Raw genomic sequence first — 144,179 nt, 5'->3', positions numbered from 1 at the left:
ATAACATATTTGAACTAACCATACTTCTACTTAATGTCTTACATATATATAACATATACATAAAAACATAAGTTCATCTACATAAAACCATAAAGTCATGACTGTTTCTGCAAGATAACTACTTAAAAACAAGATAAAAAGATCTCAAAACAATGGCCTTTTAGAGGCCCATCAACCTCTTATGGGAAAAACCACTTAGGATCGACAACCCACAAATTTCACTCTTCTAAAGTGATCTATGTTAGGAGGCTATCTTGTTAAAGGTTACATGTACTTTGTTAAAGTGATCTTGTTAGAGGATTTCACCAAAAGATCATCTAGACCTTATCACTCTATGTCTAGGACTAAATTTTTTTGGCAATGGTCCAATGTTCCTTGCTGGATTCACAACATGGCTTAACCTCATCCTATGATTTTATAAGACTATTGGTTGTATCGAGCATTGACAGGTGAATATTTTGGTGCAACGATAACCCTGTCCTTTCTAACAATTGGTATTAGAGCTTGGTCACAGGTTCAAATTTTGCAGGCCATGACAAGTGATGCTAGGAGGGGGATTGTTGGTAGTAGTCCAACATCCCTTGCTAGATTTGTGACATGGCTTAACCACTTCCTATGGTTCTATAGGACTATTAGTTGTATTGGGCATTGATAGGTTGATCTTTTGGTACAAGGACAACCCTGTCCTTTCTAACAAAAAGAGTGTCCTAATTTAAAGGACTTACAAACACCACTAATCAATGTTGACCATATAGGATTTCATCAACTTGTTAGGCCCACTCAATGCTTTTGAGATTTTTTTCTATAATGGTTAAATAGTAACAATGTAAAGTGATTACAGACAATAAACCTCATAAGAAAGATATGGCGAGGAATATGATTAGAGACAATAAATTGAATATTGTACTTCTTCATGAAACAAAGATGCCAAAAGATAAAGTAGAAAGTTTGTTTTTCTTTAGTAGGGGTAAAATCCTAGGTGGTGATGCAGATGGGGCCTCTGGTGGCATGACAATCATATGAAATACTAAAAGTATTCATGGGGAACTTCTATCTCAGAACAAGAATATGATCAATGTCAACTTTTTGAATATTAAGGACAACACCTCATGGGTTCAAACTAATGTCTATGTGCCTAATACTAGATGGGGAAGGAAAGCTTGTTGGATGGAAATGGCTAACCATAGGAGGGGATTTGTAGATGAGAACTGGGTAGCTATGGAGGATTTCAACACTCCTTTGAAAGAAAACAAGAAGAGGGGGGGAAGTCAGACTAATTTGGAAAGTAGAATGGATTTGATGGAGTTTATTGATGATCATTTATTGCATGACATTGATTTGCAAGGTATAGAATATGCTTGGATGAATAGAAGAATGGTTAAGGATCTTATACAAGTTAGACTTGATAGAGCTCTTATCACTAATAATTGGTTTCAAATTTATAAATGTTCTTTAACAACTCATGTCAAAGTGAGATCTGATCATTCTCCCATTTTTCTCTTGGCTAACCCTATATCCATTAAAAGAACTTTCCTTTTTTATTTGAAAAAAAATGTGGATTTTACACCCTGGGTTGGAAAACCTTATAAAATAATGGTGGAAGGTTAGAGTTAAAGGAATTTCTATATTTAAAGTTTCTAAAAAGATAAGAAATGTAAAGGATAACATAAAAAGATGGAATAGAGAAACTTTTGGGAATATTTTTGAAAACAAAAGTAAGATTCTTGAGGAACTAAAAGAGATATAGGACACAATTTAGAGTGAGGGTTATGAGAAAGTTACTAGAGAGGATGAGGACTTGAAGTTGATTGAGTTACATGACATTATCACCAAGGAGGAGAGGCAGTGATCTAGGAAGGACTTTATTAAAGAAGAGGATATGAACACAAAGTATTTCTATACGACCACTTTGAAGCACAAAATGGCTAACAATTTTTCTAGATTAAAAGTAAATGATGCTAGTACTAAGGATGAGGAGGCTTTAAAAAGAGAAGCTATGAGATTTTTTAGTGGTCTTCTGGGGAGAGAACCTCATCTTGATAAGGTAAAATAGAATGAGTTCTTGAACTATGTTCCCAACAACATAACCGAAGTTCAAAACAATTACCTCACTATTATTCCTTCAAAAGAGAAAATAATGAAGGTTGTTTTCTCCTTTGATGGAGACAAGGCACCTGGCCTAGATGGTTTCCCCTTTCTATTTTCCAAACTCATGGGAACATCATACAAGAGGATGTTATCAAAGGGGTTAAAGAGTTCTTTGGATCTAGAAAACTTCTTAAAGAACTTAATGGTACTTTTCTGGCCCTGATACCCAAAAAGCTAGGGGCAGGTCATATGGATCATTTAGACCCATCAGTTTATGTAATTATTTTTATGAGATTTTTTCCAAAGTCCTCACTCTTAGGATTTTTAATTTATTACCTTCTCTAATATTTAGACAACAAAATGGGTTTGTTCTAGGTAGGAAAATTCTGGATTCTATTATCTCGGTTCATGAAAATATTTACTCCCTTACCAAATCAAACAAAGAAGGGTTCCTATTGAAGTTGGATTTGTTGAAGGCTTATGACAAGGTGGGTTGGGATTTTTTGAGATGTGGATTGGAAGCATTTGGATTCAATAATATATTCTTGGATATGGTTCATATGCTGGTCTCCTCTACCACTTTTTCTATTTTGGTTGATGGGTCTCTAACTCCTTTTTTCCATGCATCCTAAGGTTTGAGACAAGGGGGTCCTTTATCCCCTATCTTATTTTTTTTAATGGCTAAATGTTTGGGAAGATTTGTGGAGAAAATGATGCAAAAGGGGGATTTTATAGGGTTAAGACCTTCTTCAAAGGAACAAATCTGGCCACACCAACAATTTGTAGATGACTCGATTGTGATGGAAGAAGCTTTAATAAAAAATACTAGGAATATAAAAAAGACACTTGATGATTATGAGTAGGCCACGAGATAGATTATAAATTGGAATAAAAGCTCTATTTATTTCATAAATGTTAATGTGAAAAGACAAGCTAAATGTCATAGAATTATGGGATGTGAGGTGGGAAGCTTTTCAGGGTCTATCTTGGTTTACATCTCTACCTGGACCATCTTGAGTCTTTTTGGAGTTCTTTGATTGATAAGATACATACAAAGTTAGTTGGTTGGAAAAGATCCCTCCTTAGCTAGGCTGGTAAGATAATTGTGCTAAAATCTATTATTCAAAGCATTCCCTTGTATGCTTTGAGTGTTTTTAAGATACCAAGAAAATATGCTATGGCCATTGAAAGAATTTAGAAAAACTTCTTATGGACTAGTATGGAAAAGAATAAAAGAATGGCATTGATTGCTTGGGACAAGGTGTCTAAGCCCATCAAAAAAGGAGGGCTATGGTTAAGAAAGATAAGTAATATGAATGATTTATTACTTGTTAAGCTCATTTGGAGACTCTCTAATGATGAAGGAGAATGGAAAGACATATGGAATAATAAATATAGTATGGAGAATAAAAGCTTTAATTTTTTCCTTAGTAGTGATGATATTCAAGGGGGTTTAGCTATTTAGAAGTAGGCTTAGAAAAATAAGTAGATTATTAATAAAGGGATGAGATGGAAGGTTGGCAATGGTAGGACCATTCAATTTTGGGATGATATATGGATTCTTGATCTTGCCCTAAGTTCTGATCAGCAGTGGAATGGTTATATTATGCAATGCAAGACTACTTTTAGGACATTTGTTATTGACTACTAGGAAGGAGATAAATGGGTGGATCTTTCTAGAGTGAATGATTCTATGAATGACCTTAATAAAATGTTGAATGTTGTCTTTTTAGTTAATGAGAAGGATTCTCTAATCTGGAAGTTTAATCCTAATGGAATGTTTTCTATCTCTTCTCTCTATGGTAATACCTTTGAAGATTGTCATGAACCTTGCCAAGCTAAAGCCTTGTTCAAAGGTCTGACACCTAAAGTTAACATCTTTTTTTGGATCTTATTGTAGGACAAAATTCTCACTACTAAAAATTTAAAGAAAAAAGGTCTTTGTCTTGTTAGCAGATGTTATCTTTGCAAGGAAGAGGAAGAGTCGATTAATCACTTAACCATTCACTATTCCTACACTAGAATATTATGGAAAGGATTTTTAGACTTCTAAATATGGAGTGGATTCTCCTTCCCGTAATGCCTTGATCAATAACTTATGGAATTACATTCTATCTTATTTATGTTGGGGTGTTTGGAAGGAAAGAAATGATAGGATTTTCAGGGGTAAGGAGTCAAATGCTATTCAGATCTTTCATAAGATAAAGAGTACAATTACAAAGAATGTTAGGCTAAGTGGGAAAGTCCAAGAGCCTCATGAAGAGTGGGAAGCCAAAGTCATTAAGAATTGGAAAGTGGAAGTGGCTAACTACCCTCAGAGTGAGAAAATTCTTAGAAGCTTGGCTAGATGGGATTACCCACCCAAGGGATGGTATAAAGTTAATTTTGATGGGGCCTCAAAAGGTAACCCAAGGATTACAGGGTGTGGTTTTATTATCAAAATGAAAATGGGTATAATATTGGAGCAATGGCACTCCCTATTGGAAAGAAGACCAATCACATAGCAAAAGCTAGTGAAGCTCTTTATGGACTCTTATATGCTAATTAAGAGTATGAATATGGAGAAAAATTGGCTAGAAGGGGATTCCCTAAATATCATTAATTGTCTTAACAAGACTACTACCCCCTCATGGACTATTTATAACATTATATGTAAAGCCATAAATTTAATCAATTCTTTTGTGGAATTTGTTGTTACTCATAATTTCAGAGAAACTAACAAAGTGGTTGATTGGGAAGAAAATGTGGCTTGTAAAAGTCACACAAAGATGACTTAGAATAATGGCAATGACATCCCAATTAACGGGCTATCTATGATAGAGTACGACAAAATTGGAAGTAAAATTTTTTTTTTTAATAATGATGACAATGGTAATTAGGAGTAATTACAAGGTGTGTTGGAGAGGGGGTGTATAGATAATGATTGTGTATGATGTGAATACCCATTTATTACCACACAGATTGTGGGTGTTTTTGCAAAAGACAAAAACTCGCTATGATTTCAAAGCAGAGTATTTTAACTTGCTTGAGCTTGATTGTAAGAATACCTATTTCTACAGAACTAGTAAAATGGGAGGTAGGAGAAAGAGGTGTAAGGAAGGAAATTGCAAGGAATGGAAGAAAAAATAGGATATTTGGGACATTTTGGAGCACGACAAGTTTACGAGATTTATGGAGAAACTAAAGGGAGGTAAACCATCTATTACCAAGCAATTTATCAAAACTTGGAAGATGATAACATTTTTGTTAGAAATCAGAGAATGAAAGTCATGGAGGATATCATTTCCAAAGCCACTACCCTAGACATGGAAGGGATTAACTTCTATAGAGACATGAAGATGTTTGACAGATTTGTTGATGAGTTTGTAGAGTCGACCAAGGAGTGAAATAGATTGGTCAAAATTGACAATTCTTACTTTAGCCCTCATTCTATTTCTAGACCTTGGATGTTTTTTATGTATGTTTTGATTGAGTACATTACCCTGGATGGTTGTTTTACTAAGATTTATGGTCACCACTTCATGTTGGCTAATCACTTTAGGCATAGGGTTACGATAATTTCCCCTTTTACCTCCAACAATCTCTAGATAATACCATTTTAACCCTTTAGAATGACCCATCTGTGGATCATGCTTTTCATGAGAGTTTGATGGTGTTGATTATGAATTTGCTCAAGTTAAAAAAAGTGGACAGACCCCGTATAAACAAAAAAACTTTGGAATATGAAATTGAGGGGAGTGATTCAAATAAGATCTATGAAGAGGAAATAAATGAGGAAGAAGTAGAGCCAAAGGATTCAAATAAGAGAAATAATCCTACCCCTAGGGGCTCATCTTCTAAGAGAAGGAAAAGAAATGAGGAGGATTACAAGATGGAGACTGGGACTGATGAGGAGATTGAAGAGGAGTAAGGGAAGAAGAATAAGGGTAAAACAGGTAGCAGAATTAAAACTAAAAATAATATGAACAAAAATGAAAGATGCATGAACATACCTTCGGATGATGAACCCCTAATCCATAGAACTTAGAAAGATCTGAAAGATAAGAAGATTATGCGTCAAGGGAAGGCTGAGGATAAAAATACTAAAGATGGTGATGTAGGGAAAGATAATGTGGATCTAGATGAGGAAAATATGAATCAGAGCAGTGCTTAGGATGATCAAGCGTATATGAAGGGTGTTGTGGGAAACCTTAAGAGGATGATAAGGGACATTGGTTTTAAGAAGGAACAAATGTAGGATATAAGAAGGGAGTTTGAGCATCTCAGCAAAATAAATAGGGGTGAGATGACACGCATAAATTTGGACCTATTTTTTGATGTGGGAAGGTCAAAAGTTTGACACTTAAACATCAAAAAACAATGTCGGTAGAATTGCGTCAAAATTTTGACACACTCCACAGCTGTCGATTTATTGACAAACTACTCCATCAAAAATCATCCCCATCTATGTCACATGGCAATGCTAGAAAACTAGTTTGAAATGTCAAAATATTGACGCTAGCCAGAGATGATTCGATGGGTTTGTCATACCATTGACATCGAGACTCATCAAAATATCGATGACAACCACAAATGATTCAATAGTTTTTTCATATCATCAACGATAGGTCTCATTGAAATATTGACGCCATCCAGAGATGATTTGATAGGCTTGTCATACCATCGATGAGAGGCCTCGTCAAAATATTGATAATAGCTAGAGTTTAAAAAAATAAAAATCAAATAGTCTCATTGTATATCATGCTAATAATAGTCATATAAAGTCATATATTTGTAGATTATGCTTCGATTTCAATACTATAATTTGAATGCAGACTTATGCCTTCAACTTAGAGCTTGTGAGCTTTAGTTAAGTACAAGGTATCGGTCTGGTTTTCACTTCAAGTTTATCTTAATGTATCTCTAAGTGAGATTCCAAGGGTAGAGAAGGGGTTCAAACATTTGTATAACTTTTAGTTTTGCTAGTTTTATTCGGTCTAGTTTTTCTTGATGTCAAAATTATATGATGTATTTTCTCTACAAATCTGAAGATAAGCTTTGAAGGATCAAATTGTCCAATCTTGAGTTGTTTTTTGAGTTCTATTCCAATGTTACATAGTTTTCAAAGAGAATTAATACAAAGATGTATTATCACCATATCTTTTTCCCTGAATCTTGTCTCCATTGTTATTGACTAGTTGTTTTGAGATTGTATGGGTAAAGCTTATTCAATTTTATGCAACTAGGATAGGTTGTATGTCAATTCACTATTGCTTTGGTTCAATGAATTGAGTAAACACTTCAATGATATGATAGGATTTCTAGGCAATAATAAGGATATGCATAAGAATGAGTTTTAGGGAGAATTGTTGATAATATTGATTGTAATACAATTAATTAGGTCAAAATAGTTGGATAGACTCTAAATCCCAATGGATGAGGCACTAATCAATTAGCTTAGTCTGAATGTGAAAAGATCATAGATACACATCAAGCAAAAATCTTAAAATAAAAATTAATTTTACTTTAAATGTATGAAGAGTATCATAGCTGGTCAATGCTTATTTGCATTTAATCTTTGAGTTATACCGAGCTGTTGTTACCCAGAATTACTTGTAAATTTGAGAATAATTATGACCAATCTGCTATAGGGGATGAATATTGTAATAAAATATCATTGAATGAATAAATTGTGAAGATAGTATTAATTTTTGAATCCTTTTATCCCTCAGGTGCATGTGCCTTGGTTTTGTAGAGCCAAAAGAGTAGAAAATCTTTATGACTTTGTTGAAGTTGGGTCCAGATCTAAAGACCATATAATTGAGCATAGGAAGTAGCTAATCCTTAGGTTATTTTGATCTTAATTATCATGGTATCAAGTATTTTGTTGCTCAGTAGTGTAGAAACACCAACACAAGATTAGTAACACAAGAACACTCAATATGTATTAGTCAAGCTATAGAGGGCATACTACCTGTAATCACCTAAAAATGGTCATCTAGACTATTAGCCCCCTTCTCAGCATTTTGGCTAATTTAATTTAATCATTTATCTAAACCAAATTGCTAATAATCAATTTATTTGATTATAACCTATAGTTTGACTATGCTATCCTAAGTTCATTATTTGATTAAAAGAACATGTCCTCTTTTAATTAAATAAAAGACCCCATTCTTCTAACCCACTTAAAGTGCACACATAAAGTCCTTTTTCTATTTTGCAATTAAAAGAAAAGGCTTTGTGACTTTTGTCTTATATGACAAGTCAACTTATATTCTATTGGTTGACTTGTGTGTGCACATGGATCACTCCTCTTTTCAAATTCTACCGTTGATCATCCACCATCTTCATCTTGATCTCTAACGTCCATATGACTTTAAAAGGGAGAGAGCTTTCCCCCTCAAAGGATCCATCCTCATTTTGAATATTGTTATGCTGCAGGTTTTCTAACAGGTTTCTTTGGAGCTTTGTGGAGAACTTCTATTTCTTGTCTACATTCTCTCATCCATGGCATCATGGCATTCTAGCTTAGCTTAGCTTTCATTTTTACGTGTAGCTTAATCTCACATAGCTTAATAATGGTATTGTAACACTCTCATACATGTTTTAGCATAACTCCACTTTGCATCTCATTCTAGCTTAATTTTCATTTGCATTGCATTTTTGAGGAACTCCTTGGGACATTTGCATTCTTGCATCTTGTCTTTGGAACCTCCCATTGCATGGTTTACTAGCAAGAAGAGTATCTCTAAGGCTCATATAAGAGCCCTTGAACTTGAAATATAGCTTCTTTCACTTCGTGGATAGGGAGCTCTAAGCCGGCATCCAAGCATTTCGAACTCATGGAATCGTTTGGATAGAATGGTTTAGAGTGTGACACATTTCGAGTGTACATTTTTGGCGCCCACCGTGGTGCTTAAATCAAATTTCTAGCTCCATTTGCTTTCATTTCTTATCTCTGATTTTTTATAGCAGCATATTGGATCTAATCAAGTGCTTTTGTAGAATTATAACTTTGGTTTTAAGGCCAACCCATAAGTAGATTGGTTTGAAGGCCAAAAATCTAGTTGGTTTAAACATTTGATCATATCTTTTAAACCACTTGGATTTTGGTTCTAAAATTCTTTTTACAAGTTTAGTATGTGTCCAACATGTTGCAGACTGATTTTTAGAGCATTTTGATATGATTTGCGCGAGTTATGATTTTTTCTTTTTTTTTCATAAAAAGTCATTTCTGATCACAAGTCAATGCATTTGTCAAAAAAAATTACATTTTCAGAAAGGTTTTTGAATTTTAAGGGGGGTTAATCTCTTTGTGTTTTGTCTTTTGAGGTCGTATTAGGGATCAAAAACTCGATTTGATAAATTTGGCCTGTTTTGACAAAATCGATCTCTAGGGAGCAAATGAAGAGATTTTTTTGAATTTCTTGCATTTTTGGAAAGCTCTTTGATTTTTAAGAGGGTTCTCTTCTTTTCATTTCTATTTTTGGATCCGAAATAATAGCAAAAGAGTCTAATCTTGTTGACTAGATCAAAAGCAAAGAGTAAAAATGAGAGCATTTGTGATTAGTTTGCCCTTTCTTTGCATACACTTGATTGGAAGATAACTTTGATATTTGAGGCAACTAACCAATTTTTATTGCATTGTTTTATGTTATTTCACACTAACTTGTGGTGCTAACAAGTTGTGATTGCAGGTTGTCATCCTTGTGAAAAAAAAATTGAAACATTGCATAAAAAGAACGCATGTCAAAGCTTCAAATGCACAAGGGCTACTAACGATTGTTTGCAGGGCTGCCCAATGCATAAAAACCCAATTTTTCTTGTTTTTTATTTTTACATGTGCGTCACATGCTAGTTGTTTATTTTTAGGCACATTAAAACTTACAATTGGGATCTTCTGGTGATAGGAGAGTATGCTCTTCACCCTTGTGGTGAATCAAAAATTTTGACTTACGATTTGGTTTCAAGAGTAAGAGGCAACTGAATCTTTCTGGCGTGTTTGGGAGAAAATGCTTGGAATAGGAGAGTATGCTCTTCACCCTTGTGGTGAATCAGAAATCTTGACTTCCAAAAGTTGATCCACTCTTTGTGTAGTTAGAATCCTTTAGAGGGCCTGCTCTCGGACAACCTGAGAGGAACGACCCAAGTGGGGACAAGCAAATTACCCGGCTCTTCCAACCCACTATAAACTCAAGGCTATCAAAGACACAAAACCTTGGTAGACGTAGTGTTTGTCTTCGCTTAGTGTGATCGCTTATGGGATTTTGACTATAGGGAGATCACTAGGCAAGAATGCTTAAGGTACTCTTGTGGTCGCGAGATCGGTTACTCATCACAAGGTGAGGTGTCTCGTAATTGAGAGCAAGAGGAACACTATGAATGGAAGCCCTATCTAAACACCCTAAGTTAGTAACTACCTTTTTTTAGCCGCTCAACTTCTTGGTGCAAGGATTGATCCTAGTGGACTACCCGGATCACCCCAAGATTTACACTCACCATATGTGTTCCCTTGGTTATGCTTATGGAATTTTTATGACAAAGCCAATATCTCTTGTGGGTAACCACTTGGTGTGAGGTGAAGGAGCATCAAGCGTGGGCCAAGTTGTTGAGTAATGAATCATGTCCTTTAGGTAGATATTGCTTGATGTGTTCTCGAATGTGCTAGACCTGTGGAAATCTTTGGAACATACACATGATGATAGTTATACAACTTTCTTTTAAGACCTCACATATGCTTGTATCATGCAAGGTTGCTTTGTCCCTTGCTTGATTGTTTGAAGACTACTCCATGTGTCGCTATCTTGCTTGGAAAGAAATTTCTTTTGAACATCAAACTTGCTATGCTATCAACTATTGTCAAACTTTGTCAACCAAGTCAAAGCATCAAGTCTTAACATTTTTCTTGTGTTGCTTGTTAAGGGGAGTCTCATCATTTGATTTTTATTTTCTATGTCTCTAGTGCTTAAACATGCTTAAAGTGGCTCTTTGGTCTTAATGCTCTTGGTCTTTTTGTCTTCATGGTCTATGCATGCTTGCTAGTTATCCTTTTGCTAAAATGGTTACCTTGATTTCTTGACTACACTCTTGGGTTGGGAAAGTTGTTCACTTGTCACCCTGCTTGCTCTATTTATTTGGCTATTTGGGCATCTTGCCTAGCTATTGACTTGAGTCATTCATGTCGTAAGTTTCTTGGACATATTGTTTGATAAGTCACTTTAATCTCTCTCTACTATCTTGGCACGTGAACACTCTACCTCCTATAGTTTCAACATCAAGTTATCTTCTAGGCTCTTTTATGCTTGGCTTTGCATCTAAAACTATGGGATCTAAACCTTGTGCTACCAAACTTCAACCAAATCTAGATGATCATGATATCCTCCATGTCACTAAAGAGTTTCAAGATCTATATGCACAATACAAAGAACTAGAAGAGACAAATGATCTTTCTTACCTTCATTTCTCTAAGCGCGTGACAGAAATGAAGTCTAAACTTGAGAAAAGGTTGGAGGAGAAGATTGCATCATTACATGAATCTTCCTTAAGGTCTTTACATGCATGTGAGTCACCTTCTTTGAGGTAATCCTCCTCTTCTAGGTCTACATGCTCTACTTCAAGACATCAAATGTCTTCATCTTCTAGATCTAAAGACCTCTTTAGAGAACAAGAAAGTGATACTTTCTTTGAGCCTATGCCAAAATTTCATGATGGACCTATCTTTGACCAAGATAATGATGAAGAAGTGAATGCATTCTATTCACTTGAGAAACAACAAGAGGACTCTAGACATACTTCTAATAGAACTTTTTCTCCCTTGGAAGATTCTTATGATGACACTTTGCAAAAACTTCTTGGCAATAAGATCATCATGTTACCTAAGTCTAGCTCATATGGAAACCCATTCTTGGATACCTATTGTGCCTATCATCAATCTAATGACCATGCTACTTATGATTGTATAGAGCTGAAACATAAAATCCAAGATCTCATTGATGATGATGTTGTTGATCTTGGAACCTCTAGTGACTCATGTGCTGAGGATACTTCTCTTGAGCAAGATTACATTGATGAACCTATGTCTAGTAGTGGCTCCATTACATCTTCCACTTCTTCCAACACTCATGCATCTCCCAACACTTCAAAGCTTTCCAACATGCCTCTATCAAAAAAGGAACCTAATGCTTTCCACATTGACTACGTGTATCCTCAAGGGCTACCTCTAAAAGAAACTCAAGCTAACCTTCACTTGGTTGCAAACCTTTTCCATGATACTAATCCTAAACATCCTCAACCTTCATGCACTACTATGCCTAATCCAAACACTACTCCATTCACTCTTCATTCTCCCTTGTCCTTGGAAGTGGCTCCATGTCAAGAGGACTCTCAAAAAGAAAAAGCTATAAATTTCAAGAAAGATCAAGATCAAGCACCCTTTCATCTCTTTCAAGATTTTTCCCCTCCATATCCTATAACTTGTCCACCTCCTAAGTATGATGAAGATACCACTTCCATTATCTCCCTCGAGCTTACTGAAAATTATGAGAAAAGTTCTCTTCATATGCTATCCAAGGCTACTTGTCAAGATCAAAGTATCCCCTTGTGTTCTACTTCTCCATTTCCACTTCAAAATTGTGCTCAAGCTTCAAGTGCTACTATTAAAAATGTTGTTCCTATCAAAGGTACTCATGAGTCTATTGATGGCTTTGACCATGTTGCTCACTCTAAAGATATTGATATCCCTTCCCACTATCCCTTTGCATCTTCTAAATCTATCCTTGGTCCTTATCCATCTAATCTAAATCATTCAAACCTTCCATCCATATTGGGGCCTTATGTTCCTCCATCTCCTACATTCACTCCTAGCTCATTCCCTAGCTCTCCTATAATACCTCAAGATCAACAAAGCCACTCATCTTTGATGACTTTTCACCCATCTATACATCTAAACCAGTCATATCAGCCTTATTCATCCACAAATTCCAAGTCCTTTGGAAGTGAGAATAAACATAAGAATCCATTGAAAAAGAAAGATCACTATGTCCCATCTAATCGACATGTGAATGCTAAGAAGGAGAATGCACAAAAGAGACCGCAAAGGTCCACTACTCAAAGAGCTAAACCAAAGAAAATATGGGTTCCTAAATCCATCATTGTGCAAATGCACTCTCAAGCACCCAAAAAACGAGGAAAATCTAAAGCTATGTGGATTCCTAAGTATCTTTTAAAAGACTTGAATATTGAAAATATTTCAAAGTTGACATTCACGCTTCCAAAAGCTTCCATTCCATCTTCTTCCAAAACTCTTCCTAAAATTATTCCAAAGCCTTCCACTCCACTTTTTTCCAAATCTCTTCTACCACCTCATACATCTAAATCTCAAGCTATTTCATCCATGATTCCTCCATTGTTCCAATACCCTTCAAGGTGTGTGTCAATGTTGATCTTGTCTAATATTTCAGCTACCCTCATGAAATCCTCTAAAGCTTACACTTACCTTCTATACATGAACTCTTATCCTCAATATACTCTTCCTACTACCATTTCTCTTTCATCACCCTATCAACATCTTTGAGCATACCTTTCTATGGTCTTGGCTTATCATGACTTATCTTTTCTATAGGAGCATTATCTACATTCAAACAGCTTGAGCTCTTTCTAAAAATTCAAAAAATGAAAAAATGAAAAAAATGAAAATGTGCCTTGGTGAAAACCACTTCTCGTGGCACCTTGGTAGCAAAAGTAAAGAGAAATAAATTTATCCTATGGTGAAAACTACTTCTTGTGGTACCTTGGATAAGTACCATGATGAAAACTTGGCAAACAGGCATCATGCGTAATTCTTCCATCATCCATCTATCCCCTCTTCTCTCTTTGATCTTGACAATGTTGAGCTATCTTTGCATATTGGCTATCTTATCCATGAGATTTTCTATTGTTCTCTCCCATTCATTCATAGCCTCTATCTTGAGCTTTATTCTTATTGCTCTATCCCATCGCTATCCTATCTAGTTGACCCCTTGGTCTTGATCACAATAAAATAAATCATGGTTCTCATAGGTCTCTTGACATGGCTACTCTTTTGGACTACATGCTTCATGCTATCTCACTTTTTGGCTTCACTACTTATCCTACATGCTATCTTTCTCATTACTTCCATTGCTTATCCAAAATATGCTTCATATGACTATTTCACATCTTTCCCTAGCGTGGGTACTCTTGAGGAGTTAGTCCTTGAGGATCACTTTCACTTGCTTCATACTCTTTTTTCATCCATCTTTGCTTATCCACTGGCTCGTTGCTCCATCATGTCCTACACCTTGCTAGACATTGGGAGAAAATGATATGATCTTGCTTGAGAACTAGTAATCTCTAAATTATTCTAAAAAATCCAAAAAATCATAAATGATGCTGAAAAAAATCCTAAAAATCAAAAAATGTCATGAAAAAATGATCATCTTAGTGAAAACCTAGCAATAGGTACTTTGATGTACCACCAAAAAAATCAAAAATAAAAAAATACAAAAAAAAAAAATTAAAAAAGTCTTGAAAAAATCTGTCAAGTGGTGAAAACCTGGAAACAGGTGCTACTTGAAACCCTCGCACCTATGTCTATGGAATTGTTTCTTGTCCTCGTCTTGGGGGCACAACTGCTTAGCCTATTGAGGTATTCTTGTGCATTAGGGTTTCTTGGACAACTCACAAAATAGTGTTTCTCAACACTTCCCCCACCTTGACATCAAGTGTTTTTCAACACTTTTTAGATAGTTTACCTACGGTCTCCGATGTCGCAATATTTCTCACTATCAGAATCAAGTCTTGAAGACATGGCCAAGTGACTTACACACACACACTTTAACACATAAACGACTGAGCTATGCTGATCTTTATCTACTTTGTGTGCTATCTATGGTGATTTCTTTGCCATGTGTTCCCTCCCTAATAGTCTTTCAAGGATGTCATTGACTAGAAGACTGGGGGCATGGGACATATTTTCTTGATTTCTAGTTGTGGGTATACTTTTGTTTTTCTATAGTGTTGTAAGCATTTATGCTGGTCCTGTTCAACACGTTGACTTACAAATGTATCATCCTTGACTATTTTGCAAGACCGCACTCAGGGTTTATCCTGGTGCTTATGCCTTGATACAGGTGTAATCTTGCTAAATTAAACTTAGGGAATCTAATCGTCTAGTTATCTTGACTTACATGTCTCTGATGCTTAGATTGGATTTCCACATACCTATCTAATATCGATCATATTCATATCCTCATAGTTATACTAGTGATGGTTGTATGATCTCATGATGTCCCTAATAAATGCTCAATGATGAAATTAAGAGTCTAAATGTTATGCGCTTCCTGCTGGTAAACCACTTTGCATATTAGCTTGCATTTTAGGTTCATTTTCTAGCTTAATCTTATATTCTTGCATATGGGGAGAGCTCTCTCTTCATCTTTTTGTGGACATATCGGCTAACTCCTTTCATATATTTCTTTACTTTCTTGTTCATGTCTTTTCACCTTCTTAATCTTTCACTTCATCTCATTTCTATCTTATCATCACATTATATAAAGTTTTGACGTCTTAAATAATTTCAACATCCTAGATTCATTTTCGGGATCGAAATCCAAATTCGAGTTCATCTTGATGATCAAAATTGTCTTTTAAAATTCTACTTTCTTCTTAGCAATTAGCTGACCTTTTGAGGTCTAATCTCTGAATCATCACTGGGGCATCTTCATTTCTTCATGTCTTCATCATTTCCATACTTCATATCTACTTCAATTCACTATTTCATGTCTAAAATCACCTTTCTACTCGTTTCGACCTAATTTTTATGCTATATCCTTCAAGGTCAACTCTAGTCAAACTGGGGCATTTTATCAATTTTTTTTATAGTCATTCTTGGGTTCTAATCATCTATCTGTCATCTTGGACATTGCTATATTCCAATTTTCTCATATTTAGCCAGTTTTTGCATCCCCTTACCTCATTTCAATTTCGATCTCGAGGGGGCAGAAATACTCTATCATTGATTGCTACAGCTATCTATTTCTTAGGAGCATTTGTTTGACCTTATCACTTGCTCTCGATCTATTCACTTTGCTAGGTGTTAGAATTCTTTTCGGATCCTAACATCATCTTCCTAGTGTTCAGTACTACTGCTATCAGGCTGTGTATTTAGGACTTGCTATCTATTTCTGCATTTCATTCTTTGAAATCAAATATCTATATCCATCATCGCCTACTTGGCTTTCTATTTTCTTTGACATAATGTGTTCCCAGATCGATCACGCATTAGTCAAAGAGGGGCAAATTTAATCACCTAAAAATTGTCATCTAGACTATTAGCCCCCTTCTCAGCATTTTGGCTAATTTAATTTAATCATTTATCTAGACCAAATTGCTAATAATCAATTTATTTGATTATAACCTATAGTTTGACTATGCTATTCTAAGTTCATTATTTGATTAAACGAACATGTCCTCTTTTAATTAAATAAAAGACCCCATTCTTCTAACCCACTTAAAGTGCACACATAAAGTCCTTTTTCTATTTTGCAATTAAAAGAAAAGGCTTTGTGACTTTTGTCTTATATGACAAGTCAACTTATATTCTATTGGTTGACTTGTGTGTGCACATGGATCACTCCTCTTTTCAAATTCCACCGTTGATCATCCACAATCTTCATCTTGATCTCTACCGTCCGTATGACTTTAAAAGGGAGAGATCTTTACCCCTCAAAGGATCCATCCTCATTTTGAATATTGTTATGTTGCAGGTTTTCTAACAGGTTTCTTTGGAGCTTTGTGGAGAACTTCTATTTCTTGTCTACATTCTCTCATCCATGGCATCATGGCATTCTAGCTTAGCTTAGCTTTGATTTTTACATGTAGCTTAATCTCACATAGCTTAATAATGGTATTGTAACACTCTCATACATGTTTTAGCATAACTCCACTTTGCATCTCATTCTAGCTTAATTTTCATTTCCATTGCATTCTTGAGGAACTCCTTGGGACATTTGCATTCTTGCATCTTGTCTTTGGAACCTCCCATTGCATGGTTTACTAGCAAGAAGAGTATCTCTAAGGCTCATCTGAGAGCCCTTGAACTTGAAATACAACTTCTTGTACTCCATGGATAGGGAGCTCTAGGCTGGCATCCAAGCATTGCAATCGTTTGGATAGAATAGTTTAGAGTGTGACACATTTTGAGTGTACAATACCTACCCCTCTATTACTATTTCAAATTATATTGCCAAACTCTTTTAGGCTACTTTGCATGTGTGGTAATTCCAGTAGTATTAGAGGTTATGGATGTACGACATTACCTTATGATTTGATTTATATATCACACGAAGTTGGTAGTTGTATGATATTGTGTTGATAGTTAGATGATTGTGGTTACTTTCACATTTATTATTGCACGTGATGATGTTATTTATACTTATGGCTTTTACTGACCCCATAAATGCATGTGTATGGTTAGTGTGTATATTTTACATTTTTGTATGATATGGTCAAAGAACAAACTTCTAGTCACTTGTTTGTGAGATCTACACAATGCATTGATCTCTTCCGTTGTCTATTTATACACATACACATGCACATGCACATGCATACATATACATGCATTTGCATATAAATATACATATTTTTGGTTGATAGTTTGTCCTCCTTTATTTCTCAACAGAAATTTACTCTCTCACATCTAATGGGTGGGAGAATTGTAATGCCCCTCTAATAAAAAATTTGATGCTAGTCGATATTACTATTTAATAAATACATTAAGCTAATTGTTACCAAGTAATAAATGAATAATTAAATGCACAACATTAAACAACTAAATCATATATCATGACCCGTATGCTTTGACATACATGATCCTTCATTGGCAAGAGAGCATTTATAAATGTTTGTACATGTGGATATGAAAGACACCAAACAATACATATAAAATAATGAAGAACCAATCAAATAGTACATAATAAGTTGTAAATAATACCTTGGGACATACTCTGAAATGGCTATGTAGCAAACTAAATGGTTCTTAACTATAAAATTTTAATTATTTAAAAATTCTACAATAATCGGTGTACATTTAAATGTAATATTAAATAATAAATAAATATCCTTTTGGTTAGTTGGGTAAACGTTGTTGGACATACTTGAGATAAAAAAGTTTAAGAAGATCAAAGGAAGCCTTGACGAAAAAATATCAAACAATATGTCCAGTCATGGAGATTATGTGGACCCTTGTACATCAACTAATGCAAAACAAGACAATATTATTAAATATATCTATCCATAATACAAAATATATCTATATGCATAATCGGGCAAAGAAAAATGCATAAGTACATCTACCATTCCACATGGTACACCACCAAGTGATTAGGGAGAGTATATTTATCGATGTGGCATTGAAGAACAAGGAATATAAAAAGGTTGTAAACATATTAACTAGTCTAAATATTGAAGTAATAAAGAAGGACATTTATGAAGTGTTAACTTTCCATTGAAAGATCCTTAGACTCAAGATATTGTCTGCTCATTTGATGTGGACACCGCGATATGTATAAATAGTGGACCCTGTATGTGCGTGTTATGTAAAGGAAGGCATATTGACACACATTGGACATACATGGGACCTGTTTCCAAGCAAGTATAAAAGGTAATATTGGTGTGATTATATTTGATTGAATATATATATTCTAATATATATTTCATAGTTAAGAATAGTACTACTTATCATTCCTCAATATATATTACAAGGAGTTAGGTGTGAGAAATAGAGTGAAATCCCTTCATTATTATTTTTTATAATCATCTATATATTCAATTATAAACTCAATGACATTATCATTTGATAACTAAGATAACTAATATGATTATTTTGATTGATTTGTATCGATGACTATATGAATAATAAATAGAACTTCACAGTGCCAGCACAAGAAGTGAGATCCTCGTATAAATGACTATTGTGCTAGTGTGAGAGATGAGTAACCCTATATGAATGGTTAGATGAGAAATGAACAATTTTTCTTTAATCCATTGGATTAACACCATGGAAATTAATGAGAATAGAAGCATAGTGTACGTGAGATGTAAAGATCTCCATCTGACCACCATGGCTAGGAATTAATGGATACTCTCCATGTGCTAGAATATTCTAATAATGTCAACATATCATATGTGATTGGCCTTGGATAGAGGATGTCTCATCCAAGAGGAATCTTAAGGGGTGTACTGCTAGGAAGACAACAACACAGCTATGAGCTAGGAAGCCCAATCTGGAGACATCTTTAAGGTTGGGGTTAGGATAGAGGGTAGAACAATTTATATTTAATCATGTTATTATTTGGTTATAACCTTTATTTTATAGGAAATAATTGTACCAAGATAACCCTAATAGTGGAGACATTATAGTGGTACCAGAGCATGATCTTTCCATCTTGTAGGATGAATACAATTATAAGCATTTTAATCAGTAAAAGATCAAACTATTGAATACAGGTGAAAATTTAGCTAACAGACATGATGACATAAATGATGAATATAAGATCATGAATGAAGTAATTTATTGTCAAGAAGGGAGAGGCAGAGTAAATCCACTTGAGATAGGTAGATCCCATGATGGTTAAGAACATGGATTCTAATACCCTGAGGAAATATTCCAAGATAGGTGGGACAAGGTTTCAAATACATCAAGGAAAGAGTCCAAGACAAGTAAGAACATGGTTCAAAAAGCCTTGAGGAAAGAGTTCAAGATGGGTATGAACATCCAATCCTTATGCCTTGAGGGAGCCTACTTGTAGATAGGTATCTAGCACCCTGCAACATTGATATTTTTGTCCTCTTAAGGAGGTAATTTGTGAAACAAGAAGGACTAAATATCAATATGATAACCTATTCAATCTATTTCATTAAATGAATCATTAAGAAAGATATATTGAAACCATAAAGATCGATCATACTATATCTTTCAATCCATCATATGTTCACCCTTTAATCATGAGTCATAAATCAAATTATGCTTTAGGTGACTCATCAACCCAACCATTATCAAATCCATTTAAAGATGCACATGGCAGGAGAGCATGTATAAATGTTTGTACATGTGGATATGAAAGATACCAAAAAAATACATATAAAACATTGAAGAACTAATTGAATGGTACATAATAAGTTGTAAATAATACCTTAGGACATAATCAAGATAAAAAAGTTTAAGAAGATCAAAGGAAGCCTTGACGAAAAAATATCAAACATGATTTTCAAACATGGAGATTATGTGGACCCCTGTACATCAACTAACATGGAACATGACAAGATTATCTGATATATCTATCCATAATATAGAATATATCTATTTCCATAATCAGGCAAAGAAAAATGCAACAACACATCTACCATTCCATGTGGACCACCATAGAGTGATAAGGAAGAGTATATTTATCAACGTGGCATCAAAGAACAAGGAATATGGAAGGGTTGTAAACATATTAAATAGTCTAAATATTGAAGTAATAAAAAAGGAAATTTATGAAGTGTTTATTTTCCATCAAAACATCCTTAGACTCAAGAATTTATCTACTCATTTGATGTGGACACCATGATATGTATAAATAGTGGACCTTATACATGTGTGCTATGTATAGGAAGGCATATTGACACACATTGGACATAACCACATGGAACCCATTGCCAAGCAAGTAAATATAAAAGGTACTATTAGTGTGATTATACTTTATTGAATATGTATATTCTAATATATATTTCATATTTAAGAATAGTACTACTTATCATTCCTCAATAATTATTGCAAGGAGTTAGGTGTAAGAAATAGAATGAAATCCCTTTATTATTATTTTTGATAATCATCCATATATTCAATTATAAAATCAAGTGACATTATCATTTGATAACTAAGATAACTAATCTGAGTACTTTGATTGATTTGTATTAATGACTAAATGAATAATAAATAGACCTCATAGTACCAGTGCAGGAAGTGAGATCTTAGTATAAATGGTTATCATGCTAGTGCGAGATATGTGTAACCCTATATGAATGGTTTATGAGAAATTAACAATATTGTTTTAGTCCATTGGACTAACACCATGGAGATCAATGAGAATTGAGGCATGGGGTATGCGAGATGTAAAGATCTCCATCTGACCGCCATGGTTGGGAATTAATGGATAATCTCTATGTGCCAAAATATTTTGATGATGTCAACATATGCATATGTGATTGGCCTTGGATAGAGGATGTCCCATCCAAGAAGAATATTAAGGGGTGCACTCCTGGGAAGACAACAAGGTAGCTATGAGCTAGGAAACCCGATCTAGAGACATCCTTAAGGTTGGGGTTAGGATAGAGGGTAGAATAATTTATATTTAATTGTGATATTATTTGGTTCTAACCTTTATTTTGTAGGAAATAAATGTCCCAACATGACCCTAATAGTGGAGACATTATAGTGGTATTAGAGCATGATCTTGTCATCCTATTGGGTGAATACGATTATAAGCATTTTAATCAATAAAAGATCATACTATTGAATACAGGTGAAATATAGCTAAGAGACATAATGATATAAATGATGAATATAAGATCATTAATGAAGTAATTTACTATCAAGAAGGAAGAGAAAGAGTAAATCTACTTAAGATAGGTAGATCCCAAGATGGGTAAGGAGATGGGTTCTAATACCTTGAGGAAATATTCCAAGATAGGCGAGGACATGGTTTCAAATACATTGAGGAAAGAGTCCAAGATGGGTAAGAACATGGTTCCAAAAGCCTTGAGGAAAGAGTTCAAGATTGGTATGAACATGTAGTCCTAATGCCTTGAGGGAGCCTACTCATAGCTAAGTATCTAGTGCCCTACGACATTGAGATTTTTGTCCTCTTAAGGAGGTAATGTATGAAACAGAAAAGGACTTGAGCTCAATATGATAACCTATTCAATCTATTTCATTAAATGAATAATCAAGAAAATTATTGAAACCATAAAGATCGATCATACTATATCTTTCTATCCATCATACATTCACCCTTCAATCATGAAGTCATAAATCAAATTATGCTTTAGGTGACTCATCAACCTAACCATTATGAAATCCATTTAAAGACCCACAATATTCTATATGATATAATCACCAAATCCTATAACTCCTCTAAATTGAATTGCTTGTATCATTTAGTATATATATTTATCAATTTATCTTTCAACTCAAATATATATTATTGAAATCAAACATGGAAATTGGAAGGGAGTAAAAAAGGGTTTGAGGATTGGTCAATGATCCAAAATATCAAATGTAAGTTACAATCGCTTGAGGACAAGCAATTTTGAGAGGGTAGGGTTGTAATGCCCCTCTAATAACAAATTTGATAATAGTCAAAATTCCTATTTAATAAATAAATTAAGCTAATTGTTACCAATTAATAAATGAATAACTAAATGGACAACATTAAAAAATTAAATCATATATCACAATCTGTATGCTTTGATAGACATCACCCTTCTTTGGCAAGAGAACATGTATAAATGTTTGTACATGTGGATATGAAAGACACCAAAAAAAAAACATATAAAATAATGAAGAACCAATCGAATGGTACATAATAAGTTGTAAACTATACCTTGGACATAATCAAAATAAAAATATATAAGAAGATCAAAGGAAGCCTTGATGGAAAAATATCAAACAAGATATTTGGACATGGAGATTATTGGACCTCTATACATCAACCAATGTGGAATAGGATGAGATTATCCTATATATTTATCCATAATACATAATATATCTATATCCATAATCAGGCAAAGAAAAATGCAACGACACATCTGCCATTCCATGTGGACCACCATAGAGTGATAAGGGAGAGTATATTTACTGATGTGGCATCGAAGAAAAAGGAATATGGAAGGGTTGTAAACATATTAAATAGTCTAAATATTGAAGAAATAAAGGAATTGCATGAAGTGTTTATTTTACATCAAAACATCCTCGAACTCAAGAAATTATCTACTCATTTGATGTGGACATCATGATATTTATAAATAGTGGACCCTACACATGTGTGCTATGTAAAGGAAGGAATATTGACACACATTGGACATAACCACACTGGACTCGTTGCCAAGCAAGTATAAACAGTAATATTAGTGTGATTATATTTTATTGATTATATATTGTAATATATATTTCATATTTAAGAATATTACTACTTATCATTTCTCAATATATATTGCAAGGAGTTAGGTATAAGAAATATAAGGAAATCCCTTTATTATTATTTTTGTTAATTATCTATATATTCAATTATAAATTCAAGTGACATTATCATTATTATTATTTTTGTTAATTATCTATATATTCAATTATAAATTCAAGTGACATTATCATTTGATAACTAAGATAACTAATACGAGTATTTTGATTGATTTGTATTGATGATTATATGAATAATAAATAGAACCTCATAGTGTCAGTGCAGGAAGTGAGATCCTTGTATAAATGACTAGTGTGCTAGTGCGAGAGATGAGTAACCCTGTATGAATGGTTAGATGACAAATGGAAAATATTGTTTCAGTCCATTGGACTAACACCATGGAGATTAATGAGAATCAAAGCATGGGGTATGCGGCATGCAAAGATCTCCACTGACCACCATGGCTAGGAATTAATGGATAATCTCTATGTGCTATAATATTTTGATGATGTCAACATATGCATATGTTATTGGCCTTGGATATAGGATGTCATGTCCAAGAAGAATATTAGGGCGTGTGCTCCCAGGAAGACAACAAGGTAGCTATGAGCTAGGAAGCCCTATCTGAAGACATCCTTAAGGTTGGGGTTAGGATATAGGGTAGAATAATTTATATTAAATATGTTATCATTTGGTGCTAAGCTTATTTTGCAGGAAATAAATGTCCCAAGATAACCCTAATGGGGGGCCATTACAAGGAGAAAGGAGAAGGAGAAGACAAAGGAGGAGGAAGATGAGGTGAAAGAGAAGAACAAGAAGCAAAAGGAGGAGGAGGAGAAGAACAAAATTGAAGAGAAGGTGAAGAAGAAGAAGAAGAAGGAGAAAGAGAAGGTGTCCACGGAGAATACCAAGAGGAAGGAGGATAACGGGAGATGAAGAGAAAAAATGGCAAAAAGAGATTAAGGAGGAGAAGAAGAAGAAATTAAAAGGAGAAGTGCAACTACATTAAAATAATAGAATGGAGGGGGAAGAGGAGAAGGAGAAGAAAGAGAGGGAGTGGAGAAGATGAAGAAGAAAATATAAAATAAGAAAGGAAAAATAACACAAGGAGAAAGCGGAAGATGGAGAAGGTGGAGGGAAGTGAGGAGAAGGAGAAATAAAATTATTTTTCTCTCCCTTCAATTCCTTAGTATGTTAAACAAGATATATATTTCTATCGATGTAACTATTTCATCTCCTTTTGATGCAAGTGCTAGCTATCTCCACATGTTGAAATGTTGGGGAGTTACACTTGGATCCCTTGGTTATAGGGTCAAACTACTCAAACCAGTAGTTCATCTCTATGTTGGGAGAAGTTACACTTGAAGAGGAATAGTACGAGTTGAATGTAGGCTACCTTACCTTAAATGACTCATAATTTTGAGTCCATAATTATGGACAACTTTTCTTAGTTCCTTGGGTCTCTTTAGCCTATATATTGATGACTTGGGATGGATAGCATATGTTTAGTTTTGTGTATTATTATATTATTGAAATTCATCTAGGTTCAAATTTTAGATCGTAATGAAGCATATACATTTTTTTATTGTATTATGAGATTGGTACTGATTGATATATTGTATGAGTACTTTGAAGGCTAAATTTTTCCTTAGAAAAGTTTTAAAGTGTGTATTTGGTGTTTGTGTTCTATTCTTCTTTTGAACCCTTCTTGTTATTCTTTTCTAAATAGTGATACTATGGTAAAATTCAACTTAGAATTACCTAGATTATATTTACATTTAAATATTTTTCTCATTGATCCATATTTCTTTTCAAGAACACCCCTCAATTCTTAGATATTGATTGAAGTAGATCAACTGAATACGTAAGAGGCATACTACTCTTCACATTTATAACAAAAAAGCTTGATAATATTAGAAGAAAATCCAACTCTCACTAGTTATAAATTGAAGGATATTGAAAAAGGATAAAAGATACCATGAATCCTTAACTCATAATGATTGATAAAAACTAAAAAAGATCCTTTAATCCTTAACCCTATGTCAAAAGAGGTTATACTAAAATATAGAAAGACTTTTCCATTATAACAATTAAGTGAAAAAAGAAGAAGGTATAAGACCCCTTATTCCTAATTCTAAGAAAAAAGGGATCCTTAGTTAAAATATTTTAGTGAAATCAACAAAAAATAATAAAATTAACAACACAATCATTTCACAGATTAGAAAGTTTAATAAACAATCATTTTACCAAATTTAGATCAACATTTCAAATTACATTCCACAAGGCAAGGTTCCATAAAAGGAGTCTACCTAAAAAATAGATTTGGAGTTCTTTTATACATTTTAGGAATATTTTTTAGGCCATTGGTCCCATGTATTATAGTCTAGTTTAATTTAGAAATTCAAGCCTTGAAATTTAAGGTGATGATCTCATTAATATACTACCTTTGTTTTATATTGTTTGCGCATGATAAAAATAAATAAAACAAATTTTTCCCTCCACAAAGTAATATCAAAACTTAGATGTTTGACAAGTGGTCGATAACATTCCTAGGCTAGTGAGGCAATTTCCATTAACCTCACCCCGGCTTCATCTTCACCTACTTTCTAAAATGTAGGAGCTTCTAGTTTTGAAGAAAGTATTTCACATAATCTTGTAATATTTGTTTTGTTTTGTTTGTGAGACCTACTTTCTCTATCGATTAATGAATGAAATATTTTAATAAGATCCACAAGGTCGAAGCATCCTATAGGACCCCCTAAATAGCACTCATCCCAAAACAGGGTGCCAAAACCTTAACACTTAGGAAACTCCTTTTTAAATTATCTTTTTGCAAAGAATTTTGATTAGTAGGTTTTTTTTTTTTTTTCCTAGTTGCGCTTCCTCAAATATATTACTTAAATTGTTTGCTTCTAAAGTATCCACATAACTAAAACAAGTGTCATTGTATGTGTGACACTCCATGATAAATGATATTATGTCTCTATCACTCCCATGGTGCATAATAGAAATATCCACATAGGTGGAGTGAATGTCATTGTACGTTGGGAACTTCGTGATAAAATGATACTCTATCTTTATCACTCCCATGTTGCAAAATAGATATATTATCTTTTTACATTCTTCTTTAGGTATTGTTTAGCTACCTATTTTACACCTCAAATGGTGATAACTAGATTTCTATTCGTATAATACTTTTTTCTTCATATGCTTTATAGTCATGGTTCCCATGGGGTTGAATTCTTAAACACACTAGTTTTTTTATCTTTATTGTTTCCTAGGCATTATTGTAGATTAACATCCTTTTTTTTCCACCAATTTCCATTTTGCTTCATCCACATGTTCTTTCTCATATCTAATAATTCCTCTATGATCAACTTAATGTGAACAATGTTTTCCATATTTTGAGTTTTCTTTTGGTAGTTTAACAACTAGACCATTTCGAAGCCTCTAAAGGGAAGATGTTTCTGCCAATAAGATCTCAAAAGGAATATCATTTTTAATTTTGAGATTGCTAATGCTTAGATGTTTTTGGATTCTTTCTACTTGCCTTAATTTCTGTTTTGACACATGATTGTCGGGTGACCTCACAATAATGGGTTACACTTTTTAGATACGATGATTTGTTTTGTAATAATATATTTTTAAGGAAGTATAATGATTGAGCATCAAGAAGTCTCATTTGAAGAAATTAATTAAAAAGGTTAGACCAAAGCCTCTTAAATCAAATAATATTTGATATAACCTCTCTACTCCTCAGTCATATCTATAATGGAGTCTCTTTTTGCACTTATTAAAATAATTTTAAAAAATAACTTTATCTTTTGGAGGATCAAATGAATTCATTTCACAAACCTATCTCTTTAGTACAATACTACCGAAAAAAAACTTCACAATAATTAAAATATTAATATAAATCAAGTTTATTATGGCTTTGTATTTTTAGTTTTGTTAAATATAAACATTTCACCATATATTGACCTCTATATTTGACATTCATGAAATAGTAGTAAATGAGAGAAAAATAATTCTAAAAAATATATATGCACTAGATATTAAAGTCTTATTTCTATAAAAAATAAAAATTTAAATTGAACAAATACACAATAGGTTACAAGCTATGAAGTGAACATATGTTAAAATTACAATCAACTTAGCTTTAAACATTAATAAAATATGGAATACTAAGGATAGAGTAATGAAACCAATTGTAATAACAAGGGGCGCATGCGCCAAAGTTCCTACCTTCATGTTTTTATGGTTGACTGAAGTAGCTTTTGCAATGATCTCTATCTTGTCAATGCCTTTGTGTTTTACTGATGGAAACTTATGGCTCAAGATTAGTTTTTTGTGTTTAGTGAGGAACTAATGGAAAATGTTGAAGTGTTTTTTAAAATGGAAATGTTCATAACATTTTTTTATGTATATATACAACAAAGCTAGTGTTGATATCAACAATGCCTATGGCCCATGGGATATAATGTTATACGAAGAGAGAGCTAAAAGAGAGAATGATATGTTATTATAAGGACAAGTAAAGGTAGAATAATAGAGAGAGCTTAAGAGAATTTGAAAAATATTAATAATTTTATTATTTAAAAAATATATAAATAATAATAAAAATTATATTATATGAATGAACTACTCGTTTCTACCAATTCAATTATAAGTTAAAATATTTAATTAAAAAAAATTATTGATTACTTAAATCAAAGTACCAAAATATGTAGTAAGTTTGAGGGGTAGTATTAATGGTATAAAAAAAAAATGAGCAAAATTGTAAAATAATAGAAGATAATAAATGTGTTTAAAATAAGAAATATATTTAACTCTATATTTGATTAAAATATCTATATTTGAATAACATTTTACAAATTACAAAAATAAACATCAATGTAAAACTAGTAATAAATATATTTAAAATAAGAAATATAAAACATTGAAGTCTATATTTGAACTTGGTAAGGAAAATAGATAGGAATAATTATTATTGATTAGACATATTTGTGAGGTGGAAGATAAAAATGATTTTTTTAAAAAAATTTATCCACTTGTCACAAATGTTGAAAAGATACAGTTGCAACTAATGCATTCATTAATAGAGGTATTATAAAAATGATTTAAAAAAAAAAAAGTTTATCCACTTGTTACAAATTTAGAAAAGATAAAGTTGCAATTAATGCATTCATTGATAGAGGTGCTAGAAAATATATTTGTATTTTTGTTGAAGAAAATTGAATTTTTTCATTGCCTTTTTCATCATGAGCCAGTAATTTTTTTTTAAATTGTATTTTTCAATTCTTAAAAAATATGCAAATTAATATAGTTTTTGCAAACATTAGTATATCTTGATATTTTTAGATTATGTAACTAATATGGAATCTCATGATTCCATTAGTTTCCTGCCAAAGGCACGAACTAACTAGATATGGATATTACAAAACTAAATTCAAAAGAATAAACATGATATCTATTTTAAGAAAAAAAACAAGGGGCGCATGCGCCAAAGTTTCTGCCTTCATGTTTTATGGTTGATTGAAGTAGTATTGCATGAAGGGGAAATTGAACTAGTTACAATTTTTACCAATATAAAATGAAATGCACAAGCTTGGAAGAATATTTAATTAACATTTTGAATTGATATTTTATGTGAGTCATAACAATAGTTGTCCTCATTCAAATTTCTAGAAAGGTGTAATAATAGAAGATTTATTTATGAAAATATCAAATAGTGTTTCAAAGTCAGCATTAAGATTGAGTATGTGCAAAGGAGGACAACTTAGATTTATCAAATAGTGTTTCAAACTTCATAGTAGCCCAGAGAAATAACCTGTTGAGTATAATCTTAGAATTGTATACAACCTAAACCATTAACTTCTCGTTCAACATGTACATCATAACCCCCAGACAAGAAACTATTATTTCTAAAGTCCAGTTCCTTTAAAAGATCAATCAAACCATACACTTGAAAATAGAGGAGAACTCCAAGTTACTAAAATGAAAACTTAAATTAAAGATACTTAATTCAATAGAAAAAAAATTAAACCAATAATTCCAAGAAAAAGATGTTAGGCACAATTGAAGGCATATTTAAATATTGTTGTAATCAAGTTTACTGATTATATACATACAAAGCAAGATAAGAAAAAGGGCAAAGATTACATGGGCTATGAAAAAATCCTGTCCTTTACTGTCAAATAGTTCACATATCTATTATCATTGCATATACCATGATTATGCATGGAAGCAAAGCCACAACTTTCACAAATAGCAAAAAGCCAGCGTATAAGACCACACGACCTCTCAAGAATATCACAAACCTCCTTAAAACCAGCAAATGAAGTCATTTAGTCTGTTGTCCAACTCTGTTCGACTTTCTCATGAACTCTTCTATTATAGTCCTGTTTGTTTTCACTAAACATGCGGGCAGCCTCTAAATTTGCTGGAGAGTTCGGATTTGGATCACAAAGTAAAGACTACAATAAAAGAAAATTAAAATCAAGTTCTATGACCATAAAACACATCATGCATTAAGTTCTTGGTAAGAAAGAGAAGTATTTTAAATAAGACAAAAGTTGCAAGCAAGCATAGAAATCAGGCAGTTCCTATCTAAAATTTGCTATATTATTAACAAAATCCTGGGTATTGAAAAAATGAAATCAAAGAAATTATTTATAGTAAAAACCCCATTGCTGAAATTATAAAACAAAATTATGAATTGACAACTTGGACAGACGAGACCAAAGCTGCCATCACTTGATCTTAGAAACAAGATTATGACTTGACACCTAGAAAGTACATTTTGTGGTCATTTTCTTTTTTCCTTTGACTATAAAAGATTCTTTGTACCAATTGCTAGATCATAAAGGCACTAGGTTTTGTCCCCTGAAGCTGTCAAAAAGTAATCATGTGTCACATGAACAGTAACAACTAGAACCTTAGATGAATGATCTCAAAGTATGCCAACAATTGTAGTTTCCAAGAGTTTAAATTTGGTCAAGCTTCAAATCAGGGCCAACATAACAGAATAGATATGGAAAAAATAATAGTGTGTAAAAGAGTGAGTTTAGAGTAAATAAAATAGTATAATTTTTCTAGCTGTGACACAAAATTCAAGTTTATGTTTATAAATGTGTTTAGGCATAATAAGTTTTATTGAACATAAGAACTATAAACATCAAAACTAATGAGATTTATATTCTCTTAGATCTTCATATTAATTAAATATTCTAACTCAGGAAAAAAGAATCTTAACATTAATATCTACCAAAAATAAAAGCCAACTACCATTCAATTCTAAGGTTTCTTGAAAATTATGCTCACAAAAAAATCCCCAAATTCAAAGTTTGGGTCTATCTAGCTTTCAAAATCTAAAATTTAGTAAACTAAATTTTCAAAACTTAAATCTTTCATTGATAAAATTCAGCTTTTTAATGGTTGAATAAACACTTAGGCTAGGCAGAGAGCAGTTTACTAGATTGGAAAACATGGAAGTCGCAGCTAAATTTTTAATTCTGGTTAGAGATTGCACTAACAAAAACATACAAACAAATTTAAAAGTTACAAATAATTTGCTAATCAAGTATAAAAGCCTTAACTTCACATGGAGATTCTAAAAAAATATCTTGTAATTCCTTTTCCGACAGTGCAAATCTACTTGCAAGGTAGAAACATGAATCGAATAAAGAAGCAAGATATACCAAAATAAAATTTGAACCCAAAAGTTTTATATCAAAATAATAAACCCTAGTAAAAAAAGGAAGCTATGCAAGCACATTTTCCCATCATATTAGATCCATAATAAGAAAATAAGGTTGTGCACGTATCTCCATTTTAGTTTTTTGAAGGCCATGAAAGAAAGAAAAAACATATGGAAAAAGTCAATTCAATCAAACTAATGTTTTCCATCTGAAAAACACTTAATTTGTTTCTGTTGAGTTTGAAATCTTATTTAGTATTCATAAGGATAAGTATCTCCTTCAAAGCAAGAAGAAAAAGAATTTTGTTTTTATATGCAACTAAACATAGAACTAAGTATTGTGAGGAAATATCTATGGTTCGAGGAGACTATCTTCCATTAATTACTACATATGTCCTACATAAACTATATTACTTGTTCGGTAGACATTTATATTGATGTAACAATAATGAACTGCATTGATATGAAACCAGTGTTAGGTAAAGTCAACAATGTTGCCCAATATTGCACCACAACCCATTGTCTCGCCAAGCAATTACCAAGAGCAAAAAAATTAATGACATAACCAATCATTTTAATAATCGCAGACTAGCCTTGAATTCATAGCAAAGCATACCTTTTGATAAAACTAAAACAAGGGTAGTTTTTCGTACAACACAAGATGCTCCAATCTATTTCCAAACCGTTATCATAAAACCACGTTGAACCCACCAGATGATTTCCAATTCCTTCAAACCTAGTGTCACAAAACAATAAAATTTAATGATGGAAACCACCAGCAGACAACCTGTGCTTTAGTTCTGAAACCCTTTAAAGCAAAGTTATGTACCCTATAGGCTGTCCATTCAATTTAAAATTTGTAAGTTAAAAATGATTTTGCTTTCAAATATTTCGATTAACATTTAAATCGTTACCTTGGAAATGAGATTTTTGAAAGAAACCTTGCGACTCCTATCTTGGCGATGCAAAGCTTCCTACAATACAGAAACATGAATTAATTCACAATTCCCATGGAATTGGACGAAAGGTGCACCAAATATATAAGCACAACATAGTCTTGTATAGGAAAAGACTTTCACTTGTTAAAAAATATTAAAACCTAGCTTCTCACGCAACAAAAAAATCAACGATGTCTTTCATTAGGACAAGCCATCATTTTTCCTTGAAAAATAGCTTAAATTTCACACAATACATCCAAACAAACAACATAATTAAGCTTTTCTGACATTCATTTTCACAATCAAGAGGTCCGCACGAAGTAATTCGTAATACTAAAGAGTATTACCATTTCTGTGTCTGTATGCTAAAGCGTTCACACAATCTGTCAATTTCAGTCTAGGAATTAGAGAATTAAAACAAAAATCAAAGAAGCTTTTGGATAAAACAAAAATCAAATAAGCTTTTGGATAAAATTGCATACAACTTGCTCATGCGTAGCACTATAAAGCAAACAAACAACCCAAAAATGTAAACGATTCTGCAGAACAAAGCAAACAAACAACAATACTGTAAACAAAAACTCTTCCACAACATATGTATTTGACTGCATACATTTAAAAAAAAAAATGCATCAATACCTGTTGTCCATGCTGCAAATGTTTTGCAAACAACCAACGGAGACAACCCACAAACGGTCGAAGGCAGGCAAGCGATTAATAGAACTACATGCGAAAAATACCAGGCATTCCAAAAAGCTCATAGAAAGCAAAGAGCATATTAAATAAAAATGAAACAAGTCTGGGGAAAAAATACAGAAAACTAACCGACCTAAGAAGCCTGCCAAACGTTAATGGAACCTGACAATAGTACATGGAATTTATTGCTTATTGAATGATGGACTTTATTGCTTATTGAATGACGTGTAAAAGGCAATGTCTAATTTCACTTATTTTTTCAACATTGAAATTAATTTTTTCATTGCCTTTTTATTTCAAAGCCAATCAAATTGCAAATAACTAATAATATTCTAATTTATTAAATGCAATGAAATTACCAAACTTTGTAAATATGACAAAGGTTTAAACCAATTCAAAACCTGATTGGTGTAGCTAATAGTAAACTAGACTAAAGGAAAACAATAGTTTCCTGGGTCTTCTTTTCTGGTCGGGTTCCTGTGCAGGTCCTGTTTGCTGGCTGGTTCTTCTGGTTCCTGTGTTTGGTCCTGGTTTTTGGATTTTAGTTTTTTTATTTACACTTTCGGTTCCAAGTCCTTGTAAAACCTGGGTGTTTTATCTGGACTTTATTAGTGGTTTCAGGTCCTTGTATAACCTGATTTTGATGCTACTTTTTAGTAGGTTTATGGGCTCTTTCCTGTTGGTTAGCGTGTTTTTTCCTTTTTTGAGGATGTAAAAGGGTTTCAGGGTCCCTTCAAAACCTGTTTTTACTGTAATCTAAAACAATAGTTACCTACCAAAGGCAGGAACTAATAAATTATGCTCTATGAAGTGAGTTTCACTCTGTCAAAATGTTGTTTTCAACAACATACCAATTTTTAGAGTGTGAGAACTTTTTTTTATTTCAAATAAATTTCACAAATATTCTAAAAAATATATGTAGAATCCAGACTGAAAATCATAAAAGTCTCTAATTTACATCATCTTCCAATTTTTAATAGTTTAGCGACAACATGTGTATGAAAGTGAAATTTATTTTTAGAACGTACAGTTTAGTGTCTATTCAGGCAAAAAAATGTAACCCACCACTGTGAGTTCACCTTGCCCCAAATGTCACATCTATAAAGGATCATTGGGGTGATCAACAATCCAAAAAAGATTTTTTTTGATTTTCCAATCCCATAACTTTGCATTTCTATATCTATTTTGGAAGGAATATAACACTTTCTAGCTTCCTCAAATTCTTTTTATTCTACATGTTTCCCAAGTGAGTTTGTGGTGAAAATATATCCAAAAGTATTTGTATTTGTTCACTATCTCTAAAGGGTTGCCTTCAAACAGAAAAGTGTTTTGCATCACTACCTCATGATAAAAGATTTCAAGCGCCTTCAAAGTGTTCACTCAATCCATCATTCTTGTATCAATTAAAATGAGACCATCTGCACACGAAATAGCTTTATCACATATTTAGCTTATCAGACTCGCTCACCATTACTCTTGCTTAGCCATTCTCTTAACTTATCAATATATAGCCCAAATAAAGTAGAAAGAGGGCACCCTTATTTGACATCCCATTTATAATTCTAATTATAGCCTTGACCTACTAGAAAGTCTATATATGCAACTCCAAAAGCCATTAGAAATTTGCAGCACTTCCATTTTATTCCAAAGTTTGTCCCATCATTGTGGCATTTTTTTATTCTAGGAAAAACAAAAGACTTTTTCAATTTATATTCCATAATAAAAAATCATTGCAATTGTATAAATTTGAACACTTACTAGGGTTAATTAGTATCTTGAAGCAATACCTATAAGATGGCCTAAAAGACGGCGCGTTTGCTTGATGCCTATAATCGACTTCCAGGAAAAGAAAATAAAGACATGCAACAGCTGAACATCCTCTAAACCGTTGCACATCTGCTCATAAGATGAGTGGGTTTGGAGCCCCAGATTTTTTCTACAGAGAGGCCCACCGACTTGGCTATGTGGCTCGCTCTGCATTCAAGGTATCCACCTGCATTCTCTAATATATATTTTTTCAACCAAATTTCAGAGTTGTCTGATGTTCTACATAATTATTCAGCTGTTGGAGATACAGAAACAGTATAAAGTTATTAAACCTGGTGCATCTGTCTTGGACTTAGGGTGTGCTCCCGGTGCTTGGCTACAGGTACATCAGAATGGTTTTTTGAAAAAGAGAAAGAAGGAGAAAATCTGTGAAATTTTTAATATCTATTTTTCAGATCATACCACTTATACAATCGTTAGTGGTGGATGAATTATATGGAATGCATTTCCTTTATCTGCATGCATCTAGTACCATTTAAAAAAATCTCATTTTATGGACTGGGGGATATTAAAAGGTCTAGTGACCAATCAACTTGTGGGCTCACTCTCGTCTTCTGTCTAGATGGATTCATTGAGTGGGGGTGGGCTTGTTTTGGGGCTAAAACTTGGAAAGGTCCTTCATATTTGACTGTGTTTACACTATAGCATATGAAACTAAACCTCCTTTCCTCATTATAGATTCAAACCACTGCTTCCATTTACTTAAGCACACCACCTTAATTCTGTCTAGAGAGATTGGAAACCCTCACTAACCCGTAAAAACCAATTACCGGTGGCCCCTTAATCCTTTTTCTTTTCTTACATTTGGATTCAAAGTTAGGATTTTAATTTTATGTTTAACTTCATTTATTCAAGGCCTTGTTTATTGCATATTTTTATACGTTTTACGCTGTTTGTTCTAAATTTTGGGCCGCTATTTTGGGCTGAAACAAAATTCATGTTAGAATCATTTTCAAAGTATACATTTAGATTGGCAATGATAGCTTTAGGAGTGGGCTTGTTAGGTCCCCTTTCACACATGCACATGTGACTAGAACAGCCCGTATTACTGATTTATTCTATTTGGCCCAAATTCCATCACTTCATGACCAAATGTACACACAGAATCAGATTTCTTCTGATATTTTCTTGATTTGCAAATCTGTAACTTTAGTGTGGTTGGAGTTCAAACTCAATTGCTGTAACTGAGTTATGCCCGAACTCTTTAAAATGCAGCTTTGTACATATTTTCAGGTTCTTCTTTGGTTCATTTCAGTAGTATTATGCTCTACAATTGTATTTCCTTATGCATTTCATGAATAGAAATCTTAGTTTTTTACCTTATCTGGCTAGCCTAATATTTTGTGCAGCCTCTTGCCTTGTATGGATTATTTCTTTTCTGTTATTCCAAGTTCATTTGTTGTGTTTAACCTGTTGTTGAATGTTGTATTGTCAACTTGTTTCCTTTCAGCATTTCATTAGTTTTTAGCCTGTTTGTGATTCCTTGGAAGATAGATTGGAGTTAATATTTGTGTATTTGGGAGTTCATGTTTTGTGCAGCCATAGGCAGAGTTAGTAACCAAATTTCAATTTGGTGCATCACCTTTCCCTTTCAGCATTTTAATTTCATTCAATCCTTCTCCGTTTTCCTTCAAAGTTGTAGTTAGGTGCATCTTGATTGTAAGGAAGCCGACTACCTCAAAGTGCAAGTCCCACATTTGGAGGTTGTTTCCATGTTACACAAGGTTGCTTGAGGGTCATATTTCAAACGTGGCTGCAAACTTTTGTCAATAGTTTTTGGCATGCTCGGTGGGACACAAGATTTCATCTATATAAGTCTGCTGGTAGCCATTTCAATCTTTCTTCATTAAGAATTTAGGTCTTATTATTTATGCTATTTTCCTTTGGAGGCATTCACTCAAAGACCATGGTGACTCTATGCATCTATTGGTTTCAAAAGACCAAGTGCTGGTATGAATAAATGATATTTGTTTGTTATTTTTCTTTAGGATTTCTATAAACTTGTTTGCTTAAATGCTTTATCATGGATTCCCTTCATAGAGATGCCTCCCACTTTTCTCCATATGATGAAGAGGCTATTCTTCAGTCCTCCTATTCCCCATCTCAGCCACAACCTAGTTATCATTGGAATGATAACCCAAATCACCAAGAGGCTGATTTTACTCCAAGTCATCATGTCATTTATGGCCATGAATATGTTAAGATTTCCCCCAGCAAATTCATCATAGTCCAAGAGTTCCAAGAAAAGCAAGAGAGGAAGAACAAATCAAGCCCACATGTAGACTCGTCCTTGAGTTTGTTGTCCCCTACAACATCAAATGACCAACCTTCTCTGTCTCCTATGGAACCCTAAAATGATCCTATGTCAAAGCTAGGAGACCTCCATGATCGTATAGAAAGTTTGGACCTTGGATTTTCCAACTTAGAAAATATTTTTGAGCATGTTCATAACTCTTATGAGGATATAGATTGTGGGAAATTTTCTTTTGCTATGCTCCTTATGACTTCTTGGCTTAAGGAGTTGCGTGATGACAAGGAGATGTGGGAGCATGACCTATATGTTTGCAGCATGGTATTTGAAGCCTTTGATATTTTCAATGAGGTTCACCAGGCCCTCCTAAAGTTGCAACAGGGGGAAGAATTAAGCAAAGGCAATATGAGGAGACAAGGCTCAAGCTTGCTCAAATGCAAGCAACTGAAGTACAAGAGCCTCCAAGGTGTAAGTTTGCCAGCTCCAGATAAAGCAGTCTTCATATTTCCATTCCAAGCGGCTTGGATCCTTAGTCTACACATCAAACGCCTCTCCATGTTGATGATGATGAACCTTCAAATGATTATTGTCCCTTCTTTATGGTTGATGAAGAAGTGGATATATCTTTGCCCACATCAAAGAAAAAACAAGAGCGCTTGCCAATTGAAGAACAAGTGTTGCAGCAAGAGGATAAGGGGAAAAGAATAATGAGGTTCGTGGCCTTGAGGAAGAAATTTTGGCTTTTGAGCCTATGTTGGAATTTGAGGGCCTACTGCGAAAAGAAGAAAAGCTAAACCAAGTCTTGCAGCAAGAGGTCTCCCATGATATGGTGGAGGAAGAAACATTACCGAGGCTGCCACAAGTACAAGATGTACAATTTTCTGCTCATGAGTCATCGCATACTCTAGAGAGAGAAACATTATTACAGCAACTAGAAGCACAACGAAGGCAGTTTGAGGCAGAGCTTGCAAAGCAGTTGGTGGCCCAACAACGGGAACATGAGGCAATTCTTGCAAGGGAATTGGCTGTAGAAAAAGATAGATGTGAGAAAGAACTACAAGTGTTGATTAAGGAGCTGATGAGCATGTTGTTTGCTAGATGAAAGACATCAAAATAGACACAACCAACTCTTTCTTCTACATCACAAGAGCTTGTATGAGTGCAAGAGGTGCAACCCATTTTTTGTAAGGATTCACATGGATTGGAGGAACATGTGTTGCAATTGCAACATGAAGAAGCACACACATTACCAGCCATACCATCAGAGCCAACCCATGTTGGCCATAAGGATTTAGAGGTTGCAAAGTACAACATGGTCAAGGATGATTCTTTGGACCCAATAACATCAAGGGGATGCCCAATAAGCATCTAGCTTTGCAACAAATCAGCTTGTTGCCCTCGACCATACTTATTTCAAAGTATGAGGATGAGTTTCACGAAGAGGAGGAAGTTTTCCTTGCTTAAGAAGACAATGTCCCAGTGTTGGAGAGCTTCATTTTTCTCAGCATTGGGAAGTTATTTAATGCAGCAGTATGCTTGTCATGCTTGCTGATCTGTTCCACTGCCCACATCCATGAAAGGAAACTAATGGGGAAGGACATCTTCAACAAGGCAGTTAATGGCTTTGTTTAATTTCTATTTTTGTAAATTCTTGTACATAGTAGCTTAGATGTTTCTAGCTTTCCAAGAAGTGCACGACACAATTGTTTCCTTCCTAGAGATAGCAGATTTTGATGTTTTGCTAGTTTACAGAGTTGCTGATTTTATGTTGTGACAGAGATGCACAGCATGTTTTGATGCTATGACTCTATGCCCAATGGATTGCTTCAAGGCCACTAATCATATGCTTACTAGGCAAGCATCCCCCTTGAGTTGCCAGAAATGTTGACATTTTTTCTCACTCTTTATCCTATTGCAGATAATCGATCAAAGACATCTTTCATGGGCTAAGCTTTCTTATTTTCAGCAAAAGAAAAGTTGTGTATTTTTGACATTCTCAGGCGCACGAAAACATTGTGCATTTGTTGGTGTTGTAGGAGTTGGTTGAATGAGTTTGCTTGTCGTAGGAGTCCTTTTTTTTGCTCATTCGACATTCACTTGCATTTTCATGTGTTGTAGGAACTGGCATCTAATGAGTTCGGGCATTATAGGAAGTCTTCTTTGCTCATTCGACATGTTTTTGCTCATTCAATGTGCAAGTGGGCTGAAACTGAAGAGTATTTTTGTGAGATCGCAAGTCTTTTGTGTAGGATGGAAAATCATGCTGCAAAGTTGTGGTAGTGCATTTTCGTGCCAGCGTGGGATCGCAAGTCAATTTGTAAGGGATGGAAAATCATGCTGCGATGTTGCGTTGATGTATTTTTGTGTTTTCGTAACATCGCAAGTCATTTGTTAAGAAAGGAAATATTCAGTGCGATGGTGCGCATGCTGAAAATGTTGTGTGTTTTCGTGCTTGTGTTAATTATTTATGGTGATTGTGATATATGACCTGAGAGCTCAATATTTATTGCCGAATTGCTTTTTTGGGCTTTATAACGCGATGCAAAGGCTTTTCTTTCCTATGTTGCCACTTGCAAAGGGTATGAGCGTGATTTTTTTGACTGTAGGGGCATTTATTGGACCAAATTCCATCGTTTCATAGATCAGATATACATGGAGATTATATTTTATCTGATTTATTCTATTTGGGTTGTTTATTCTTTCTATAGAGTTCTTCATTTCTGGTTGTTTGTTGTCACCTTATGATCAAATGTACACACAATCAGATTTCCTCTGATATTTTTTTGATTTGCAAATCTGTTACTCAACTCTAGTGTGTTTGGAGTTCAAACTCAATTGTTGTAATTGAGTTATGCCTGAACTCTTTAAAAGGCAACTTTGTACATATTTTCAGGGTTCTTCTTTGGTTTATTGCAGTAATATTATGCTCTATAATTGTATTTCCTTATGCCTTTCATGAATAGAAATCTTAGTTTTATACCTTATCTTGCTAGTCTAATATATTTTGCAGCCTCTTGCCTTGTATGGATTATTTCTTTTTTGTTCTTTCAAGATCATGTGTTGTGTTTAACCTGCTGTTGAATGTTGTATTGTGAACTTTTTTCCTTTCAGCATTTCATTAGTTTTTAGCATACATATAATTCCTTGGAAGATAGATTGGAGTTAAGATCTATGTATTTGGGAGCTTTATTCATGTTTTGTGCAGCCATAGGAGAGTTAGTAACCGAATTTCAATATGGTGCATCAACTTTCCCTTTCAGCATTTTAATTTCATGCAATCCTTCTCCCTTTTCCCTCAAAGTTGTAGTTAGGTGCATCCTAATTGTAAGGAAGGCGGCCTTCTCCAGAGATTTAGCCTCAAAGCATAAGTCCGACACGTGGAGGTTGTTTCCGTATTACAAGGTTGCTTGAGGGTCATACCTCAAGCGTGGCTGCAAACTTTTGTGTCAATAGTATCTACAAATTTTTTTTTAGAAGATCACTTTTTGAACATGTTCATTTCCATTTACCTAGGACTTGCATCTAGCCTCTTTCAAACTCTTTTATATTACTGCATTTGCATAAATAGAGGAAGAGGCTTGAACCCCATGCATCATCACGGTAATTGATTCCACTGCCGTGTAATTCATAATGTGATTCTAAACCACATGTTGATACACTTGAAGTTTTTTTATTTGTTTTTATCATATAACATCATGCAAAGTTCTTCTGCATAAGTTTATTTTTAACTTACTAGATTTTACAACATGGTTAATGAACTTTTTGATGTTAAGAATTCAATTTTATTGGTTCAGTCTCAAGTATAAATTGAAATAAAGGTTGAAAGATAGTTTTTTAGGTCCCTACGAAGCAAGATACAATTTATTTATATGAATAGTTTTTTAGGTCCCTACGAAGCAAGATACAAGTTATTTATATGAAACCTTCTTGGGAATCTCATAAGACGATCATGAATATTCCACTCTGCTGTCATTAACAACAGATTTCGTTTTTTCAATGTGTTCTCCTACTTCTCTGGCCAATTAAACAACACACATACAAGAGTATGCAACCCTCCATATGAACAACACATGCTACACCCATTGCATCTATTGTGCACTTTTCTTGATGTAAATTAATTGAATGTTTCCATTTGGTACAGGGGCACCCCTTAAGGACAAAGGCATCATGAAGACATCCTTGAAGGTCAATTGGAGAGTTTTAGAGCCAATCATGACTGTATGTAATAATCAAACTCATAAAATATGTGTGATTCCTCAAGGTCTTGATAAATACTTGAGCACAATTGAATATAATGGGGGGCCAATAGTGCCCAATAACATGTCCTCTCTTTGTCTGGATTCCCTGTGAACGTGCAGGACAATGTATTGGTGAGCCTGAGGATGCGGTTTTTTTCAAACCTAGTAGTGGAGACTATTGAGAATAATGTCCAAATAGAACATAATATTGGGGCATGGAAGAAGTAGCAACGATTTGAGGATCATCTAATATACATGAAGGCAATCAACTATCATTTCTAGATAATCAGTCCTCACGAATAGTGAACTGTTTCTCTTTCAACAAATCAAAAGAATGGGATCTCAAGATAATTGTTAGTATATCAACACATTCCAAATGAATTCCTATGGTGAAGAGATATCATTGGAAATTAAATTTGAAGGTTAGAATTATCAATCAATAAAATATTTGGAATTACAACAGTAGAGTTGCATCCTTTTAGAGGTCCCTTGTTTAAGAGAGATGTGCAGGCGATTATGGTGATCCTTGGCAAGGTGTAAGGGGCCAATCATAATCGTATGACCATCATAAAAGGGTGTGAAGACTATCACGATGAGATTATTCAGGTATATGGAACATGCAATTGGGAAGTAGCGGTATATACAGTCATGAACGATGGAATAAATTATGTTTCATAATTATGGTTAGCAATAAATCTGTGACTATGTTCCAGCAATTTCTCATGCAAAAATAAATTGGCAATTACATACAAATTGTAAAATATAAATATATTAGAGAAACCTTGCACCACCGCACTAAGAGTATGAATAAAGTCAAACAAAAGGAAACATATTCTTAAAATCATAGGGATTTGTAAAGTTGACGATATGCTTTAGGTGTTGAGAAAAAGCAATCGATGGAGTTCAATGCTAATGAATCCAAATTAAGGCAACATGCAAAAATTTATATCGAATCGATATGAAAACAAACCCTTAAGTTGGAACCTATGCAACAGAACCAAAAGTGCAAGAAAGATAATAATGAGGTCCTATATCGAAAGTTAGTTTGCGGAATGAAAAGAGCGGGCATTCCACATATTGTAGTCAATGTTTTGGTGTATGTGTAACAAGCGATAGCCTCTAAAGACAAGCACCAATGAATAGATGCTTCGCCTTAATTTCTTCATGCTTGGAGAATAATTTAGCCACGACCAAGTCCCAGAGCATTATTTAAGAATTCAAATGGTACTTTATTGTTTCTTACAGGTTTGGAGGAGTACGAATGTCAACAGAGGATGAATCTTTGCGCCTGAAACATAGTGATATTGAAGGACTACACGGGCCACAAATCTCTGAAGTTGCATTTAGAAATATTTTCCCAATATGAATTGCTATAGTGGTTACAGACATAATGGAGTATTGCGCCTAGAAAGTTGTTTCAATATTAATGCAACAATGAGGAGTCGGTAATAGTAGATAGATGGTTATCAAGAATAGCCAGATTATTATATTCCCATAGAATAAGATACAACTAATAAGTGTGATTAGTTTTTTACGAAGAGGCATGTTGTTTTGAGAAAGGACTTGCATCTCTTCACCTCTTATAAATATAAAATGAAAATCAAATGAAGCACACAATATATACAATTTCCTAAAAATTTAACATACTCAAGCTATTATTGCACATTTGATATATTGTGTTCTATTGGTGAAGATTGAATTATTGAGCAAAGCTTATGGATTTGGATTATTGATAAAGATTTATGCGATTCTGGGATAAATTTGTAGTAGATGGATATTTGTATGGAGTGTCTTTATTGCAATTTTATTTTCAGCATAATAAGTAAGCATAATTATTTATTTTAATTTTCAGAGTTGGAAATATTATTAAATTGTGTCCTTTATAATTTTTTAAAAATTCTATAAATAATTTAAATGATAGATAGGTGGATAGGGTCAATTATAGCATTTTAAACTTGATTATCATAGATATAGTGAAATATTTAATTGTTTCCATATCTGTGTCTAGTTTGTCTCCTAATCGTAGGAGTTAAAGCGCATTCTAGACTAGTTTAATTGCATCTATATATTTGATCCGTCGCGTCTTGATTACTAAATTGTTTATGGTTAAGGTGCATAGAACTTAATAAAGTTATATGTAATAACTTGTAATATTGACTCTGTTTGCCCTTTAAATTTTGGCACTTGTCTTTATATTATTTATGGTTCATAATCCATACGTTGGCAATTATTTCATATTTTTCCTTTGAAGAATTAATATATTCATTTGTTGCAATAATCATAATAATTATTCTTTATTTACAATACTCTCACAGTTATATAATCATTTACTTTTGTTCTTAATTCATAATTTGCAAGTTTAAAAGTTTTCTATAATCCTTGCCGTTTAGGAAACTTTCATAGCATTCATATTCAAAACGATCTATTATAATTATCTTGAACTTAAGCGATTTGTTCAGGATTATATATACTCACCTTGGCCTTCTAGAGCTAGAGATTTGAATCGAATTGATCGATCTTGTCAAGTTGGCCATAATTGGTTGGATATCCCAGCAACAAGTTGGCAAGGCTCGTAGGATTCCAATTTGCGGTTTTGGGAACCAACAATCCTCATCATCATCCTCAAGCTTGGCTACAGACTTAGCCTCAGCCTCAGCCTCTAAGTATCTTGTCTGCCTTCTACAAAGGTGTCTAAGGTAGGTCCTAGAGGATTACTGAGCTGTAGCCCCCGCATGTAAGATGGGCTCACGAACAACATCACTAGGGCTTGTGTCTGTGCGTGCGCGCGTGTGTTTGCTAGTGCCTGAACGTGCTCTAACCGCCTCCTCTGCCATGGCCACAGACTCAGCCTCTCTATCTACCTGGTCAACCCACTCATGGTATGCCTTAGCGAAGACTAGATCCATAGCCTTAGTGAGCCACTTTGGTTCTAGATCAATCTCCTCCAGAATGATTGGAGAGGAGTGAATGCCCAAAATTTGTTTGATCCTATGATGGAGGTTGTAATGAACAAAGACAAGAACATTCAACTTCTGCATAAACAACCTATTTCTCCTGTTCGATTGGATATGCTCGAACATGGACGAACAACGCTTACATCCAAAAACATTGTTTTGCTGACTCAGATTACGGACGGCAATTTTTTAAAGTTTTGGGGTTGTGGGTCCAAACATTTGCCACCATCTATCTGAAATAAGGGAAAACAAAAACAATCAATCTTATTTACAACTTAAAAATTACAAAATTAAAAATTGAAATGCATAACATATAAGCCATAAATGTAAGATTCAAGAATATATTATTTTTACTTGATTGTATAATTATCCGAGCATCTATGGCCAACCTACTAGAGAAAATTGGCCCTTCTTTATTATTGAATTTGTCTAGCTCAATGGTTACAACTGCCCTATCCTCATCACTACTCAACCTTTGGATCACTATATATAAGTCGGTGAGAACCTCCTCATCTGCTTTGAAGTCGGGACGAAAACGAAATGCTGGATTCAAATAATAAGTTGTTGCATGGATGGGTCAGTGGAGCTGATTTTGCCATCTCCAATCAATGATCTCCCAAATTGGGGCATACTTCTCCTACACTCCTGCATACTGGGCTCTAATGGCCTCCTTGGCCCTATCCATGCCCTTGTATATGTAGCCCATAGAGGGTTTCTCCCCATCAACAGTTCGTAGGAGAGATACGAGGGGCTCAGTGACCTGCATATAATGTAAAAAAAACATTTGAGTGAAAACTTAAATATAAAAGTAAAAGTAAAATTAAATCATTAAACAATCAAATCACAAATACGAAATGATAAATTGTAAGATATTTACCTCAAGGATTTCTTTAGCAGGTTTCCAAAACCCATCCTCGTCAAATATGCAATTCACCACATCTACCCATGCAGAGGTCAAAGCATAGGAAGTTGTAGTCCACTCCCGCCCAACAAACATGCTTCTCAATTCTACCCTTGATGTCAACAACGACTGTAGTGTGATGAAATTTGAGGCAAACCTTGCGATGCCTGAATGAGCTAACTCCCTGCCTCCTGTATAGTCCCTCATTGTGCTAAGGACGAATGCATGATTGTAGATAAACTTACATATACTTTTGGCCCTTTCTACACATGATTTGACCCACTCAAGTTTGCCAATTTCCTCCAACATGAGGTCAAGGCAATGTGCCGCACAAGGAGACCAAAATATGGTGGGGTGCCTCTCCATCAAAAGTTTACCTACAACAATTTTTAATTAATTAGAAATTTAAACATGTTAGGAAACTTAGAATTAGAAAAAGTTCAAAATTCAAATAAATTTATTTTCAAAACTTGAAAAATTAAAAGTTTGCCTGTAGCAACATAACTTGTTGCATTATTCGTCACCACCTGCACTACATTTTTTCACCCACCTCTCCTATGACTTCCTCAACAACCTCACATAAGTATGTGGCGTTTTTGATATGCTTGGAAGCATCAATGGATTTGAGGAACATGGTATATCCTACAAGATAGTGAATTATCATGGATCATCAATAAATTAGTAATCAACAAATCAAAATTTAAATTATTCAATCACGATTCACAATTCACAATGCATGTAGGAAAGTAGAATGATCAATTACCTCCACAAGAAAGAGAAAATTGAGGAGTGTTCTATTTCTCCTATCCGTCCAACCATCATTCATGATGGTGCAACCCTTTTCGGTCCACTCCTTTCGGTATGTCCTCAAGCTCAACCTTCATATTCTCTGCCATTTCATCTAAGAGGTATATCCACTCAACTCAGCCTCAATTGGGGCTTTAAACCCCAGACCACAAATATCAACCGCATCTATCTTGTTTTGCCAATAAGGACTCCTGTCACAAATAGATTATGATTAGAAATTTAGATGACAAATCATTATGTAAAGTGAATCTATGATTAATCAATGAATCATTAAACAAGTATATATAGTTAAAATTTTACTTTAACCTTAAAGAAAACAAATAAAAAAGAATCAATTACCTAGCTGCAATAAATGGAATGTTGCAAAAGTACCAAAATTTGCAAATATCTTTTTTGGCAGCATCATGAATCTCCTTGTTCAAGCCCATGCCCACAAGCATGGGTTGTGAGCCAAGAGTAGTGCGGGGCACAAAGTAACTATCCAATCTATTTTTCCACACTCTAGGTTGCAATTGGTTGGACTCAATCTCAGTATGAGAATGACTAGCACTAGCATCAGCAGTAGCACAAGCACTAGCACTAGGACGAAAATGAGGCCTGGAAGAACCCTCTCCAACACAACCTACGGATGTGGATGCAGATGCGGCTATGGGAGCATGAGAGCCAATAGCCCTTAATCCTTCAAGTTGCCTTTTCTTATTTAATTTCTTTTGTTCATATTTTTCTAATGCCACTAAACAAGCACGTTTTGCCTCAACAGTTTGTTGAGTGCAAATTGTAATACCATGTCCAGGTATAGCAGCACTGTGGTATTTGAATCTATAAATGCCACTAGAATTTATATCTTTACAAAACACACATTTCGTTAGAAATTTTGTTTTTCCAGGAAAGTCTTCGGTATATTTCCAACATTCATCTTTTTTACCTATTGTGGAAAATGAAAGTTAAGGCTGCTGCAATAAGAAAATTTAAGTAAAACCTCAAAGTTTGAAACTAATAAACAAAGCAACAAACCCTACTTTGCAATTTAGTAAAACTCAAAAACATTCAAGATTTGCAAATGAAAACTAAAAAAATTTAACAAAAAATGAATAATACACTAACATGCAAAAAAACAACACTTACGTCTTGCAAATGAGTTGAGGAGTGTTGCTATTGACTTCTTAATGCTCCCAATGCAATCTTATGGCCTCCTCAAATGGATTTTTGATCTCTTTGGTATCCTTCCTTTTTGCCGGTTGCAAACCTGTAGTTTTTCTTTTCTCTTCTTCTCTTTCAATTTTCTTCTCTTTTACTCATGCTAAACAATTAGAAGGCCCTTTAGGGTTAAAACAAAGAGGAAAGGCAAAAAACATTAAAAAAAGATGTGTTTTTATTTAAAATTGACTTGACCTTTTGTCTACTCGCACGACCGATTTTTCATGATTTAGGAAGGTGATTTTGACAATTTGGCAAAAAAAAACATTAAAAAAAGATGTGTTTTTATTTAAAATTGACTTAACTTTTTGTATACCCGCACAACTGATTTTTCATGATTTAGGAAGGTGATTTTGGCAATTTTTCGCATGGATCGCTGAATCGGCGATTCATGTGATTCATTGCAATGAAATCACCAATTTGGTCCTCTAGTTCAAAAAAAATTGTGAACCAAGAATCAAATCGCCAAACCAATGATTCGGGCGATTTCATGGCGATTTTTGTTGCTGTGCTAATGATAGGTTCAATGAAACTAAGAAGCTATTCCACTTGTTTTTACCAAGTGTCATTTGTTGAAGATTATAGTTGCGATAGAGATCTTACCTTTGATATTTCTAGAGAAGAGATTTATGATGATATTTTTGTATAACCAAGTGAGCTTGTGGCATTTAAGGTGTGGACAGTGTCTCATCCTAAATATCCGACATTTAATTATACGAAGAGACATGCGACATGAAAAGAGACATACGTTTGGAAAATGAAGAGACTTCTGATTATGAAATGAAGAGTCTCTCAATTTAATATATATATGATTGCTTTGTATGATATGTATTGTATTCAGTTGAAAGTATTGTACTTGAACTTTTCTAATTTAATAAAAGAGATTTTTTTTGGTGTGGCTGGGTTATTCCCCCCAAGTTGGAGGGTTTTCCTAGGATAAACTGTTGTCTCTTTGTGTTTTATTGTTCTTCATCCTGGTATTGTTATTTATCTTTATTTCTGGGCAAAACATTAACATGGTATTGAAGCCAGGTTATATAACATCAATTAAGAGAGTTTCTCTTGTTCTCTAGTTCGTGTGTCTATTGCAGATTGCATAAGTATTTTGTAAGCAATCTGTGTGTTTTAGATTTGTAGCTGCTAGACAAATCTTTATCTCTGATGTTGCAATGTTACTTGATTCTGATGTTGCAATGTTACTTGATTCTCTTTTGGCTCCATTTATTCATCTATGGATGATTTTAATCAAAATAAATCATCCATAGATGAGTATATTATTTAGATTGTTTGCTCATATGTGTTCTCAAGCTCTCTCATGACAAATATCTCCTGTGTCAAAGTTTCGTGCATCGATTCTTCTTCTGACAACCATTTTTCTATCGAGCTCCTTTTCTTTTATTTTCATTTCATTTTTTTGTGGCACTTGTCGTCTTCTTATCATAGTCATCTTTATGTGGCATTTCATTTGCAGGCAGTGATTATATTTCATTATTACTGGCGGTTCATTGCACTTGGTTTGTTTTCATTAATGGGTGTTGTCGTCTTCATTTGTTCCTCTTCAATTTTACATTGTTTTCCATGTGTAAATGAATCGCTCACCATTTTGGTATTTGATGTTCTTTGGCTTAATTCAAAGCATAATGTGTGACTGTCTTATACAAAGTTGCAATATTGCATTCAATATATAGTGGATTTTATTGAAAAAGTTCTGTTCTTTTTTATTCTCTGTGCAATTGGTTTTGTTATCGTCTAGTCTTGTACTATGTGTGCAACATATATTCTTAGGAGTATTTATTTATTAGTTTTATTTTGGACATAAGCAACAATTATATTCGTATTTGGTGAATTGCATATTATGTTTTGTCTTTGTTGTGTTTCAATTGTTTTTGTGCAATCTTCAAAACGTCACTATCAAAGCTTTGCATATGTTTTTATAACATGGCAGCAATTGTTTGTGACCGTCAGTGCATACTTCATGTTTATATTGACGTGATTCAGTTTTCTTGTCCATCGGTGGATGGCTTGTGTGTCTTTAGAGAATGGCTTTTGTGGCTTTTGATATTGTCCAAGGTCACCGGGAGACGGGGAGACTTTGAGGTCTCCGGTACTGGTACTGGTACCGGTACGGCAATTTTTCAAATAGGAGACGGGGGTACTTGGAGACGGCAAAATTTTTTTTTTTTTTTTTTTTAAAATAAATTTTTAATAGTTTAAACTTAAAGAGCCTAATACTAAAAGTAAATACAAAATTTCAAAATTTCAAAATAGTAATACCGTAAGACTAAAAGACTAAAGTAAATAATAAATTAATAATACTAGTGTTGTCACATTAAAAATTAAAATAGATTCATAGAGTCAAACTGTCAAAGATTATAATAATAATAAGTGGTCAAATACAGAAGTACATTACTGAAATAGATTTTAAAACCTGAAAAATTGGCATTGCTACAAAAAATTTGTGAAAATTATTGAATTATTCAACATCAATGCATGCATAGAGACACACTTAGGATTTTCATTTTCTAACTAAGAGTTAGGATTGCTTAGTTTAAAAGGGAGTAAATCATTTTGTAATAGTGTTTTTTTTCCAGTTACACAGATTCAACTAACAAAGATTCCTATATTGGTACTAGGATATTGCCAACAGCAGATAAACAGGTACGAATAACAAATACGACTTATACATCAAACTGAAACATGATATCCTCTTGAAAAAACAGAAATATGGGACCAAATACATTCATGTTAACATACATAAAACCTCTAGTCTATCACTGTTATCGCTCAGTCTTTATCAGCAAATAGATGCTTGGTTTTCATGAGGAATAATACTATTATCAAGCATTTGCATATCAGATTTCTGTAACATACGTAATACTATCTTCTAATGCACTAACAACAGTTTTTGCACCCTAATTCCTCAGCCGCATAAATTTATGTGATTTGGGATCTTTACTGCAATCCTGTACAGCTTCCAATATGTTGTCTTAGACTTGTATCGTGTTCTTGTAGGTCACGTACATCACCAAGCAGTTGTTACGGAATTCATATAGTACCTTAGATTTTTGCACTAAAAACATTTAAATGAGGGCTAAAATATATAAAATTATTTAATATTATATTTTACATCTATATTTTATCAGGAGACTTCGGGGAGACTTCACTTTTTGGATTAGGAGACGGGGAGACTTCAGGAGACTTCGTCATGAAGTCTCCAACCTTTTTTGAGGTCTCCGGAGACGCGAAAAGTCTCCGAGACGCGTCTCGGTCTCCGAGACGCCACTTTTAGGGGGGAGACGGGTCTCCTGGTAACCATGATATTGTCTATTGTTTCCTTCTACCCTTGTCATCATTGTTATAATTATATTTGTTAGTTGGCATTTATTCTCTTTCATGAATGATATTATTTGTAATAGCTGTTTCGATTCATATCAAGACTCTTGGCATAGTGTTGGTCCCTTTAGGTATTCACTTTTGGGTTCTCTTTTGGCAATGGTTTTTCTTTCAGATATTAAATGAAAATTATTATCATTCAATGTATGGCGTGCAAATGATATTAAAAGCAAGCAGAAGGTTACGAGATATATATGAAAATGTTTCGTTTGGTTCATGTATTTTATCAGAGCATGTTTTGTGTCGTGAATTGTCAGTTTGTTGTTACTGTGTATTAAGTGTTTCGTATTCATACTTATGTGTTGTTACTACATATATATACATTTTGTTTTTCATGCATCTCTATGCCATGGTTACATTCAAAGAGTGCTATGATCGTCATATGAATGTTGGTCTATGTCTATCGTTCAATATTGATAAAAGAGATTATTGTGTTTTGGTCCATATTTGTGTGTGTGCTAAGATCTTTTTCGAGGAAAACTAGACTACAAAGAGATAAGTATTTTATGATTATACCTTTGCATATTGATCATGAATTTTTGTTATATCATTGGGAATAGTGTATGCTTTTAGCATTATCTCTATATTTCTTTTTTATGATAGGCTAATTTTATGAATTGTTATTAATCTCTCTTGATTATAGGACAAATTGAGAAGCAATGGGATGATGAGAGATTTTATGCAAAGTGATGCATATTGTAGAGATAAACATGGGAACGTTGCTTGTAGTAATGGGACTGAATTGATTAGGTTGTTATTATGATTTGTTTCTTTCAAGAGGAAGAAATGATATTCAAAGGGAGACTATTGAGCTGTAGAAATTAGATTAGGGTTGGAATTATAGTTTCCCACCCACTCGCGTGTGTGGCCTCCCCCAATAATAATTGTAGATTATTGTGGGGGGTTATATTACCACCCACCCCTGAATGCAGGCCCCCCTACAATTCTATGGCCCTACTATTATAAAGTAAAGGGGCTAGAATAAGCCAGAATACAGAACCCTATGATTCCCACCCACACGATCTCCCATAGAATACCTAGACATGCTATTCTATTTAGAGGGAGCTTGGGCGACAAAGGGAGAATAACTAAGTCTTGGCAAGCTTGTGTGGCAGTATGACTACTAAAGCTCCTTGATTGGTCAACTTGAAATCAACTTTCTTATTGTGATAATCAAAGCGTTGAGAATATTGCTCCTGCTGAGAGAGAGTCTGTTGAGAGAGAATCTCAACCTTTCTTATACATGTTAATGAGTTCTTCTCTAAGATAAGTTTGACGTGAATGCCCTCGTTCCACCCTTTGTGATTAGGTATGGTGGATCCACCCTTTGCGGGTAGGCATGAGGAAATTGCATTTTTCTCTGGGAGAAGTTTGAGGTGAATGCTCTTGTTCCACCCTCCGCAAGTAGGTATGGTGGATCCACCCTCTACAAGTAGGCATGGTGGAAATACATTCTTCTCTAGGAGAAGTCTGAAGTGAAAGCCCTCGTTTCACCCTCTCTAAGTAGGCATGGTGGAAGTCATGTGTGTGACTCCATTACTTAAATCTTATGCTTTTAAGGTTCACCCTCTAGAAGTAGTTATGATGAACAGTGTTGTTTTGAGATAACAATGTTTTATTGAGAAAATCTGTGATGGGAAATTGTTATTGATGGTTTTGATTGCAGCTATGTGTGCCTGCCATACTAAAGATCTCTCTCTTGCTAAGAGGGAGTGTTGAAGATTATAGCTGCAATAGAGATCTTTACCTCCAACATTACTATATAAGAGATTCATGATGATAAATCACATATAACCAAGTGAGCCCGATGTAGCATTCAAGGTGTGCAAGGTGTCTTATCCTGAATATGTGACATTTTATTATATGAAGAGACATGCGACATGTAAAGAGACATGTTTGGAAATATGAAGAGACTTGTATTTGGAAATTGAAGAGACTTTCGGTTATGATATGAAGAGTCTCTCAATTCTATATATATATATATATATATATATGATTACTTTGTCTGGTAAGTATTGTATTCAGTTGAAAGCATTGTACTTGAACTTTTTTTATTTAATAAAAGAGATTTTTTTTGGTGCGGTAAGGTTTTTTCCCTTGAGTTGGAGGATTTTCCCACGATAAACTGTTCTGTCTCTTTGTGTCTTGTTGTTCTTCATCTTGATTATTGTTGTTTATCCTTATTCCCGGGCAAAACATTAACATCATCTAGTATCATCCGTTTTACATATGTACTCTTATTTTTTGATTGTCTCCATAGGAACTCACTTTGACTAATAACCATGCTAGAAAGTGACTCCCGCATCTTCACAAGTTGCCTCAAGACGATTGTGTTGGTTGCAAATCAGGTCTTAACAGCCTATCCAAAAATAATTTTTTAAAAAAAACCAGTAATCTTATTACTTAAATGTAAAACTTAAAAAATGAAGTGTTTTAATTGTCTTCTACGAATCCAACTGCGAAAATGATTTAAAAAAGACCTGCAACATGTGGTGGTTTGTGATGACTATTAGGATCACTTTAGCCTTTGCATAGATTTATTTGATCCAACTTATTTTTCTAACCAACTTCTATAACTTGAGGTTGACAGAGTACACAAGTTGTCCAAAATATTTGTGAAAACTGTATTACCACCAACATACCTGCAAGTGCAGCTCTACAATTGTTTGCATTGCTGGTTATTACTTGGACAACATTCCAAGGACCCACATTCTAAATGCACTATATAAGGATTTTAGCAATAAATTGGGCATCTTTCACCTACCCCTCACAATCCATAGTGTAACAAATGGTTTTCATAACAAAATAAAGACAATCGATAAAAAGTTTTCCCTAACTGAATTCCTTTTCATGGGACATTAACTGCTTTTAACTACCAACGATTAATTGAAATAACCATACTCAATTGAGATAATTATAAGTGTTCAACTGAATCAATGATCAATTGTAATAACTATAATATCGATTAACTGAAAATAACTGTACCAATGGTCAACTGAAATAACTAAAATAACGATTAACTGAAATAATTGTATCAATGATCAACAGAAATAACTATAATAACGATTAACTGAAAATAACTGTATCAATGATCAACTAAAATAACTAAAATAACGATTAACTATCTTACCCTACATTCAAGTAAAGTAAATGCTTAACATGAAAAGAAGAAAATACAAGTAATATCCGGTGAGTCTTTAGTTGGTTGTGCAAGCTTCGGCTTTTGATAAGAGGAGAAGCATTGACTTAGGCTTAACCTCCCAACTTTGGACCATACTTATCCCCACACAATCTATTGAATTAGAAAGACCCTCCCTACCTCGAGACTAGGTCTGAGATACTTTTAGTCCAGCCACCTGAGCATTCCGGTGTTTAGAATGTTTGCACAGTTATGGACGGGTCACATGTTTGAATAACTGGCTCCGTTGACATCAAGTGATCATAGATGGCAAACATGCCTTTAAAAGACCTTGGCCAAGGTTTTCTAATGGGTTGAATGACCTGATCACCACCACTCGAATTGACAATAGGGGAACAACAATATGGACAAGCATGAGCTATTAAATAAAATTATTAGATTTATTGTATCATATTTGACTTTGTTTCCATGTCATTGCAGATTCCATCTCACCTCTTCACCTTTTCCATGGCTATATAGCCGGTGAGTTCTAGGTGTTCGGAATCTCAGAGTAATCGACTCTGTCTGTTGATTCTCAACTGATTCATGAATATTATATGTTTCCAGCTTTTCATAATCTGTGATTTGAAGAATATGTTCTTTAAGACTTGCAGAAAATATCATTTGGTTCCGACTATCAATGGCATAAGTAAATTATGATTCCATGTTATGGATACTTTACTATTATTTTTGATAAACAACTCCTTAAGAGGGTCTAATTGATGATACTTAAGCATGATGAATATACAACTGCTGCCTACTACTATGGAGTTCGGAATACAGTAATAATTGATAATGAAATTTGTAACATTACTTGAGATTGATGGACCACATAACTTGATATAATTTTGGAAATGTTTGGAGCCTTGCCAAACACTAATGATTCAGTTCTTGCTCTGAATGATCTCTAGGCGCATTCACAATGTGTTTTATAATTACATCTTCAGCAAGGAGGAATAATAACAAACAGAATAGAGATTGGCAATGTTATAAATGCAGAGATTTCAGATGGTATTGCAGAGATATCGGGTGGTAGAAAGGAAGTTGGAGATGAGAAAGAAGTCGGAAAGAATGAATCGTAGATCCTCTATCTCTCTCGACCTCATGATAAATAAAGGTTAAATGACTCTTTGGCTTCCAAGAAGCCGAAACATAAGATGAAGAGTCTTGGTTCTTGGACGCCAAATAAAAATGCCAAGTGTCATTCTGTTTCTAGCAAAAAGAATGAATAAAGATGGAAAAAGATTTAAAGGTTAAAAATCAAAAATAATTATGGTTTATATCTATCAACATGCGCGTAGATATAATTATGGGGTAACATCATTCTATTATAAAAGAAATAATAATATTATGGTGTTATTTTATTCTTATATCTATGTGTACATACATAGGTATATATTATAATTATGTGGTGGAAAGATCAATAAAAAATCCTTTGAGGTACGTATTATATTTTAATTAATTTATTTAATGTTTTAAAATGACTATTTAATAGCTCATGTGAGTCCTTCAATTGTATCCTGAAGTTCAAGTTGCTAGGTCCTTAAAAAGGCAATTTAAGGTTATACTTGTCAATCTGATGATTGGACTAAACCAGTGTCCCATTCCGTTGATCCTGTTTAGCAATGCTTCCCCCTTCATCTTCTCCTACAATCACTCGTGCAATACTTCCACAATAATAATAAGTTCCATAGTAATTTTCATAATTACTTTTAAAAGATTTTAATTATTAACCATAATTCCAAAATTAAGCAACTGCTCAACATCACATGACAATAATGGATAACGAACACCTTCATTAAATAGTTAATACAACGAATATAAATACCTACCTACTTCACATGATTATGAAAGAAAAATCCGTTCAGTCTAACAGCTATGAACAAATTTTAAATTAGGTCAAAATTTGGGATGTAACACATGGCTTTCAAAATAATTGCCCCATTAGGGCACACTACAATCACATTGATTGATGGTCAATTTTTGAGATCTTTTCACCCATTAAAAATAATAGACGCTCATGTATGTTTGCATGAGTTTCTAGTGGGAGTGAACACATTGTCTCTATATTTTACCTCTTTTGCTAGTAAGATAATATGTACCTTCTCATAACTTGTTCTTATGTACCCTTGTGGAACCTCATTTACTTTACCCAAAATATCCTATCAATATGGTGATCGAACAACATTGAAGAATGAATTGTTTGCATAGAGATATCTTGCAATGGTTTGATTTGCAATCTCCCTAGCATTATTCTAAAATGATTTATTTGACTCAATTTATTTTCCTACCAACTTTTGTAACTTGAGGTTGACAAAGTGGACAACACAAGATGTTATTTGTGAAAATTGCATATCCACCAAGTTCCATAGATACACCACCCTAGGGGACGGGGGGATAGGTTCGTGGGTAGGGGGGACAAAGGGGCCTCAATTTGGAGACGACAATGTGGGATTGGGGGGTGTATATACTATATGCTATACATGTGGTACTTAAAATGCTCGTAATGAAAATATGTATAACAATATAAGACATAAAGATGCAAAATACTAATTTACTAAAATTTAAATACTTGAGTCTTGAACATTGCATTGAACATTGAACATGAAAGTGGAACATTAAACATTGAACAATAAATATTAATGTTTTAAATATTGGAATGAGCAAATGAAAGAGTTCTAACTTCTATTATATTAATATTAAATAATAATAGTCATAGATATCAACATATGAGTTTCTCATCATAGAGATGATTACATTGAGTAACATGATGTGATATTCAATACACCCAATAGAATATTAGAACATATTTAATTTTATTATCAAACTTCAATTTTTTTGGTTGGATAGGGCACACCCAGCTATCCCTGAAGGGGTCAAGGGACTTGTTCCCATTCTCCTTTCCCCACAGGGGACATCGTTCCATTCCCAATGAGACGAAGAGTGGTGCCGTTGGGGACGCGGGAATGCTGTCCCTCTGTTTTGGTTGTGTCCTTGTCTCGAGTGCGTCGAGGAAAAGGGTGGGAACATATCCCTGTGTTACCATGCCACCAACATATTTGCAGCTCTCCAATTCTTTGCATTGTTTGTTATTACTTGGACAACATTCTGAGGACCTACATCTTGAATCCAATGTATAATGATGTCAGCAATAAATTGTACATCTCTCACCTATCCCTCTCAATCCATGGCTATCAAAAACATTGCCTTATTAGGGCATACTACAATCTCATTGATAAATGGTCGATTTTTGACATCTCCCATTAAAATAATAGACACTCCTATATGTGTCCATGAGTTTCTAATGGGAGCCAAGACATTGTCTATGTATTTTACCTTCTTTGCTAGTAAGATGCTATGTACCTTCTTATAACTTGGTCCTTTGTACCCTTGTGGAACCTCATTTATTTTTCTCAACTTATCTTGTCAATATGATGATCGAACACAATTCAAGAACAACCTGTTTGCATAGAGACATCTTGCAACGTTTTGATTTGCAATCTCTCATTATTCTGAAATGATCTTTCTAATGGCCTCTTCCTTCACTTCAATTAACATTCTTCAGTTCTACCCAAAAATAGGCATCTCTTTACTACAACATCAGGGAAGGCATAAAGATGGAGAGGTAGGAGCCTCGTTGATCCTTCCTCTCCTCAAAGTATGGTTTGTGCTATGAGCAATTTTGCTTCCTCTTGCTCTCTAATATATTTTGTTATTTGATGAGGTGATATTCCTTTATTGTCTTTTCTTGGACATGCTTTGATTCCTTGATTTGGAATGGTACACAAGTGTGCTGTCACCCAGCTGCAGAACTAGTATACTTCACATTACAAATGCTGCATGTCCAAACAATGTTCCACCAACTCAAATTTGTTCCATCATCTGTACATGTCTCCATAAGGCTAATTTGGGCCAGTTTTGAAGGTGGGTCAACCAATAGAGCTAGCATTGGTTGCCATTATACTTCCCACAAAAAATTCAAAAAAAATTGTCGAACAATAAATGATAAATATTTAATTTACTATTAAAAAATAAATTAGTATAATTATTGTTATAGTTATAAACTGTAAATTACTGAACATGTAGTTAGTAACTTATATAAATGTTTAATTATAAATAATTATGAAACAAATTAAATATGAATTAAATTTTATGTATAGTAATAATCACATTATTAGGGGAACACCCTGTAACGCAGCGGTGAGTTGTGAGCTTCTCATATGGGAGGTATTTGGTTCAACTCTAATTGAACTCCGTGTTGATATTGGCTTCAGCCCATTACCAATCCAAAAAATAAAATAAAATAATAATTATCACATTATTTAATTTTAAAAAGTTAAAAGTAAAACTATTAAAATTAAAATAAATTATAACTGCAAACTACAAGAAATCAGGATTTGTGACTTTTAAATGTTTTATTTTTACATTTTAGGCATTTCATTGTTGAAACAATGAAAAAATGTTCGGGTGGTGAATTTACTTTTAAAGCAAAAAATGGAAAAAATAAATTCAAAAGGTGATGCCTTTTTTTATTTGCAACCTACAATTTTTTTGGGAACTAGCCTTTTTTTCCCTGCAGCCATGATGATAGGGTGGTGAATTTTGTTTTAAGTGATTTTTTTTTTTCAAAACTTGGGATAGCAATATTTTTTATGCAATATACAAATTTTCTACCAACTTGCCTCATTTTTCCTGGAGCCTGCATGTTCCTTTTCTTGCTACCCATAGAAATTGTGATTTTGCTCTGTCAGTTGTGCTTTAAGTGCAATAGAAAAAAACAAAAACAAAATAATATGGTAGACGATTTAGGGTTTTTTATTATGACCATTACAAAAAGTGGTTTAAAAAAAAGAAAATTGCACCAGTGTATGGAATTTCATCTTAATCACCTCATCAACAATGGGGCTCTTGGGATTCAATGGAAAAATAATGGAAATGTGTCATGGTTGAAAAATTGAACCCTCTTCGGTTGTGCAAGGTTCTAGGCTGTACTTGATTTTGAGAAGTATTGTACCTGAAATTTGTCGACAAAACTGGTGATTCAGTACTTAAGCTCAAATCCATGATCAAAAGTCTTGGTTTAACTAGGCCAAGTTGGATCCATGTACTCCTCCAAGCATAACTGTTCCTAAAATAATTTAACTCCCACAAAGACTTTCAATTCCTCTGCCCAAGAAGGTCTAATTAACACCCAAGCGTTCCATTTGGGAAGCACTATTACACCTACAACTGTCTTTTAGATGACTATTTTGAAGTGATGAAATACGCTCTTCTTAGACCACTATGCAACTCACATCTTCAATGTTCTCTTACACTCTTCATATTACAATTGCCATGCAGCGTAGTGTTTCATCCAGGGAATCTTGAGATTCCTCCACTGACCAATTCCACGAGGGACTAAAATTAAAAGTGAACACAAATAATTACATTGTTTGTATGATTTACAAATAATTACATTGTATGATTTGCAAGGTGTCAAACACCCCATCCTAATAAGGGAACTTTTTTCTAAATCAATAAGTCAACATGGCATACAGACCCCTATCTACTTTGGATTTATGTATGTACTTCTCTAAGAAGTGTTCATGACTTTCATTAGGTCCACTTAGGTTTACAAAATTCACAAGTTAAAACAAATGGATCTGTATTTGAAGATTTATTCTTGCATTTCATTAATCTACTAAAATAGTGTATCAGACCTGATAAAAAGGTGCTTAACATTACTATCAAAACAATATTCTGGACTTGCATATAGCCTGATTCAAAGCTGTCCGCATTACTGCATTTGCATCTACAAAAGGAGAGGCTTTAACACAGTATGTTATCAGAGTGATTGATCTCCTGGCCGTGTGATTTTCCTTGGACTTTAAAGTAAATCTTATTCCAGTTGAAGAATTTTCATTTGTTTTTACTTCACAACATTATGCAGTCATTATGCTTCAGTTTATTTTAACTTACCACCCACTTCAAAGCATCCAGGTTGGACACAGTTTAAGGACATTTCAATGTTATAAACCTATAAATGACTCAATTATCTTGGTACTTCCTGGTGTAGAAATGCATATGACAAGTTGCCTTCAATGTGGCATATGTCTCCTGTGTGTGCTACTGCTCATTGCAGGTTGCTTGCCAGAATTTGGGCCCCTCGAGCAAGGGTGGGGCAATCATTGGGGTTGATGTAAAGGTATGGCATGTTTATTCCTCACATTCTTCTCCACGATGTATAAGTTTTTGTAATTTATAACTATTACAATTATATAAGGATAACTGATGTCTTTTTAAGGACAGAAGGTGAAGGTGCCTTCAGCTCACTGTGATGGACGTGTACAAACATTTTGTGGGGATATTATGAAACCTGTATCTGAACAGTTAAGAGGACTTTCACCACAGGTAACATCATAATATGTCTCAATGGGTTGAGGTACAAATTAAATAGAATGCGCTAGAATCCAATTGCTTCTGTTTACATCTTTGTACCAACCTTTTCTATCTGTATAGTGTATTCACAAGTGTATTTGATGGTATCATTTTACCTAACTAGGATGTCACTGTATTGGTAATTGTTAAGGATTGATAATTATTTAAGCTTCGCAATTAGTATGTTTGTGTGAACTCATTGCAATCAAGCTGGTTAACACAAGGTCTAAACATAAAATGTATACTAACATAAAACAAAGTTCTAGCATTCAAATTTAAAGTTGCTCAAATAAATAATAAATATAAAAAGAGAATGGAAACTCAGTAGCAAGTCATGATTGTAGTGCCCATTGCTATCATTGTAGAACCTAGGATTTATTGATCTCTTCGCTTTGCCCAATTATCACACATGAAAACTTAGAATGAGACGATCACTAATCTAAAAGACTGAAAAATGTTGGTCAAAGAGTTTCTAGGAGTCATTAAGAAGTTTGAAAACATTGCTTATAAAAACAAGTGAGATGAAGCGATGAGATTAATTATGGATTGCATGTGTCAAGTAATTGGTTGTTTCATATTGTGGAGCACACTATACCAAAGCAATTGTGAGACAAATTTGATGATCTGGTTAGCATTGTTAATGGGTTTTGTGCATTGCAATTATAGAAAAAATTGATTTCATTCTTTGATTTTCCCTTCATGAAGGACTTCTTTTCTAGGTTCAAGTTGTTGTCATAGTTAAAAGATTGTGGAAGACATAAAACAAATAAAATATGTATCTTATTGATTTTGTCCAAGTTGAAGGGCCTCTTTTTAAGTGTTCTTATGTTCTACTTTACCATGGATGCTTACTAGATTGATTTTGAGATGCCCATTGTTTAGTTGTTTTATGAGCATCTTACTAGGACATCAACCAAGTGTATTTAGCTGGAGGCATTTTGTCGTTCTAAGAGCCAAGAATTGATGACTCAATTGTCCTAAGGCAAAAGTAGGAAGATGCTTAAATTTAAGAATCTTCAATCATAAATTTCCCTTCAAAATGAAGCAAAAGAGCACTTAAAGGGCACACCTCATTATTCTACGTGAGGGGCATCTTTCTCCAAGACAATAAAGAAGACAATATCCTTGTATTGTATGAAATTCTTTTAGAGGATCCAAAAACACTTAATCCGCTAGCACTATCATAGTCAAAGCATCAATACCGTATGAAATTCTTTTAGCGGAAGCCAGTGTGTACACGAGGCAACAACAATAACTTGGTTAATAAGCCATTTAAAGAAACTTGAAAATATGAATAACCAACATTGGCCCAAAATTGAGAAGGAAGAGGGCTTGGCTTGTAGGAAGAAGATTGGGATGAAATAAAACATAAAGTGTTTGAGCACATAGAACATCAAGTTGCAAGATTTTCCTACCACCAATGTAGAAATAAATAAATTTGTCATGGGAAAATTTCACTACCATGTGATCCCATAACATGGGGCGGACAAAGACACATTATATCGAAGTGTTAAACTGTACCAGGGGCATGGGGATCAAGCTTATCTTGGGTCAGCTTTTAATGGTAAGGATAGGGTGTTAGCGACTCAATTGAAGTCCGGTTCACATCATCTCAGATGCGAGACAGGTAGATGGAAAAGGCCTAAAGAGAATGGGAGGAGAGGATTCACAGGTTTTGCGAAAAAGGGGTTGTTGAAATTGAATGGCTCTTTCTCATTGAGTGCACGACATATGTGTATATTTGGGCCCACGACGAGTTCATCTTGGAGGCAGGCATAAGTATGCATAGTTTATTTGAAGAGGAAAAGATGAGGCAGATCGTTAGTTTGATTATCAAAAGTCATAGCAGGAGATTGGATTTGGAAAGCAATATGGAGTTAGTTTAGGTTTTTCTGTCATGTGGGCCCACAGGTCGTTGGTCTTGTGGACATCATTAAAATTTTTCATTCATTGTGTTGACAACCTAATTTGGTCAACCTAAATCAAAATGGTCAAATTAAGTCAAAGCAAATCGATTGAATATTCAAACTTAATTAATTGAAGATCAAAGTCAATTGGATTCAATAAATCAAAAGATCAAACAATTGTGCAATTGATTCAATTTTTTTTCCTGATCAGTAAAGGTCTAAAGCCATATTTTATTAATATTAATGATAATTACATATTATTGCCCCATTCAAAGTGCGAGCACTAGGGGAAAAAGAACGGGGAAGAAAACCCCTAGTCTAGCCTCGAACCGAAGTCTTGAATAGAGAAGGAGGGAAAAGGTCCTCCGTTACAACAAGAGAGGCCATACCTTTTGTTTACATAAGCCAAAAATAGATGGCTAAGGTGGCATACCACCATTTACTAGTAAGTGCCTCCAAGAGAGGGCTTAGGAGTTGGCATTCCAACCCTTACGCATAGGTTTGAAGAGATATAATGCAGGATTACACAGGGAAAGAAAAACCTCAAAATGCTGGCTAAAATGTGTCGATTTAAAGGCTTCTCTACACAATATGGTGAGGGTATACCCCTCTTTTACAGAGACAATTTCAGCGAATGGCACAGGTGGCATACCACCCTTTACAAATGCCTCCTGGTGAGGGCTTGAAGCTGGCATACCAGCTCTTACAAAAAGGTGCAAAGGTAAGTGGACATCCTAGACAAATCTCTAAACCCATAGGGAGGAGAGAGATAGGCTTAGGGACGAAGTGACAAGGTGGCCTTGCAAGACAAAGCACAAAACAACCAGAGAGAGTCACGAAGGAGGGGAGGGTTAGAGGTTTCCCCAACCATAAAATCTTACAACAAAAATCCATCCTATAGAGTTGAAATCTTGAAGCATGCTACTTAATAAAGATAAAATAATAATGCCAGAACATATGATCTTATGATTATGAAGAGGTCATGAGCATTCATAGGACATAACGCAGATACCAACAATGTATGAATGCTAGTCGAAGAAAAAACTTATATACTGGTGGCACTTGCCCTACAACTCCATGTGATCAAGATTGGCCACCGAAATGATTCAAATCTAACTCAAGGAAGCAAATGGGCTGCTTGTTGAATAACTAAATTTAGACTAGTCCTTCATTAGGATCATCACAGATGAATATATCATACCCATGAATAAAGAGATCTGTTATTGATGCTTGAATGTCTTGCCATGGGGGGGGACCCTCAAACTTAATCATGGCCCAAGGAGATGTCTGTATAGGGAAGCCTCTTCAAAGGGGCTTTAGGGCACAAATGGCCTAGAAAATTGTGGTCTACAACTAGGCCGAGTTTTCCTTTAAGCCATTCAAAGGACATTAGGGTCCTAAGTTAAGAATGAGAGAGATGTGTTATGAGGGAAACATGGCACTCATACATCTGTAATGGATCAATTATTATAGTGGATCAATTATTATAGTGGAGGAAAAACTACTCCAGAAAACTCAAATTCTTGTATTAAAGAAAAAATGCTTAGAGAGCCCCATATAGTCACATTCGTTAATGAGAGAGGCCATATCAACACATTTACTCCTTTGTGAGAAAAAGAGTAGTATATAATTAACTGTGAAATCAAACAACTCTTAATCATCCAAGTAAATTAATATGATCAAAAGAAATTGTGCCATAGATGATATTTGTGGGCACCATACAACATATTTAGCCACATAAACATCCTCCACATTCAAGTGGGAAAGCCTGTGAAGCTTAAAGAAGGGAGAGTTCCCCCAATAAATATGCCCGAAAACCCACAAATCACATAAAGCTATTGATGTTAGGGAAACACACATAAACACTCTTCATAATGCAACCACATAGCTAGATAAGAGAGTAATTACCATAAAGCTAGTAGTATATATACTATCAAGATCTACAGTGAAGTTTTAAACTATCATAGAGTAGCCAAGATAAGTATCTGAGAAAGTTCATAAATGAAATTGTCTGAATCGAGAATATAGACATTATACATATATATCAAAAAAGTCAAAAAACCAAACTAAACTGTCTAGACCCATTACTTGTCATCCTAAGATGAGTCTATTTCCACCTCATTGTCGTTCACTTCGTCATTGATGAGAAACCACACAATTCTAGGCCACTCCGGTGTTCATGACGTCCAGTAAAAACGACCAATTTATGTAGATGGAAGCAATTCTTGAGTTAGATTCCTCCTCATTCTTGATAATGAGGATGGGCTTTACTTCAGTTGTCTTATTTACCACTCTGAAGTCACTCTTGTTTGGAACGCAGAGGTTGGTGTTGATTTTATTGATGATAACATCCAATTCTACCACCAAATGAGCCTTAAAGAGGCTATTGCAGAGCTCCAATATAGACCTTTTATCCCCATCGGTGTGAAGTATGGCGAAGACAAACATAGCATTTAGTAACAATTTCCGTGTTGGATTTGGGCATTTTGTCCAACAAGGAAAATGGCTTGCATAATCAGACTGTGAGCTGAACAATCATACAACATCAGCCTAAGTGTTCTCTCCGTAATCCTTCCCTAGAATTGTAGAAGTTGCTTCCCCATCTTCATCTTGATATTGGTGTCCATTTTGAAGTATGAGCAAAGAAGAGGAGCGAGAGGCTATTTAAAGAAATAATAGCTAGAAAATGTGTGAGCTGTCCAAATCAACTCAATTAATAAGGGATACAACATCTAGTGTGATGAAGGATTAATGATGAAAATGTTGCTGAGGGGAGGGATCACATAGGTCTCCGTACCACTGAGGAGGGAGAAAGAGATTGCAATTCTCAAAGAATTAATATCCTCACGAACTCATGATTAAGGATAGTAATGATAAGGGGTTGGAAAAGGGGAAAAATATACAAACTATAGAGATTAAAGTTTAAACAATTTCAAGTAAGTGGGTGCCATCAACCCCTAAATTGGCCAGGGAGTCTGCTAAGATGTTGCCCTCTCGATAAATACGAACAATTTTATGAGAATTGAGGAGGTCTAAATAAATTAAAGCTCTAGCTAATCTAGAATTGAGGGACCAATTAGGGGTTGAATGTTTACAAAGGGCATTTAAGATGATCTAAGAATCCCCAATTAAGTTTTCAATCTTTAGTGACCTACAAGCTTAAAATCCTTCCACTAGGGCCTCTATTTCAGCCACATTGTTGGTGGTGGTAGATATGGATTTAGCCCCAAGGCCACAAACATTACCTTTCCAATCATGGATGATGAAGCCAATTCCTACAGTCCTAGGGTTGCCTTTGGATGCTCCATCAAAGTTTAGTTTAAACCAAGAGTGGTTGGAGGGGACCAAATGCAGTTCTGTCGGTTTTCTCTTGAGGAGGGTCCACCTTTACCTACATAGGTCAAGGTGATGAGCCCGTACCATTCTTTCTTCATTAGGGCATTCCAATCCGAAAAGTTGCCTTCCAGAATGGTAGAGGAGCGCAATCTATTATTTATATTTTTCCACAATACTGGCCTCTATTTTATTGCAGAGGGAGGAAATGTCCATAGCCGAATCTTGAAAGATTCTTTTGTTATGCTTCTTCCATATTTCCCATATTGGGATTGATGGGGCTGATTTTAGTGGACACCATAAGTGTTGGAGTTAAGTTTAGAGGGCCATACTTTGAGATGACTAGATAGGTCAGTTAGGAAAGTTGTTTGATAATACAACTTGTTGCAAAGTCAAGGCCACAAATTGTGGGTGATGGGGCATTGAAGATGCAGGTGATCTACTGATTCCTCATTGTTTATATACTGATTTCCCATATTGGGATTGATGGGGCTGATTTTAGTGGACACCATAAGTGTTGGAGTTAAGTTTAGAGGGCCATACTTTGAGATGACTAGATAGGTCAGTTAGGAAAGTTGTTTGATAATACAACTTGTTGCAAAGTCAAGGCCACAAATTGTGGGTGATGGGGCATTGAAGACGCAGGTGATCTACTGATTCCTCATTGTTTATATAGAGAACACATTGGGAGGGACCTTTAAAACCAACTTTCTTGAACCAATTTGCAATCAAAATTCTATTTTGAGCTGCAGCTCAATGGGACATTCTAGCTTTTGGGAGGCATGCTTTATCCAAACAAAGATCTAGGGGAAGCTCAGTTGGAGACCAGTGCATTTGGGAAGATATGGTTTTGTACCCATCTTTAACACAATATAAGCCAAGCTTAGCTATTGACCAAATTAGTGAGTCATTTGAGGTTTTAGGGAAGACTTGTCTGTCCTTGAGGGTGTAGATGAGGTCGCCTTTATTCTCGGGGGATAGGGGCATTAACCAAGGATTTCTAGCTCCAATTAAAGACCTGATTGTTGATATTGACATTGGTATAATCACCGGCATAAGGTCCCCACGCTGCAATCATGGAGTTGACAGTATTGATAGAAAATAAAGATTTGAGGGGAGGGTATCCTCCCCAAGAGTCTTCCTAAAACAAAGTTGATTGGCCATTCCCAATATCCTAGATGAGATACTGGCTAATAATGGATTTATTATCTAGCATGAAGTTCCAAACTCTTGACCCTTTAGGAGGGGTGTTTCTCTTGAAAAGGCTAAGAGGATCTTGAGGGGAAAGATACATGTGATAGACAACTTGAGCCCATTTCCTATTAGATTCTCTAAACAGTCTCCATATTAACTTAGCCCCGAAAGCTTTACTTTGCCAAAGGAGTTTTTTGATTCCAAGACCCCTATATGGAATGGGTTTGCAAATATTGTACCAACTAATAAGATCCAACTTCTTTTGCCAGAAGAAAGTTCTGGTCTTTTTTTTTAGGTCTGTACTGGCTTTGGGGGTCAAGGGGAGGCATGACATTTGGTGAGAAGGCAAGGCCAAGAGAATTAATTTGATCATGGTCATTCTACCTGCATTGGATAACCGTCTCGATTTCCAGCTATCCATCTTTTTGTCAATGTTTGAGATAATGTGGGACCCAGCCTTGTTTGACTTGGAGTCCTTGTCCAAAGGCATTCCAAGGTACTTGCAAGGGAAGCCCCTTTCTTGAAACCCAAAATGTTACATATCCTATCTTCAAGACGAGGATTTGAGTTAATGAAAAATACTTTAGATTTGCCAGCATTGCTAATTTACTAAGTTGTCGATTCAGGTTTGGGGATGAAATGGGTTCGAGGTTCGAGTTCGTGGGTTTGGGCAAACTTTGTTTTTTCCCATTTGGGTTCGTTGATGGGTTCGTGGGTATATATATATATACAAGAGAAACATGCATAGTTGCAAAACAAAGTCATTTCACAATATGAATAATTGGTGCTTGATAATTGGTCAATGCCAAATGTCAACAATAAACATTAAATACTCACTCATTAATCTATCTTCATGATTGTAAAGAAAATCATGCATTGAATTACTAAATTGTAAAACATAGACTAGTTCATCAAATAATAAAGTTTGAAACATAATGATAGATGACAAGTGTTTAGTAGTTTATCAATGATCATAGTATCAAATGTCCTTCAAGTGTCAAATGGATCATCATAAAATGAGGGATCAATGGCTTCATCCCCAACTGCAACTATATCTAAATCCTCATCATTGGAACCCAAACTGGTTCCACTAGTCCCATATGCTGCCATATGATCCTCCTCAACATAAGAGATTAGATGAGTGAAATGTTTTTTATTAAGTTCCTTTAGAGTTACATAAAAAAAACACTCTTTAAAGTTGTTTTATTTCACATTTTGGACCCTACCGCCCTGGTCCTCTTGGGTTCGTCATAGGTTCCGCTCCAACAAGGACCCGGGTGAACCCATAGTCCAAACTAAGGACCCTGCCTGGACCTGCAATAAACCCGGACGCATAATCGGACCCGTGTGGACTTGGACCCGAATTCGGGTAGCAAGGCACAAAATTGGCTTCTTGTTACATCCTAAAATTTTGACCTATTTTAAAACTTGTTCATAACCGTTGGATATAATAGATTATTCTTTCATGATCATGTGAAATAGGTTGTTATTTTTATACGTTGTATTAACTGTTAATGAGATGGTCGTTAACTATTAACTGTTATTAGATGATTAGCAGTTGCTTGATTTAAAATAATGATTATTATGTTTATATGAAATTATTATAGAATTATTATTATGGCGAAAGTGTTTTCATGGGTGATTGTAGGAGAAGAAGTAGAGGGGGGAAGCATTGTTAAACGAGATCATTGGAATGGGATGTTCACTTAGTTCAGTCATCAGGATCGGTAGGTATGACCTTAAACTTCTTTGGAAAGGACGCAACGACTTGATCATAGGATACATTTATGGGACCCAGACTTGAGCTATTAAGAAAATAATCTAAGAAAACATAAAATAATCTAATTAAAATATAAAACATACGTCAAGAGATTTTTAATTGATCATCATCATATTATTATAATAAATATTTACATACGTACATATAAATATAAAAACGAAATGACACCAATGAATTATAATAACATAATTTAATGATGTCACCCCATTGATATACTTACATGAACGTATATAAGTATATATTATAATAACGATTGAAATTATAATCTTTCCAACTCTTCTTTTTAACTTTTTATTTTTCTTTCCCTCTCTTTTCATAATCGATTTAATACTTGGAATTTTGAATCGGCTATAATCTTTTGAAGCTGACGGAAGCCAAAGAGTCATGATCGTTCTCCATATATGGAAGCCGTGAGGCAGAGACGGGATCACCTTTTTCCTTGGTGCCCGAACTTCTGTCTACCTTGCTAAGTTCCAGTTTTTCCTTGTCTCATTAACCAATTCGACCCTGCCATTGTTACGTCTAGACTCTGCAATCTACCATTGTTACGTTTGCAATCTGCCATTGTTACCTCTGCATTATACCATTGTTACTACCTTGTTTGGATAGTGCGATTTCACCATAGCCGAGCAAGCATTCCGGCTGGAATACAGAGATATAAGCGCTGGAAGTGACGTTTTTTAAGTAACGAGAGTAAGCTGATTAGTTTGCCAGTTCCTCAAGCAATACATATCAGGTCATGAATTACCTTACAATGTTTTTGAATATATATTTCATTACAGCCGGCTAAGTTTAGGAGTCTCCTTCTCTATAACTGTGATCATACTATTTAACTTGCTGAACATTCCCTGTGATATACATTGAGCTTTTTCTTTTTATTTCATTGTATCCAGAACCATCTTCAAAGAAGATGAGTAGTAACTCTTAAAAGGAGTCTTAGAATGTAGTAAAAACCTTATGAAGTTATTGATTTCAATAATAAGTTTTATGTTGTCTCAAACTATGATAAAAGATATTAAGAGCAGATTGCTCATAACCTTTCCAAAACACCTGGGAATCATCGGCAAGATAGCCATGATATGTTGAAAAGGTGTAAAAGGGCAGAGTGCTCATAATTTTAATACACCTGGGAATCACCAGCTGAGTAGCCAAGTATGGTGAAGAGGTGGAATGAATCTGCAAGAAAACAAAAGAGAAATCAGACAAGAATACTTTAAATGAAATATACTTAATAGCTCATGCACATCTCTATAATGAATCTTGTTGTCAAGTCGAGCGGTGGTGATCAGGTGGTTGAACCTGATGGAACTCTAAAATTTTTGCAAAATTTAGGTCCCATTTATGATGTTAAAGAAAAGGGGATAATCATTCATGCCAAAGTCAAAGATATAACAAGAAATGCATACATTGTTGCATATGCATTGATATAATAATTTTATCATTAATATGAATATATTTGATATATGTTTAATTGCTGAAGGCAAAATCTGAAATAGCTTTGATATAAGCTACAGATATGAATATCAGTTAGAGATCTTAAGAAGGCTTCAGATTTGAAGAACTTGAAACAGCAATTAAAGTGTGTGAATCAAGAAAAACCCTGAAGCATCACACTAGCATACAGAACAATATGAATATTCTCAGATCACAGAGGCAAGACACAACAAGTAGCAGCAGCAGCAACAGGAGAGACTCTGATGGAGTCTTCAAATTTCTGCAAAATTTAGGACCCGATTGGTAATCATAAAGAGTGGAATTAACAAAGCATTTACATTGACCAAGTTTTGCAGCAAACATATCATTCTTAGTCAAACTCTGTCAAAGTGATACTGATACTGCAATCAAGATGCAACAGCACACAATATTGAATTGACTTATAAATGTTTGAAGTCTCAAGCCATAGTGATATGTACAAACAAAATATGGTATATTGGTCGAAAAACCATTTATTCAAAGGAGTACAATCTCAAAGTAAGACCAAGTTGGAAACGGTAAATAAGAAATCTCAGATTTCAGCCAATGATGGAAATCAAAGGCTTCAGCGATCAGCACCACAACAGCACTTGAATGGAGTAAAGCTACAATAGTAGATTAAATGAAATATGTTTATCACAGGATGGAACAAAATCATGGGTTTCAGACCTATGTCAATGAAGAGTCACAATAAGCATAAGGAAATCGCTGACTTGGCTGAGTCTCACCCTAGTGTTCCCGCACTGAATACACAATGGATATGATAACAATAATCTTGAAGAGAATATTTTACATTAATGGAGGAAGTGATGAATTGGACTAATTCTGAAAAGTGTCATTACCTATTTTCAGAGCCTTGGTACAGAAGCATTGAGTTTTGTATTGGCCTCCAACAGTGACATTTACGAGATACGGTGTTTGCAGGTAGACATAAGCCCAGGTCCAATAGCAGAAGTTCCTCAGTGAATTAGAGTAATTCTATTGCGCTTGATACTATATATCAAAATTCATTTAAGGAAGACATGAGGACATTGGTTGCCTTCTGTGTTATACATAAAACTCTTTCCTTCTCACCCGACTTCTCGCAGAAGCAAAAAGCCGATTCTGAAGTGTGAAGGCAGAGAAAGAAACAACGGCTGGAGGAACACGTCTTGCGCAAAAGCATGTTTTCGAATGCACATAACCGATGAAGAAACATTACAAATATAAAGATTTGTGTTTGATTTGTAAAAGGGAAGGTATTAGATGCACGACAAAATATTTATTAAAAGATTAAAGTCATTAAAAGTTGTAGCTATGACTATGTTAGAGTAGGATTATTTAAATAAAGAGGTGCAATTGGGCAAACTAAAAGTCACAACTTTAAAACAAGATAGGATATAAATATGAGTTTATTATTTCACATAGAGGATTGTAAGAGACATATCCGAACATTCAGACATTCAATAGAAAAGAAGTATTTTATATTTACTGTATGGAGAGATAAGGGCAATAATATGATTTTATAATAAAATTTTATTATTTTATTATTATAAAATTATTTTATTTTAATAATAAAATAAAATGTCTTTTGTTTACCTTTAATGGCGTGGAGATTTTAACTACAGGCGAATCGTCCTTCATAATTATATTTTAAAATTCTACATATGATTTTGTTATCAGATAAGTAGACATGGTCAATTAAGCATTTTAAATTTGACCATCACAGGTGTTGTGAAATATTTAATTGAACTCGTAAAGTTTAAATTCGTTATAGAAAACTCTTGAATTGGGTAGTCAGCGTTCAAGGTGAAGGTTTACCCGCTGGGTGTAGCGGAGCCCGAAGTGCAAGGGAATCTAAGTGATTTCCGTTCTTTGGCCAAAACTGATTGAGAAGTCCTATCAGAGAAGTGGCAGGCTCTTGGATTTCCAATCTGCGGTTTTGGGAACCAACAGAACCCATCGGAAATCCTTGGCCAAGGTAGTTTATAATTTTATAGGCATGTGTGCCATCTAATGATCACTTGATGTCAGTAGCGCCAGTTATGTAAGCATGTTCGTTTCATAATTGAGCGGACATTTAAAACACCAGGATGCTCAGGTGGTTGGACTAAAGAACATCCCGAGCCCAATCCCGAGGTAGGGAGGGTCATTCTAATTTGATAGAATGTGTGGGGATAAGTATGGTCCGAGGTTGGGAAGTTAAGCCTATGTCAATGCTTCTCCTCTCACCAAAGCCAAGGCTTCTACAACCAGCTAAAGATCCTCCGATAATACTTGTATGTTCAATTCCTTCTTTTCTTGTTAAGCATTTACTTGTATACAGTTATGTATGTTAGTTGTTAATCTAGTTATTTCAGTTGATCATGAATACAATTATGAATAGTTAATCATTAATCTAGTTATTACAATTGATCATGAATATAGTTATGCTAGTTAATCGTTAATCTATTTATTTCAGCTGAACATGAAATACAGCTGTGAATAGTTAATCATTGATCTAGTTATTTCAATTGAATGTGATTTCAGTTATTTTCTGTTAATTGTTAAAAGCAATTAATGTCATGTGAAAAGGATTCAGTTATCTATTTAAAAATGCTAGGAGATTTTAGTTTAAACCGATGTTGATTTAGATATGAAAATTCGTATGTTACACTTCGTAGATAATTTTTCTTGAGGCTCTCAATGAGGGATGTAGCTCCATCAATGGAACATTGAGCTAGCATGATAGTGTTGTTAGCAAATTGTTGAGTGATGCTCGAGATTCCATCTGTGACTTTGATTCCATGTAGGGAGCTCATGTCATGAGATGCACTTATAAGTCTACCAAAGGCTTTTGCCACAATTACAAATAAAAAAGGGAGATAGGGTCCCCTTGCCGAAGACCTCTGGACACCTCAAAGAAACCTTCTGGAGATCCATTAATAAGGATAGACATTTTGGGAGTGGAAATGTAGTTAAAGATTAGATGGATCCATTTTCTGGAGAAGCCAAAGGCCTCCATGCATTTGCATAGAAATCTCCAATCCACTTTGTCATATGCTTTTTGAAAATCTAACTTGACTAGCATGCATGGAGTTTTGTTGGCTTGTACAAAGTGAATGAGTTCCTGGATGATGATGACTCCGTCCATTATGGAACAACCAGGGATAAATCCTGTTTGTTCTTATGAGATAATGAGTGGAAGAACAGGTTTAAGTTTGTTAGCTAGGGCATTGGTGAGGATCTTGTAAATCGTATTACATAGGGCAATTGGTCTAAAGTCTCAAAGTTTAGAGCTTTATTTTTCTTTGGGATAAGGATGAGGAAGGTATGTTTGATTTCGCTGAGAAGATTGCCTGAGTTTCTAGACCCCTCAATGGCTTGCCAGAGATCATCACCCATAAAGTGCCAACATTTTTGCAAGTAATTGACTTGGAAACCATTAGGGATAGGGGCCTTATTTGGGTGCATTTGGAGTAAGCCATTCGGATTTCATCTTTTGTGAACTTGTTTAGAGCCGTATTGTGCTCATTTGTTACCAAAGGGGGAATGTTGTTCAGCAGGACTGATTGGGTAGGAAGATCTGAGAAATTCCAATTGTTGAGAACTTCAAAATAGGAGGTGGCCTTGCCAGCAATAGCTTCTGGATCTTCTACCATAATGCCTTGTGGATTTCTAATTTTAGTGATTTTGTTTACCAATTGTCTCATTTTGGAGTAGTTATGGAAGAACTTGGAATTTTTGTCTCCTACAGATAGCCAAGATTCCTTGGATTTTCGCTTCTAGAAGATTTCTTCCTTTGTTAGGAGGTCATCTTGTTTATTCAATAGTTCTTTTTCTTTAAAGTAGAGATCATTATCCATACCTTTGTTGAGAACCTCCTCATTAAGTTCCATAATGTCTAATTCTGTTTGATTGAGTTCTTCAAAAATGTTGTTGAAAGAGTACTTGTTCCATTCTTTGATCCTTAGTTTAAGATGCTTGAGTTTAGAGACAAAGCAAAACATTTTGGATCCTTGGAAAGTGACCTCATTCCACCAAACTTGTAGGAGGGAAAGGAAGTTCTTGTCTTGGAACCACATGCTTTCACATATAAAGGGGTTCTTGCTTGGTCTGGTTACTTCCATGATACCAAGCCTGATGGGAAAATGATCTGAGCCCAAGAGGGGCATGATCTCAGCAAAGAAACATAAATTAAAGGAAGCAAGATCCCAAAAAACAAAAATCTGTCTAATCTTTCAGCTATCAGATCCGATCTAGATCTCTTGTTGTTCTAGGTACAATCCCCATTGGGTGTTTGGATATCCATAAGATTGCAAGACAAGATCTTGATGGAGTTCAAAATTTCACATATTTGAGGCCTTCGTTTGTGAAGTAATTTTGAGACTTGATTTACTGATATCATAGTGTCAGAGTATTCTCAAATGATTATCATTGATGTCTAGAAAGTAAGGTGAAATCGTTGACAAGTTATCAAATATTTTGTGGCAAGAATTAAATCTACTAAGGCTGGGATAACAAGCAAAAAGGAGATTGAATGGAATTTGACAAGAGTTTGACCACTTGTCAGTCATTATTATACCAAGTGAGCATAACAATGATTTTCAAAATATCCGAATCAAAGGGTAGAGTTCGTGGCATATAGGAAGCACTAGAATATCACGAATTTGTGGGGGTTAACGTATAAATGAAATTAGAAGTCATCAGAATGAGTATACACAATGCATGTCAAATCACACCAAGCACATATATAACGGAATGAAAGCATTTAACATAAGGACACTTTTTTCACCGTCAAGGAATAGTCTGATTTAGTAGGAGGATGAATATATACACATGCCGTGAATCTTAGAAGATAAAGAAAAATACAAAGAATTAATAACTATGATTTCCTGGAGTTCGTACAAGGTAGACTTAGCCTATCCGTGTCCCAAACAAATGATTTGGATGGCTGGAGTTCCAGAATTCATGCAAATCATTTATGTTGGAAACAAATACTTTGAGCCTTGATGCATTTAAAAACAAAAATCTGGAGCTGCCGAGTGTAGGAAGCCACGAAATAAGTTTGATGGTCGATTCTAGAGCACGTACTGATATCAAAAACCTAGTGAAGAAATGTTGTGTTTAATATCTTATGCATTCATGGCAATGAGATATTCATATGGAACATACCCAAAAATAAATAAAATGATGCTATAAAGGTCATATTTCACAAGCCGCACTTGAGACATTATGGAGAGTTTATGCTTGACGGGATTTGGTAATGAAATTTTATCAAAGTAGAGCATGATTCGCGCAGTTTCATTTTCGATAGAAACAAGAGTTTTCAGATGCCTAATATGATTTTCTAAAAGATTTCATCGTCTCTCGTCCACGATAGTGATAAAAGCAAAAATACAACCAAGACTAAATATCCACTACTAATTACAATGTTTTAATTATGATATAGTATTAGCAGTTAAAATCAAGGGATGTATATTTTATTTTTAAAAGAAATGACTTTGGGGTTTAAAAGGTCACATCCTCTTAATTTGAAGATATAAATAAGAGGAGAAGATAAAACGAGACACTGTAACATTCGGAAAAACATTCATATTCAGGAGAAATTATTTTATATTACTTGTATGGAGGGATAAAGAGTTTAATATGATTTTGTAATGTAAATTCAATTATTTTATTTTAATAATAAAAAAAAATGTTCTTTGTTTATTATTAAAGGCTTGGAGATTTAAACTACAGATGAATCGTCCTTTGTGATTAATTTTTGGAATTTTGTATACAATTTAAATATCAGATGAGTAGACATGGTCATTTAGCATTTAAATTCAATCATCATAGATAGTGTGAAATATTTAAATGTTTCCGTATATGGGTCCAGTTTGTCTCCCAGAGGAGTTAAATTTCAATCTGGACTAATTTAAAATTGTATAAACATTTGATCTGTCGCATCTTGATTATTTAATTGGTGGAAGTATAAGTGCATAAGAACTTTATGAAGTTGTACGTGAAAATTCACTGAAGTTGACTCTATTGCCCGGATGAGCAGAGGCACTGGTCTTTTATTATTGAAGTCAAAAAATCTATATATTCCTTCTACAAGCATCAAATCCATTATTTACAAATATTATACAAAACATCCAACCATTACTCAGTTTCATTTTGATCGAGTTCAAGGACTTTGCTAGCCGGAGAATTCCCAAAGCTTAAATTTGCTTTAGAAAAGCTCTGAACCAAGTGATCAGGTTTGAGGAGAAGGTCTACCCGCCTAGGTGTAGCAGGGCCTGAAGTGAGGGGAATCGAGAAGTATTCATGTTTGTTGGCTAGAATTGATTGAGAAGTCCTATCGGAGAAGTGGCAGGTTCTTGGATTTCCAATCTGCATTTTTGGGAACCAACAGATCCATAGGTTGAAATCTGGAGAAGTTTGGTTTAGGGTCCTAACTCCACCTATTTTTTCCTCTAGGTTGGAGATGACATTAAAGTCACCTCCCAGTATGATGTTGCAGTCTTGGTGAGCCATAAAGAAATTGGATAGCTCTGCCCACAACTCACATTTCCCCAAGGAAGGAATGGGGCCATAGATGTTAAGAAGAATGAAGGTCAGTGAGGAGGAGAAACTCTTAACCCTTCCACTTGTCCAATTTGGATGGCTTTCCATAGGAGAAGTGTGAATTGATCTAGGGTTCCATAAACAAGCAAGATCACTAGATGTTGATAGGATAGGGTGACCCCAAACCTTCCAGATGCTCATTTTCCTATCAAGTTTTGCAAGTGCATTTGCTTGCAACTTTGTTTCTTGAATGAGGATGATATCTGAATTAAGAGTTTTAAGGCACCGCTTAAGAAAGTGTTGCTTGCCGGGGGCATTGCAACCCCTAATGTTCTAGGATGTAATCTTCATTGAGTAGATGGGAGGCCCTTCCCCTTTTCATTTTGAAAGAGAGATGTGAGTTTGGCTTGATTCCTAGCCTCATCGTCTTGTTTCCTTAAAACTGATTTGGATTTCCTTCCTCTTTTCTTGGATATTTTGCCACAAGTTGGGGATTTCTCCCCTTGCAAATTGTCTGCTAGGCCAAGATTTGGAAGGGCCCCCTCAACTTCTAGGGTCTTTCCTTCTAGCCCTAAATCCGATTCAAATGGCATCTCCAAATCCAGATGAGAGGGGTTGAGAGTGGGATGAGGGGATGCTAAATCTTCAGAAAAATCGGTTATTTGATTGATGTTGAGCATGTCATAAATTGATTTGAGTTCCATGGGAATTTGATTGTTGTCATTCAGCTCATGGGAGAGAGAATCCAAAGGAGGATGGGTAACAACCATGCGAGATTCAAGTGCTTGCCATCTAAGAAGTTTTTGTTGGACTTCTTTGTGGGTGTAGGTAAATTCTCCCATTATATCATTAAGCTGTGATAATCTTGTTTGAAGGGAATTGATAATGATCTTGGCCTCCACTTTGTGGCAATATCCATGTTGTTAATATTTGGGGGAGGAGGAGCAAAGGTTGGTTTGGAGGAGGGAGGGGGTGGGGGAGGAAGAATTTTCTCCATATCCAGCAAGGACAACCCAAATGGGAGGGGCTAAAGAGGGAGTTCAAGGTGGGGAACTGCCTCAATACTATTTAAATCAATGAGTGGGGCGGGGAGGAGGCAAACCTTTTTGAAGAAGGAAGTGTAGTTACAACCGATGGAAGCAGTGGGATTCTTTGATTTGGGGAGGGGAAGTGGGGGGAACATTAGGGGGTTTAGATAGCAAGGAGCTTGTATCCAAGGTGGGGTTGGGGTTGAAAACAAATCCTCCTGATTGGAGAAATTTAATTGAATGAACAGAGGATGAGGAGGCTGCTTCCAGGGACAATAGATTCAAGGATTGGAAAATCTTTTGAGGAGAAATAACTCCCGAAGAAGTGAAACTCTGTTAACATCGATATCCCCTAGGGAGGGTTTTGGGAAGATGCTAATTGTTTTTTCGAACATAGTTAAAGTCATCTTTGAAAGTTTAGCTGGGGATTTAAGAGGAGGAGAACTTTGCATTATTCAAGCTTAGTGCTAGGGTTTTCAAACCCTAAGAAGGTGCTGAGACAATCCTCGATGCTGTGCATTGATTTCAAGTTTAAGAAAGATGGGGGGAGAATACCCAGATCGAACCAGAGGGCATGTCTTTGTAGATCGTAATAATGAGGATTAAAATTATCGGGGTAGTTCAAAAAGAAAAAGGGATGTCCAACATAGTCAATTTTACCTTCTTCCACCAAGAATGACTTTAGATTTTCAGAGAAACATTCAATGCAAAAGAAATCATAATCAAGGTAGTAAATGCTTATCTGATTAGAGAAGGCCGAGCCACACCAATCCATCATTGCCTCCTTATCTTTCTTGCACCAGTGTGCCATTAATTTGTGTGAGCTTGAAGATGCGTTCGATGCCTAGCCAAAAACCCTTGTTGAGGACAAATTCCATTCGGCTTGGGTCTTAGGGTTAGGGTAGGGCTGAGACTGGTTGGAATTGTCTAACACATCCATTATCCAAGGTTTGCCAAGGGGAATGGTGTTGGCTCCCATAGTGAAGGAGGCGGCCAAAGAGGATAAGGGGACAACCCACATTCCTACTTCTTGCCTAGGGAGAGATTGATTAAGCGAGATAGGGGGGGCAATGGGGGATCTTTGACTTCTCCTAGCACGATTGCGCCTATCTTTCCTTACCATAAAAGAAGGACTTCGTTTCCTGTTGAGGCAATATGATTTGTGGACAATAGATCTTGCATTTTTAAAGAGTATCCTTTTTCGGGTTTTGCCATTGACTTGAAAGCAGGGATGAGAGAATAGAAGATCGTAGGGTGGGGGAAACAAGAAGATTTCCATGCTCCATATAAGGGAAGGCGTGGAAGGAAGGAAGGAGACAAAGCAGAAGGGAGGCGACGATTCAGATTAGGTGAGAAGGATGTCGATTGCAGGAGCAGAAAAGTTCGCACACCGTATATTCATGCAATTGATTCAATTAATCCTATAGTTTTAGATTACGGTAAAAGCAGGTTTTGAAGGGACCCCGAAACCCTTTTACAAAAAGTAGAAGATAAAGCAATAAAGTCCAACCAGGTAATAGAAACCTTCAACAAACTGAAGCACAGAATCAAAATCAGGTTTTATAGGGACTTGAAACCACAAGAAAAGTCCAAGAACAAACTAACTAGGTTTTACAGGGACTTGGAACCACAAACAGTCAAAACGAAAGAAACCAAAAACCAGGACTAGAGACTCCAACCAGCAACCAGAACAGACATAAACTAAACCAGGGAACCCGACCCAGAGCCACTATTGCAGCTCCAAGATCATTTTAGCAGCTTCCTTACCAATTGCAGCAGTCTCTTGAATGGTGTCAGCAGCCGAAGCAGTAGCAACTTTCATTGCACTCTTCCTCGAGCTCTGCCTTGTTCTTTTGCTCGGACCCTCAGCCGAAGTGATAACTTCATTAGCCCTTTTGCCCAGGCTTGCAGCGGCCGCACAAATACTCGAGGTGACCTGTTCCATCTTAGTGCCACTCTCCTTGATAAGCATTCTGAGGTTCTACTCATAGTTGTTAAGTTTATTAGGGATGTCTCCCATCTGCCCTTCCAGTTGGCTAAGTTTGACATTGATAGTATCTAGGTTATGTTGAAGACTTTCAACCTTTTTCTTCAAGCCCATCATTTCATTGTAGATCCAGGAATCTACTTTGAGCATGGTGTCAGCTTTATCCTTCGCAGAATGCAGGAAGGAGAGCATGGTATCCCTTTGCAATGAGTCGCTATCATCTTCAGCAATTCCTTGTGGGGGGGAACGGGCATTGTCATTGTTTTCCTCCATTTCCATTTGATCCTCCTTACGAACCCGACAGAGTCTTCTATGTGAGCAGAGTCCTTTTTTTCTTCCTCTATCCCCTTGACAGGAGAAGCAGTCTTAGCCGTATGGTCCTCCTTTCTCTTCTCTACAAGGTTCTCAACAGTATTATCTTCCTCTTTATCACCCCCACTAGAAATAGCCTGGTTACCCTCATTAACAGATTTACTCTGTTCAGAATTACCATCACTATTGGCTTCCTCTTTCCCTTTTTCATTATTACCTTCAGTCTTCGGGTACTCGTCGAGATTAGAGCTTAAATCCCCGGCGTCAGTATCTTCGTCAACCTCAGGGTTAATATTCTCACAGGTTTCCGATTTCTCGGTCTCAGACTCGTCATCCTCGTGGTTTTGAGAAGCTGAGGGTTTCAAATTCAGGGCTTTATCTTTACCCTTAACAGAGTCACCCTTATTACTCTTAATGGAGTCCTCCTTGTCCTTAGAGGGAGTGGAGGCTATGTGTTTATTTTTACAATACCTCTCGATAAGAAGAATCAGCCCTTCATGTAAAATGGGTTTGGACTCCTCCTTCTTATGAGCTTCTAAACTATGAAGTAAAGAAAACCTCAGAAAGAAGGGGAAAGATATTCTATCTTTATGTCTGAAATGATTTAAAAAAACAAAGTGGCATTTATGAACTCTTTTACTTCTTCCATCAAGTATGAAATACTCACGGATACAACAAAGAACATCCCTCTAGATCTCTTTTATCTGATGCACATCGAAGAAATCACCTCTTTTCCAATTGCTTCTCCTCGTCTTCCGTTTTCGGAAACTTTTTGTAGGCTGCATTTGAAATACTGGTTTGCTAGGTGAATTTTATGCCCGCTGTGGAGAGCCCCGTGATCTTTGCTATAAAATCCTCCGTGAGTTTCACAGTAACACCATGGAGAGTAACTTTGTCATTGGACCAGTTCTTAAAGAAAGCCGTAGTGATGTGTGGCTTAAAACCATTGAGTCGCTCCAAATAACAGGTCACATTTCCTTTCTGCAGAATTTTCCATACATTCTCACGAGCCTTCTAGGCATCACAGTTCTTTGGTTCTTGCTTGCGTGGTTCGCCCCCCATCTGCTTGAGAACGCATTAACGCCAGAGTAACCAGACGCAGACAGAGAAAGGGTTAAAATGAAAACTGTTTTTCGTCCCATCAAAAGAGACTCCCTTTTTCGGAGATACGTGCTAAACCCACATCGCATTCATTTGAGTGTACTTCCTTGGGGAAGAAAATCTGGCAATAATATGCTCACTCCACGAAATCATTAACTTTCTAATCTTCACAAATCTTTCCCACTTGCGCATGGATGGCTTCATAATGAATAATTGCTTTGAGATCAACTTGGTTAGTTAATACATCAGTCCACCTCACCTTTTGCCCCGATAGGACTGCGTAGTTGGCAATCCAATCAGCAACACCGTTGGCCTCCCGAAAGGTATGGGATATGACAACTTTTTCAAATTTTTGAATAAGGTATTTGATCTCCTTGATTGTGGCCTCTATCGACCATGAGATAGCACTTTTATTATTTAGGATATTCACAATATTTAGAGAGTCACCTTCCAACCATAAATTCGGACATCCCAAATCCACGACAATTTTCATAGTATAAAGGGCAGCCGTTGCTTCAGCAATGTGACTATTAGTCTTGCCTATGGGGATTGCTATAGCATCTTTAACATTTCCTCTATGATCTCTCAACACACCTCCACAACCCGCACTTCCCGGGTTGCCCTTAGCAGCACCATCAAAGTTTCCTTTAATCCAACCATAAGGGGGGGAGCTCCAAGTGATGGTCAATCTTGGGTTATCAGTTTGAATTTTAGGATTTTTGGAATGCATTGGATTATCAACAGGAAAGGTTTTATCAGGGTTCTTTAGAGATCTGAAATTCTCCTTCAAAGCTCTAATAATATTCTGACCAAGCACCCATCCAGGAACCTCTCTATTTCTAAAAATTCTATTATTTCTGTCTTTCCAAATACCCCACCAAAGATGAGGAAGAGTAATTTTCCATAGGAATTGAACATCAACATTCTTAGAAGGGCATTGCCAGCTTTTAAAAGAAGATTCCACATTGTTATGATGAACCCAGGTCAAATTCCAATACATAAGGATCTCAGTCCAGACTTGCTGGGTATAAGAGCAGTTCAGAAACAGGTGGTCTCTATCTTCAAATCCATTCTTGCATAAAATACACCTATTCACCAAATTTATACCTCTTTTCTGCAAATTATCAAGGGTCAGAATTTTATTTTGAAGCAGGACCCAAAAGAAGATGTTAATTTTAGGAATGAGACCCTTAGTCCAAGCCTGCGCCCAAAAGGGAAGATTTTCCTTCTCCTTAGAAACAAAGAAAGAAGAAACTTTGAATTGCCTAGTAGGATCAGCATACCAAATAATCTCATCCTCAAAAGAAGGATGGAGAGAAACAACATTGAGAGAAACTTGGATGTGATTGAAGCATTGATCAATGTCCTTCAAGTTCACCCAAGAGTCATTCTGCCAGTAATGACTAACAAAAGTGCCATATCTTTGCTTGCATAAGTGAACATGTGTCATATCTTGAACATCTTCAATTAGGGGGTGATCCTTAAGCCAGACATCTTCCCAAAATCTCACCCTAATCCCATTACCAATTTTCCAAGAGCACCCTTCAAGAATTTTCTTTGTTCCCTGCACAGCTCCCCAAATGGAGGAAGGATAGCAACATCAGAAGAAGAGAAGAAATCAGGAAGAGAAACAGAATTAAGAAAGTACTTGTGTTTCCAAATGGTACTCCACTCTTTGTTTTCATGAAAGACACGCCATCCTTGTTTAGCTAGAAGAGCTTTATTCATGCTTCTGATCTTCCGGATGCCCAATCCACCTTCCCTGACCGGTTTACAAACTTGGTCCCAAGCAATTAAAGGCATTCTCTTTTTTTCCTTTGCACCAGTCCATAAAAAATTCCTTTGAATATTGTCAATAGCCTCAGCAAATTTAGTGGGGATTTTAAAAAGACTTAAAGCATAAGTAGGTATACTTTGGAGAGAAGCTTTAAGAAGAGTTAATTTTCCAGCCTGGCTTAAAAGGTTCCCTTTCCAACCAGCCAACTTCTTGCTGAATTTGTTAATGAGGTCTTCCCAGAAGGAATCCAGAGCCTTCAAGCCTAAAGGAAGACCCAGATAGGAAGAAGGTAAAGACCCTATAGAACAACCAAGGATTTTGGCAATTTTATGTTGTCTAAGAATAGTGGTATTGAGAAAAAACACAGCACTTTTATTCTAGTTAACCAGTTGGCTTGAGGCAGAAGAATAAAGATTAATTGCTTGCTTCAAATTTCTGGCTTCCCTGACTTCAGATTTCCCCAAAAAGATGGTATCATCAACAAATTGGCCATGAGAACATATAAGAGGATGGGAAGAGGGTTGTAATCCCTTAATAACTCCTTTATGCACCAGATCCCCAATGTACCTCCCCAAACAATCAGCCATAATAACAAAGAGGATGGGGGATAAAGGGTCCCCTTGTCTCAATCTCCGAGAGGGATTAAAAAAATGAGAAGAACTACCATTAACCAGAACAGCAATAGAAGAAGTAGAGATCAACTGATGAATCAGTCCAACAACCTTGTTGTCAAAGCCAAAGGTAATCAAAATGTTTGAGAGAAAAGACCAATCAACTCTATCATAAGCCTTAGCAACATCCACTTTCATTACAAAACCTTGATTGTTAGAACAAGATAAGGAATGAATATTCTCATGAGCAGAAATCACAGAATTGAGGATTTGTCTACCTGGAGTGAAGCCATTTTGTTGGTCAGCAATGATCAAAGGGGTCACTAGAAGCAATCTAGAAGTAAGCACTTTGGATATAATTTTATAGAAAGAATTACAAAGGCTGATCGGCCTGAACTGATCAGGTGACTCAGCTCCAATTTTCTTAGGAATCAAGCAGAAGAAGGTGGAATTGACTTCCTTAAGCATTTGTTTTGCCCCAAAGAATTCCTTTACCGCATCACAAACATCTTTTCCAACAAGTTTCCAAAGTTTCTGAAAGAAAAACATGGGAAAGCCATCAGGACCAGGGGCTTTTTCTCCTCCTAGAGAGCTAACAGCTTTGAAAATCTCATCATTCTTAGGAATTGAGCTTAACAATTTGTTTTGATCCTTTGAAACCAGAGTGGGGATCACTCTAAGGAATTTTGCCTGGTGTTCCATATTGATGTTGGGGTCCGCTGTCATAAGACCAGAGAAAAAAGTCACCATCTCATCCATGATGTCCTTATCCTCCTCAATCTTCAAATCTCCCTTAGTAAGATGTGAGATATGAGATTTGGCTCTATGCTTCAGTGTGGATAGATGGAAAAATTTGGTATTGTTATCTCCTTTAGTCAACCATATCAATCTTGATCTTTGCCTCCAATAGATCTCTTCTTTAGTAATGATGTCATGGTATTGAGTCAGCTTTTCATTTTCTTCTAAAAGAAGGTCTGGGGAATATCCCTCCTTCTGAATTATATCCTGGATTTTTTGGATATCCTCTTTCAATATAGATTTATCCTCAAAAATGTTTCCAAAGCATCTTTTGTTCCAAATTTTGACTTTTTTTGTTGACATTTTTAAGTTTAGAAGTCACTCTGAAGAGAGCAGTACCATCAATTTTGATGTTCCACCATTCTTCCATTTTTCTTTCAAACTGAGGGTGCTGCATCCACATCTTCTCAAATCTAAAAGGAAAATTCATCTTAGGACTAATCTTATTAGCAGTGAAAATAAGAGGGAAGTGATCAGAACCAATTTTCTGGTGGGCTTCCAACTTGCAGATGAAATATTTTGTCCAATTAGGAGAGATAAGAGCACGATCAAGCCTTGCCTGAATACAATCATTGCCAACTCTCTTATTACTCCAAGTGAACTGAATGCCTTGAAGATCCATGTCCATTAGGCCCTCTTTGTTTATAAACTCCCTAAGGTCCATTCTTCCTTCGAGCTGGGTTGCATTACCTCCCATTTTTTCATGGTCATAAAGAGGGACATTGAAGTCTCCCATGATAATCCACCTACCAGAGTAATCTATACTTTTAAAATTGGATATAGAGTCCCAAACCTTCTTCCTTTGGCTTTTCGTGTTGGGAGCATAAATATTCACAATATACCAGTCCTCTTTTTGATCAGCACTAGTAATTTTAGCAATCATAAAGTATTTACTAGCCCTCAAAATAGTCCCAGCAAAGCAATTTTTTTTCCATAGCATCAGGGTTCCCCCTGAAGCACCTTCTGAACTACTAGCATTAATAGAGTAATTTTTAAAAGCTTTTATCTGCTCTGCTTTCTCTTTGTTCATCTTAGTTTCCTGAGGCAGAAGAAAATCAGGTTTCTGTTCTCTAACAAAATTCCTAACAACATCTAGTTTATGGTAACTATTCAGCCCCCTAATATTCTAGGTGATAATTTTCATTTCCATGTTTTAGGGGTATAATCCAGAATAGTTGCTTGACAACCATCAGCAATATTCTGCAAGCTTTCTAACTCCCTGGTTTTCTTAGAAGATTTCCTTCCACGTCTATCCGAAGACCCAACATCTGGTTTCACCTTGGACTGCTGATCTATTTTTCTCCCAGGTTTTACCGGGGTTGAAGCTTTGGGATTCACTTTAGTATGCAATTCTAATTTACTGCTTCGAGTCTCGACCCCCTTTATGTTATTCTTATTTTCAGCCCTTTTCCTTGAATTTAATTTAAGCTTTGAGATTACTCCATCTTCTTTGACAGCTTCTAGGACAGGAGGGTCCTTAAAAAGGGTATCCTGGGAAAGTAAAAGGGCAAAAACCTCCATCTCCCTGGGCTGAGTTACATCATCCTCTCTATGAGCTCCATATTCAGCCAAGACTTCTCCTTCCTCAAGCTCTATCATCTCATCAAGATTACTCCATTTATCCTCCTTTTGATAAAGAACAATTTGCTTTGATAAATCCGGCAGGTTATCTATACCTCGTTCAGGCAAGATGGGATCAAGTTGAGATCCATTCACTTCTTTTTTAGAGTTTATGTTCTTCGTCTTAGGCACGAGCCTAGTCCCATCCTCAAGAAGAAGCTTAGAGACAATATCCACAACAACTGGTGGAGCTATTGGGTTCTCAGTCTCTTTCTTCTCTTTGAGATGAACGTCTTTAGGTTTCCAAACCTTCTTTTGCTGAACCTTAGTCTTTTTCACTTCCTTCTCACTACTCAAGTGGGTTTTACTCTTGGAGGGGCAGTTTTTAACCAAATGACCCTGTTTCTTACAAGCATAACAAGCATTAGGAAGATCTTCAAAAATGATTACTTGAGTTTTCTTACCAAGCTTAGAGATTAAATCCACCTTTTCAGGGAGATGATTCAGATCCGCCACCTTTACATATAGTCTAGCACTCTGGAGTTTGGATCTGGTCGTAGTAGCATTATCCAAAGCCACCAGTTCACCAAAGGAACTGGCTATACCCTTAAAAATATCTTCATGCTAGAATTCGAGAGGGAGTCCAGGAAGTCTAGCCCAAATCGGGGTAGAAAGGAAAAAGGAATCTGATAAAACCATATTAGGCTCCCATTTTTTGATTGTAAGAGAACATTTTCCAAAAGACCAGGGACCTCCACAGAGAACCAGATTCATATCTTCCTTACAGTTAAAAATAAACAGAAAGAAACCATTCCGCATGGGAGCAATGTCCACCTCCCCGCGAATAGCCCATTTCCTCTTAACCATTTTCCTTAGAGAATCAAGATCTGGTCTTGCCCCCAAAAATTTGCCCACCAGCGTGAAATCCATGGAGGAAATAGAGAAATCCACTAAGGGGTCAGGGATAAAGACTTGGAACTCACCTTTCTCCCAACTAGTCTTAGAAGTCACTGGCGGGAAAGAAGATTTGCCAGTTGGTTTCCTGCCGAAAAGTGAAGACCAGGTCTTCTGTTCTGAGGACCTTACCTTTTCTCCAACAGAGGAATTAACTTTATTAGATTCCACATAATCTTTCTTTTCCTCTTTGTCCTGACCCGACACACGAGAAGCAAAGGCAGAATCCAAGGGCGGGTCACGGACCCCACAAAAAGTGTCTGAAACATGTCCAGACTTACCATCATCCCCAACCGCCACGGAACTCGATCCAGCATTCTTCCCAGGTGCCCCCACAGTTCCTCCAGGGTCTGTACCTCCTGCCAGGTTCTCCCTAACTAGTTTCCCTCCTGCAAGCGAGCCTGCTAATTCAAGAACTGTTAGAGCGCCCAGTAATCCTATAGTTAATTAAATGATTAATTCAAAATCCAACCCATTCAAGGGGTACACATGGCAAAACTAAATTAATTAATTTAATGATTAATTCTATTTTCTCTCACCCAACACGGGGGACAAATCAATATCAACCAATGGGAAATAAGAATAGAGCTCACATGGATCACTAAAACTTTTCTATTTCCACCATCCAATTTGCCTTCGCAATCTTGACTGTTAATCTTGTCATGTTGCACAAATATTTGAAACGGACTTTGTCTCTTTGTCTCAATATTTGAAACCATTTATCAAACTCTGATTGAACCTTGGCTACCTAACTGTATCCCCTGCCATCGGGAAAAATCTATAAATAGGAAGCCATTCTTAGAGAAAATCATCCATTATCATCTGTTGTCATTTTAATAAAAGGAGAATGTAATGGCTATTTTTCCCTTTTGAGTTTAAAAATAAGATTAGAGTTCTAAAAACAGGACAACAGATTATTCTAATTACTATAATTGCTTTATAGTTTTTGAACAGAATAATTAAATAACAGATATACACTAAAGCATGTTTTCAACAATCTCAGTAAGATTATAGAACGAGAAGTCAAATCTAATCTAATTCTTCAATTTTATTTTATACGAACAGCTATATTGAAATAAAATGCAAAATGGAAAGGAACTTACTGAGCAGTTAGAAATGACTGTAACTGGAGCATTATACTTTTCTTCGGTTAGGGGAAAAGGTATCATGAGGGCGTTTATGCTCACAACCATGGATCAATTCTTATCCTCCCTTGCACACTTCTAGCTGAAGTTGGCCCAGCCCTCCGCAAGGAATGGGGAATGACTAGGAACAAGTCTTCTGAGAACTAGCATAAGAGTCCTACACCCTGTCTGCCACACCCTTCAACTTCTGTTGTCTTGGTATGACACCTAACTAGAGGCGTATCGGGAATCTTAGGACTGACCAACACTGGATTAGTGCACCTTGGCCAAGGATTTCATAACTATGAGGTCAGCCTCTCACCTCATCCCACTTGCGCCCTGGCCCTGTGATGATATGGTTTACCATGAATAGAATTTCCTCTAATACTTGAGATATATGATTCAGCTTCTCTGTGTACCTGCTGAAGGCCTTCAGCTTACCGGTAAGTTTCTAAGGTTCTTCTCAAGCATTAGGGATCTATAGAACATTAGCTTGCATCATGGGTGAGTTAGAATCTAATTGATTAAGAATCTTTGAACTTGAGACTGACCATAATTTTAAAATGGATGTTACACAGTTTTTGTATGAAAGATGAAGTTGTTTACTGTTTTCCTCGGCACATTAAATCTTCTCAGCTGGTATACAACAGCCTTGAAGAAACATATCTATCAGAACTTCTGGTGCTACATGTTCAGCCTTGAGACCCCAAGAAGTGCTTTAGTTCAATTGATCTACACAATCTTGTTACCAGGCCCTTTGTTTGAGCACTAAAGGTTACTACTAACTTAGAGATAAGAGGGCAAGGTTTTAATTGCAAATCTGTGTGTATTGTCCTGTTGGACAGAGTAGTAGATGCTACAGTCCTCAACCATCCTGATTCGTTGTAATTTGGGCGTCTTTAAATTGTGTACCCAAATCTGCAATTATCCCAAGTCAAAGAAGAAAGATGCCATTTTGGCCCAACAGCTTCTCAAGACAAACTCCTTTTAAACCTTTCACAGAAAAGCTTGGATGGAAGAAAGTGTTTGGTGAAAGTACAAACTGTCCTTGAGAAAGAATGTAAGAAAAACTTTATTTGTTCTGGACAGACTACAGAGAAGTATGATTTTTTTTGTGAACATCAGCTATTTGAGCAAAACTTTATTTGTTCTGAACAGATTACAGACAAGTAGAATTTTTTTGCGAACATCAGCTATACGAGGTACATCTATATATTGTTTCTTTCTTTTATCATCCATATCAAAAATCGTATAAGATTCTAAGAGTTCTTTATAAAAAATATAGCAGTAAGCAATCCTACTTGGACCTCTGCAGAATTACAACTCGTCGCTTGAAACTAAATTTAAGAATTTTAACCTTGTTTGAGAGCAAAAGTGGATAATGTGTATGGACTTGAAGTAGGTTGAGATAGAATGCTGCAAATGCCTCAGATGGAGACATTTGTTCAGCTATTGATGACCTTATGCAAATTCCTTGTTTGTTTTCTTATTCATGCATGCTAACTTCCACCAAGCTCAACGTTGCTTGAGGAGAATAAAATTCAGACAAGAAAGACACCGAATGGGTTAATGATGGTGTACAAGCCTGCTCAAGTTACTCCAAATCCCTTCTCTCCAAAAACAGTAATGACTTTTGTTTTTCTTTTCACGGAGAAGATGTGACTACCTTCCATCTTGTTCCTACCACCTTCGGTGATGATGAAATACAAGATGAATGGAAACCGTTTATACTTTTCCTTCATCATCACATGATGCCATCCTAGCAGCAATGAAATCTCTGCTGTTTGATGCAGTGACTTGGCACTATAAATCTGCCAGTCCTCATTGTTCTTAGTGGGAGGGTATCCACGGCATCTGCAATGTTCTTGAGGAACTAATAATTGTTAATCAAGCGGCTTCCTTGCCAGCTCCCAAATTTTAATTTAATTCCAATTAATCATCTTTTGGGGGTTCAAAGATGACGACCCGTTAGTGTTACATAGATACATGACAAATGAATTTAACCTGATCAAGAATATGATAGGCATATGATTGAATGAAATTTATGATTATCACAAGGGTGGAAGTGAAAAAATTAAAGAAATAATGGCATAAATAATTATTAATACAAGGGCGGAAGTGAAAAAACTAAAGAAATAAGGCATAAATAATTATTAATAGTTAATAATAATTCAGTTGAGTTCTCAAAATTATAGAGGTGAGTATATAAATATAAGTATGCACTTATATTCTTCCATAATTTTTTAACCCACATTACATGCTCATATACATGTGATTAATTATGGCCAAACACTTTGCCCATAATTAATCACTTATATATGGACATGCAAAAATATGGATAAATTCATATTATGGACATATGTACACACTTAATTATATACATACATGTATACTCTAAATCTAAGGTGAACTAAGATCAAGGATAACAAAAGGATATGCAATTAATGTTAACAATTAGAGTGTGACAAATAGGTTATTCCGGCTAGGTGCAAGTCAGTACCATACTTATTACTAACTTTACAACAGAGAGATGTTCAACAACACTTCCTTAAGGCCCCTAGCCTACCAGGTTACACTATTCCTCGACTAGTCAGCCTTACCAGTTTCAAAGATCTTGTTCCTATTCATCATATCACACCTTATCCCTCTTTCCCAGTGATACCTTTTCCCTCCTCTTGGGGGCTGTAGCGGTCCTGCCAGCACTTTGCCAAAACAACCGTGGTCAGTCTGTCAATCATAGCATAGTAATCTCAGCAAAATACATAATGCAAAACAACAATTACATGTATCTCAGACTTGCCTGATCATAAAAGATAATATAAAACCGATTATAACCCCATTAAATAATCATCATGGTTCCCTTTCCACTCGCTGCACAAAACATTAACTCCTCAAATCTCGGTTTTCTATTTCCTGTATTTGGCAGGGAAAGGGCTACTTAGTTATTTTGTCAGACATGTGTCCTCCTGTTTCTGGAATAAGAACAAAAGATACAACCCTTTCCTGTGAATTGGGTATGCGTGCACTTACCTTGGCTTTGGGTGAAATCCGTTTCACAGCTACAAAGAAAGCATTTGATAGATCTTTAGAAGCTGAAGATGATCCTGTTTATTTGGAGCCTGATGCTCGTGAAGGCATGCTCCAATCTGGTGGAAATCTTGTCATTAAGCTTCTTGAATGTGAAGAAAGCCAGGGTATTACTATTAACTCTCAAATTGCAGCATAATTTATATCTATGCAATTTTTAATATGCTAAATTGTGCGTTTGTGCAGGATTTCCCAAATTTTGTAGGGAGCATTTCAAAAAGATATCCTGGTTGAGGCCAAAAGCAACTCGTTCTTCTTCCACAGAGATATACTTGATCTGTAAAGATTTAAAGTGATCATTTCGTCAAAAGGGTTTTGAGGGTTTGACAAATGCGTAGTTGGTAAAACCTCTCCATTTAGGTTTGGCAATTCAACAAGTGCAGGGAAGGGATAAATTTAGTTTTGATTGTGCCTTTCTTTTAAATGTGCTTTTACATTGTAAAACAATCAAACTTAAATTATGGCTTGAGACCTTTGTTTGGTTTAGTTACTTAGTATGTAAGTTATCCTGGTATCACTTTCAAAACAAATACCTACTTTTTATAATATAACCCAGCTGGGAGGGGAGATGTCTATTCAACCAACTCACGGGTGGAATGTACTATATATACTTGAAACTTTCTATCTGTTATGATTTTGTTTTTTTCAAATAAGATATATTATTTTTCACTCATTGTAAATCTTGGCAACATTTAAGCAATACTCATATATTGTTTGTGTTCCTCCTCGGCACTGTGTTGGATGTTGGGATTTTGTATATAGCTTTCCACATCCATATCAGTTATATCAATTTATATTGAGTTTATATCTATTTTGATAGAATGGTTTAATGCAATTACATATAAACAAATGGCATAGTTTTCAAGCTCACTTCCCTGGCTTTCATCTATTTTCATTTACACCTTCTGATGTAATTTATCTTGTCCCATCCATATTTGTATGCTGACACAAGACATTTTGTCATTTATAGAACATATAATTTCCTGTTTTTTGAATATCTGGCCTTGACAAGATCTTACCAACCTAATATAATTGGCTATTCTTGCAGTTGTGTGATTGATCCTGGATTTGTAGATTTAACTATAGAAATTTGGAGTCATTCAAATATAGTCAACTCACCATTTCACTAGTTATTGTGAGCCAAGTATCACCATTTTTTTTTTCACAATTTATTGTTACGCTCTTGTATTTCTAGGCATTCAAACACCCTTCAATTCATAGAAAGTATTGAATATCATTTACTTTTAAGTAGCCTGCTAGGAACACTTTAATTGGAGCCACCTAAAAATGAATTCGAATTTGGAGTAGACTTTGAGGTGGACTGCATAATAGTTGTGCATTTGGTAGGACTAGGAGTAATCCACACATTACAAGATGGTTCCACAAATGTAGAAATAAGTTATATGCAATGGTTTTGATTTGTGCTTAAATCCAACTCAAGTTTTCGATAGATTAAGAGAATATTTTTCTAGTGTCATTTTAGTGTGTGGACCTTCTCTACATTCATTTTCTTGGATGTATTTAATTATTACCCAGTTTCAACGCAGGGTAGCATGCAGGTTACAATGGACGAGAGGGTATTGTGACATCTGGGCACCAGTCTCGACCAAACATCCATGAGTTTCAACTAGACAGCCTCGGGCCTCAACCAGACAAATGCCAGATTACTAAACTGCAAATACAGAATATTTGTTTTTTATACGGTGGGCCAGGTTCTTCTCTATCCTTCGCCATTTCCTATTGTTTTGTGTCTCTGTGGTTTTCATTCTTGTCTGAGCGACAAAACCTCAAATCTTTCATATATCTTCATTCACAATCAAAAGCATGGAAAACAAAAAAGCACCTTTCATTACTTCAGACGAAACCATGGAAAACTGCAAAACACATTTTAATAGCCCAGACAAAGCGCAGTTAGCAGATTTGAGTGAGATTGGGGAACAAGAACTATCATACCCTATTAATTCTGCCAACAACATGAGAGTAGGGAAAATTTGTCAGGATGATGTGACAGGTGCAATGAAGCAAACATCAATTGTTGAAGTGAAGAATGGGATAGAGTCGAGCAGTATCATAATGAGTGGGGTTCAAACATTCGATGGTTCTCAAAGAAATATATCAGACAGAGGCCTATGTTTGGAATGTTAACTGAAAATGGTTTTATGATCCCTTTCAACTTTTCTGGGATGCCCTCGGCAGTAGCTCAGACTGTAGTTTGGAAACCGAGTTTCAACTTCCAAACTGGGGATACAAGTATGCAGTGGCCTGGCAAGCAAGACCAAATATGGGACAATAAATTGATCTCAAACAAGAAATGTGTATGTGTCAACGCAAAACAATACAAACGAATCCTAAGTCATAGGAAGATTTGTCAAGCTAAGTATGTAAGGTGGGTGAAACAAACAGTGATACATCCAAGGACTATGTTGAAAGTTTTAGAAATGGTTGAGCAAGACAAGCAGAAGCAAAGTAAGGGAGAGGAAACTAAAAATACCGAGTCCCTCTCAATGGATATTCGGGTGAAACCTCATGCAACAAACACATTTGAAACGAGAAAAGATTAACACTAGCACATAAAATCTGGCTTCTACACCCAACATGGTGTCCGGATCTGTTTGTTAATGAGTTGATGTTCATGAAAGAGGATACATGCTTTAGAAACAAGAAGTCAGGCAGAGGATAATAGATAAAGGCAGTCATCGAGGACAATATGAAGTTAACATGTGAAACAAATCACGTAGAAAACAGGTTCAAAATCTGCAGTTCAATATGGAAAAGGGGAATATGAATTAATTCTATTAAGATGAGAATTAGAGGGAATAAAATAAGGAGGAGGATGCAAAGTAATAGAGGGTGACAGTGATGACCTGCAAATTAAAGAAAAACAATCTACAATGGCAAACATGGAGTTTGAAGAAAACCAGCTTAGGGAATGGATAGAAGAGGTCAAATCATGGACCCAACTAGAGAAAGGACTGTCAAACACACCAATTGACCTCATTGAAAAGCAAGTAAATAGGCAGATTCGAGAGAAGAAAGATAGAAGCGATAAAGCATTAAATATCATCATTAAAGGGCTAAAAGACTATGGTGAAAAGGAGAACACAAAAGATTTGATAAGGGATTTCCTTATGGACCATTTAGGGTGGCATAGAATAATCCAACAAACACAAAGAATTGGGAAATGGACAAAAGATAGCAGGAATAGACATGTAAGGGTGTTTTTCAAGAGCACAGAAGATAAGAATATGATACTAAGGAATAAGGCCCTCCTCAAAGGCACACACATATGTTGATGAAGATCTTACCATTTTTCAACAAGAAGAAAAAAGTAAAGAATGGGAAAAGGTAAAGGCAGCAAGGGAGGATGGAAAGTGGGCATGGTTGAAAAATGGTAAAGTCCAAATCGAGGAAACAATAGAACATAAGAAATATATAGGAACTTGCCCCACCATCGCTCCCCCCCGTCCTCCCCCCCCCAATGAATACCTAGATATAATTAGTTGGAATTGAATAGGCTTTCCATGGAGAAGAGGACATGGTTTATGTTGGGATAAGGTGACTCATCCTTACCATGATTTATTGCTTTATTTGTGCTTTCTTGGAAAGTTCATTTAGCTAGATTCTTCCAGAAAAAAAAAATTGGAGTAGAAAAACAAAAAGCTTCTGTTTTTATGCAAGGGTTGTGCATAAGGAAGTTCCTAAAATAATTTGTAGATGCGTTAGAAATTGTTTCCTCTTGTATGAAAACTCTATAAGTACAAAGCATTGTTATAAAGAATTAAGAGAGAGATGAGAAGTTATTTGCATAGGGTTATGCTGTCGGATTTTCTCTCAAATGGAGCAAGATGTAAATCTCCATGTGAAGGCTGAAAATGTATTGTAACTTGTTGTTGAATAATACATTTGCTTAATGGTTTGGAAGGTGAGGTTCTTACTTGGAAAGGTTTTCCCCACGTATATTTGTGTTCTCTATTTTGTCTCATTCTTCTAGTTTTATGATTGTAGAATAATAATCTATATGTTGTAATGTTGCTGAAATTTAATTTGATCAGTAAACTGCAATCACTTTCCTTTAAGGTTTTAATTGTGGGAAATCAACTGTCTGTTTCTGCTTTATGGCATAGTAGTATGCACTTGTATTTGTTTATTAGAAGTTGTTCAAGGAACTATTGGATACCAGATGTGCATATTGATATAAGATGTCTTTCTGGGGTGCTCTCATTTCCCTTCAATTAGTATCAGAGCTCAATTTTGTGAATTGCATGTTGCTTGCATGTGAGGATTCATAATGTCTCTGGTTCTGGGTATTTCTTCTATTAAGATTTCTTAGCTTGCAGAGCTTGAAGAAGTTTGTTTTGAAAAAATTGACTGATAATTAATCCTTTGACGAGTGGAAGTCTTGCAATTGGTTTTTTATTGTTTGTTTAAGGAGACAACAAACATTTCTTGAAGGATGGTGAATACAGAGAAAATAGAGTTGGTCATGTTGAAATGACATTGATTTGGAGCTCTTGGTTGACAATAGAATAATTCTTGATGCATGGGTATTTGAAGGTGTCTCTTTTGTTACCTAGAATGCATAGAAGTTATGGAGTTGATCATTGGATAATCTGGAAGCTTTTGGATAGCCTATCTCTCTCAGATGCAGGTACTAGTAGTGATTGTGGAATTGGTCTACAAGTGGGCTTGGAGTTCTAGTATTATGTTTTCTTGTTGGATGCTTATACATGCATGGCTTGGATTCTTGTTCGTTAGATTTGGTGTTTATAGATTTTCCTAAAAACATCTATGGCGATGTTCATCTATGATAATCCATTATTTTGGGTTTAGTTGTTTGGTATTTTTTTCAAACTTTGCGTCTTCCAGATGAGAAATGGGTGTGGATGTGCATGGGTGTTCTTAAACACAATATTTTTGCAGGTTTTGCATGCTGAAATAAAAACTTGTTTTTTTGTAGATCTACTGAAGAGCTATTTTCTTGACTCTTGTTCCTTTAGAGTGCTACTAGATGAGATAATTGTAGTTCTACATGCATGCATTCTTTGTGCATGGTGAGAGGTGTTTTTCTTTCTCTACATGGAGATGTTGGTACGTGATCAATCACTTAACATTTTTGTGGTGATGCTTTGTTGGACTCCTGGAGTATGGGGCTCGATGTGGACATGATTGGCAAATCGGATTTATGCTTGATTTGGTGTTTGAGTCATGTTGTCTACATGATTATTCTCTTTGATCTCATTTGTACATGTCACTAATGTGATAGTGGGTTTACATGTTGCAATGATTGGATCTACAAGTTATGCAGTCAGGTGGGTAGGCCACTCATTTAATTGCAGTGGGATATCTTGGATGTGGACTATCTATATCTACTAGATTTGATTCAGTGTTGGTGCAAACTTGTTAGCTGGCCTTGTTTGTGGTCACTTGTGCATTTGTGTGGTTGCTTTGGGATGAGATGATGGATTATATTTGAGTACTTGGATAGTCAGTTATGGAGTCTTATAACATGGTGAATTTCCTTAGTGTGGAGATCTTGGTTTCACTCAATGTGAATGTGTGGGCTTGGATGATTTTCAGATTTGGAGGATGGTGTGTCATATGCTTAGATAGCTTGGTATCACGTTTCAGTGGGAGCTTTAGCAATGGCTGCATTTTTTCAATCATATGGTGATGGATGATCTTCTTTAGTGTTGCAAATGTTGGGAGGATGCCTTAGATCCTATTGTTGCAGAAGGGTCTTTCACATTTGTTGGTTCACTAGTTGAAGATGGTATCTTCATGTGATTAGAGATGTTGACATCTTTAGGATTCAAGGGGTCCTTGGTAGAGATGTTGTTTATGCTTTTATTTGATATGTTATCATGATGTCTTTTATGTCATGGTTTTATCTTTATTACCAGTTTAGAGTTGTGACATCATACAATTATTTGATATGATCACATGTAGCATGCTATCTCTTTGGAGGAGATGGTTTAGATGATGATGTCATGTTTATGTTCTTGATTATATGGTTAGAGCTTTGACATTGATCTTGGTTTAGTTTCTTGGTATTGAGTACTTTGATCATTTGCTTGATACTTCATGACAGTGCAATGTTGCAGTGGAGTTTTGCATGGAGTGATTGATTATAGGTGCTTGTGGATACTCGGAGACTTAGGTGAGGCAAGAGTTCTCTTGAGATGAGAGACATGTTGTTGAGATGTATAGTCTTGATGAGATTTCAATAGAAAATTTGAGGAGCTTGTTGGTTACCAAAACCGCAGATTGGAAATCCAAGAGCATGCCACTTCTCTGATAGGACTTCTCAATCAGTTTTGGCCAACGAATGAGAATATTTCTTGATTCTCCTGCACTTTAGGCTCCGCTACACCTAGGTTAGTAAACCTTCTCTTCGAACCTGATTACTTGGTTCAGAGCTTTTCTAAAGTGAATTTAAACTTCTAAATTTCTCTAGCTGGCATGGTCCTCGAACTCCATTAAAATGAAAACTAAATGCTGAATAATAGTTGAATGTTATGTTAAAGGTTTTAAAAATGGATTTGATATTTGTAGAAGGAATATATAGATTTTCTGACTTCAATAATAGAAAGACTAGTGCCTCTGCTCATCCAAGCAATAGAGTCAGCTTTAGTGAATTATCACATACAACTTTATAATGTTTTACACACTTTACTGCCAATAATTAATAATCAAGATGTGACAGATCAAATATAAATGCAATCTTAAATTAGTCCAGATTGAACTTTAACTCCTCTGGTAGGGAGACAAACTAGACACAAATACATAAACAATTTGATATTTCACAATATCTGTAATGATCGAATTTAAAATGCTAAATGACCATGACCACTTATTCGACATTTAAATTGTATATAGAATTTCAAAAAATAATTACGAAGGACAATTCATCTGCAGTTTACATCTCCACGCCTTTAATAATAAACAAAGAACATTGTATTTTATTATAAAAATAAAATAATAGAATTTATATTATAAAGTCATAATGTTGCTCCTTATCCCTCCGTACAAATATATATAAAATACTTCTTGTCAAATGTGAATGTTTTCGAATATGTTCTTTATGAATTCTTCTTGCCATTTTTATACCTTAATATTTAAAACAACACGACTTCATCTCTTTTATAATATTAAAAATCACCTCCCTTAATCGCACCACTTCGAATATTTAACAAAATACTTTTAAATTTTTCAAATGCTTTGTAGTATTTTATTGGGCTCTTAAGAAGATTAATCGATTGTTTTTGTATAGTTTAATAGTCTTAACTCTTAAACTCCCAATGCACAAAATTGTATTGCCGTGAAATTTTGGCCAAGACTATAGTCCGAGAAAATAAATTTTTTTTTAGGTGAGGTATTTCCTTGGTTTATCTAGCCTTTAGTTGGAGTATTCTCATTATTGATGAAATGACTTGAAACAAGACTACTCTGTAAATGCCAAAATATCGATCTTGGAACTCTTCCACAAACACACTCGATATGCCTCCAAGTTGGACTTCTGTTCTTTCATGCTATTGATGTATATGGTTCCTCATCACTAACTTCCTAGCCTCTTGTAACTTTGTTTTTGGAATTCCTAGGCTCAATATTCTTCCAATCGTTATCCTTCAACCATGTGACGTGTATTCAAGTGAGTCCTTTGTATTGTTAGAAACAAGTCAATCCGGTCCTTGCATCTATCATTTCATCTGTTGTTTCCATTTTGAGCCTACAACATTCCTTTCGTAGCCTAGGTTTCATTGAGGATGCTTCCAAGTTCGGGTATTGTGTTCCTCCCTGATAGATCAACTTTATGAATGTGCAGCCTTTCTGTGTGTGTTGTTCACAAGTATCAAGTATGCTATCAATCTAAAGTTTTATCTCTCTCAATAATAATGCCAAGTTTGTTTGGAAGCAACACACCATTGGCACTTGGTATTAATTTGGTGAACTTATCCATCAAGTAGGATAACTTCAGGATTTTTGAATGAGTTGCACAACCTACTAGGAGAACTCTTCTGATATATATGATATTAAGCATTAAGCAACTCTGTATAGTGCTGATGCAGTGGCTAGTTTAATATTAATTCCATTATACCAATCAACCAATCCTCTTCGAAAATCTCAATCATAGACATCTCCAATTCAAGGCCAGATGCTTTCGATTAGCAACAACATGGTCTTTAAAAATTCTTACAATTCTAGAATGTGGCCAAGTTGCATTGGAAAAAGAAAAGTCTTTTATCTTTATCCATATTATGTACTCTCCTTTGCAGAGTTTAGAGAATTGGCATGTTCTCATGGGGTTTTTGTTTGTCAGGCTGACCATTAAAGGATATGTATGTCATAAAATCTACAAGGTCCATAACGATATTAGCATAAGCTTTCTATTTTTAATAAATGTATAATGGTCATAATGAACTACGAGATGAAAATATAGGAAAAGTTAGATAAAGGCAAATGCCATGTTAAAAGATATGGTGACTTCTTTAGAAATTGTTTATGGAAGACGACAATGTATGTGACTTTTAAGGCTTATGAAGTTGTAACTTACAGATAAAGACAAATTTATATCATAAGGTCATAAACATGCAAAATATAGCACTAGTTTTTAGCATAACAAAATAGAGAGAGTGCTTAAATGTGAGTCCTAATTTTGCAAAAAATCGGGCACCATCAGAGCCTACACCTTTGTTGGACATGAGTTCAATAGAGACCTATGAGGAGATTGTTCTTGGACAAGTCATAGGGTGACTTGCATATCTTGGAGGAGCATTCTCATTCTTTGCTCTTGGTCTACTCGATAGTTTATCACTTGAGAGGTATTCAATCCCAATGTTACTTTCAGGTGCTTTATCTCTTCTTTCATATTCATAGATCTTGAGCTGCACTTAGATGGTTCTGGAGGATTCATTGTGAGAGATGGATAACATGTTTATCTCCTTTAGGCGTATTTTCATTTATGATGAAAATAGGAGATGGTAGTGGGCTGATTTCCTGAAATGGGAAATGGAGTCTTTTGATCTTCTATGAGAGGCTTACATCCATGTAGATTCATGATATCATGTTATGTTTGATCTCTCGAGGTTGAACAGTTTTGGATGTTGTTGTGGCTTTTCTCTTGGGGTTGTGAAGGAGATCATACTTGACACAGTTAACTTTTAGAAGTGTTTGTAGAAGGACATGCTACATGCTTATGATTTGCACTTTCTTTCTTTGGTCTTGATTATCTTCTTGGATGTTTTGGTTCACATAACATTGTTTTTGAGATCTGTTGGAGTTATGGTGGTCACTCTTTTGTGGTCATTTGTTTTTGATTAAGGAAAACAAGTTTTGAAGGGTGCCTAAAACCTTGTACAAAGCTTAGGATTTTCAATAAGCACATAACCAAAGATGGAGCTGATTACCCTCTAGGAATGGAGGTAACCATGGTGATAAAACCTATCATCAACAAAAAGGAGCCAAAGAAACCAACAATGGGCTCCAACACCTAAACCCAGGCACAACAAGGGAACTCATGATTTGCCCTTTGATTTAGAGACTCCCTTGCCTGACTTGAGAAACATATCTAGTGGGGGAAGAGAAGGCTTAGTTTTCTTTCTTTTTATTGCAATCCATCCCTCCTCCACTCTTGTTGCCTCACCAAGCCAATCCCCAAAAGAAGTAGAGAAGAGGCCAGGGGAAGTAGAAGCACCCAAAAGTTCAAACTCCCTGGGAGGAGCCAAAGAAGACAGGCCCTCACCAGGACCAGAAGAAGCAACCAAATTTGGGACAGGAGAGGGGACAGGGTCCAGACCCGAAGGCCAGACATCCACAGCATCCAAAGTCCCTGAAGAAGCGATAGTCGGAGGAGAACCAACCATAGGGGAAGAGCCATCCTCAAGGACAAACTCAAGGGAAGAGCCGTCCTTAGGATCGGACTTATGCACTGTATAGTGCTCAGAGGAGGCCCCATGCCACCAAGAAGGAGGATGCCTCAGCTTATTCTTCACAGAAAAGCAATGAGCAGCCAAGTGATCAGTCATATGACACTTCCTGCAGCGGAAAGGGATACCTTCATAATCCAAAATTTGAGTTCAGGAGCCTCGCAAAGAGGTCAAGCAGATATGCTCAGGGAGGCCCTTTAAGACATAGAACTCAACAAGAATACGAGTGCATGTCGGATGGAGAATATCAGAAGTAGCCGAGTCCACAAACAAAAAATTTCCAATAGCATTCCCCATAGATTCCAAAACAGAGTCAAGCCAGAGATGCATAGGAAGATTCAGAAGCCTAACCCAAATAGGAACCTTGTTGAAGGACTCCGTCGGCGAGTCAAAGTTCATATGCCACGGTTTGGCCATGAGAGGGAAACAACCTTGCCATGAAAAAGAACCAGATAGAATAGACTTCCTGTCCTCAACAGATGCAAACTTGACAATGAAGAAACCTTTAGCAATTGGGAAGATCTGAATGCCATTATCCAAGAATGGATCCCAATGCTTGAAGATCCATGCGTGAAGATCAGAAAGAGAGGGCCAAAAACCTCGGAATCAGAAAATAGCAGCTAGGGCAGAGAACTTTGCTATAGTAAAAAATTCATTATCAATGTTTTGGTCTAAAACAACCCTAGCAGGGCTAGAGACACTCACTAGAGAGGCCTCTCAAGAGCGAGAAGGTCCAAAAGAGAGACTCGCAGGAGGAGCAACGTTGTGCAATCTGACCTCGAAAGTGGCCACATCAGCGAAAGAGGACTACCGTTGTGGACTAGTAGAAATACCCGTAGTGGGTGAGGCTGAAGCAACACAAACATGACCGCCAACAAGAGAACCCTTCCCTCCAACGACGATGTTCGCCGTAGTAGACCTAGGTAGCGGAGGGAAGTCAATGTCGGCGAAACCAGATGCAGCGGGAGCTAGGGAAGGATCCGCAGATGTGTGTGCAGGGAATTTTGAACTTCCAGAGGAGCGAGAAGCCATCGAGCCATTTTTATAAACATCAACGAAAGAGGACCAGCTTCGCGGACCAGTAGAAATACTCGTAGTGGGTGAGGCCGAGGCAACAAAAACACGACTGCCAACAGGGGAAGCCTTCCCTCCAATAGTGACGTTCGCCGCAGCAGACCTAAGCAGCGGAGGGAAGTCGACGTCGGCGAAACTAGATGTAATAGGAGCTAGGGAAGGATCCACAGATGCGCGCGCAGGGAATTTCGAGGGCTAGAGACAAGTAGTATAGCAGGGCTAGAGACACTCAACGGAGAGGCCTCTCGGGAGCGAGATGCCCGAAAGAGGGACCCCTAGGAGGAGCTGTGTTGTGCAATCCGGCCTCAAAAGCAGCCACATCAGCGAAAGAGGACCAGCCTCACAGGCCAGCAGAAATACCTTTAGTGGGTGAGGCCGAAGCAACAAAAACATGATCACCAATAGGAGAACCCTTCCCTCCAACGAAAACGTTCACTGTAACAGACCTAGGCAGTGGAGGGAAGTCGACATCGGTGAAACCAGATGCAGTAGAAGCCAGGGAAGGATCCGCAGATGTGCTTAGGGAATTTTGAACTTCCAAAGGAGCGGGAAGCCATCGAGCCATTTTTATAAACATCAGTGAAAGAGGACCAACCTCGCGGACTTTGACATTACCCATGTAGTGGGAGTTCTTGTATGTGTTTGGTCTTCATCAACTGGTTTGCACATAGAGCTTGAGGTTGCAATTTATGGGTTGGTTATGTTGTTGGCATGAGTTTTTTGGTGTTGGATACCTTTGAGTTATGGGTGATTTCTCGCAGGGAATTTTGTTTTCGTGGTCATTTGTTATCACTTGTACTTCATTGTTTTTTGTGATGACAAGGTGGTTCATTTATCTCTTTTCTTTGTTGGATGTAGGGAACACGAGAGTTGTGGAGACTAGATGAGAGAGATGTTTCTTGCAATGTTTTTACTATAGGATTTGCATGTCTTTGTGGATGATCCTTGGTACTACATGGTTGCTTTATCTTTGCATTGTTATCAGTAGACTCAGTATGCTTTTGATTTTTCAGATTCGACATTACCCATGTAGTGGGAGTTCTTGTATGTGTTTGGTCTTCATCAATTGGTTTGCACATAGAGCTTGAGGTTGTAGTTTATGGGTTGGTTATGTTGCTGGCATGAGTTTTCTTGTGTTGGATACCTTTGAGGTATGGGTGATTGGATGGGTTAGCATTTACTGTGGATGTTATTTCAATCTCATGGGATTATTGGTTGGATTGGACCAATAAGTTTGGTTGTTGTTCTGGCTGATGTTTTATCTTGTTTTACTTCACAATTTTGTTGGGCTAAGAAGTTGATTTTTTTTTAATACTTATGTGTAGCTCATGAGCGCAGTGGAGTGGTGGCAATAGTGTGTAGCCTTTGTTATCACATGTATCTCATGCTTGTGTTATTTGGACAGGTGTCTACTTGGAGCACGAGAGCATATGCTATGATTTATGTTGTTTCATGGATGGCAGTAATGATATAGTTTCATTAGTTTCAATCTTGTGAAATTTGATTTCCTCTAGGATCACAATCAATAGAAATAGGGAACAAAGTAATTAGAAAGATTTTTGAGTCCAATATTAAGAATTTTTCAACCTTACAATGACTTATTGATTTATTCGTGCTTTCTTGGAAAGTTGCTAAATGAAGTTGGATTCTTCCACTATAAAAGTCTTGGAGTTGAAAACAAATTTTTAAAATTTTTTTTTGGCGATTTATTCTCTTATGCTTTGTTTTTATGCAAGAGTTGTGCATAAGGAAGTTTCTAAAATAATTTGTAGATGTGTTGAATGTAGATGCTTTAGAAACTGTTTCCTCTTGTATGAAAACTCTGTAAGTACAAAACATTGTTGTAGAGAATTAAGAGAGATGAGAAGTCATTTGCACAAGGTTATGCTGTTGGATTTTTCTCTAGAATGAAGCAAGATGTAAATCTCCATTTGAAGGTTGAAAATGTATTATAACTTGTTAAATAATACATTAGCTGGATGGTTTGGAGGGTGGGGTTTTTACCTGGAAAGGTTTTCTCCACATATATCTGTGTTCTCTATTCTGTCTCATTCTTCTAGCTTTATGATTGTAGAATAATAATCTGTATGTCGTAATGTTGCTGAAATTTATTTTGATCGGTAAAATGCAACCACTTTCCTTTAAGGTTTAATTGTGGGAAATCAACTGTCTGTTTTTGCTTTATGGCATAGTAGTATGCACTTGTATTTGCTTATTAGAAGCTATTCAAGGAACTATTGGATACAGGATGTGCATACTGATCTCCGATGAATCTTTGAGGTGCTCTCATTTCCCTTTAGTTTAGGGCCCATAGCTAGAGGTTAAGACATTATCTTGCTCATGGAAACTCATGAGCATGATGGGTGTAGAGTGTTGGAGTTCGAAGGTTAATTTTTTTTTTTCCAGTCTGGAAGGAAAGAACTGATAGTGGCAAAGGGCACAATGGTACCACCATTTTGTTTAAATAGGCTTGGGATAAATGCATCAGTATAGAGAAAGAAGACCCACACAAACAATACATATGTTTGAAAATCACAAAGAGGCAGACTGAGATGAGGGTGCCAAAGGGGTCAAAAATATACAAGAAGAACCTAGATCGGGATGGCCTGTACGCATCTCTGAAGAAGGATATCTCCATATTTAACAATCTTGGGAAAGTTCTGATTATCAGATACTTCAATGCTAGGACAACAAATAATCAATTAATCAATTGGAAAAGAAGTGACTAAGGAAGGAAGTGATCCTCTATGCTTAGAAAAGGAACATGATCAGGAAAAGAGCTTTAGGGGACAATGAAGGCAAAGTCAATCATTATGGGGCAGAACTACTGAGCTTATGCAACCTATATAATTTGGTAATATGCAATAGTATGAAAGGGTGGCCAAACTCAAGTGGCATTACATTCAAAACTTATAACGGGCAAAGCATTGTGGACTATGTTATTTGCTCTCAAGCTCACACCAAAAGAGTCAAAGTGATGGAAATAAGAGAGTGCCCTTTTCGGGTAAGGTCAGACCACAATCAAATTTTGTTAAAATTGGCCTTTTTGAAGTAGCATCAAGGAGAAGAAAAATAATTTAAGCAAAAGAAAGGGCTCTCACATGGAAAAATTAAACGAATCAGGAAAATCATAAATTATTTAATGATGCCCTTAGAGGCATGATTTCGAGCCCCAAAAGAGGAGATATGATTACAGATCAGTAAAAGGTTAGCAAAGAAGCCTTAGTTCCTATAATTCTAAAGGCATTAGAGAAGTGTAAAAGAACCAAGCCCAAGAAAGAGGCAAAAAATACTTTCCCAACAAATCTATGGTTTGATGAAGAATGCAAGTTGGCGAAGAGAAAGTTGAGAAAGAGCATGAATAAAGAGAACAAAAATGAATACATGGAGTTGTTAAGAGGTAAAAAAGAGGCTTATGTGAGAATGAGAAGATTGGAGCTGATCACCTTAGGCAAGCAAAACCCCAAGAAATTATGGAAGGAATTGCAACGAAAGAGGAAATAGATAATTAACAATATCACAAGGACCCAATGGCTTGAATACACAAGGGCATTATATGAGTGTAGAAAAGACAGATATAAGCCTCCGATAATAAAGGCTACAAACGAGCTTTTTACTATGGAGGACATATTCCGAGGCATAAAGAAGCTGACGGGGGGAAAGGCCCAAGAGATTTATGAGTTGCAAGTTGAACATCTAAAATGGGGCAGTGCTATCTTGGTTCCTCATATTTACCACATCTTTAATGATGTCATTAAGAAGGGGTTTCTAGAAAATTGGACTACTAGCATGGTTATCCTTCTCCATAAAAGCGGGGACATAAATAATCCGTCAAACTATCGACCTATTATGATTAGCCCCCTTTTGGGCAAGCTCTTTGGTAGCATGGTAGAACACAAGATCAACAAGTGGGTTGAATCAGAAGGTAAATGAGCTAAGGGGTAGGTAGGATTCAAAACATAACACTCCATTGTTGATCGTGGGGTAAGGCTAAGATTCTTTGTGTAAAAGATTTGGAACACATTGGGAAAAGAAGCCTTTTGCTACTTTGTTGACTTTAAAAAGGCTTTTGACACGGTGCCATAGGACAAGCTCCGACTTAGAATGGAAGAGCTAAAAATTCCCATTGAACTTAGGGTTGCAACACATAGATTATGAGCAGGTCATTGCTAAAATTAGAACTATGGAAGGGATGTCTGATAGCTTTGGTAGGGATATAGGGGTCAAACATGGATGCCCCATTTCACCTACCTTGGGTTATAGATTGACAAGTTAGAAGAATGTCTAGACAAGAACAATGGTGATGGGGTCTAGTCGGCTAAGTATGTGATTAAGTTGCTTCTTTATGCAGATGACCTCATTTTGATTGCTAAAACTACGAACGGTTTGAGGGAACACTTGAAGGCACCTGAGGCCTTCTGTCAGGTGGTTAGGATGCAAGTGAACACTAGCAAAACCAAGGTGATGATTTTCTCTTTGAAAAGAAACAAGAGGCGACAAAACATTTTTCTTTTCGATGGCAACCCATTAGAGATGGTGGACAAGTACAAGTACCTTGAGGTCGATTTTGACAAGCTTAGTTGGGAAACTTGTAGAGCAAAAATAATACATGGATGGAGAGTGCTATACTCCTTACATAATAGATGAAGGAATGCAGAATTATGGGATTGGAAAACCCAAAAAATGCTCTTTAGCTTGTTAGTTACCCTTGTGATCCTCTATGGATGTGAGATTTGGGGCAACAACATGTCGAATGTGAAATGGAGACAGGCAGAAAGAATCCAAAAGCATTTAATCATCAATAGTGTCAAAATTAAAACCACGGTTCCCTATGAGATCCTATTGGCTAAAACATGCATCTTGCCACTAGAGGCATCATCAATGATTCAGTTATTATGCTATTTACAAAAAGCTCAAAATATGGAAAGCCATCGTTCGCCTAAGCTGATGATGAAAGAGAGGTTGGATAGAAGAAAGAACATGTGGATGAAACAAAATGTTAAATGGATGGAAAAATGACATATCAATATACATGAATGACCGAATAACAACACTGATGAAGGAAAAATTTAGGAGTTGCATATGGTAAAAAAAACAGGTGCAAAAAAGACTACTATATTAAAGAATTTAACCCAACAAGGACCCATGAGGAGAAAACATACATATGAGTAAATATCAAATGGAGAGCTAAGATGCTAATTGCACAACTTAGAACAGGCTCCCATCAAAATTTGAGATGCAAAACAGGCAAATGGACGATACCCAAGAAAGAATGGGAGGAGAGAATATGTCTGTTTTGTAACACATGAGAGGCTGAGACCGATCAACACTTTCTCATGGAATCTCCAACATACAACGACATCTGCCACACTATTGGGATATTCTAGCAAATGGCAAGTTAGATACTCTTTTTGAAGAAGAGCAGTTGGCCAAGACAATAAATTTACTGGTCAATATTCACTGTCAAAGGGCAGACTTAGAGAAGCAACTCTAAAAGGCCTAATGTTTTCATTTTTTATTTTTGGCATGCTTGTGGGTCCCATAGGCTGCTTTGGCCTCACGGATGTTATTAGAATTGTTCGTTCATTCAGTTCCAAATTTTTTATAAAAGTTATCCTATGCTTATTTCTATGCATTTCATTTAATTGGCCAAGACTAAATTTAGATTGTTTCCTTCACATCTTGTTAAAATTATTTAAACTGACACTATTCTAGGGTTTTATTTATAGGGTAGACCTTTCATTTAGCATTATAAATTTATACATTTTGTTTGCAATACTATTTACTAGATTTTGTTCTTATTCATTGTTATGTACTTTCTCTCATGTTTTGTGCTTCTAGCTATATCTTTTTCATACCATAGTAACCACCTCTTGCTACATGTACAATATTACAATTTATAATAAATTGTACATTATTTTCAAACCATTTATTTGTTTTCATTAAAATTCCATGTTTTCATTGTATAGTTTAGCGAACTCTTAACTTCTTACATTTTGATAGAGCTTTATTTTGACATCTTTGGTTTTTTGTTTATGCCTCCATTACAATTTTTTGACACATTCATACAATTTGTGACATGATTTGCATTCTTTCACACAAATGGTGTCACTTTGTCCTAGAATTATAGCATGACATTGCTCCTCTCAATTTAGAGTTATCATCATATTGCTCCTAATTTAGAATTCTAGTTATTGCTTTTCCTTCTTCATTAGATTCTCTTACTTTCCTTCCCCATGTTTATCATGAGTTTATATATGTGGGCTTGATTCTCTACTTGTATAGTACTTTGAACACTTTCACACATTTTTGTTCATGATATTGTTAAGAATATTTACTGATATTACTATACTTCATATCATTGTACCACATGAGATGATAATCTTTCTACATTTCATGTTCATTCTACCATCCATACGACTTACAATTCTAGATGCTTTACATCTCATGCCAAACATTTGTTCCTATATTTTATGCCTTAATTCCGCCTCTAGATCATCATGGTTAATGTAACAATACCCATACCAAAAGTTTTTAGAATTTGGTATGTTATTGAAAATCTTAAAATATATCTTATTGTAGGCAATTTTCCCCTAAAAACACTTTCAAAGAGTTAGCTCCACTATTGTGACCAATACTTCAAAATAGAGTGCAAATCTCCTTCACATAAGTTACCACCTACACTCTTCACTAATGGGCATAGAGTATTATATGTTATAGCTATGTAGGAAGGCACTCAAGTTAAGAGAATAATGGTAGACTATAAACTAATCTTAAGTAATGCAATTTTCTAAGCGTAGGAACCTAAGTTATCTAAATAAACTAACCCAATTTGAGGTAAATTTCATAAAATGGTTCCTATGTTAAATTAATATAATTTTCGGGCTTATTACCCTTATCAATACTTGTTATACGATGTCTAGCACTTCAATGGTATTTGTGAATTAGTTAGGTACGAAGACACTCAAGTTAAGAGAATAATGGTAGACTATAAACTAATATTAAATAATGCAATTTTCTAAATGCCATCCTTAACTATTATAAGCTAACACAACTTGAGGTAAGTTTCATACAATGGTTCCTTTGTTACATTAATACCATCTTAGGGCTTGTTACCCTTATCAACACTTGTGATATGATGTCTAACACTTTAATGACATTTGTGAATTTAGGCAATGAGTACTATCTCATCTACACTTAACTATAGAGTCAAGTTTATTCATCGTATAATAAGCAATGAATAATGGCAACGAATATCGACTCATACCAAATTTTGAATTTGTTTAAAAAGATAAAATGTTAGTATATCCAAAGTATCAATATTAGAAAGCATTAATATATTAAGAGTTAATTTACTATGATAGCTTTGGTATATTATTTGATTAAGGAAAATAATTTACTATTATAGCTTTGGTAATATTTTTCAATAAAGGAAAAAATAGGTTTTCATGGATGGTGGTCAATAATGAGAAAGAGTATTCGAAGTTGTAAACAAAATGTTGCAACAAGGAGAGAACAATAGCAAAGTGAAATCTAGAATGAGCTACTAGAGAGGCCTCAACATCCATAGACAAAGGTCCCATAAAAAATGAGTCCTCAAAGTGATATATTTGGTAAGCTAATATCCAAGTTAGAACAATAATGAATTATATTTGAAATGTATGCAAATCTCCATTCTTCAAAATTAACATTAAAAAAAAAAAAGCACATTAGACCCAACATCATCAAAACACATTTACACATATAACTAAGAATGTTGACATAATAGATAAAATAACTTCAATTTTTTTTAATCACAATGTGTGCGCGCGCGTGCGCAATGGGTACTATCTTATCCGCACTTTACTGCAGAGTCAAGTTTATTCATCATATAATAAGCAATGAATATCGACTCATACCAAATTTTGAATTTGTTTAAAAAGATAAAATGTTAGTATATCCAAAGTATCAATATTAGAAAGCATTAAAATGTTAAGAGTTAATTTACTATGATAGCTTTGGTAATATTTTTTGATTAAGGAAAATAATTTACTATTATAACTTTGGTAATATTTTTTAATAAAGGAAAAAATAGGTTTTTGTGGATGGTGGTCAATAATGAGAAAGAGTATTTGAAGTTGTAAATAAAATGTTGCAACAAGGAGAGAACAATAGCAAAGTGAAATCTAGAACGAGCTACTAGAGAGGCCTCAACAACCATAGACAAAGATCCCATAAAAAATGAGTCCTCAAAGTGATATATTTGGTAAGCTAATATCCAAGTTAGAACAATAATGAATTATATCTGAAATGTATGCAAATCTCTGTTCATCAAAATTGACATTTAAAAACATATAAGCACATTAGACCCAACATCATCAAAACACATTTACATATATAACTAAGAATGTTGACATAATAGATAAAAGAACATCAATTTTTTTAAAAATAACAATGTGTGTGTGTGCGCGCGCGCGCGCATGATGAGTACTATCTCATCTACACTTAACTATAGAGTCAAGTTTATTCATCGTATAATAACCAATGAATAATGGCAATGAATATCCACTCATACCAAATTTTGAATTTGTTTAAAAAGATAAAATGTTAGTATATCCAAAGTATCAATATTAGAAAGCATTAAATATATTAAGAGTTAATTTACTATGATAGCTTTGGTAATATTTTTCAATAAAGGAAAAAATAGGTTTTCATGGATGGTGGTCAATAATGAGAAAAGGTATTCGAAGTTGTAAACAAAATGTTGCAACAAGGAGAGAACAATAGCAAAGTGAAATCTAGAACGAGCTACTAGAGAGGCCTCAACATCAATAGACAAAGGTCCCATAAAAAATGAGTCCTCAAAGTTATATATTTGGTAAGCTAATATCCAAGTTAGAACAATAATGAATTATATCTAAAACGTATGCAAATCTTTGTTCATCAAAATTAACATTTAAAAAAATAGAAGCACATTAAACCCAACATCATCAAAATAACACATTTACATATATAACTAAGAATGTTGACATAATAGATAAAAGAACTTCAATTTTTTTAAAAATCAAAATGTGTGTGTGGGTGGCTGTGCGTGTGTGTGCGCACGTGTGCACGTGCATGTTCGTGCGTGCATATGTGTGCGCGCGCGCGTGCGTGTGCTTGTGCGTGTGTGCGTGCATGCGTGTGCGTGTGCATGCATGTGTGTCTGTGTGTGCATGTACGTGCGTGCGCACACGTGCATGTGTATGTCTGCGTGCATGTGTGTGTGTGTGCACGTGTGCGTGCGTGCATGTCCATGTGTGTGAGTGCGCATGCGGGCGTGCGTGCGCATGCGTGTGGCAGGTACATAGTTACGAGGGACAACACCTATATATTGATAAATCAAAAGGGTGTTCGATATTCACATAGATCACAACTCATATATGTGTTGTCAAAGGGATGATTCCCATTTTCCACAATGGCTTTCCATAGGGTGAAAATGTATTTATAATTTGGACTTGTGATCTCCTAGATTGTTTTTGATTAGATAAACAGGTTTTATAGGGATCCTGAAACCCAATAGTTAAAACATATAAGGCTGATAATAAGCGTGAAAGCCCAGCCAAAAAAGTATAAGTTAGAGGCTGATAATAAGCATAAAGCCCAGCCAAAAAGTAGAGTTCTGAGAAAAGACCAGGAAAAAAGACAAGTAAAACCACAGTCTAAAGCCAGATCAAAAGCCAAAAGACAAAGAAAAACAAAAGAATAGGTGAGAGTTATTCCTCGCTCTTTCGCTCCAGCTCTTGCATAACTTGAGCAACCTCGAAGGCCAGTTGGTTCTCCTCCACTTCCAGCTATTGCACCCTTTGGTCCCCCTGGTCCCGATCAAGAATGGTGTTGTCCTTTGCAGAGTCGTCCTCCGTTCTGGCTTCATCCCTGTCTTTTCCTTCCTCATCATCCTGCATTTCTCTGTCTTTGATCCAGCCCGTAAGAGAGATGATGTTGTTGTTAATGGAGCTTAACAAAGAGAACATCTGATTCACAAGGTTGTGATTGTAGTTCTCCAGGTTGTGTATCCTTCTTTCCGCCAGACTGAGCCTGTCAGCCGAATCCATCCTCCTGTTAGCATTCATCCCATTCCTTGTTGCCTCAATATGTCTCACCTGTTCTTTGACCTCCTCCAGCTCATGGAAAAGCCATTTGATTGATCTAAAATTGTCAATCATATTGTTACGAGCATTGTTCAAGAGGTTCATCCATGTCTCCTTGGCTCTGTCCGAAATAACCACTATTGCCAGGTCAATGAGTTCTTCCAGCCACTAATCCTCTTGATTTTCCATGAGGATTTGGGGATTCATGGCCTCCCTGAAGATGCCCATCTTCAAAGTCTTGACATTAAAGTTTATCCAAGCTTTCCTCCTATCATTGACCTGCACTTCCCCTTCCGCATACCCTGCATTCTCCTCTTTCTGTTCCTTAGGTTGGGCTTTGAGGTGGACAAGAGATAGGGGCAACACAGATGCCTCCTCAAACTGAGAGTGCACTTCCTCCAAACTCTCCCTCTTGCATTTCTTCCTTCCACTTTCATCCTTAATTTCCTCTTGCGTCTCCTTAACCACCTCCTTAGACTCTGGCTCCTCCTCATCATCGCTGACTCCCTCCTCATTCTTCTCAGGAGGCTTTTGCCCAAGATCCCTAGGGATTTTTCTACTAGGGGTTATGGGGGAGGGCGATTTTTTAGCTTGGTGAGTCACTAATTTTCCTGAAGAAGAGATCCCTCCTTCCTCAGAGCTGAGGCTCTGAATTTCATCTGAGTCAGAGGAGTAACTAGAGCTACCAGACTCCACCTTCTCTGCTTGAGGGGGAGTGATGCTTATAGTTTGAGCCTTGAAGTGCTTGTGGATAAGTAGCAGTAGCCCCTCGTGCAGAGTTGGGTTTGCGGTGGGCTTCTTTTTGAAGCTGTCCACTGCCTTGCTCATCGAGGTTAACAGATAATATGGAAAGAAAATATTAGCATTATGCCGGAAATGATTCAATATAACAAAGTGGTGGGTACGAGCTCTATCAAACCTAGGGTCCAACATGATGTACTCAATAATAGCTCTCAGAACATACCTCCACTGCTTCTTCATGGAGTCGGGGACATAGTAGGTGTCAATTTTTCTCAGCGCCTTCAATTCCTTCTCACTCTCCATAAAGTTCCTAACCGCATTGGCCGAGAGCTTCTTATCCCTAAAGAATTTAAAACCCTCGATAGGGATTTCGGTGATAGTGTCAATCACCTCCTCCGTTATCCGAAAGTAGACCCCGTTCACCTTCACCCTGCCATCCTTCTAGGACCCCACCATGCTTTTGGTCACCTCCTGATTGAATCCATGCAACTTCATGATATAATTGGTAACCGCACCCTCTTCTAGCTTTTCCCACACTTTCTCCCTTCTTCTCCATTTCTCAAAATCTCCCACTGGCTCCTTTTTGCACCTTTTGCCTACCATTTCTGCACACTGCACACCCTCTTTACTCATGTGCTCCTCACTCTGTGATTGAAAAGGACCACCGAGAGTTAGCAATAACCAGAGAAAAATAGCGTTGCTATTGTTCCAGAAACGAGTGCGAAAAACAACCCACAAAACGTGTCAATTAATCAATAATGAATTACTACAGATACGATTTCCCATGCTTCCATTTTGAAAAGTACCCTTATTTCTTAAAACCTTCATAATCATAATTATAGCTTGATTTTCTCCGTACTTCCTTGGATATTGTCCAAGTCAATCGAACTTTTAATGTCCGTCGACAAACAAATTCTGGGAAGCCAAGTCATTTTTTGGTCTGCACCGACCCCAATGTTCGCAAACCTGTCAGCAACCGTGTTTGCTTCCCAAAAAATATGAGTGACGTGGATTCTATTAAATTTGGCAAGGGTCTCACGAGTTTCATCAATTAGATTTGCAATTGTCCATGATGGATGTAAGTTGCCAATGATGCACTTTATAATGTTATTCAAATCCCCTTCGAGCCATAAATTGGTGATACCAATTTCAAAAACCAGTTTTACAACATTGCACGCGGCATTCGCTTCTGCAAAATGATTGGTTTGGAATCCCAATGGGAGAGAAAAAGCCGCAATACTATCTCCATTTTCATTCCTTATCACGCCTCCACTACCCGAGGAGCCAGGGTTGCCCTTGGAGGCTCCGTCGAAGTTGGCTTTGTGCCAGCCTTCAGGGGGAAAGAACCACTTGGCTTCCTGTCTTTTCCTCGAACTGTCTTTTACCTTCTCCTTGATCCTGCCTCCTATCTCAAATTCTCCCCCCTTCCTCACAGAAAAGTTTTCCTTTATGTTACTGAAAATCTTTCTCCCAACAACTAAAGCCGTCTCCTCCCTATCTCTGAAAATCCTATTGTTTCTCTCCTTCCATATGCTCCAACAAAAATGGGGCAGGATCTAGGAGCTAATTTCCTTCAAGACAGACCCATTGAACAAGCCATGCCATTGACAGAAAAAGTCCAATAGGTTAGAAGGAAGGCACCAGTTGTGGCCTAAGTCCTGGGTGAGGATGCCCCAAACTGTCCTAGACAAAGAACAGTGAATGAACATATGATTGCCTATCTCCGACTCTTCTTTACACAAAAAACATCTGCTGGGCATGGTGTGACCTCTTTTGATGAGATTTTCCTAGGTTAGAGTTTTGTCCTGAAGAGCCAACCAAAAAAACATGTTGACTTTTGGCGTAAGGCCAGGGATCCAAGCCCTCGACCAAGGGGGAGACTCTTTTAAGCTCCATAAAGCAGAGTACCCAGAGGCAACCGAATAGAGCCCATTGGCATTATCCCTCCAAACTAGTTCATCCTTATTGTTGCTAAGGGACAAGGAATTAAGCATGATCATGATTGGTTTGAGGTCATCTGAGATAATGGAAAGGTCCTTCCAACCCTGTTCAGTCCTGTAATTGCTAACTTTGTACCCATAAAGGTTGATGCAATCATTAGCCCAAAACCCATAACTTGGGTTGTTCATAAGGGGGCCCTGAGAAAGCCAATTGTCTGACTAGAACAGAATGTCCTCCCCATTATCCAGCTTCCAGGAGACTTTTGAGTTAGCCAAGTTCCAGGCTTTTAAGAAACCATTCCAAACAATAGAACCTCTTGGGATGTCCTCACTGAAGAGGGTGAACTGAATAGAGGGCCTCTTTATATACTTATTAACTACAGTGTCTCTCCAATCCCCCGTATTGCTAAAGATGCGCCAGATTTGCTTTGCCAGGAGGGCCTTATTGAGGTGAATGAGCTTCCTAATTCCCAGACCTCCATTCTTCTTGGGGAGGCAAACTTTGTCCCATGCAACAAGGGGGTACCTTTTTTCCCTTTCAGCTCTTGTCCACAAAAAATCCCTCTGAATTTTCTCCATCCTCTTAGCGTATTTCACCATAATGGTAAAAAGGGTCAGAGCATATATCGGCAAGTTTTGAAGGATGGATTTAACTAGTTGACATTTTCCAGCTTGGCTAAGAATGGCTCCTTTCTAGCTTGCCAGTTTCTTACTAAACCTTTCCATGATGCCATTCTAGAAGGAATCTGAAGGGGTCGTTCCCAAGGGGAGACCAAGGTAGGTAGAAGGAAGCTTCCCCACCTGACATCCTAGGATTCTGGAGATTCTCTTCTGTCTTTCCTCCAGAGTATTGATAAAGAAAATAGAACTTTTGTCCCAATTGATGAGCTGCCCCGACCCTCTAGAGGTGTCCAAAGTGTCTTTCATAGCCTTTGCCTCCTTGACCGAGGCCTCTCCACCCATAATGGTGTCATCTACAAATTGCTGATGCGCAAAGGGGGTGCATTTGGAAGAGGGTTTAAAACCTTTGATCCTCCTTTTTTTTCTTCTCCATGAGTTTGCCAATGCATTCCACCAGGATAATAAAGAGAATAGGCGATAGAGGATCCCCCTGACGTAGGCCTCTAGTAGGTTTGAAGAAATCAGAGGGGGATCCATTAACTAAAATAACTAGAGAGGGAGTGGTGACCAGCTGCGAGATTAGCTTACATGATTTGACATCATAGCCAAAAGCCTTCAACACCAAATCCAAAAAAGACCAATCAACCCGATCGTAAGCTTTGGACATGTCTAGTTTGAGTAACATCCCTTCCCTCTTTCCAGCTTCCATAGAGTGAATCACTTCATGCACCATAATAATCGAATCTAGAATCTGTCTGACTGGAACAAAACTAGATTGTTGCTGAGAAATAATCAGGGGGAGAAGCTTAAGAAGCCTGGAAGTGAGCACCTTCGAGATGATTTTATAAAAGGAGTTGCATAAACTGATGGGTCTGAACTTGTCCAAAGTGTTAGCTCCTGATAGTTTGGGAATAAGAACTAAGAATGTAGAGTTTATTTCCTTTAGAATACTTCTAGCTCCAAAGAATTCCTGAACCGCCTTCACAACATCTTTCATAATGACAGGCCAGTACATTTGGAAAAAGAAGGTGGGAAAGCCATCAGGGCTAGGCGATTTATCCGCTAGAAGAGAAAAAGAGCTTCTCTTACTTCGGAATCAGAATGAATGGCCCAGAGTAGATTATTATGGTGCGGTAGGAGGATCTGAGGAATACAAGAAACAATATCATCTTGGTCCACTTTAGAGAGCAAAGGATCCCAAGACAGTAGGGAGGAGAAAAAAGACATAGCTTCATTTGATATATCTTCTTCCTTTGTCAGCACACGTTGGTCTTTCTTCAAGCCAGAAATCCTGTTGTTTTCTCTATGTTTAAGAGTTGTTAAATGGAAAAACTTTGTGTTTTGATCTCCTTCCTTGAGCCAATTGATTCTAGATCTTTGCCTCCAGAACTTTTCCTCTTTGCTAATAATGTCATGTAAATCAGATAGGATGGACAACTCTTCTTCCCTATTCGAAGCATCATACCCATTTTCCTGAATGGAGGCTTGGATAGAAGAGAGATTTGCAGAGAGATCCTCTTTAAGAGAGAATATGTGACCAAAATTCGACTTATTCCAAGCTTTAACCATCCTTTTAACATTACTGAGTTTTCTAGCAACCCTGAACATTGCAGTGCCTTCCACTTCTATGCTCCACCAGACCTTAATTCTTTCTAAAAGGTCAGGGTGGGAGGTCCACCTTTTCTCAAAACGGAAGGGAGGACGTCAGACGCAACTCTAGGCAAAAGAGCTAACTCTAGGGATGATAAGGAACAATCAAGAGGGAAATAGTGGAGTGGTCAAACACAACTCTAGGAAAAAGAGCTAACTTGCAAGAGGAAGACTGCAACCAATCAAGAGAAATGAGAGCTCTATCCAATCTAACTTGAATACAATCCTTGCCTATGCGTTTATTGGACCAAGTGAAGTCACCTCCCATAAGGTCCAGATCCAGAAAAGCCAATCCATTGATGAAGTTAGAAAGGTCATGCTTGCTGTCCTAGTCCTGAGGCAGTCCACCCTTCTTCTCCTTGTCCATAAGAGGCGTATTGAAGTCTCCCATAATGATTCCTTTCTTCATGTTGCTATTATGTACCAGCCCTTCTGCTCTAGACCAGTAGGACTTTCTATCTCTCTTATTATTGGGAGCATATAAATTGAGCAAAAACCAAAATTCATTGGACTGGATATGGAACACTTTACAAAAAAGAATGTTACCTACATTGAAAACTGATTCCACCCTGAAAAGTTTGGTCTTGAATAATGTCAGTAGATCCCTAGAGGCTCCATCAAAGTTCGATGCCTCCCCACTCATTAGGTTGCTAAACTTAATTTTTCTCAATGAATCCTTTTTCATTTTTGTTTCTTGGATCATCAAAATGTCAGGTCTTTGGTCTCTAATCAGATTCCTAATAATTTCCTGTTTATTGGCACCATTTAGGCCCCTAATGTTCCATGAGATGATCTTCATTTTTTATTCTTAGAAAAATCCTTCAGAGTGCTTTGGCGCCCATTCGCCAAGCATCTTTTGGTCTCCTCCTCTCTGGACTCCCGCTCTGATTTTCTACCTACTTTGGTAGTAGAGCCCACATCTGGTTTGCAGCTGCTCCTGGTCACGCAGGAGAAGCCTTAGATAGATCTTTGATTTGATTCTTCCTGGGTGTCTCTCCCTTCTTTTCAAACTTCAAGGATCTAGAAGCCTTGTTACCATTGTTTGGGGTGCTGAGAAGATCTACCCTTTGGTCCAGATCTTTCACCAAGTCCTTTTTTCCTGTTTTGGTCGCTGCTTCTCTGGTGGAAACCAAGTTTTCCTCTGGGTCCTGAAAGAGAGAAAACCCTTAGCCATTGCAGTGACACTGACATGACCTTTCAAGCTCCATTTTTTCAAAGTGTAGGCCCGAACCACATCAATATTTTGTCTCGGGCCAATAAACTTCCTGACGAGTGTTGAGGCCATAAAGGCAATACTGTGGTCAACAATCTCATCTGGAATAGAAATCGTGCAAGAACCCTTTTCCAGACCTGACACAACCTTAATCGGAGGGAAAGAGGACTTACCAGATGGCTTGACACCAAAGAGTGAGGCCCATTTCTTTGGGAGATTCCCTGGTATGTCCTCACGTGGGTCCCCATCCCTCGACTCCTCTCCGCTGCCTGCCTGGATCCCCTCCTGCGTGCCTGGTGTCCGAGATCCACTTCACTGTGACTTCCTTCCCATCTCTAGATTTGAATTTTGAACATGCGTTCCCATTGTGTCCTAGATTGTTGAAATATATATTGAACACAAATCTTTCAACTAGTTCTCGTTTTCTCTCTTTTGGTAGTTGTGATAATGACGATGGATTATTTATTCAATAGTTTTTGCAGTCTTTTAGTTTGCATCTTACCAGTATGATTTTAAAAATCATTCTCTACTTTCAATAAGACCTACATGTTAGTTTAATTTTAGATGAGCCATTTAAACAAGTTATACTTGGAGTGTGTTATTGAAGCCAAAGCATAATCTTATGTTTATGTGCTTGGCAAAATTTAGGAGTGCATTAATAACTTATTTGTGAAAATCTAGTATGTTTACTAGGAATATCTTTAGAAGTTCACAAGTTGCGAATGACTAGTGGAGTAGCTCCAACCTTTTCTCAATTTTTCATTTTGTGATATTTCCTGATTTGACTAATTAACTTTTGGTTTGAATGATCATAAGATTGATTTTGTCACACAAGTCTATTACTTTACAAGAACTAATGTATGCTTCTTTATTTCTAGTTTCTAGGTTTTTAATTTTTCAATTTTCTTGTAGTAGAAAGCATAAATGCATATAACAAAGTCTCTTTTTATTTTTGTTTCTGTGATCTTTTTAAGGAAGCATAATTTGAGACCTTCAAGTTAGTCTTCATTTCCACTTCAGTGTAAGTCTCCATTTCCACTTTGTTGTTATTGCTGGGTGGAATTTTTTTAAAATATGTTCTATGGTATTGTCCCCCTTAATTTCAAATTATGCATCTATTCTCATGTCTCTAGGATTCTCCTCTTAAGTGTTAGGAAATGTTTCCTTTGTTTTGGAGTTTGCTTGACTTGAATGTGAAGGTTGCTAGTATTTTGAGTGATGATCATTTTCTGATCATGGAATCACTCTAATTTATGAATCCACGGATAAAAAATTTCTTGTTCTAGCTTTGGACATCACATGTTCACATATCTTGCTTTCAATTCTCTACTATCATTTGTTGTTCATTGAAAATTCTTTCATTTGTTTCTTTTGATACATTCTAAATAGTAATCATTGAAGTTGCTTTCCATAGATCTGCCCACACGGAAATATTTGTATAACCATAGTTAGCTAAGGAAAAGCTTGACTAAGTTTGGTTGTTGAGTGACAACCAATTGAACTTAGTGCATATTTAGCTTGACTACTCTTTTGTGTAGTAGAAAATGTTTGTTGCTTCCCTCAACTTGACATGTGTGTGTGTGTGTGTGTGTGCATGCACATGTGCAAGTGTGTGCACATGCATGCATGCCTGTGTGAGCGCATGTATATCTGAATCATACTTCTTGGATTGACCACTTTTGTCTAGGTGAATCTCAATGGTGTCAACCCTCATAACTACACACTTGGAGAACTGTTGTATAGACACATGCTTGTACGCCAAAAACTCTTGCTAGGAAGCTCATAAGTGTCCTTCGTAACTCATTAAATTTGTTTTTCCTCTTTTCCTATCTTAATATACCACCAAACCAATTTTTTCCTTGTGCCATTCGTAAATGTTTTAACTGACCTTATAATTTATGGTTAGCCATGACATTCTTTCACAAAAGTCTGCTCAATAATTATTTGGTACATACATTTTTTTTTGAATATAGCAAAGACAGGTTTTGAAGGGACCCAAAACCCTGTACAAAACTAATTTTGAAAGAACCAAAAACCCAGAATGAAAAATATTCAAGTTAACCCACAACTTGAAACATGATAAGACCACAATATGACATAACCAAAATTACGTAAAAGCCCCATAGACTCCCGCAAACACAAACAAATGTTGCATGGCAAGAGAAAGACATAGGAAAGACTTGATGCAACCAAAGAAAAGTATGCAAGATTAGAAAAATATAGTCCAAGCCTACCACCAACCAAAGGAATCTAAGAAATACCTTTTTAGATTTATATTTTTCCGTGTCACTGTAATCTAACCCTCTTCCACTTTCACAACCTCAACCTACCAAGAAGTTGAATCAGTGATGAAGTCCCCACTCCTTGAGAGCTAGGAAAAGGACCTTCTAGAGAGCCAATAGAAACCAAGGGAGCATAGGCAACAATGACAAAAGAACCAACATTAGCCCAAGGGACAATGCCAAAAACACCATGAGGAATCCTATTAGAAACAACCATCGAAACCTTATTAAAACCACCCAAAAGACTAGCAAAACTAGCAGAACTAGCATAACCAACATGATCTTTAATACCAATTGAGCCATTAGAACGAGTAGAACTAAAGGGAATATTCTTAGAAACACCACCTGTGCCCTCATATGAAGGGAGAACATCAGGAGAGAAAACTCTCCCATTGATACCAACCAAAGAAACTGCACAAGCAGTTTGAGGGATGATTGCCTCAAAGCCACAAAAGGCTGAGGAACCATGACCTTAGCAATCCCCACATTCATTGTCACCTAGGAGAAATTGTTCTTCTCAAACATATAATGATGAGCTGATGCACTGTTCCACCAAGAAGCATCAAACTTCTTTTCTGTAAATCATATCGAGCCACCACATGACCTATTTTGTAGTATCTTCTATACCTAAAGGAAATCCCATCATAGTCCTTGGATTGGACCCAAAAGCCCTTAGAAGATTTAATTAAGATTTCTGCAAGAAGTCCCTTAGAAATATCTATGTCAACTAGAGTTCATGCATAAGTAGAATGAAGAATATTAGATTATTTGTTGTGCACCATAAGAAAGCCTCCTAGAGCATTCCCAACCTCCTCAAGAAGATAGTCAACTCACAAGTGAAGAGGAAGATGAGGTGAATGCACCCATACCAGAATTGTATTGAATGTTTCAAAAGATGGGTTGAAATCAACATACCAAGGCTTTACCACAAACATGAATCTATCCCCTTGATAGAAAAAATGGTGAGACAACATTTTATTTTTCCCTCAACGTCTTCAAATTTAGCTTCAAAAAACCTTTGTACCAGGGGGTAAAAATCTAGCAAGTTTTATTGCTTTCAAATCTATTGATTTGTGATCCAATAGATTAGAAAATTTTTTAGGGAGGATTTGATTAATAACATATTCATTTAGAGAATGATAACTCTACACTATGAAAGATTTCGTGACTGATCACAAAATTGTTTGTGAAAGAATAAAGGAAGTTTCAAGGCATATAAGATATAAATTTTCTATAGTCCCTAATCATATGAACGAGAGGTCTCAATTTGATAACGAAGAATTTTGAAACAAAGAGCTCTCTCCACCAAGGAAAACTAGAGGCCCTACCAAGATGGATCCATTTCAACTTAATCATTGTGAGGGGCACTTTTCCCTAATCAGAGAGAAGGAGAGTTCCCTGAAGAATTTAATAGACAATCAAGAAACCTTGGAAGTGGTTCTTTTTGAAGAGGTATTTCTCCTATTTACTTTCAAGCTGCATCCTCTTCAAGTTCCCAAATGTCTCAAGCTTCTCAAGGAGCTATTGTCAATGTTGAACATGATTTTGGTAATAAGGTATAATATTTATTTTTATATCTTCAAAGGCTTAAAGATAATAATGTTCAGTTGCTCGGACATTGCCAACAACTTATGGATCAGCTAGACAATTTGGATTTGGAGGAAGAAAATAATAAATAGGAAACACCAAGGCAAAATGAAACCCAAAATAATAACATAGTGAGTAATCATGAAAGAAGGAATGATATACCATTGCCAGGAAACCAAGGACAACAAATGGGTCAAAACTTTCAAATGCATATTATCCCCCTGTTGTTAACAATAGTCAATTTGCTAGAGGAATTGTGTACAATCAATATGCCCATATGTATAATAACCCACCTCCTCCTCTATCTCCGTATAATTTTCAATTCCAATATGATCCTCACTTTTTGGATTTCACAAGGGGACCCATGAATTCTAATAATGATAGGCCCTTTGACTTGACTATGATTTTGGGAGCCCTTGATGATATAGTGACCGATTAGAGGAAAGAATTACCTTAGTTCATCGGTGATGGCTTTGAGATAGGTGAAAGTCATATTAAAGCATTTGAGTATGTCATGGAAACTAATGAGGTTCTTTATGTGAATGTGTAAATGAAGCTCTTTGTTCACTCTTTGGCAGAAGATGCAAGGGAATGGTTTAATGCACTACCTAATCCTTCAATTTACATTTGGGCTGAGATGAAGAGAAAGTTGCTAGAGGAATTTGGTGATCACAGTGACCTATCCTTTATTCTTCATAAAGTTACTAATATGAAAAAGGGACTGAATGAATTAATAACTGAGTTCATTTAGAGATTTAAAAAATTGTTCTATAAAATCCCTCCATATATGAAAACTGCAGATAAATATTGTTTGTCTTTTTTTTTTTTTTTTGATTTTGATAGGAAAACTAATTATGAAATAAGATCAAGGGTTCCTAGGAGTCTGCAAGATGCTTTCAAAATTGCTTTAACAATTGAGAGCAATAGGAAGACTACTAAAAAGATTGGTAAAAGGGATTATATAAAGATGCAAAATACTTGAGTTCAAAAGAAAAGTAAGGAAGATGATAGATTGGACAAAGCCTTGAATTTGTTGCAGTATTTTCATTAAAAGTTGGAAAGAATAATAATTCTAGAAATGATAGTTCCTTTTTTCACAGACCTCGACTTCATGACATGCCATATAAAAACATGCTGGAAAGTTGGTAAACTAAAAATTCCAAAACCGAGTATGAACACTTCAAATCCACTGAAAAATAGAAAAATCACATGATTAATGAAGGCCCATGGTGTATGGTATGTAGCTTGCCTCACATCTTCACCATGTATGCTAGCACAAATTTTGGAGAAGGAATTCCTAGAGAAACAAGAATCTGATCAGAATAAGACTATTAATGCCTTGTTTAATCATACATGTGGAGCCGTAGATGATTATGACTCATCAAAAGAAGGTTATGAGGTTGATGTAGATATACAAAGATGTAATCAATATCTTGAGGAATTGTCAAATGATGAGGTAATGTGTGGAAGAGGAGAAGAGGGCTCTCACTATAGCAACAACAACTCAGGAAAGAAGTAATTACCACTTAAGAAATATGGTGATTAATAATTAGCAAGAAAAGCCTCTAGAAGTATTAAAGAGGGGTCAATTGGGAAAAAAATGGGAATAATGATATGGTTATATCAAAACCAATTGATAATAAAAGAAAAGATGAAACTAAGCTTGTTAAAACATCCAATACCTTAGGAAAAAGTGCTGATGCAAATGGACTCTTGAATACATGTATGTCCTCATTTTCTTTTGATCACTCATGCTTTGTCACGAATGAAAATATCAATTCAATTATTGTAACATTACACAATTGAGTTGATCACTAATGTGCTTTAAGAAACAAAAAGGACTATGCTAATATGAATCAACATGTAATCCCAAAGATCTATATTGGTGCTACTTTTACTAAGAAACCTTTTCAAGTTGATCCATTTTATATGATTCTCTTAGTGAATAATAAATTGGTGAGAAATTATATGATTGATTTTGGGGTAGTAATAAGTATTATGCCACATGAAGTAATTGAAGAATTGAGTCTGGATGTTGATGTTACACATGGTTAATGTTATGCCATGATAATAGGCCAATCCTTATAGTTGGTGTGATGAAAGATGTGGAATTCAAAATTGTTGAGTGCCCAAAGGTAACTTACAGAACTAATATCACCAATGTTGATATTCCACCAAATTATGGCATGCTTTTATCTTGGCAATGGATTGGAATGGTTGGAGGGCACGTGTAATTGGATTTATCCTATACCACTATTCTAGAGAATGGAAAACAAGATAGGATAAATAGGGGACCTAGGTAATCATACATCATTAAAATATTGACCAAAGATGTTGACTTGTTTTTTCCATTTAGATATGGATAATCTCAATATCCAGGTTTCTTAGCCCCATATTATATGTACTGATCCAATCAAACTGCAGGTTGAAAAGACTGAAGGACACATTTGGAAATATTTCTTTGATGGAGCTTGCATCAAAGAAGGGAATGGAGTTGGGGTTGTATTTATTTATCCCACAAGTAAGACATTTAAGTATTCTTTCTTGTTGCCTTTCTATTGTACAAGCAATGTAGTAGAATATGAAAAATTATTGTTCGGGATGAATATTGCTAGAAAACATGGGATAAAGGTCCTCAATGTGCTTGGAGATTCATAATTGATGATATCTTAGATTAGATCAAGATGCACTGCTAGGAATGCAAGATTAAAGCAATACAAAAAGAGGTTTGGAATTCTATTGAATATTTTGATGCTTTTTCCATTGATTGAGTTGATAGGTCACATTATATTATGGCTGATTTTCTTGAAAATGTAGCACTCAAGATTGATGACACCACTCTTAAAGGGATATTAGAAGCACAAGTGAAAATTAGATATAGTCACCTATGGTCGCAAATAATGTTTGTATATGGAAAGTTTTTGAAGATGATGAAGACTTGATAAAATTCATTCATTGTGATAATGACTATCAAAATTACAAAATAGATTTCAATACCTATATGGAAATTGAAAATGGGAAACAAACTCTATTCAAAAAACATATAGGACAATTAAAGAACAATAAAATACTATGAGGTCTGTTTGCTCTTGAAAGGACGTTTGATAAGGGTGACATGATGAACAAAAAAACTAGCTCTAAATGTTGAGAGTGATGTAGAAAAGATAAATTCAAGTCTTGATGACTCTCCAAAAGAAGTGTTTATTAGAAAAAGGATGACACCTAAAATAAGGTCAAATTCAATCACACTCTTGAGAAATTATAGGCATGTATTTGCACAATCTTATGATGAAATGAAAGCATATAGAGAAGGTCTTGTTCCAACCTTTTTGAAAAAGACAACATCCTATAAATTCAGTGCTAGCTCCCATTAGGGAAGAATTGATTTTGTTAAGTGATGGAGTAATCATCAAACCTATTAGACATTTTACTTGGGTCCAACTTGGTGTCAAAAAGAAAAATGGTGACATCATACTATCTGTAGATTTTAGAAATCTCAAATTGTCTCCACTCAAAGATAATTATGCATTACCTAACATGAAAGATTTCTTGCACAGGGTGGAAGGAAATTAATTGTTATCAATGATAGATAGTATTTCAAGGTATAATTAAGTCAAAGTGAAGGAGAGTGAGAAATTCAAAAATAACATTCACTACTCCTTGGGGTACTTATTTTTATGTGAGGATGTCTTTTGGATTGACAAATGCAAGAACAACTTTAAGTGGCCCATGGATGTTGCATTTAAAGGCTTGAAATATGCAAGCATGTAAATATATTAGGATGATCTCACTTATTATTCTAAAAAGCTAAAGATCATTGTAACCATTTGTAACAATTTTTTTTATAAGGGCATTGGAATATGCTATCTCACTCAATCCCAAGAAATGCCACTTTAAAGTTACTAGGGGAAAATTGCCAAGACATATTGTTTCGAAGGATGGTATATGAATTGATCCTAAAAGAATAGAAACAATCTGTGAAATCCCTATTCCTAGAACATTGAAGGCAATCAAATCATTTTTTGGACAAACTAATTTCATTAGGAGGTTTGTATCTAATTTTTCCAAGATTGTCAAACCTATTGTAAAGATGTTAAAAAGTGGAGCAACTTTGAATTGGACCTTAGAGGCAATCAATGTTTTTGTAAATATTAAAAGAGCAATTAAAGATGACCCAATCTTAAAATCTCTTGATTTCACCAAGCCTTTTGAAATTTTCTCTTTTGCCTCATACCATACCATTATAGCAATAATGTTACGAAAGACAGATAAAGGATATGCGAAGCCTATATCATATTCTAGTAAAACATTGTAGGATGCAAAACTCAAGTATGACATCATGGAGAAATAGACATGCCTTGGTGAAAGTAGTAAAATATTTTAGGCCATACTTGGTGGGAGCAGGGATCATTTCTTATGTTCTAGAATGCTTCTATCAAAGATATTTTTACATAATTTAAGTAACTAGGAGAGGATGTGGATGGATAAATCAAGTGCATAAAGTTTAATATCAACATCCAAGTCACTAAGGTTGTGAGAGGACATGGATTGATGAAACTCATGACACAATCAAATTTAGAAGCAACACAAGTGAATTGTGTTGACTTGGAACATATGGTCACCATTATGAAAGAGTTCAATGGTACAAAGATATAGTGTACTTCTTGAAGCATATGAAATTCCCAAATGATCTCAATGACAATTAGAAGAGGTCACTGAAGTTACAAGCTTCTAGGTATGTATTGATCCAAGGGGATTTATATTGGACAAACTTTGAAGGTTTGTCACTCCTTTGTTTGGATCAATACCAAGTTGAGAAGGTGTTAAAAGAAATGCACGATGGTTTATGTGGAGGGAACTTTTCAGCTAAAAAAACTACTCATAAGATCGTAAGAGGGGAATGTTATTGGCCTTTATCATTTCAACAGAGTTTCAAATATGTTTGAAAGTGTGAACCTTATCAAAATTTTTCTGGTTGATTGAAATATCAAGGAGAATTTCCTCATAGGCTTATACAATTTAAGAACCCTTTTCAATGTGGGGATTGGTTTTTGGTTGTTAAATTCTTGAAAAATCAAGTGGGGGTCATTCCTGGATTCTGATTGCTACAAATCACTTCACTAAGTGGGTGAAGGCAATACCTACTAGAAATTTAAATAAAAGGATCATGTTAAAAATTTTAATGGAGAATATCTTGATAAGATTTGGGGCACCATCCAAGTTGATCATTGATGATAGAATGTGCTTTAGATCTTAAGGGTTTACAAATTTTTGTGATAATCATGGAACCTGTGTATCTTATGCATCCCCTTATCAACCACAAGGAAATGGTCAAGCATAATCAAGGAACAAAAAATTGTTAAAGATTATGAAAAGAATACTCTCCAATTATAAATGTTCATGGGATTCAAACTTATAGCTTGTTGTTTGGGCATATAGGATCACTATGAAAAAGTCTACAAGATATTCCCCTTTTGAGCTTGTATATGGAAAACAAGCTAGATTACCTTTGAATAAATTTTTGCTAGTTTATAAATTTCTAATTGATGAAGTTGTTGACAATATGGATTTCATGGAAGGCAAATTTGAGCAATTGGAAAAATTGGATGATAGTTGAGGGAAGACCCAAAAGAAGAATGAAAAATGTTAGAAGCAATACAAGAATTTGCATGATAAAACTTCTATGGACAAATCATTCAAGATAGGAGAATGGTACTAAAGTAGAATGTGAGGGAACATGACAAGAGAACCATGGAAAATTTGATGCTTTATGGGATGGTCCATATGTGGTTACTGGTAAAGGTGGAAAATATTCTTACTACTTGGAAAATACTTTGGGATAATTTTAGGAAGTTTTTGTTTAGGGCGAGTTTCTAAAGCATTTCTTTAACTAAAGCCACAACCTTCCAAGTTGTACTATAGGTTTGTTTTCCTTTTTTGTTGTTTTTCTTTTTTTGTTGCAAGAAGGTCTGCTCAATCCAGAGAAATCGTGGATCATCTGAGGCATTTTTATGTAATACCTCAACCCTAGAAAGAGCCACTAGTAGAACTCTAAAAGTTCTCATGTTTTATTTTTTTGCATTAGAATGTTTGGGGAAATTTCAAAATAAAGTATGTCGCAATTTCACTATTTGTATGTTCCAAAGATTCTGAAATAGTAATACCACTATTTTTCTATTCTCTTTTGTATGGTGATGTGATATATCGATAACTATTAGTTTGCAAATAATGGGAAGTTATTTGGCAAAAAGGGTGATTTGCATTTCAAGGTGTTGGGGTGGTAAAAAATGACAATATATATGGCTTTCGAGTAAGGATTTCATTTCGCACAAATTGTTAAATTGTGATCTATTAATGTGATAGCACTCAGAAGCAAAATATGCAGAAAATCCTTGGAAGAGCAAATTGTGGGCACTCAAGAAGTCGTAGATTAATGGATAAAGGTGTGAAAAGCTAGTAAGTTCAATTTTTTCTTTGTATTGTTATTATATTATCACTATTCTCAATCATGCCTAGGAAGAAGGAGGAGGTGGTTGTTTGGGATACAGTAATCCATCCTTCGCAGTATAATTTAATGAAATTATTGCTTGAATCTCAAGATGTGGGTTCAAAGAGTGTGTTTTGCAACACTAAGAGGGATGGTTGTGATGTTGAAATCCCCATACATGATAGAGCTTTATTTTGGTCTCTCTATTTCATAAGAGATGAGAAAATACCAGTTAATAATCATTAGCATTTGGACATGGCAAAGCTTATTTTTCCCAATGTATTTTTAGATACTGAGTTAATTGACACCCTAGCAAAGAACTATAGACATGAAAATAGGATTGTAAGGAAGGTTGATGGCACCTCTCTCCTATGCATAAATACACAAATGATACATGAATTTTTTGGGTTGGGTATCGATGCCATCAATGGAATTGATAGAGAGGGTCTTTGAGTAGAATATGAGCACCTAGTCAAGAGTGTTGGTTTAAAGAAGGTTTCTTTCTTCATGAATTGGGAAGGTAGAAATAAACGAAACCCATTACAGGGTATAGGCCCTTTTCAAACAACTAGTTTCATGTGGTTTTTCTAGAGAACATATTGGGGCTATAGATAGGTCTTGGGTAAAGATCGTAAGTATAAGATGCCTATTGATTTGATGTCTTTGGCTTTGAGAACTCAAAGTAGTCATTTATAATTTTGGATCATCTATAGAAATATTTCATGCCATTCTCTAAAGCTCACAGCTATAGATGGTCAAGGTACTACACATCCTGTGTAGATGTGGTACCATCTGTGGGATAGACATAGTGCTAATTATGCCTTATTTCATGATAGTTTTAGTGTATGGATTTTTAGAGCTTTGGGAAAATAAGTAGTGAGAATCCCACCTACAATTAAATACTTTTTGAGATCCATGAAGGTGCCCCATAAATTACCAATGTTTGTGTCTGAAAGAATAATATTCTTGGAGTTTATGTGGAACTTTTTCTAGTTGGAAAATGATCTTATTTCTCTAAGGAAAAAAGGTACATTTCTTCCTAACATTGTTACATTTGAAGGTTTCACTTTTGGATCATCTATACTTGAACATGTTTAGGAATATTTAAGTTCCTATCACATGGATACTGTGAAAGCAAAGAACTATAGTCATGAGGATCATATTAGTTCATGGGTAAAGGAATACACCCATTCTTTTGATATAGAAGAGGATATAGCCAAGAATCATGATGATCTCTCTATAATTATACAAAGACTTAGGAAGGTGAGAATCCTTGTCACATTGGAAAAAGAAAGGGTGCAAATGAGATTACCAAGGTTTCATGATGAAGAGGAAGATGAAATCCATAGATGGAAATTGTGCATCAGGGACTCTGACAAATTGAAGGAGAATATAGTTGTGGTAGAAGAACCAAAGTCTAAACCTCCTCCAAAGAGAGTGAGAAAATTGATCATCAAGGATTTAGACTCAGTATCACCTCCCTCTAAGATATCTAAATATAAGGTCCCATCCCCAATTGTTTCATATGAATTGTCATAAGGAATAGGAGATACTAAAGAAATTGATCGTACACTCATAGATATGAGCCATGGAGGTGAAGTAAGTCCTTCCTCCCTTCTCTTCATTTTTGATGAAGAGGTCAATGGATATTATGCTCAATTGTAGGATGATTCTGAAGAAAATCCTATGGGTCTGGAAGATGAAAGAGAGGCTATGGTTACTAGGTTCACTGAATTTGATGATTTTATACACTCCATAAAATTCAAAGATTTCTAGATACAAATGAAGATGAAATATTTTGAAGAGAAGAAGGAGAGAAGGTTCACGGGAGTGGAGGAGTCTGACCATGAAGGGATAATGAACTAAATACTCAAAGAATTAATTGGATCATATTGATTGTACAATTGAAGAGGATAGAGATGTTGAAGAAGAGCAATGTGATTTTAGTTTTTGATAAGAAAAATAGGTTTTGAAGGGAGCCTGAAACCCTTTACAAATCATAAAATTTTCAAAGAAGCCCAAACCAAACAAAACTATAGTCCAAAGGTGAAACATGTCACCCAACAAGACACAGTGACTAGGGTGGCATCTCAGATAACACAATACTCATCAGCCACACAAACTGGTTTTGAATAGGCACCTAAAACCCCATGGTAAAAAAGAAGAATAGACAATAGGCCCATTACCATGTTAGACAACAAAGAACAACAGGCCAAAAGAGCCAAGAAAACCAAAGAAAGGGGCAATCATAATTAAGATTTCCCTTTCATTCCCAACTTTTGAGAACGTAATGCCATATCAAAAGGAGTGGAGGGCCTAACCTTTTTACCTTTTACTGTGGTCCATCCCTCCTCCACCAAACCAGTTGCCCTCTGCCATGCAAATCAACAACACCACAACCATCCCCTAAAACCCTCACAACCAAGGAATAAACCACAACAGAAGAAACAACAATGTCCATAGATGGGGCAGCAAAATCCAGAGACAAAGCCACAGGTGGGGCAATAGTTGAATCGCTAGAGACAGAATCTGAAAGAAGGTGATCAAAGGAGGTCACCACCATAGGGACAATTGTGCCATTAGAAACAACATCAAGTCCGCCACCATAGTGTCATGAGAAAAGTCACCATTCCCATTAGAGGAATATTTTTGAACCATGTAGTGATCATTCGAGACCCCTTTACACCAAGAAGGAGACTTCTTTGGTCTAGATTTTTTAGAGGAGCAATGAGTAGCAAGATGCCCGATCTTGTGCCATATCCTGCATCGGAAAGGGATGCCCTCATAATCAAGAGGTTAAATCCAAGGGCCATGCAAAGATCTCAACATAATTATTTCAGGGAGTCCCTTGGAGGCATCAATCTCAACTAGGATGCGAGCATACATCATCCCAAACACATTGGAAGATGCAGTATCTACCATCAAGAAGTCCCCAAGGGCTTCTCCCATTGCCTCCAAGATAGAATCCACCCAAAGGTGAAGGGGGAGATTCAACAACCTGACCCACAGAGGAATCTTACTAAAAGATCCTGTCACTAGGTCAAACTCCTTATACCAAGGTTTAGCCATCAAAGGAAACTTCTCCCCCCATGAGAAACCACGACACAGGATTGCATATCTTCTGAAGTTTCAAATTTCACAATGAAAAAACCCCTTATTATAGGGTATATTTGAGTTGTACCTAAAATGAAGGGCTTCCAAACATGGGTGATCCAGGCATGCAACTCTGGCAAAGAGGGCCAAAAACCCTTAAAACAAAAGATAACAACATTGGAGGAGAGATCATCCACATAAACAAAGACCTCATGAACAATATCGGGCTCTAAATCAATCATTATCAGGTTACTAACTACAACAAGCACAACATCATAGGGCCCTAGACGCACAACTTGGCCACCAAGACCAGTCTCATAAGAAGCCACATCAGCATAGGAAATGGCTGAACCACCCACAGCTCCTGGGGAACAAATATCCCCACTAGGATCAGGAGAAGCCCTAGCCCAAAAAGCAGCAGAAGTTGGAGCCAAAACGGAAGCCAGAGCGATCACCATAAAAGTGGGCATGGGAGCCGAAGTCGGACATTACAATGTGTTTTTAGTTCCTAGTCCTGCTTTGAAGGAAAACTTTCTTTGGGATCAAGTAAGAAAACACGATGATACTTTTCTAAAGATAGTGAGGGCATTGTCATTGTCCAAATAGTAGGTGATACCAATCCATTGATAATTGCCAATTAGATGGTAAGTCTATATTTAACAAGGATTAGGTAATCAATTTGAAATATGAGCTTAAAATATCAATCGCTAGGCAAACAAAGTTGAATAAGGTGGTTAATGAATTATATATTTGACTTTCCAATAGGGATAAGGAACTTCAAAAGTAAAAAGTTGTTAAACTTAGATAGGCACTTTTTGTATATAAAAATACTCATAATCCACTTGCTTGAGAACACTATAAAGTTTAAGAGGAAATGAAGAATACAATCACTACTAGGATCAAACAAGAGTTTTCTACAGAGTTGTTCTCATCGCTAGAAAAAATCTTGCTATTTAGGGTGAAGATTGTTTTAGAAAAGTGCAAGGATATTTACATGGTTGTTGTATGTTGAATGAAATGCTAGATAGATTCATAAAGAATAAGATCACATTATAAAACATGGAAAATAGGCGAAGTCCCTCAACATTTGAAATCACTAGAATATGTGATATAATTCAGAGAGATCCCAAAGGCCCTGCAAAAATTAAAGAAACAAAGAAGATGGTGGACTCATTTTTACAAGGGTTGGACTATATAATATGGGAAGAGGCCAAGGTCAAATAAAAATTGTCAACCTTCAAGAATATTAAACATTGAACCATTCCAACCTTTGTGGACCCTGAAGGGAGAACTAAAGGCTTTGAAGAATGAAACTAGAGTATCAGATCGTGGTTCCATGAATTTTCAATCATTTAAAGGAAGACAAAGTTTTATCTATAGACAAGTTCCATCCTTTTGTGGATCGAGTCATCACTCTTGAAAATAGGTTTTCAAAGTTCAAAATTGAATCTAGAGTTCTTGCAAGAAATAGATGGAGATAATGTTTTCTTATTGTGCTTAATGTACTGTAGTATCAGTGGTCACCCTTCGCGCATATTTCTCATTAGGTGAAAGAATATCTTGGATCAACAACTAAAAACCTCAAGTGAATATCTAGAGATTCAAAAATCTTTTACATCTTTTGTGTTTTTTGTTTATATTGATTTTGTCTGATTTTTGGTTGTCTTGCTGGATTGGATGAATTTGAAAAGGCATGAATGTGAATGGTTGGAAGCTTGTTGCTTCCCTTTTGGGGAGAAACAAAAACTGTGTAGTATATATTAGTCATAACAAAAAATAGAGGAACATTACAATGTACTTGCTTTCTTTTGATATCAATTAAAGTTATCTTGTTATGGTCCAATATGTGTTCTGGTTTCTCTTAGAATTTCTTGCCTTGTTATAATTGATTCATGAGATTGATTGTTATCTTCAAAACTTGTATGGGTGTTTGATGTTCTATAGCACATGGTTTGTATAAATAATGACTGGAAGTGAAGTGTTGTAATTCCAAACTTAAATTGATTGGTTCCTATTATTGAAAGTCTGGTTCATTTATATTTACAGAATTGGATAATGGATGGTATTATTAGTATCTTAAAGTATTGTCTTTCAGGATGAAGTATAACGAATTCAATACAAGTAGTTTTGAGCCCAATTAGACGAGGAACTAGTCTGTTCGTGTCAAAAGGTGCAATGAAATTTTAGAGTTCATTAAGAGTTGTATTTCTTTCAAATAGGAGTAGGTAGTTCATGGAGGTTAATTTGATAAATTATTGAAGGATTCTTATAATTGCATACAAGGATTTTGTACCAAAAGTATCCAAGTTCTTTAGAAGAGCCATAATCACATTTCCTATAAAAAGATCCAAACTTGTGAAGAAAAGTAGAAGAATAGGTAAGCCCGCTTGGGTTCTGTAGAGCCCAAAGAAGTAAAGAATATACATCATTGGGATTATGTTGATTGGCCGTATAAAATTGTAGATTTTAATGATAAAATCTAGCAAGTTTAATTTCTTTCCAATCTATGCATTTGTGATCCAACATACACAATCATGCATCAATGAAGAACTAATAAGAGGCATCTCACCCTATAGTATATGCATGCATGATATCATGTATCAAAAAATTTAAAAAATATAAATTTGCATGTTATATTTAAGTTTACACTAAAATAAGATTTACCTATGTATATTTTGGTTCCAATAATATTCATACTCCCTAGAATCAAAATGTTAGTCAAGATATCAAGATGTTGGTGGGCCTCATCTAGGCCCAAATCTACATCTATGGCATGAGTGGTTGGCACATATCCTAATAATTATGAATAAAGGAGGCTGACCAGATGAGATGACATGGAAGTAGAGTCATCATGTATCGACAAATCCATGTAACCTATGGTTGTCATGTTGAAATCAACATCATTAAGGCCAACATTAAATTTTTGGTGCCCTGCACTCATTGAAGGGTCTCCATGTTGTGTCTCTTCCTCTATAATAATAGAGTGGTTAGTAGGTGGATCTTGATGCACATTACCACTATGGCCACAATCTTTGTGATGCAAAGAATTAAGCTAAGAATATCTAGTATTACCCACATGAGCTGTAACATCTAATGTGGGTATATCATGATCTGATGCTATGAATGCATATGCATCTAGTAGATCCTCAACCAAACTAGTAAATATAACCTATGCCACCTCTCCAATAAGACCCTCTAGGTTGGCGATTAAAGGGATTCTTGATGCAACATATAGGTTAGCTAAGGATGATCAAACTGAGGATCTAGGGCATTGATAAGACATCAAATACTGACCAATATGATCACTAGATATGGATTTGGAAGTTGTGATCTCCCCAACTTCTTGAATCACTCCTTGTAACTAGGTGGTACACAATGCCATCTATTATTTGGCAATAACCGGTTCCCTCAGATTGACTATAGCTCTATGAGCTAGTAACTAACAAGGTCAGTGATAAGAATATGTCATCCAACCTACCATGTTCCTTTCCTAGATATAGTGGGAAATTAATGTAATTTACCACCCTCCCTAAATGAGCCTTGGAAAAAGTTTGTTGTGCAAAATAGAGTGAAATCTAGTTGTTATTTGGATAGTGACCATGAGTAGCAAGAAAGTGTGGGTATATCAATGCTGACATAACTATATCGTGACATCTCGTAACTTGATACCACTTTACATACTTGTGATTCATATAATGAGGGAAATATTCCCTTTTCAGGGTGTCTTTGGGCACTAAGTCATGCATCTCACTGAGAGAGATGCCTGAAGAAACCTCTCATATTTTCCTCTCAATTATGACCTCTGAAGCATCTATTGAATAGAGAGTAGCCCCATGAATGTCATCCCTAATGATAATAAGGTTCTCGAGAATGAATTGACATGTACTACTATAAACACTAAAACAAGTACCACTATTTAGGGAATATCTAAGTCTTTGAATTTCTTGTTTAGTGCATGCAAAATGTTCCTAAGGCGGAATTGGTTAATCTTCCACGATGTCTAGGATAACATATAGAAATTTGTGTACATGATATATTTTATTTAAGTTGTCAAATGAAGTCTATATATTTTTCCTAAAATTTAATAATAATTAAACTACATGTAATTACACTCTTTAACTAAAATCAATTACTGTATTTGAATATAGAATTGTACACATAAATTAAAAATGAAATACTACTCTTGAATAATTCAAAAATTATACATATGTTTTACACATATGTATGCACCATACACATCTATATATACATAGGCCCATACATATAGATGTACATGTATTCACATGTGCATATATAGACATGCTTTTACAAACACATGTATAAATATGCATGTACACACATGCATACATACACAAGAACATACATACACATGACTATACATGTGTCTATATATGTTGTGCATGCATGTGCATAAATACATATACATATATCACACACACACACGTACATGTATAAATATAACATACACATGTGCATATATACATGTGTTTATGTTAGATGTATGCATGTGCATACACATGCATACACATATATACATATAGCATATAAATGTATGCATATATACACATGCACATGCATATATGCATGTGTGTATGTTTTATGTATGCATGTGTATGTATATACATACACATGCATATATATGGTATATGGTATATAAGTATATGACATGTATGTATATATGTTAAATACATACACACATATATGCATGTATATATATATATATATATATATATATAGATATAATGTGTGTAGTTATATGTGTGTCTTATAAATGTGTATATGTATACACATGCATAAATATACTTTAATATATACATGTACTCACACACATATATGTACATATACATCTATATATACATTTAATAATTACACATACTCACATGTACATACATCTATATACACATACATGCATATATATGCACCTATATATGTATGTATATATGTATGTATGTATATACACATATATACATGTATATTTACATATGTATTAAACAAAAAACATTAAATAACAAAAAATACCCAATAGAACACAAAAGCAAAACTTGACCTACTTTTTTTGAAGGTCGACTTTTAGATGCCACGCCTCCAATCAAAGCTCCCCATAGTCACAATGAAAGTGGCTAGGGAGAGTTTAAAGGGGTTAAAACCCAATATTTTTTACTTTCAATTGAAACCTATTAAGTATTTGTCAAGCTTCATTATGCATGATGAAAACAACATAAATTCGTGAGAATCTCTCCATTGTAAAGGCAATAAAATATCAACTCCAAGGTTCTAGGAGGCAATTTTTCAACCAACTAGGTAACTCACTTGAAGATAAATGTTCCTATTTAACAAGGAGGCCTTTATTGGTTCAGTGACGTCTAATTTGTAACTCTGTGACACGTAGAAATATTTAGCGAAAAACTGTATTTTTTGTATTTTCTGATATTATGTGATGCATGCAAGTCTAAAATAATATGAATTTCTAACTTAACTAGATTTTTGTGAAAATAAAATTACAAAGAGATGAGATAACACAAAAATGAGAAAATTGCTAAAAATGAAATCTAAATGGACCTAAGCCATGACAGTAATGCGTTTGCAACTTAAATCTTTGAAGGGGATGGTAGGAAAACCATGACATTCAAAGCAATACATCTGTAATCTCTGTGATGCAATCATCAATAGAACTTTGTAAGATAGTATGATTTTTGAAAACCCATCAAATTGCAGTTGTAGATGTGAGTGCACACGAGACAAATTGCTATAAAAGTACGTATAGAAATCCCCTCCTCCGGTTCATCACAAAAGAGGTATTATACGACTAATCGTGACAAACTCCTAGAATACCAAAATCGCATGAGCATTCCAAAAGCAATAAGACTATTAGCTCATTCATTATTCATGAACTAATAATTCACAAACAGATCACACATTTCAACAAGAATCACTGTAAACACAATGGAGTACCAATAGCATACTATATTGCATAAATCACCAACCTTGAATACATGTTACATCCTTGTATTTATAGTGAACCCTCTGCTTCATGTGAATTTTAGAGCTAGGAGTTTTCCCATGTGAAGAGTATGCTACAACTATTAAAATAAATCTAAATATTTACAAACTGATCCATAATATGGTGCTAAGTAGGCCTGCACAATTGTTTCCATTAATTAAGTGGCACACAAGCCTTTACACGAGACAAAACTATAAAGGGAAGCAAAAAATAGAAGGGAGAGATCTTTGAGTGGTAGCTAGAGCTTAGGAATCTTTAAAAAATAGAAACTTAACGTTCTTCACGCATATGTATTTGTTAACCACCACCCAACTAAAAAAATGTAGTTATGGTGCATGAAAATGCCAAATATAGAAATTGATAATTAACTACCAACACAATATAATTGGTTGGAAATTGTTGCACTTATGAAGCTGTGAAGTTTCTCACTTGCGGGTTTGGAGACCTATGACGTTGCAATTATAGAGTTGTGAACCTCAATGGAGCGAAAATTGCAAAATTTTTTCTAGGTCAAAAACTCAATTTCCAGCATTTGGGTTTTGTTCCACATCATCCAAAATGATGCCTATATAGGTTGCCTATAACTTCTCTATAGTGACTGCGATCTCTAAATGATATGGTAAATCTAGGGCCTCATATTTAGCCCTCACCTCATCATAATAGCCACAACTTCTTGACATATATCTTCAAAATTGTACGCCCTTCTATCCACTTCCTTGAGTGCCTTCTCCGCTTTGAATATTCTTCTAAGGCCATCCTTAGAGGATACTGCCTCGAAGGTGGCTCAAAATTCCTATATGAATGACTTTCAAGAACACAATGTGTTTTGAGAGTCATCTTAAATTTTTTCTAGACTGGCCTTGGTATATAGCTTATTTGCTTTGATGATCTTTTCTTGCACCTTATCCTAGATGTCTTGGATGTCATTAAACATTAGAAGCATAACTTGGTTGCTAGCTTCAATCTTCTTGATGGGGACACAACCCAAGACAAAATGAACGCAACAGGAAAAGGGGAATATTATTATCATAAGTGATATGCTATTACATCCAGTACAACAAAATTAGACTCCACGACATGCCCTATGGGCTTGCAATGTTAACAGATTTTGGAGAAAACCCTTCTCACAGTACCTTCTCCCAAACTCCACCAAAAACTGCCTTTACAATGCCAAAAATGTCCTCAAGAAAACCAAATTAGGTTTAGGTTTAGGAATGCATTTTAGAGTATGCCATTTAGCATCCACCGCCAAACTAGAAGGTTCTAGAAAACACGTCAGAAGTCGGTGTAAAATTAGAAGAATGTAAAAATGGTAGTCCAACTTCCGGGAGGCATAAATTTTGATTATGGATTCCAATTGATGAATCGTTTACATTTTCAGAAAGCTCTCCGAGCGTTCTATAGCCCTATGGACTAGATTTTCTTGTCCCCCATTCTTTAGGCCCGTACAAGGCCATTTAGTGCCTCAAATTTGACTTTGAAGTGCTCTTAGGAGGTGTCCAGGTAACTTAAAACTGCAATAACTTTCAAAACGTAAAGCGTTTTGACCTGATTCTTTTTTTGGAGTGCTTTAAATTACAAGTATAATCATCCCTCCAACTTACACCCTCTAAACCGTTATAATTATGGCTCAATTACAAAATATCCTATTTTCTACATTGGCATGTATCCCAAGGTGCTCAAAAAATCTAACCCAAAAAACCAATAGTGGAACTATGAGAGTTGGAATCTTTATTCGACTCAAATGGGTATCCAGAAATGAAAACACTTTAAATAGAAACTAACGAAGCATATTTTTGGGTGATACAGGATTGCCATTACACCACTGTATGCTTGTGCATTTGACACCTAGGGTAGATTGAAAACTGACCTTGTCACTTTATGGTAGAGGAAAACCCAAATGGGCAACCTCCATTGCGGATATCCAAGTTTAGTCTTCTATTGGTCATCCTTTCCACTTCACTAGGAATTCTTCATACTTCCTGTTTCTGGTACTCCGACTCACATGACTATCCAAAATTTCTTCAATCTCTTCCTTCGCAGAAGTAGGAATTGGACATGGCTCCAGCATCAACTCCTCATTTGCACCATCATCATGATATTCTATTAAGTTTGCAATATTGAAAATAGCAGAAATGTGAATCCCATCTGGCAACTCCACCTCATATGCATTCCCTGAATCATGTTTCTTCAAAATTTTGTAGGGACCAAATTTTTTCATCTTCAGCTTGTTGTAGGTACCCACTGGAAATCATTCCTTTCTCAAATATACCATAACCTAATCTCCAACTTGGAACTCCTTATGTCTCCTCTTTTGATTTGCACTAGCCTTATACTATAGGTTCATCTTGGTAATATGTGCTCGCACCTCCTCATGTAGGTTCTTGACATGCTCAACAAAGATTTCTGCCTCAACACTTGTCTTCTCCCCTTGCTCCATCTTCCTCAACTCTGGTGCAGTCCTTGGACTACTCCCATACACAATTTGGAATAATAATCTACTCGTACTCCTATTTACTAAATTATTATAAGTATATTTAGCTTGTGGTAGAATCAAATCCCATCCCTTAGGTCTATCTCCTACTAAACACCTCAACAAATTGCCCAAACTTCTATTCACTACTTCTGTTTATCCATTAGTCTGTGGATGATGTGCAAAACTAAACCTCAATTCTATCTTCAACTTCTTCCACAAAGTCCTCCAGAATTACCTAACAAATTTAGTATCTTTGTTAGAAACAATACTTTTTGGGAGACCATGTAGCCTTACCATGTCTCTGAAAAGAAAATCTGCAATATGCACTACATCGTGAGTCTTGTGGCATGGAATGAAATGTGCCATCTTGGAGAACCAATCAACCACCACAAATACTGAGTCATTACCCCTTTGTGTCTTTGGCAATCCAAGAACAAAATCCATGCTTATGTCCTCCCAAGGCTTCAATGGAACATGAAATGGATGACAGAGTCTAGTATTTCTACTAAATCCTTTGGTTGTTTGACATACTTGACAACTTTGCACAAACTTCTTCACATCTAGTGACAATTGAGGCCAAAAATAATGTTCTCTAATAATAGCAATGGTCTTTTCTCGACCAAAATGTCCGGCCATCCCTCCACTATGCTTCTCCTTGATCAATTTCTCCCTCATGGAACTCCTTGGAATACACAATTGACTTTCCTCGAACAACATACCATCCTGAATCATGTAATCTAGCCACCTAGTCTTGTCTAGAGTAACAGGTTCTTTATAAGCCTTCCAAGCCTCTGCAAAGTCAGGATCCTCAGAGTACAAATTCTTAAGTTCATCAAACCCAACCACTTAACTTGCATTACTGTTAGCAACAACTGTCTCCTACTTAATGCATTTGCAACCCTATTAGACCTTCCACTTCTATGTTTCAATACAAATGTATAGTTTTGCATGAACTCTACCCATTTCAAATGTCTCTAATTCAATTTACCTTGGCTATTTAGGTACTGCAATGCCTGGTGATCAGCATATAGAAAGAATTCATTTGGAAACAAATAATACCTCCATTTTTTTAAGGCCTAAACTATTGCATAGAACTCTTGATCATAAACCAAATACTTCTTCTTTGCATCATTCAATTTTTCACTAAAATAGGCAATAGGTTTACCTTCTTGGCTCAATACAACCCCAATAGCACTGCCACTAGCATTGCAATCCACCTGGAACACTTTGTTAAAATATGAAAGTGCTAACACAGGTTTCTCTATCACCTTCTTCTTCAACGATTCAAAACTTCTGGCAGCTCCTATAGTCCACTCGAACTCTTTTCTATCTCCCTTCATTGTTTCAATTAGGAGTGCACATTTACTACTGAAATTCCTAATGAATTTCCTGCAAAAACTAGGTAGATCATGAAATGACCTCACCTCAGTGGCATACCTTGGAGTAGGCCATTCCAAGATGACCTTCACCTTCTCTGGGTCCATTTTGAGACCCTCAGCTGATACAAAAAACCCCAAGTAGATTAACTCCCTTTTGACAAAGCTACACTTCTTCAAATTAATCAACAATTTCTCTTCCCTCAACCTTTCAAGGACACTACGAATGTGCAATAAATATTCATCCAAAGAGTTATTGAAACTCAAATTATCATCCAGATAGACAAATGTCAAGTTTTCTCAAAAATTTCTTTAGTACCTCATTCATAAGCCGCATGAAGATGCTTGGTGCATTGGTTAGTCCAAAGGGCATGACTAACCGCTCATATAATCCCTTCTTGGTCTTGAATGTAGTCTTCCACTCATCTCCTTCTTGTATCCCACTCTTGAGATCTATCTTTGTGAAGTACTAAGCTCCACTCAAACAGTCCATAAGATCGTCCATTCTTGGCAAAGGAAACTGATACTTGATGGTTATTCTATTTATAACTCGAGAGTCTGTACACATTCTCCACTCTCCATCCTTCTTTGGTGCCAGCACTACAGGTACTGCACATGGACTCAGGCTCTCTCTAATCAAACCTTTCCTCAATAGCTTTTGAACTTGTCTATTTAGCTCCTCAGTCTCATTAGGAGTCATCCTATGAATAGCCTTGTTAGGAAAACTAGCTCCTGGGACTAAATATATTTGATGGTTGATTTGCCTTACTGGCGACAACCCTTCTAGAACATTATGGGAGATGACATCTCCATACTCACTTAATAGACCTGAAACTTCAAGTGGAATTTCACTACTACCTTCCTTATCTTTCCTAGGAATTAAAGCATAACACATATGTTGATGTTTCATGCCATTCATAATTTTTCTTCCATTAACAAGACATACCCTAGCACTACTGGATACCTTTTCACAATTTGTGGCAAATTGCATCCTTTGTCAGAGATGACCATCATGTATAGTATGCCTATCAAACTACCACGACCTTTCCAACAATAAATGGTAGACATCCACTGGAATGATGTCACAAAGAGCCTCATCATGGTAACTCCCAATCTTGAACTTTACCAAACATTGCTTACTAACCAGGACCTTATGATCATCTTGCACCCAAGCAATATGATAGATTGGGAGTGTTTCTCCCTCTTGAGCTTTAGCTTTGAGATCATCTCCTCTGACACCAAGTTGTTAGTGCTTCCACCATCTATAATCACATCATAACATTTACCCTCGTACTTGCACCTAGTACAAAACAAACTTCTTTTTTGTCCAGGTTCAATCTCACCGCTCAGTAAGACCTTTTCATTAACTAGAACATCTCCTCTTTCTGCATCCTCTAAATGTGATGACTGTGCATCATCATCCACATGAGAAACCCTTGCTTGACCATTGAAGCTTCCTCTTCTTGAACCTTGTCCACGTCCTCTACCTCTTCCTCTTTGATCTCCAAAGTTTTGATCACAAGGGCGGTTGAAACCCTCCTTCCTCTGATTTCAGCTAGTACCCACATCTTCATTTTTCTTCTAGTTCTCATTTCGGCCTCCAAATGACCTGCCACCGCCCCTTCCTCCTTGACTTCTCCCTCTTTGCCTTGCATAAATTTTTTTGTTTAGCTTCTCCTCAACTCACAAGATAAATTGCTATGCCTCTTCAATGCTAGTCATTCTAACCAAACTTAACTCCTCCTGAATGCTAGGTCTTAACCCACTAAGATAACAGGAAACCTTCTCCTTGTTTGCTTCTACATGCCTCACCTTAATAAGGATTCATTAAAACTCCTCTGTGTATTCATGGATAGATTTTCCTGCTTGCTTTAACCCTTGTATCTTCTTGAACAAATCAAGCTCGTAATTAATAGAAATGAATTGCTTCTTTAGTTTTTCCACCTTGCGATCCCATCTTGTGATTTACTCTTTTCCTCTTCTATTTCTTTCCAATTGAATCTCTTGCCACCATATTTTGGCATGGACTTTCATTTTGGCCTTCACAAACTTAACCCTATCAGGGTCCCCAATATCCTCATACTCAAAATATTCCTCGAGCTCATTGATCTAGTCAATCAACTCATCCAAGTTTAGATTCTTAAAAACATACTGACATCAATTTTAGGTCTTTTTCCAAGCTTGGCAATGGCCCTAAAAAGCCTCTCCTTCGCCTGGTTTAGGACTTCTCTATCTCCTTCCCCTTCTTTCCCAATATTTCCTTCTTCATTTTCTTCCTCACTTTTGTCACCTACGACAACATTCATCCCTCTATGGATTTGCTCTTGTAATGCCTGGACTTGTCTCTGGAGGGCTCTAACCTTAGGACTAACAACTCTGGCCCTTCCACCACGCTCCTTTTGTTGAGGCATCTTCTCATATCATAATCCACAACCACATAGTCTTGGTGCAAACTGCCTCATAGTCTGTGCCTTGTTTACACATTCAGGAAAACTTGCTCTGATACGACTTGATGGGGACACAACCCAAGACAAAATGAATGCAACAGAAAAAGGGGAATATTATTATCAGAAGTGATATGCTATTACATCTAGTACAAAAAAAATAGACTCCACGACATGCCCTATGGGCTTACAATGTTATTAGATTTTGGAGAAAAACCTTCTCACGGTACCTTCTCCCAAAATCCACCAAAAACTATCTTTATAATGCCAAAAATGTCCTTAAGAAACCAAATTAGGTTTAGGGTTAGGAATACATTTTAGAATATGCCATTTGTCATCCATTGCCAAAACAAAAGGTTCTAGAAAACATGTCAGAAGTCGGTGTAAAATTAGAAAAATCCATAAATGGTAGTCCAACTTTCGAGAGGCATAACTTTTGATCCAGGACTCCGATTGACGAACCGATTATATTTTCGAAAAGCTCTCCAAGCACTCTATAGTCCTATGGAAAAATTATGCTCATCCCTCCTTTTTCAAGCCCGTACAAGGTCATTTAGTGCCTCAAATCTAACTTTGAAGTGCTCATAGGAGGTCTCTAGGCAACTTAAAACTAGAATAACTTTCAAACCGTAAAGCCTTTTAACCTGATTATTTATCTAGAGTACTTTAAAATACAAGTATAATCATCCCTCCAACTTACACCCTCTAACTCATTATAATTGTGGCTTAATTACAAAATAACCTATTTTCTACATTGACACGTATCCCAAGGTGCTCAAAAACTCTAACCCAGAAAACTAATAGAGGAACTATGAGAGTTGAAATCTTTA

At 35.9% G+C, this 144,179-nt stretch overlaps 1 protein-coding gene across 2 annotated transcripts; it reads left to right on the top strand.

Annotated features, from left to right (window-relative positions):
• The first annotated feature begins 34,400 nt into the window (after window positions 1-34,400).
• LOC149534886 (FtsJ-like methyltransferase family protein) lies at window positions 34,401-91,012 on the top strand. Of its 2 annotated transcripts, none has more exons than XM_089802936.1 (6): window positions 34,401-34,618; window positions 34,696-34,782; window positions 59,501-59,563; window positions 59,671-59,769; window positions 90,172-90,439; window positions 90,519-91,012. In XM_089802936.1, the coding sequence occupies exons 1-6, from the start codon at window positions 34,541-34,543 to the stop codon at window positions 90,626-90,628; spliced, it is 705 nt and encodes a 234-aa protein (XP_089659062.1). In that variant the 5' UTR covers window positions 34,401-34,540; the 3' UTR covers window positions 90,629-91,012. The 2 variants fall into 2 exon arrangements, with proteins under 2 accessions (XP_089659062.1, XP_089659061.1); XM_089802935.1 differs by having other exon boundaries at window positions 34,402-34,618; window positions 59,668-59,769.
• The last annotated feature ends 53,167 nt before the right edge of the window (window positions 91,013-144,179 follow it).

This window comes from Cupressus sempervirens, chromosome 10 (genome assembly GCF_028749045.1).
Source record: "Cupressus sempervirens isolate cs-2001-9-10 chromosome 10, ASM2874904v1, whole genome shotgun sequence".
NCBI classification, from domain to species: domain Eukaryota; kingdom Viridiplantae; phylum Streptophyta; class Pinopsida; order Cupressales; family Cupressaceae; genus Cupressus; species Cupressus sempervirens.
Note: the sequence above shows the minus strand (reverse complement) of the source record. Positions and strands in the feature narration are given on the sequence as shown.

What these genes read in the sequence shown, in the direction of transcription:
- LOC149534886 (XM_089802935.1), top strand. Translation starts at nt 34,541, where the DNA reads ATGAGTGGGTTTGGAGCCCCAGATTTTTTCTACAGAGAGGCCCACCGA. An exon ending in TCATTGGGGTTGATGTAAAG is followed by an intron (nt 59,564 to 59,667) that starts GTATGGCATGTT and finishes TTTTAAGGACAG; the next exon opens with AAGGTGAAGGTGCCTTCAGC. An exon ending in TGAATGTGAAGAAAGCCAGG is followed by an intron (nt 90,440 to 90,518) that starts GTATTACTATTA and finishes GCGTTTGTGCAG; the next exon opens with GATTTCCCAAATTTTGTAGG.